This window comes from Macrotis lagotis, chromosome 2 (genome assembly GCF_037893015.1).
Source record: "Macrotis lagotis isolate mMagLag1 chromosome 2, bilby.v1.9.chrom.fasta, whole genome shotgun sequence".
NCBI classification, from domain to species: Eukaryota; Metazoa; Chordata; class Mammalia; order Peramelemorphia; family Peramelidae; genus Macrotis; species Macrotis lagotis.
In genome coordinates, this window is record NC_133659.1 from 189,082,555 (window position 1) to 189,225,487 (window position 142,933).

General features: G+C 43.0%; 4 protein-coding genes and 2 non-coding genes across 8 annotated transcripts; 4 read left to right on the top strand and 2 right to left on the bottom strand.

Moving 5' to 3' along the window:
* Window positions 1-649: 649 nt before the first annotated feature.
* Window positions 650-8,639, top strand: NR1D1 (nuclear receptor subfamily 1 group D member 1). Of its 3 annotated transcripts, none has more exons than XM_074223996.1 (8): window positions 650-1,276; window positions 4,013-4,366; window positions 4,844-4,932; window positions 5,144-5,288; window positions 5,922-6,565; window positions 6,949-7,134; window positions 7,496-7,706; window positions 8,052-8,639. In XM_074223996.1, exons 1-8 carry the CDS (start codon window positions 1,243-1,245, stop codon window positions 8,249-8,251), a joined length of 1,863 nt encoding a protein of 620 aa, XP_074080097.1. In that variant the 5' UTR covers window positions 650-1,242; the 3' UTR covers window positions 8,252-8,639. The 3 variants fall into 3 exon arrangements, with proteins under 3 accessions (XP_074080097.1, XP_074080099.1, XP_074080098.1); XM_074223998.1 differs by lacking the exon at window positions 650-1,276 and adding an exon at window positions 1,964-2,008; XM_074223997.1 differs by lacking the exon at window positions 650-1,276 and adding an exon at window positions 2,044-2,146.
* Window positions 8,640-8,967: 328 nt separating this feature from the next.
* Window positions 8,968-34,029, bottom strand: THRA (thyroid hormone receptor alpha). Its single transcript, XM_074223999.1, has 9 exons — window positions 33,894-34,029; window positions 22,053-22,415; window positions 19,711-19,772; window positions 19,147-19,247; window positions 18,602-18,749; window positions 15,306-15,511; window positions 14,328-14,474; window positions 12,975-13,233; window positions 8,968-12,411 (listed from the first exon to the last, which is right to left on the bottom strand). Exons 2-9 carry the CDS (start codon window positions 22,103-22,105, stop codon window positions 12,161-12,163), a joined length of 1,227 nt encoding a protein of 408 aa, XP_074080100.1. The 5' UTR covers window positions 22,106-22,415; window positions 33,894-34,029; the 3' UTR covers window positions 8,968-12,160.
* A 7,530-nt stretch (window positions 34,030-41,559) lies between these two features.
* On the top strand, window positions 41,560-76,651 carry MED24 (mediator complex subunit 24). Its single transcript, XM_074224000.1, has 25 exons — window positions 41,560-41,983; window positions 42,072-42,154; window positions 44,816-44,854; window positions 47,200-47,273; window positions 47,752-47,981; window positions 51,509-51,620; window positions 51,903-52,053; window positions 53,034-53,147; window positions 53,608-53,655; window positions 54,210-54,292; window positions 54,672-54,758; window positions 55,003-55,114; window positions 55,509-55,651; window positions 56,953-56,990; window positions 57,365-57,447; window positions 57,880-58,058; window positions 58,157-58,256; window positions 58,798-58,973; window positions 60,544-60,808; window positions 67,835-68,016; window positions 68,241-68,331; window positions 68,958-69,057; window positions 75,380-75,460; window positions 75,723-75,871; window positions 76,125-76,651. Exons 1-25 carry the CDS (start codon window positions 41,854-41,856, stop codon window positions 76,239-76,241), a joined length of 2,967 nt encoding a protein of 988 aa, XP_074080101.1. The 5' UTR covers window positions 41,560-41,853; the 3' UTR covers window positions 76,242-76,651.
* Window positions 57,190-57,298, top strand: LOC141515792 (small nucleolar RNA SNORD124). The gene has a single exon (XR_012476531.1). It is a non-coding gene; the product is annotated as a small nucleolar RNA SNORD124 (small nucleolar RNA).
* Window positions 76,652-104,988: 28,337 nt separating the features above from the next.
* Window positions 104,989-105,097, top strand: LOC141515795 (small nucleolar RNA SNORD124). Its single transcript, XR_012476533.1, has one exon. It is a non-coding gene; the product is annotated as a small nucleolar RNA SNORD124 (small nucleolar RNA).
* A 20,050-nt stretch (window positions 105,098-125,147) lies between these two features.
* Window positions 125,148-127,006, bottom strand: CSF3 (colony stimulating factor 3). The gene is made up of 4 exons (XM_074220575.1): window positions 126,830-127,006; window positions 126,086-126,193; window positions 125,689-125,835; window positions 125,148-125,386 (listed from the first exon to the last, which is right to left on the bottom strand). The coding sequence occupies exons 1-4, from the start codon at window positions 126,932-126,934 to the stop codon at window positions 125,222-125,224; spliced, it is 525 nt and encodes a 174-aa protein (XP_074076676.1). The 5' UTR covers window positions 126,935-127,006; the 3' UTR covers window positions 125,148-125,221.
* Between the last annotated feature and the right edge of the window lie 15,927 nt (window positions 127,007-142,933).

Here is a 142,933-nt window from a genome sequence, read left to right on the forward strand (position 1 = left end):
CCAGAGGAAGGGAAATGAGTAATGCCGAAGTCACCTCCAGTAGGTAGGGTTGTCAGCCAAAAGGACAGGGCTTTCCTAGCGCACCTTAGGTTCCCCAGGAACCAGCCACTCCCTTTGCTCCGGGGGAGAAGGACGCTTAATTGCTCGTCCTCCAGGAGTCCCCACCGCGGGTGAGGGGAGAATGGAGGGAGCTGGCAAAAGAAAAGTCCCATTTCCTCCTAGCCCGGGGACACGGGGCTCAGGGGCATTAGAAGGCTTAGCCTCCAGGCTCCGGGGTAGGCTCCCACATCCTGGCAGGGGTTGTCCTTCCCCGTGTGGTTGGCAACCTCAGGCCGAGGTCAGTTCTGCAATCACGTGAACCCCTCACGTTTGCAAGGTTGCAGAAAGGGCTGTTTGATCTCCCAGGGCGCAGCCAGGCTGGCCAGTCACTCCTCAGGAATTCACATGCTTCTGCCACACACCCTTAACAAACCCGCCACCCCCCTACTCTCCGCCCCATCCCACTTCACTTCCAGCTCCGCCTAGGGCCACGATAGAGGTTTTCCAAGACAGAAGGAATTGAAAGGCTGTGGAGGAAGCTTGGTTTTTTACAAAGACTACAAATCCCAGCGACCCTCGGGCGACGCAGGCGCCCTAGATTCAACGTGCCTGCTGCTGGAAAAGTGTGTCACTGGGGCACGAGGCGCTCCCTGGGATCACATGGTACCTGCTCCAGTGCCGCGTGCGGGCTCGGGAGCCCTAGGTTTCTGGCGCCTGCGCAGTGCCCTCAGAAAGCGGCTCGGGCAAAAGGCGGCTGAGATTGGCAGAGTGAAATATTGCAGCTGAGCGAGCGCATCAGGGCACTCGTCCTCTCCCCATCACCTCCCCGCCTCCTGCCTCCAGCCTCTCTCCCTGCAGGACCACTGGCATCCGCCGCCTCCTGGACTGCTACACCGCGCTGCCGCACAGCCTCCGGGCAGTAGCCCCTACAGTGCATTGCAGAGACCCTCCCCTTTCTTCCTTTTTTTCTGGAGACTGCAGGCTGTTTGCACCCTCTCTCCCCTGCTGCCCCTCCCATGCAAAGCGGATCTCTGCCGCCCCAACTTCGTCCTCTCCCGGAGAGGCTCTGTGGCCGGGAGCCGCGGCCCCCGACCCCGAGTGGGCTAGGCCGGTCAGCCGGTGCGCAGCGCGTGAGGGCCGCAGGCCGAGACTACAATCCGAGAGCCGGTCCTGTTTGGATGAGAGCCGTCAGCTGGTGAAGACATGACGACTACTCTGGACTCCAACAACAATACAGGTACAGCGGCCCCGGCTACCAGTGCTGCACCACTCGCCTCCCCCAGGGTCTCCCCTCTCCGGGCGGCAGGCGGAGGGGACGCGGACGCCGGCCGGCCTGGCCCCCAAGGATGCCTCAGGGTGGGAAAAGGAGTCTCCTTAGAGCGCCTCACCGGGGGCGCCCCTTGGGTGGGCGCTGAGGGGAAGGGGACCAGCTGGGGACCGCGAAAGCAGCCCCTCCGTCCCCTCCGCCTTGCAGCCCTGCCTGGCGCCGCGGGGCAGAGGCCCCGGGGCCGGCCTGGCCTCCCTCCCCTCCAGGGGCTTCCCTGAAACCCGAGAGGGAGGGAGGGAGGGTTGTGCCGGCTGGGGCCGGGGGCCGGGGAGCGGGGCCCCTCCGCCGCTGGGGCGCCCTCGGCGGGGCACCCGGCGAGCAGACCCTCCTTCTGGGTCGGCGGGGAGGGGGGGGAGGGCAAGCGGGAGCTGGGCCCGGGCCAGGGTCGGCTCCGGAGCCCCGGCTGCCCCGGGGCTCACATGGCCGCCGGGCTGGGCCCACGTGCTGCGTTTGTTTTCATTCAGCCGTCGCCGCGGCCGCTTCCCCATTGGCCGACGCCTCCCGGCCCCGTTACATAATGAGCTCCGCCTCCCCGTCTCCGGGGCAACGCGGGCCCCCTCCCCTCCCCCTCCTCCCGCCCCGTGCAGCTCCGCAGGCTCCCCCTCAGCTCCGCCCCCGAGGCCCGGGCTCTGGGAGGTCGAGGTGGGGCCCCGCTGGCCTGACGGGAAGCTCGCGGGGCGGGGTCTCCAGTTCCGGGGTTCCTCGTTGGGGAGCCACGTGCGAGCGGCACACGTGGAGCGGGGCCGTGTGGCCGGCTGAGGGCCCGGCCCCTCCCGCCCGGTGCGCCGCGATCCGGGTGAAGCCGGGCTGACTCACGGCCCCCGCCCGCCTCCCCCACGGGGAGCCGAGCCGGCCCGGCCCGCCGTGACCTTGCGCCGCCTCCGTGTCCCAGTGCCCGGAGCCTCTGCCCTGCCGCATTCTGCCCGCAGCCCGACGGGGCCGGCCTCGCGCCGCTGCCCGCTCCCTTTGCCCCGGCCTTCGCAGCCCGGATTCCGGGACTTGTCTGCTTGCTTCTTGTACCCGCCGCTGCGTGATCTCTGCTGGCCCCCAGGCCTTCGCTGCGCTCCCACCCCTTTTATTCTGCGTACCCCCGGCCCCCCCCATATAAATTATCAAGTTACAACCAGAATCATCACCAACTTGTGTCTCAGCTCTTAAAAGCAAATGAGGAAAAGGAACTTCTTGCCTTTCCATGTTGGGGAGGTTCCACTGGATTATAGATAGCCAACCTATATCAATACCAATCTCTCTTTGGGGGAGCATGGGTCAGATTGATTTATTACTAGACTGGGGTTCATTTTCCCTCTACCGCCTCCAAACTTTGAAACTCCAGGAGTTGGATTATTGCGCAATTGGTTTATGTAGAATTGGGTTTACCCAGCCCAGGCTGGAGCTATTTTGAGGCTGTCCCCGCCCATCTCTGTGTCAGTGTGTGTGAGCAGTCAGCATGTGTCTATTTAGGCATCATGTGTGGTATGCCTGCTCACACGTGTCCTCCAGCCTCACCTCCCAGGTCCACCCCAGTCTGTCCTGCACTGAAGGCAGGTCAAGGGTTCCACATGGGTGTGGCTGGCATCGTGCCCCTTTCCCTCCGATCCCCTGATTGGCACCTTAGGGGTGTGGTTGTTCAGGTATCTTCCAGATGACAGCACTACCCAAAGGGACAAAGCTCTTGTGCCTTGTTGGAGAGAATCTGGGAAGCTATAATCTCCAGCTCTAAGTTTGACTGTTCATGCTCCAAACCAGCTGTCACCACTATGCCCATCTGGGAAACTCATACAGACACTCTAGTTGTGTCCTCTGCAAGGCTTCATGCTAGAAGGTTGAGCTCATTCTTCCTCAATACAGGAATCATATGAATGGAACAATGAATATTAAAAGATCTTGTTATGAAAAGAGCACTATATTTAGAGTCTAAAAATCTGGGTTAGAATCCTTGATCTGCTAATTCGTTACTAGTTATATGACCTTGAGCAAGCCATTTCTATATTGGGCTTCTTTTCTCCTAACCCTAAAGTGAAGAGGTTCTAAAAATGTCTTTTAACTGTTCTGTTTTCCTGGGAAATCTTAGGAGAAGACATGATCTTGAAAACTGAGAAAACTAGGGAAAAGAGTTTCATTGCTTTATTTAACATGGCCCTTTTTTCTCCACTGGGGGTTTGCCTTAGGTTGAATCTTCATATTTAGGGGTTGTTTTGGTACTAAGATCAGAATTCTTTCCTGGAGGAACTAGGTCTTGTGACCTGGTTCCTCCTTCCTTTCATCCTCCTAGGTTTAGCCATGTACAACTAGGTCAACCAGAGCAACTCATGTTCTTTAGGGGAGGGGACCCAAGACAATTGTGGGAGCCAGAATACAAGGCCTTCTGCCTTACATTGCCAACTTCAATAACATGTGTTGGATGAGAGGGACTTGCCCACTGGTGTAAGATCAAGAACTTTGCATCATTTTAGGTCTCTTTTAGAGTAAGAGAAATGGCAAAAATGGAGGGGGTCAAAACAGGGGTAGCCTCTATCCAATTCAGTTTCAAGGGCAATTGGATAACTCCTTATGGTTGGATAGCACTTTGAGGAGATAAGATAGTCCCCAAAAGATCTTTTTATTATGGCTAACCTTCCTTTCTTCTGTTCTCTTATCTCCTGTCAGGTGGAGTCATCACCTACATTGGTTCCAACGGCTCATCTCCCAGCCGAACCAGCCCTGTTTCTCTCTGCAGTGAGAGCTCCAATGGCAGCTTCCAGTCTCTGACCCATGCCTTCCCTACCTACTTTCCACCCTCCCCTACTGGTTCCCTCACCCAGGATCCAGGCCGGCCCTTTGGGAGTGGCCCACCTGGCTTGAGGGAAGATGGCTCCCCATCATCATCTTCATCTTCTTCTTCTTCCTCTTCCTCTTCTTCCTCTGCCTCCTTCTATAATGGAGGCTCCCCTGGAGGACTGCAAGTAGCCATGGAGGACAGTAGTCGAGTGTCCCCTAGCAAGAGTACCAGCAGCATCACCAGTGAGTCCTGGAGTAGGTGGGGGGGGGGTTCTGGTTAAGAAACAGGTTTTGATTATTTCTCCTACTTTTGCATAATTTTCAATTCACTGAAAAATGAATAAGCTTGCCCCTTCTCACTCTCCTCTTCCCTTTAAAAAATCTCAGCCTAGGGGGGCGGCTAGGTGGCACGGTGGATAGAGCATTGGCCTTGGAATCAGGAGTACCTGAGTTCAAATCCTACCTCAGACACTTGATAATTACCTAGCCGTGTGGCCTTGGGCAAGCCACTTAACCCCATTGCCTTGAATAATCTAAAAAAAAATAAAAAAGTAAAAAAAAATCAACCTAGAAAAATTCAGTTGGGCTATGCCTCCTATAGCCAAACCTAATCTTGCCTCGTGGAATTGAATCCTTTCTCTCTGGGGGCCAATGACGAAACCCCCACAAAGAGGCTGGCTAATCTTTTGTTTCTGACCCTCCACCCATCCTTTCCTCCAGAGCTCAATGGCATGGTGCTCCTTTGTAAGGTGTGTGGGGATGTTGCCTCCGGCTTCCACTATGGAGTCCACGCTTGTGAAGGCTGCAAGGTGAACAGGCTACAGGGGCTTTGGGGAATTTCCCAGAGATTTGAGGAAGGGCTGATAACTGAGCTTTTGATCTCTAGGGCCTTTTGAATCCACAGCATGGGGTGGGGGTGGGGTGGGGGGGGATTTGGTAGGTTTATGGTTCTTTCTAGTCCCCCAGCTTGGCCTGGGCTCATTGACTCTGGCTAATGCCTCCCCCCCACTTTCCTTTCAGGGTTTCTTTCGACGAAGCATTCAGCAGAACATCCAGTACAAAAAGTGCCTAAAGAATGAAAGTTGTTCCATCATCCGCATCAACCGTAATCGCTGCCAGCAGTGCCGATTCAAGAAATGCCTATCTGTTGGCATGTCCCGAGATGGTGAGGGCCTGATCGCCCTCTCCCCCACCCTCCACTACCCTCCCCACTTATCCCAGATCCCAGCTCTGAACTCCTATTGCCCTTCAGGATCGATTTTTTAGAATGCTCTTTTCTTTCCTGCTCCTAAAACTTGAAATGGCTTTACAGAATAATTTGCACCCCATTTCCTTAGAGAATTCTAGATCAACAGATACATGGTTTTATAGACTTGTTAGAGCTGAAAGGTCCTGAGGAGCCAGTCACTTCATTCACTTCCCTTATTGTATTAGAGGAAGACCCAAAGGCCCTAAGAGGTGGAGAGACTTTCACAGCTGGTTAACGATAGAGATGGGATTGAAATTCAGACTCCTGACACCCAGACCCTGTGCTTTTCCCAAGGGTCCAGATACCCTTGAGGACTCTGATTAGAGCTGTGAGTCATCCTGTAGCTCCTCCTAGGCCAGACTGGCTTGTCCCTGTCTTCTTAGTATACTCAACTTGGAGTTGGCTCCTCTGACCCCATTCCCCCTTACAGTATTCAGTGTCATGAACCCTTCTTCAGAATGAGAGCAGATCAGATTTGATTATGGGGAAGGAAGAGAGGCTAGGGAGGGAGGAGAGTTTCCTGACATCTTTCCCTTCCCTACTCACCAGCTGTACGTTTTGGACGGATTCCAAAAAGAGAGAAGCAAAGGATGCTTGCCGAGATGCAAAGTGCCATGAACCTGGCTAATAACCAGCTGAGCACTCAGTGCCCACCTGAGGCCTCACCTGCCAGAATCCCTGCACCTGGCCCATTGGGCTCTTCACCACCCCCAGTTCCAGCTCCTTCACCCCTTGTGGGCTTCTCTCAGTTTCCCCAGCAGCTGACACCACCTCGATCTCCAAGTCCCGAGGCCAAAGTGGAGGATGTAATCTCCCAGGTGGCTCGGGCCCACAGAGAGATCTTCACCTATGCCCATGACAAGTTGGGCACTGCACCCAATGGTCTGAATGCCAACCAGACACCCAGTGGCCCCCCAACATCTGTAACACCCCACTGGGAAAACCATTGCTGTCCTCTAACACCTGATGACAACAATTCTGCTGCCACCCAGCGCCACAATGAAGCCCTAAATGGACTTCGTCCAACTCCAAACACATATCCACCAACCTGGCCAGCTGCTGCCTCTCATCATGGTTGCCACCAGCATAATAGCAATGGGCATCGCCTCTGCCCTACCCACATGTATCAAACCCCAGAGGCTGAAACCTCAACTGGTTGCCCCTGGCAGGACCGATCAAAGAACATTCTGTTGGTGAGTGGTGAGAGTATGTCCTGGATTTGGACTTGAGATGGGGTGGCAGAGAACTGTAAGTTTAAAGTAGTACTTCCCCCAGCTTTTAGGGAGTCTCTACCATAAGGGACAGTCCCCTTTTCTAAGAGGAGAAGGGTGCCATGAGTCTCTTAGTGGTCCAGAACCCCGAGGACAGAGCCCATTTACCAGGCTTTGCCTAAGCACTCCCTTCAGTCTGGTACTCTGTTTTCACTTTCATTCCTATTTACTATTTAAGTTGGATAAACCACCCTTTAAAAGTCTGACCTAGGGCAAAATCCACATAGAGCATCCCTTTCCTGCAATTTATATCTTGGTCTTCCTCTAGAACCATTTGACTGACATCCTCTCATTTCCTTCTCAAGGCCTGCCCCATGAACATGTATCCCCATGGACGAAGTGGACGGAGCGTTCAGGAGATCTGGGAGGACTTCTCAATGAGCTTCACGCCTGCTGTGCGTGAAGTTGTAGAGTTTGCTAAGCACATCCCAGGCTTCTGCGACCTCTCTCAGCACGACCAGGTCACCCTGCTCAAGGCTGGTACCTTTGAGGTATGTTCCCCTGACCTGGAGTACCAGTTGTGAGGAGACAGGGACACTTTCTAGGGTTGGACATTAATCTCCATTCCGGGTTCTTTGGAAACTCCACCTTTACCATTCTTTCTACTTGTCCTTGGACTGAGAATAGGAGAGGTTATCTTGTAGATTCCCACAGCAGGATGTTTTCTCTCCCATTTTCCTTTCTTGGAAAGGAGACTGGTTAAAAGGCAGTTCTTCCTTAGGGAAAATACAGATATATCCTGGACATTTAAAAACATCATCCAAATGAACCCTAACTGGTGAGATTTGGCAGTTTAGGGGGCAGACGATGCATCCCCCCCCCCATCCCAGACTGACTCCCTGCCTCCCCCAGGTGCTGATGGTACGCTTTGCTTCACTGTTCAATGTGAAAGAGCAGACAGTCATGTTCCTGAGCCGCACAACGTACAGTCTGCAGGAGCTTGGCGCTATGGGCATGGGCGACCTGCTCAGCGCCATGTTTGACTTCAGTGAGAAGCTCAGCTCCTTGGCTCTCACAGAGGAGGAGTTGGGGCTCTTCACCGCTGTAGTGCTGGTCTCTGCAGGTAGGCTCGGCTTTGGTTCCCCAGGAGGGGGAGCTGGAGGAGGGGTGCCCTGTAGCCACGCCACGGGCTCCTGGCCTCCCAGGCCCAGTTGGACCCCTCCAGCAAAGGGATGTCGGGCTAGCTTCTGTTGCCTCTTTGATATCCTCTGAAGACCTGAGAGGTTGGTGAGGACTTGTGTACTCACCATGCTCCTTCCCTGGCCCCTAACAAGAATCCTATAGTGTCCTTTTCTACCCTCTTCCACCATTCTGAATTGCTTGTGATCAGTGTAGTGCCCACATCCAGGGGCCTTCCCAGCCTGACATCCCCTCGCTCACTCCCTGCCTTCTTCCTTTCTCCCAACAGACCGGTCTGGTATGGAGAACTCAGCCTCTGTGGAGCAGTTGCAGGAGACCCTGCTCCGAGCACTTAGGGCCCTGGTCCTGAAGAACAGGCCCTCAGAGACGTCTCGCTTCACCAAGCTACTGCTTAAGCTGCCCGACCTCCGGACCCTCAACAACATGCATTCCGAGAAGCTGCTGTCCTTCCGAGTAGACGCCCAGTGACTGGAGCCTCCCTCCCTCCAGCCACTGCCTCTGGCAGGCCCCTCTCCTTGTACAGAACTGAACTCTGCACTTCTCTCTCCTTGAAGAGACAAAAAAGACAGAACACCGTCCCTCTTCCCAGAATCTTATTTATATTGTTATAAAATATTCCACGATGAGCCTCTGCCCCCTCCACCCCACCCCACCCCACCCCACCCCCACCCTCTTGTAAATAGCTCCCTTCTCATGGAACTGCGCTTCCCTTCCCATTGAGACCCCCCATCACTTGATGTGTCCTGTTCCCATCTCAAATCAGTAGTTGACATCTATCTGATCTGGTTTCTGTGATGTGTGTTGGGCTAGGGGAAGAGGGTACCTTACTGGATCAAGAGCCTACTCTACTGGCAAATTTGAGGGGGAGGGAGGGAGGGAGAATATAATAGATGCAGGCATAGAAGGGTCCACAGGGGAGTTATTTTCATCATATATTTATTACATAAATATATAGTAAAATAGACGAGCGACAATTACCATAAAAATATCTTTCTTTAAAATCCTGACCCAAAACACAACGGGGTGAAAAATCGCACATAACAGACATACTGATTGTCAATATGGGGTGGGGGTCAGGATAGGCCTCCCCCCATTCCTCCTACCGGCCTTCATCCCTCCCTAAGGGAAGGTGCTACCCCCAACCAGCCATATTTCCCCCCCACCCCCACCCCACAGCACCAGCTTCTCATACATTCAGTAGCGCCCCCAGGCATTACCCCCCCCAGGAGTTATGGGGTAGGGGTTCCCCTAGTTCCCCTTGTGGACGGTGTCTTTGCCCCCCACCCCCTCTCTACCCTGTAGGCCGGCCACCAGGGGATGAGGGTGGGGATAGGGGACTCTTCTCTCCCCACTCCCCCCACCTGGGACAGAGCAAGGTGGGGAGCTGGATGAGGTATGTGTGTTAAGAATGATGGGTGGGGGAATACTGAGATGGGGAAGGAGGCTGGGTAGGGGTAGGGAGTGGGAAGGGGGGGCAGTGTAGTGGTCATGGCTCTAGGGCCCCCCTCATCCTATCCAGCGCCCCCTCATCCTATCCTGGGCACCACTCCCGCAGCCAATACTGCAATACTAGGCCCCACCCCCACTACTGAAGTGCCCTGGCCCAATACTGGAGGGGGTTTGCTAAGCACCCTCAAGTCATGTCTGTCCACCCTTCCCTCCTTTATTAGCACCAATGATCTCCAAGATTAGGACCCCTAATCCTCTACTTCCCACAGTAGGGATAGGGGAATTTATGAATCTAGAGCAGGTGCTCTAAGACTCCCTGTCTCCACAGCCCCTTCACATCTCCCCCAAATTGAAGAATACATACAAACTTGGAACATTCATCCAAACATACACGCGCGCGCGCGCGCGCACACACACACACACACACGCAAACATGCATCATCCATACACATATTTGGACAGACCTTTACACCAGGCTGCTGTCCTTCCCCCACCCCCCAATACCAAAACAGTGCAGGGTAACATGGTGGTAGGTCATATCTCATCTGGTGTGGTTGGAGGGTGGTGGTGTGCTGGAAGTAATTCCCAAATGCCTATAAAGGGGCCAATCCCACTTAGCCCCTATGCCTTCCCTGCTGTGTCCATGGCTGAAAAAAAGTAGACAGTAGACAGAGCAAGTACATGGCTGGCCCTGTTGTGGGAATAGGGGTGGAAACTTGGAGAAAGGAGACTCATCCTAGTGACCTGGAGTCAGAATCAGTGCCCCAGGATAAAGAGACAAAGAGAGACAGAAATCGTGCCAGGCAGCAAATATGAAGGACAGACACATGGACAAACATGCATGTGCACACACACAGACACTCATACACACATACAACCTAGTCTCTCCTATCCCCTCCCCTTCAGATCTGGGCTATGTGTATGACGGATATGAGTGTTGGGAAATGTAAGGGGTTGGTGAGGATGGCATCTCAGGCTCAGGCCAGGAGATTTCCTTGCATGGGCAGAAGGCCATACTCTGCTCCGTAGAGCTCAGGACAAGGGTTTGGAGGTTGAGGAGGGGTGGTGTGGGGTGTCAGTGCTGGGGGTTAGGCCAAGGGGAGAGGTGGCAAATCCTCTACTGCTTAAGACATTTTTGCCCAAGTAGTGCAAAGATGAGGAAATCCACAACCCCCTCAACCCCAACACTCTTATCCCATCACCCATGGCTTCTTGAGGCAAGTGTCTCCATCCTTGCCCAGATATGTGGCCCCATATTCCTCATACCTGTTCATTCCTTTTGGGGGGGTAGCTCTTACAGTCCCTGGTTGGGGTGGGGGAAGGTGGGCTACACATTCAAATCAAACAAATAAAGCAGTGAACCCTGGCCGGAAAAAAACATCCCCTCCTCTGGTTTTCATTTTCCTGGGCGAGGGTGGGGGTGCAGCTCAAGTTGGAGTTCCTGAATTAGTTTAGAGGAGCAGGGAATTCCTGGTTAGGGAGGAGGAGGAGGAGGATGGCAGACAGAGCCAAAGAGTTTCAGAGACAAAAATGAAAATTCCCTTAAAACCCCTCCACATTCCCCCCAAAACAAAAACTAAGTGCCATTTCCCTAGCCCCTCCAAACAACCACCATTATGATGCCTTCTGAGACATCAGGGTACTGCCAGGAATGGAGGAGACAAGGATAAAAGAAGGGAAGGGGTTAGTGCATCATATGTGGGGAGGAGATTGGAATCTCTTGGAGGAGAGAAGAGTGGCCTAGGAGTAGAGTTGGGGACATCCGACTCAAAAATAACCCCCAATGCAGCCTCTTGATTGTAGCTAACTCTGCAGGTACGGGAGGAGGTTGGAGAGCTGAGACCATAGTCTTTCCTGGTGTGGATGCCAAGGTGGCCTGGTGCCTGCCTGGGGCAGGAAGAAGAAGGGCACCATTTAGGAGAGGGAAGTCTCTGGGACGGTGGGCATTTTAACAGGGAGCCATATAGGGGGTACTGGCTGGCATCCAGTGTGAGAGGTAGATGGAGCTCAGAATTAGCGGGCACAAGTGGCGAGCAGAGGGTGCAAAGGTGTGTGCGCCAAGGGGGCAAGGCAAGTGGGGAGGGGAGAAAAATGGAGGTGGCCAGGACTCTGTGGCTTTAACTCTGATTGGCAGCCCCACCCAGGAGGTGGTGGTGATGGTGGGTCTCTCTTGTTTTTGGAGGGGGCAGCTGTCAAAGTGCATTGGGATGGGTAAATCTTGTCCTATTTCCCCCACCCCAGGTCCTCTCCCCAGCCGGCCTCAGTTAATAATTTAATATCATCATCTCTCTGTCTCTTTTTTTTTTGTCTTTTTCTCTCTTTCTCTATTTTTTTCTCCACTTTTCTTTCTTTTACCCTCTCGCTTCCAAAGTGCAGTTAGAGTGACTATAACTTTTAACCTCCCAGGGAGGAGCCAATGCTGAGGCTTCTCTGTGCAACCCAGGTATCCGAGCATGAAAAGAGGGGCCCTAGCCCAGGACCTGGGTTAAGGAATAAGAGGGAAAGGGGGAGGTTTTTTTGGTGGGGGGAGGGGTTGAGGGCAGCTTCCCCCCACAATCCCCCATACTTCCCCTAAAGTTCAGATGGCTCCTTGTCCCATCTCTTCTCCCCATCTTCCCCCTGCCCTGGGGGGGGGTGGGGCTCCTAAAAATTGCCAGAGGACTCCCCTTCCCACTGGCATTGTCCTTTTTCATTTTCTTGAGTTGATTTTTCTTTTGTTTGTTTGTTTGTTTGTTTTGCCTGATCCCAGGGCAGGAAGGAGGTCTTTGAGGAGGGATCTTGGCTAGGCTGTGTGTGGGAGGCAAAAAATATATCGAAGAAAAGACAGAAGAGGGATGAAGGGTGGTATCCCTTAGCCCTACCCCTTCTCCTGCTGCACCCCCTGCAGCTCCAAATGCCCCACTTCTCCCCTCCCCCAACATTGGGGGGTTAGACTTCCTGATCCTCGAAGACCTCAAGGAAGAGAGGGGGAAAGAGTTCGGTGGGGCACTCGACTTTCATGTGTAGGAACCGGCTGGCATGGCAGGCCCCAATCATCCGGAGGTCAGTCACCTTCATCAGCAGCTTGGGCCAGAAGTGGGGAATGTTGTGTTTGCGGTAGTTGATGTAGTGCTCGAAAGCCAGCAGGTAAGCCTCCTGGCACTTCTCGATCTTGTCCACACACAGCAGGCCCGAGCGGTCTGTATTGGAAAGAAGGGAAGCACAGGATGACCGCCAGTCCGGAGAAGTGGGGAATGGCTGGAGGACCCCCAAGGGAAGGGAGATGCCAGCAAAGGCTCCCTAAGGAGAAGGGACAGGGAATGAATATTAAGAGGGCAGAGGAAGGACTCTCTGACAGGGATGGAGCTAAGGGCCTGAGGGCTGGAAGAGAAACTTAGGGTCAGGGAAATAGGGGGAGAAACTGAGGGACCAATGGAGAGACTGAGAAAATGAGAAGCCTGGGAAAGATACTGAGAACAGTGGGGAGATGGACAGGGGCACAGGGGAGAAATTCGGAGACAGAGAAAGGTGGAGTAGATACTGTGGTAAAGAGGGAGAAAATGAGGAAAAGAGGAAGAAACTGAAGAACACTTCATGGAGAGCTTGAGGGAACAAGGGCAAGATCTGGAGAGCTTGGGGGCTAGAAGAGAGAGACAAAGGTGAGGGAACAGAAAAAACAGGAGATCATCAGAAGGGGCAGAAAGAACTAAACTTCATCCTGAAAGAATCTTCCCAAAGGTCTCTTCCCTCTTCCAACTGGTACCTGAAGACATGAGCAGCACAGCCTGGAGCAGAGCCACTTCTGTGTCGTCCAGGTTGAAGGCAGAGAGTGACTTGCCCAGGTCAAAGATGGCATCAGAGACCACCCCCAGTCCACCATTCTTCAGCTGCTCCCGTTTTACCGCCATCTCCCCACTAAGCGTCAAAGTCTCACTCTCAGGGTCATAGCGTACAGCAGCCCGCAGAGACATGATCTCCATGCAACAGCCCTTCAGCAAGATGATCTGGTCTTCACAAGGCAGCTGGAAAAAAAAATGAGGTGAAGAGGCAGGAGGGTAAACACATCCCTCCTTCTCTGGTCCCTAGATCTTGCCCACCTCCACCCACACTTCCATTTATACTCCCTATTAGCCCTGGAACCCAAGGGTCTCCCTAAAGCTGAATTAGTTGCTATAACAGTAGATAGGAGATAGCAAAAGGATAATGCAGGATAATCTAAGGGTCCAAGATGGGGGTTTTTGTTTGTTTGTTTGTTTTTAGTTTTTGCAAGGCAAATGTGGTTAAGTGGCTTGCCCAAGGCCACACAGCTAGGCCCTTATTAAGTGTCTGAGGTTACATTTGAACTCAGGTACTCTTGACTCCAGGGCCAGTGCTTTATCTACTGCGCCACCTAGCAGCCCCAAGATTGGGTTTTAAAAAATATTGATAGCTATATTTCAATAGAATCAGTTTCTTTTGTAATTCTTATGTAATTCTATTTTATGCATTCAAAAACAATCTGAGAAGAGATCCATAGGCTTCATCAGACTGCCAAAGGGTATCCATCACCTACAAAAAGACTGGAAACTCCTGGTTAATGGAAATGGTGTCAGGAGAGTCTTGCATTTCAACACTTAACTAGATTAATCTTGATGAATCTCAGTTTTTTTTTTAATCTATGAAATGGAACTCATAATGCCTGTCATACCTATCCCACTGATGATCAGAATTAAAGGAGATAATGTACATAAAGCATTTATTAAACCTGAAAACTTTACATTATTATTTGGTTAGACTTTGGGAAGAAATTTCCAGCAACCAGATGGTAGGAAACACTAAGACAGGTTGCTGGGGGCAGGGATGACAAGGAGAGAGGTGTTAGGGTAACTGTCTCCTTCGCCAAATATCAGTTAGCACAATATAGGTGTGAGAGAAAGAAAGGGAAGAAAGCAGCAGCAATTCTTTTCTGAAAACTTAATGTTCTCTGTAATGGAAGAAGAGTAAATGAAATGAGATGGCTTTGGGGCTTCTCAGATAAACATTCTCAGATGGGGTGATTTTGAGAATGGTCCCAAGTTTCCCTCCTGTCCCAAATTGCCTCCCAGAGTCCCATACCCATCTCTCTCCCAATACCCACCTCGGAGAACATGGGCAGTTTTTTGGCAAAGTCCACCACACGGGTGATGGCCGGGGTGATGATCTTGGTAAACTCACTGAAGGCTTCCAGGTCCACCTTGTCCCCATCTGGCATTGAGGCCATGGGTGATTGGCCAATGTCCTCTGGCTAGAGGGAGGGTCAGGGGTCAGGTAGGGCCAGGGACCCCATTTAACCCCTCACTATAGGACACTGCCCACCAGGGGGAGCTCCAGGGCAGATCAGGAATAAGGAGGCTGGCACTCAGGTACCCACCTTCCCCCTTCTTCCAGGCAGTACCAAAGTCAAGAGTACAGAAATCTAGGAGCCTGATACCAGCTTCCTTCCTGATATTGTATGTCTCTTCCCCTCTCCCCCCATACTCATTCATGGGACTTCATTCAGTCTATCCCCACCCTGTCCTCTTGCTAACAGTATACAGAGTCCTGGGATGGGGAGGATATAGAAGAAAGTACCATCCATATGAATCTCATGGAACTCCCAATCACTGAGAGTAAAACATCATTCCTATTCTCAGGGATACCCCAAGTCTGTGGGACAACTCAGGGAAATCCTGAGTCTCAATCTAGAGGGAGACTCAAGCCCTGACCGTAGGAAGTTTTTTTTTTTTTTAGTTGTTTTTTTTTTCAAGGCAAACGGGGTTAAGTGGCTTGCCCAAGGCCACACAGCTAGGTGATTATTAAGTGTCTGAGACCGGATTTGAACCCAGGTACTCCTGACTCCAGGGCCGGTGCTTTATCCACTACACCACCTAGCTGCCCCCCTTAGGAAGTTTTGTAACCCAATTATAGTCTCTATCCTCCCATCTCCCTACCCTCCTACTTCTTGGGATGGCTGAATTTTATTCAGGGAGGACTTTATGGAGAATATCAGTGTCTCTCCTCTTAGCACCCAGCCATACTTTACTCATCCTTTTCTGTCCCTGGTTCACTTCCTCCTCCTCCTCCTCCTCCTCCTCACCAAGAATTTCCGCTTCTGCTTCCAATGGCTTCCTTGGGCATTGGTGCTTCGGTGAGCCTCTGTTACCAAATGGATAAGGTCCCATTCCTCAGGGCTGGGCTCTGGCCGCTGCTGCAGTGAGCGGATCATCTCTTCCTTGCGCCTCCGCTCCCGGTTCTCCTCGATCAGCTTTCGCTTTGCCACTCTCTTTGAATCATCCAGGACCACTGTAGAAGGATAATGACAAGCCCTCCTATCTGTTCTGCCCTCTGGCCTCCAGGCACAGAACAGAGTCAGGCAACCTGCATTTGAATCTAGGTGCAAATACTCGTTGGTTGGGGACAGATGCCCCGAATGCCTTTCCTCCTTGCCTCTGTCTCTTAGCATCCCTGGCTTCTTTCAAAGCTCAATGCAGGTGTCAACTTCCTAACAAAGTCTTTCCTGATCCACACTTCCCCTTCTCCCAACCTAGTATTCCTCATTCTCCTTTGCAATTACTTTGTATTTATTTATGTATACACTATATCTTTGTCTCCCTCCATAACCAGTAGAATTTGTCCCTTGAGAGCTGGGGCTGTTTTCATTTTTATATTCCAGTGTTTGGTAAAACAACTTACAGAGTTTTTCAGAACAGACCATAGGGAACTGCTGGTGATGAAATTCAAAGCTGGGTGGCACAGTGGATACTGTGCCAAAGTGTTGACTTTTCAGTCTGGATGATATGATTTCAAATCCTGCCTCAGTTACTTCCCGGCTATGTCATCCTGGGCAAGTCACATACCCTCTCTGAGTCTCAGTTTCCTCATCTGTAAGTGGAAATAATAATATACCCCCTTCACAAGGTAGTTGTGGGGATCATAGCTTTGCTAATCTTAAAGCTGCTCTAGAAATGTCAACAATTCAACTCTCTCCTCGTGGAGATTGGCACATGCTCTACCAACCTAAAAATGTAGAGTGTTTATAAAGAGAGTTGTTTGGGGCATTGAGAGATTAAATGACTAGCCCAGAGTCATAGAACCAACCAATGTGTCAAAGGCAGAATTTGAACCCAGGACTTCCTAAGACTGGCTTTTCATGCTTCACCATGCTGCTTATTTATCTTACACCTGGTAGACTTTATTTTTTTTGTAAGGCAATGGGTGCAAGTGACTTGCCCAAGGTCATGTAGCTAGGTAATCATTAAGTGTTGAGGCTAGATTTAAACTCAGGTCCTCCTGACTCTAGGGTCGGTTTTCTATCCACTGTACTACCTAGCTTCCATGGTAGACTCCATTGTTTGTTGAATCATGCTATATGATCAAGGGGCAAATCATGTACTTCTCTGGCCTCAATTTCTTTATATATAAAATGGGGATAATAAATACATACAATGTCTACCTCACAGGGTTATTATTGGTAAGGTGCTTTATAAACCATATACCATCACAGACAAGATATCAATTCTGTTTCCTGACCAGTCTTTCATGTTATCTTCCCCCATACTATATTATATTATGATGTGAATTTCTTCCCAGTATAGATTGGAATTGAGGTTCATTTTATCTCTAGATTCTATGATAACTCTCCCACATTAAAGAATGGAAAACAGACTTGAAAAACTTGCTTAAAGTGACAAAGTTCTTTAGGAAAGGTGAAGGCCTTGAGCCTGGATCAAGTTTATTGTGTTGTATTTTGTTTGTTTGTTTTTAATTAGGCCATCCTTTAACTCTTGGGTGGCTTGAAGACAAAGACCCTTTATATTTCATTCTTTCAACCAATGGGAAAAAGCTAAAGAACCCTAGTGACCAATTATTGGAAGCCTCTTCCATTCCCATCAGGAAGGAGATAGCCTTCTTGATAACCAGTTTAAGAGAAAGAGAACAGAATCAAGCTGAGAATTTGCATCTTTTGTCTCTTTTATCTTGTTTCTCCCTATGGCTCCATCATTTGTGGTTTTACTCTTTGGAAAGCAGAAGAGACAATGGGCCTGTGCCTAGAGGGAACTTTTTTGGTTTATTTTTGTGGGCAAAGGGGTTAAATGACTTGCCTGAGATCACACAGCTAATATGTATCAAGTGTCTGAGGCAGGAATTGAACTCAGGTCCTTCTGACTCCAGGGACAGTGCTCTATCCACTGTGCTACCTAGCTGCCCCTAGAGGGAACTATTTTCTTTAAGGCACTGGGGTTAAGTGATGTGCCCAAGGTCACACAGCTAGGCAATTTTTGTCTGAGACTGGATTTGAACTCATATCCTCCCGAATCCAGGGCCAGTGCTCTATTCACTGTGCCACCTGGCAGCCCCCTAGAGGAACTTTTTTAAGGGAGAAGTGGCAGTAAGGGCATGAGAGAGTACCTAGACACTGTCTACCTTTTTCTGAGGGAATCACTTGAGTAAATGCCCTCTTTGAATGAAGAGGAGATATTGGAAAGGGAACAAAGATGACTTGTCTCTATTGCATTTACCTGAACAAGTCAATCAGTCTCAATTTCCTCATTATTAAATGTGGATATTCAGAGCATCTACCACACCTCATGAGGTTCAAAGGATATAAATAAAGTCTTTTGTAAAACTTAAAGCAATATACAAATATGAGTTATCATCTCTTATAAGGCATGGCATTGTGGATATCAAGTTAACTTTTTTAGAATTCTCATCTCTGGTCTATATTGGCCACGTGACTGTATAAGTCAGCCTCATGGTAACCTAAACAGCTGTCTTGAGATGTTAGTTTCAGAGAAGGTGAAACCCTATATCTACTAAGGGAGTCTTCTCACCCATTAATTGAGTATACCAGGGAAATCATGGGCATAGACCCTACACTCATCTCATTCAGTATCACAATCCTGTGTTCCCTTCATCAGATCATAAGGCCCTTGAGAGCAAGATCTATGCTATATCTAGTTTGAGAGGCAACTTGGCAGAAAGTACCAATTGCACAGTCATGAAACCCAGGTTCAAATCCTACACCAGACACTCAATATTTGGGGGAGCCGGAGCAATTTAGTAAACTCAGAACTTCAGTCTCTTCATTTAGAAAATAAGGAAAATGAGCACATTATGAATTTCATGGGGTTGTTGTGAGTAAAGTGCTTTAAACTTTAAAGTATCCTGTGATATGAGTTTTTAATATTCATAGCTCCAGATCCAAGTCCAGTGCCTAAATCTACGAAGACATTTTATAATTAAGTAGGCTTATTGAATAACTGTATGAGTGGTCATGGGAAGGATGAGTTGGGATATGGGAAGAGAGAACTAATGTCCTAGAAGACTAGTACTTTGACCCTGCAACTCTTCTTTCTGCCCTGACCATGCTTCCCCAACACCATGCTCTCTTACAATCCATGGCCATGCCCACGGAGATGCATTTCTTAAAGCGACATAGCTGGCACTGGTTTCTGGTGATCTTGTCAATGATGCAACAGCCATCGTATTTGCAGGAGTAAGTGGGATGAAGGTTTTTCTGGATCGTGCGCCGGAAGAAGCCCTAGGAGATGGGTGCAGATAAAGGACCAGCTTCTAGATTTCTGCCCCTCCAACCCACCAGACATTTGAACCAAAAAGCCTGAAAGGAAGAGATAGATTAGAAAAGATACCTCATCACAGCCTACAGGGCTGGGGTCATAGAGAAGTCTATGGGTTTTTATAGTTCATGGACATATGCATAGGAGGACACAATTGGACAGGTTTGAAATGTCAGTGACTAGGATGGGGGGGTGGGGGTGGAACAAAGGCCTGGACATGGACAAAGAGGGATAATTGAAGAAAGGTGAAGGTAAAGGATCTTATAATGGGCTCTAGGGAAGATGGGAGAAGATAATAGAGACTGGTGGGAAGGGCTGGGGGGCCAACTGGAGGGGGCAGCAGTGGGGGGGGGTCTTTACCTTACAGCCTTCACAAGTGATGCATCGGTAATGATAACCTGTGGCTTTGTCTCCACACACAACACACTGCTCATCTTTGTCCAGGTAACTAGGGATGTACCCTGAAGGATAGGAAGGCGGGGAGACATAGCTTTGGGGGTTTGGTAGAGTCTCAAGCCAAGGCTACCATTTCTCTTCATATCTTGGTGATTCATTGTCTGCCTGATCCCATTTCCCATGCCAGTTTGGCTATTCCTTTTATCCAGTTCACAGAGGAATGGGTTGTATAGGGTGAGGACATACCATAATATACATATGTCAAGATAATATTCAAAATGTGACAATGAATCAGCTCATGATCTATCCAACCTAGGACTAAGTGGGATATAGGTTAAAAAGCAAACAATTGTCCACTCTCACTTGAACCTTAAAGGTCAAGAATATGCCCCCTAGACACTTTAATTTCCTTTAGGAGTCAGGAAAAAACTGTAAGAGGAGCTTGCAGCTGCCTAGCCCCAAGAATTAGCCTGGAATAGCTTAGGGGAAACAAAGGAGGCAGGGAGAGATGTGGACAGTCCATCTCACCTGACATGCTGGTTTTCAGGGAACATTGGCTGGTCTTTCTTTTCCGCTTGCCATCCAGTGACCTGGTTTAGAGATGGAGGAAGGCATATGAACTTTCTACTGGTTGGTTGGTCCTTGGCAAAGCCCTTACTCACTGTAGAGAGGCATCTGGCCCCACCTCCCAGTCCCCACTACCTTCCATCTTGTGTTGAGGCTCCCCCCACCCAGCTTCCAAGGTCAGCTGATGGGATGGGAAGGAATCTATTCTCTGAGAAGTTCAGGGCTGGTAGATAAGGAGTTTGGTTGGGCATGGGAAAGTTATACACACATATCTGGGTGTCAAGCCCTGGAACTGGCATATTCTACAGAACTCTGAGGAATAACAAATTCATATAATCTCTAATGCATTCCCCTGGGTTATATGACTCTCAGGATGAAGATTGCACAAGCTTAAAACATGCACATGTATGATACATATACATATTGACATGCAAAAAAAATACTAAGCAACTTTGAGAACAAACATGCATGTTCCACAGCCTCCTGGAGATACATCTATTATATAACCCTTAGTATATGCATACACATTGCTTAGGCCTGGCACACACACTTTATATAACCTCTCTAGGCACCGATGTTTTATAACTTGCCTATTTCTCCCCCACTCCCCTGGGGTGGAATGTTTATTCCTTGTCTCTCTTTATCTAGTGGTAGCCCCAACACAGATATGCTTTACATATCCCTCACTGGGATTACCCAGTGTCTCAGCCTCTGGTTCCTAAATGGCTAGAGGGTGGGCTTTCTTTTAGGCTGGGAGTTGTTAGGTAAGGGCAAGCTTCACTCATTTCCCTGAAAATGTCTGACATGGAATAGCTAGGTACAGACAATTCCAGGAATGGCCACAAGGTGGCGAAAAAGGTGGCAGTGGCGGTGGTGACAGTGGTGGTAGTGATAGTGGTGGTGTGGTGGTAGTGATAGTGGTGGTGTGGTGGTGGTGGTGGTGGTGTGGGGGTGCAGTGACAGTAGGGGGAGTCCCCAAAGCAGTGAGAGTGGAGAGGATATAGAGAGGATGGGAAGTGCTCTATGCTCTAGCATAGACAGGGTCCAGTAAATACCCACCATTCCCAGACTGATCATGTTCCCTATGGGTATGCTTCACAAAACGTTTAGTACATCCCTGATTCTGCCCTGAAAGAACCAGGGAATGGCAATTCCTGGGTGTTATCTGAATACAGTGTATGCATGAAACATTCGAAGGAAGCGACATGGAGAGAGGCACAGTCTACCTCCTCATAGGCCTATGTGAGTTAAGATAGGAAGCTTCTATGTACCCCCAGGAAACCCACTCCTATCCAGGCCAGAGTCCTCAGGCTTCACCTAGCCGTTCCTCTTCCCTTGGGACCCTATGGTGGCCCTATCCCCCCTCACCAGTTTGCTGAGCCAGGCTGGGCTTCAAGCCTCTTGGCATAGCTCCCATCTCCTTGGCAACAGCCACACTGCTCCCCAGAGCACCCTCTCCCCCCTCCCCAGCCACGAGCACAGGCTGTACCCAGTACTCTAGGCCCCACGCCAATTGGGACAGGGCGCTGTGCCACATGGAGACAATCAGGGTGGGCAACGACACCCTCTCCCTCTCCCCTAAATTCTTCTCACACAGAGCAAAAACAGCATTCTCTCCTCCACACATAGGTGCTCAAATGGTTATCTTTCCAGAGGCATACACAAAACCTTGAGGGCTGGTATATACTCCCACTCATTGGAAAGAACCCCAAGAGATTCCCTCTTCCCTTCCCCTTATATGAACAAAGAAGAGCTCAAGGGGACCCAACATACTCTAAACATGTATGTGTAGAGTGACCATCTGTTCATGGGCATAAGTACCATGGAAACATTATATGCCCACCTGCTCACCAACCTCCCTTCCCCCAACTTCTCTGCTGCATACCGTCACCTCCTGCCAGAACCTAACTACCTGCTTTACTAGGGAATCTGGAGGTAACCATATCTCCTTCAAGAAAAAACATAGGATTGTCTGGGGAATAGTGGTCAGCCAGCTACATTGCTGCCATAGTTACCCTCAGAGAAACATGGCATGTGGGGAAAGTTCTGCATCCAAAACCAGAGGACCTAGGTTCAAATCTCAATTCTGCCACTCTAGACTTGGAACTGTAGACAAGTCAACTTTTCTGAGCCTTGATTTTTCTCATTTGTAAAGCAAGGGGGGGATTAGATTTGACAACTCCATTCATCTCTAAATCTATAATCTAAAGATAAAATGAATAAGCTTAAATCTTATACCATTCATTCAGTCAGATGATGCCCACCACTGGAAGTTGGGGCTATAGGTCTATCATGCTCATTACCTGTTCTCCTCTGGGTCAGACCCACAATCCAGTTTGCTTGGCTTCTGTTCCATTCACTGCAATTCCATCCAGGATTGCCCCCCCTCCCCCAGCACTCCACAGACTGAAGTAGGCACAGCAACCTTCTGCAGGCAGAGCCACAAGCCTCCCCCCCCCCACCACCCAGGCTCTAGGGTACAGCGCCCATGATGCCTGGCCTTAGTGTTTGGCCTTCCATGCCATGCCCCATGCCCCACAGGGGGCGGGTGGCAGGGGGGGCCAGGGAGTAGTGTGGTAGAAGGGCTGGGGATATAAGCTGGCTCTTGGGGAGAGTCCTGAGTTGGGGGGAGGGGGGAGCAGCTGTAGAGTCTTGTCCTGAGGGCCCTGAGGAAAGAAGAAAGAGCAAGGATTGAGACAGGTGCCCACAGGGATGGGAGTGGGCTGGGGTGGGGTATTATTCCAGACTAACAGTAAGGATACCTGAAGCCCATAATGAAACTGATGGCTGATGCCAAGGGAAAGCTGATGCTATGGAGACAAGAGATCTAGGCATTTAAAGTGTTCCTCCTTTCTCCACCACCTGCCATGGGAAGTGGAATAATTACCCCACCTCCAGCTCAATCTCCCTAAACATTCAGCAAGGCTCATAATGGACAGGAGGCAACAAGACTAATGTCATCTTTGGCACTCTCTACTAGTGCCAACAGAAACAAGTCAAACACCTAGGAAGAGCTAGATGGAAAAGGAGGTAGAGTGTTGGACTTGACATGGAAAAGACCTGAGTTCAAATCTAGTCTCAGACCCTTACTAGCTGTGTGACCTTGAGCAAGTCACTTAACCTCTGTCTGCCTCAGTATCCTCATCTGTAAACTGGGGAAAATTATAGCATCTATCTCCTAGGGTTTTTATGAGAATCAAAGGAGGTAACATTTAAAGCACTTGGCAAGATATAAATACTAGATGAGGAGGAGAAGGAAGAGGATGAGGAGGAAGAGATGCGAACAGAAGGGAGAGTTCTCTGCCCATGATCAATCAAACTGTGCCATGTATAATTAGGGAAGTGAGACCTGCAGGTATCCTATGAGGTAGGTTATCTTATTTATCCCCATTTTGAAGATGTGATATTTAAGTAAGTGTTTAAGAGAAAATTCAAATTCTGGTCTTCCTAACTCCCACTGCAGTGCCCTATCCCTTCCATCAGTGGTGTCAAACTCAAATAGGAAAGGAGCCACAGGTACTAGAGGCATCTAGGTAGGTAGATCAGAGATCTCAAGCATTCCAGGTATAGGCCTCATGCTGCCTTCACTCCTCAAGTGGGGCCAGAAGCAAATTAAAATGAATAGGGAAATATTTAACAAAAAAAAAATCAATAAAAATACAATAGAACACAGATAATGTTAATATATGGTTTTTCTATGTCAATATGCTCTCCAAAGGATCCTTATGGTCATTTGAGTTTGATACCATTGATATAGTAGATAGAGTTGGGATCAGGAAGTTCTGAGTTTGAATCATGACTTAAGTACTTATTTAAGTAGCGCATATTTAAATATGATTATAGGTAAGTCCTTTAGCTTTCTCTCTGTTTCTCTAGCTGTAAAATGAAGATCAATAATATAACCTAATAAAATACAATAATCTACTCCATAGAGTTGTGGTAAGGATTAAACAAGATAATGTGTAAAGAGTTTTGCAAATCTTATGCTAGCTCTAATGATTATTATTGGTAAATACAAATGCTGAAGTAAGATAGTCCCTACCCTGAAGGAACTTACCTTCTATAGTGAAAATACAATGTATTCACAGGTAAGGCAATGTAGCCAGATCTCCATACTTCTGTACTCCTTTCCCCCTTCTCCCTACCCACTAAGAGATGGCTCTGGACTCAAGAGCCCCACATCCTGGGCTCAGACTGCTGGTGTAGCCTACCATGTTCCTGTTCCCCTGAGGGGCTGGGAGAAAGGGGACAGGGATGAGGCTGCCCTGGACCATCCATCTTTTCAGCATTGTCACCTTGATGTCACAGCACAGGTATAAGAATAAAGACTGTGAGCTGGGCTGTGCACGTGGGTGCTGGTATGTCAATTCATAGCTGTCTTTGTGTCTGTGTGTGTGTGTGTGTGTGTGTGTGTGTGTGTGTATGTATGTATGGAGGAGAGAGGGCAGAAGGTCATGTGGCTTCTGCACTCCAGACCTCGCCCTTGGGCCCCTAAGCCCCACCCCTGGGAAGCTGATAAGAGACTGAGGGGAGAGATAAGAAAAAGAGTCTGGGCATGGGGCAAGAGGCCTGGAATAGAGAAACAGGGTCCCTGGATCTAGATTCAGAGCTGGAAGGATATAAAGAGAGGGGGTGCCCATTCTGCTACAGATATCTTTGGGGGGGTAGGGTTGGCGGGAGACTGGGGGGCCCAACAGGGGGCTGGGGGGCCAGGCGGGGAGTCTCAGGCTGGGAGCCATCAGGAAAGTAGGTCAAGTTTTTCTTGGCTGCTGGAGAAATTCCTGTTATAAATTTATAATGGTGCAGCCAGCCCTAAGGGGTGGGGGAGAGGTGGAGGGAGGGGGAAAGGGGGGAGTTTGAAGGTTGAACACTGTGGTCTCCTACTCCCTCCTAACACAGGAGATGGGGGTGGGTGAGGGGCTGCTCTCTGGGCTGGGTATAGGGTGGGGTAGAAGAAGGGGGCTGGACAATGAGAGTATTTGGTATCTGTAGCTCTCTAGCCTTCTTTCTGTCTTGATGCTAAAGCTCATTCTCTTTGGTGTCTCTCTCTGTCTCTGTGTGTCTCTCTGTCTCCCTCCAGGCCATGCCTTGGTGCTTGGCACACCCTGGCTGCGGGCACTGCCCCCGCCCATCTCCTGCCTGGCACACTGCCACCACTTGTTTACAGAAGCTGGAAAAATCCACTCACCAGCAGGAGGCCTGAGCACCCCTGGGGAAAGGAGGAGGGCCTGTACAGGAGTGGGCATGATGAGACGGACAGCCCTATGGAGTGGGCCCAGAAACAGGCCACAGTTCTAGGACCCAGGAGGACAGTTTGTGGAGTTGTTCATTAAGACCAAGGGTGGTAGTGTCAGCACCTACTAGCTTTGGCAACTCTCCTTCAAGTCCCTATGCCCCCTAACCCAGACTTCAAATGGACTGCCACTGCTCCTGGAACCCCTTACTACTCCCAGGGAGCACAGGCCTGGGCATGATGTCAAAGGAGCTACCATGTTTAATGTGCCAGTCCCTCCCAGGTCCTGAGTTAAAATGGATACAGGCAATAGTCAGGGTTGACACTCTTGCCCCGAGGGCACTTACTAAAGCTGACTGATGCCCAAGGTGTTATGAACACGTGGTCCTTCTAATCATTCATAAGTGTTGTCTATCTCCCTTGTCAGGAAAAAGAGGGGTCTTGCCCATAGATTCAGTATTTGTGCCAGGAACCCAGCATAAAATTGGTAATTATAATAACAATAATAGGTAACATTTATACAGTGCCTTGAACTTTGCAAAGCACTCCACAGAGAGGATCACAGCATTTCAGCTCTTACAACAACTCCATAAGATGAATATTATCCTCATTTTAAAGATGAAGAAGCAAGATCAGAGAGGGTAAGGAACTTACCTATGATTACCCAGTTTATAAATTTAAAGCTAGAATTTGAACCTAGGTCTTCCTGATTCTAGCTATCTGTTCTCTATATGTGTTTTAGTTTTTTGTTGTTAGAGGGACTTAGGTGGGAGGGACATTTTCCTTTTTCTAGGCCATACCCATTTCTTAGGCAAAAGAATGGAAAAGGGAAGGAGGGGATACAGCCAGACATGGATTACTGCCCTTTTCATCCTATTCCCAGAATACACACCTCTCTTGAATATCTACATATGTTCACATATATACCCATATGTGGTGGTACAGTGTGGGGGAGGTAGAGCCCCTACCAAGGAAAGATTCAGTGCCCAGTCTCAGAGGTAGCCTTTCTTCTCTCCCTCTTTCCCCTCCCCCCAGTATGCTCAAAGCTTCTTCCTGAAAGGGTTAGAAAAACACTTTGGGCTTTTCACTCTCAACCCAGAACAACTAGAATGACAGACTGAGAGACAGCAAGGGCCCACCTGTCAGTTGACATCACTCTTCACCCCTCCCCTTATAGAGAGCTGTTGGGGGTGGCAATGTGGGCACTGTGCCCATGGAGAAGGAAGCATTTCATTAAGACTGAGTGCTTTAGTAATGGGGGGAGGGGGAGACATGAGGCCAATGCGGCATCCATGGGAAGAAGAAAGACAGAGGAAAGGCGGGGAGGGAAGAGGGGAGAATGGAGAGGGAGACAGAAAGAAGAAAGGAGATAGGAAAAGAAGGAAGAAGATGGGAAAGAAGTGAGGGAATGAGGGATATGTGCAGAAAGGGAAGGAAATAAGGAGAAAGAGATAAAAAGAAAGGAAATATAGATAGGAAAAGGGGCAGACACAAAGAGAAGGAGGTGACAGAAAGAAAGAGGCAATCAGAAATAAGAGAGGAAAAAGAAAGGGAGACAAAGAGAGTGGGGGGTGAGGGGCATTCTGTCCTAAGTCCCACCCTGTCAAAGATAGGGGAGAGAAGGAGGAGTGGTTTCCACGGTGACAGCTGGTGCGTGGTGGCCTGGCATGTGGGTTATTAATAGTGTCGTGGGTGCATTCACACCTCCCTCCCCCTCACCCCTCGGTCTGCTGCTAGAGTGGGGGTGGGGGAATTCCCTTTGAGGCCCCCCTGGGCTGATCCCCCTATACCAGTACAAGAAGAAAGTAGAGATACACATAATATAGGCATCAGCAGAACCACAGGCACATACATGCAACCCGGGTGGCCACTCACAAAAAAGGACCCATCCTGTTCACTCTGAGATATCCTGAACAGCAACAGAGGAGAAAACAGACTCACAAGAAGCGATACAGACTCACAGAGGCAAACACTCACATACATACATACACACACACACACACACACATACACACACACAAACACACACAGCGACGGGATGGCACAAGCTGATACAGAGAGCCTTAAGTATTCTGCAAAAATCCCCTCACTGCCTTTGCATCCCCAGAAGGCAGACCTCTCCCTGAGGCTGGAGCCCAGGCTCACCTCTTTCCCCAGAGCTAACTTACAGCTTATCAACCATTCATTCAATTTTCTGACAAGGAGAGGATAGTACTCCAAGCAAACCCCACTAATTCTCATACTGCCAGGGGAGAGAAAGACAGAGAGGAAACCACCACCTCTTAAGAGGGAGATTTTTTTAAAAGGAGTTCCAGACTTCTGACTAGCTTTTGGACAGCTGGGGGACAAAGGAAGGGAACAAGAGGCAGGATTCTCTTGGTTGGCCCACTAGAAAACCCTTTCCTTTTCCCAGCTGATGCTTTGCTTCTCTTGATTTTCCCATAAAACAGTAGGTTGGACTAGTAGACCACAAAGTGGGGGGAGGGGGAAGGGGGGCCCAGGGAAGAGCCCAGGTAGAACCCAGAGACCAGAAAAGAAGAGGAGTAGGTAGAGAGAAGTGGGTTTATTTCTTAACAGAGAAGCCCCCTCCTCTGCTAAGGAATATAACAGGAAATTCCTCTCTTCCCCCCACCCCAGGACAGAGACATAGAGACATAAACAGCAGCCATTGACTTGGGCACTGTGCCCAGTGCTAGCTAGCATCAAAGGACTATGCCTCCTTCTCCCCTCTCAAGCCCAGCCTCACCCACCTGCTGGGCTCTCCTCCCCACCCCTGGGACAAATCCAGTCAATCTCTTGTCTGGCACTGAGGTAAGTGGATGATAGAACCCTAGGGTCATTCCCCACTTATTCTTCATTGCCAAGCATCGGGTAGCAGTGCCCATAACCATGCCCCAATCTCCAATGGTTCCTCCCTGCCACCCCCACCCCTCACTTAACTAGCCCTAGATTCATCCCCTCCAGTTTGCTTGTGGATAGCAGCTATTCTCTTCAACCCTCTCCCCACCCTCCAACTCCCCTCTGGGAAGGAAGAGGAAGATTAAAGCCGTTGGAAAGCCAGAGATGGGTGAGTTCCCCTTCTCAACCTGGCACATTCTTCTCTCCCTCCCTCTTTCCCCCAGGAGCTCAACCAACAGCCAGAGTAACTGGAGCCCCGACTCAGGGCAGCTGAGAACTGGAGGTATGAATGTCAAGAGGCAGGGGCTCTCACTACAGATGGCATAGCAGGGGAAGCTGGGAATCCCTTGGGCATTGGGGTTCCCCACCACATCCTCCCAGTTCTCACCCTGAGGGAGGGCAAGCAAGCACACACACACACACACACACACACACACACACACACACACACACACAAAAGTGCCCTGGGCTAGACAACAGGGGGATCAAAGAGAGATGGCCTCTTCAATCTGGGAAAGGGGCACTTGATCTTCTTACTCCACAGTGGGGTGGAGCCCCAAAGCCCCCATACTCAGAAGCAAGCCGAATCTGAGACAAATAAGAAGAGAAATAGCGAGAGCTGGAACAGAGTGAGAGCAGCTGAGCACCAAGAGCTCCGCGCGCGCACATACACAGACACGTGCGGCCATGCACACCCACTCCGCATGCGTGAGGCCCACACACACTCTGCACACGGCTCCCCCATTCCAGGACAGCCCCCTTCTTCCCTGGGCTCACACATATGCACAATTACAAGAACACACACATGTACACACATGCTTATCCAGAAAAGCAGGCAGCTGCCAGAGGCTCAGGCTTTTGGGCTTCAGACCAAAGACTAGCAGAAGAGGGCAGGGAGGTGCTGCCCACCCCTCAACCCCACCCCAAACTGCAGCACTCAGACTAAGATCAGAAAATCTCCCAGCATTTATGTCTCTCCAACTCCCTTTCCCTTAGAAGTACTCTCCCTTCTAAAGAGAAACTGAGGCACAGAGGAACACAACAAACACCTTCAATGGGGGAGTACTGAGAACAGAATAGGCAGTGGGATTGGTCCTCACCACACTGTCCTCTTCCATTCTGGGAGGTGGGGCCAGTTAATGCAGCAGGTATTAACTCTTCACTTACTGGGCACACTTTCAGTCTTTCTCCCTAACCCCAACACCAATATGCCTCAGGAAACACCTTTTTCTAGACTCTATCCATTACTCCCCTCCCCCCTTCCCCAAAGTCTTCTTTTCCTCCCACCCTGCCTTCAGGGACAACAATGGATACATCTGAGGAAACACCTGTGCTTTTTGGCCAGGTTAATTATTGGCTTCCAGTCTTTCCCCTTTGCCCTTGGTGCTGCCTGGCACCTAAGCCCCTCCCAACAAGAAGGTGGCAGGCAGCACACACTTGATGTAGGGCATGTCCTATCTTCCCATCAGGGACTTAAGGCTATGATAGCAGACTGAACTCCCCACCTACTGCCTTGGCACTGGAATTCTGTAGCAAGTTCATGAGCACTGCAAATAGCCAATACTATCTAGAGCATGGGTCTTTTTTTTTTTTTATCAATGCTTCCCTAATTTCTAACTCCAAACAGAATGGCAGTTCTAAGAAGAAGGATGTATCATCCCTTGTGCTCCTTTCCAGAGTTCTCTACTTCCACTGGGGAGGAGAAGAGCCCTTACTGGCTCCCCCAACAGTCCTGTGCCTCACCTGGAGTGGGTAGAGCTGGCAGCTTGATAACAAGGACAGGGGTAGAGAGAAGGGAGATGGTATATCCTTCACCATGCAGAAAGAGACTGGGGGGGGGGAGCTGTCACCTAGCTAGAGGGACAGTTTTTAATCTCAAACCTTCATATTTCACCAGATTGGTTCCCCTCACCTACTGGGTACCTACTGGGTACCACTGTTCCAATAGGATTCCTGAATTTATCAGGATTTCCTGGGCTTTGGGAGAGAAGATGAACCTTTAACACAAACAAGTCCTTCCCCAACTAAGCTCTGCATGTCAAGTTGATAATAGTGGGAACTATTGCCCCTAGACTCAACTGCCCACCTCACAAATACAATTAAAGCCACAGACAGAGATGCTGGTAATTGACCCAGCCCACCTACCCAAACACTGACAGGGGAAGGGGAAGGGGAGGGGAAATCTTCATTCTGAAGTCACTTGAATTCTCTCTAGGAAATGGGGTGGTGGTGGAGGAAAGAGGGTACCCAGGGGGGCCCTATTCCCAAGCAGAAACTCTTCTCCACAAGTCTCTAGGTTGCAAAACTTGTTTGCCTTCCCCACCCAACCCCCTACCTCTGTGGGGGAGGGGTCTCTGAATCAAGGCTAGGAGAAAGAGACAGGAAATCTGCAGAACAGACCTGTCCACATTTCCTCCATTTCAAGGGAAGCCTGCCTTAACTCACTTTCTTCTTTACTTCATCCAACTTTTCCCATTCCTCCAGCCCTCTCCCCATGAAAGCCAGGCTCATAGTCCCTTTCCTTAACTAATTCTAACCCTGACCAAGGCTCAGTTTTGCTCTTTATCAAGAAACACAAGCTGGACTATGTGGAATCAGTATCATTTTGATCAATGATCCTATGCCACCTCCTCCAGGTAAGCCAAGGAATGAGGGAAGTCCAGGCCAAGTGGAGCTAGTTGCCCTGGTGTCTATCCAGTCATCACACAGTGACACCAGAGGGATAAGAGAGGAAGAACAGGGGGAGGGGCCAATCAAATCAGGCTCCAGGATTCTCCTCCCTCCTTCCCCCCCCCCCTCACTCCATAAAGTCCTCTGAGAATTTTGGAGAAGGTTAGCTATTTCTATCACACACCACTCTTGGTCATTGCCATAGGTACTATGGCACCGACATGGGCCTTAAGTGTCTCTCCAATCATAAAAGAGAAGGGTACCTTCAGAAATATGTTGGTGGCAAAGTATATGAGGAGCGTGAAGTATGCTGGACTTTGGGGGCAAGTAGCAAAGCTGGACATGAGAGGGAAATCAGGAGAAGAAATAAATCAATGGTAATCTTTGATGCTGGCCCTCCCAGAACAAGTCTAGGGTCGGTCTCAATAAAATAAGAGTTTAAGAGCCCAGAATAGGCCCCAATGGGAGTGATATTCCAGAGTCAGTGGCCTAGCTCCTGACCCTTTTCCCAGAGTGATAATCCCATAGATCTTAAGATGGGGTGCGGCATAGGAAACCCCAATACTCTTACCTACTAAGCTTTAGAATTGGATAGGAAGCCCTGGGAAATAAAAAAAAATAGAAAACCCCATTGGTATTAGGAAACCCCACTAGTTCGCCAGAGCTACCCTTATTTAGATCCTATCTCAAGGCTTAGCTTAGCCAGGTATAGAGGCCTACTTGAACAGAACCATATGAAACACCCTTCCCCACCCCCACTCCCGAAACCCTGGTGGCCACAGCTGTGCTTTTCTCTTGGTAAGGAAATCCAGGATGTCCTGAGAAGCCAGCAGAGCCCCTTCCACCCCCCACCCCCACCCCAACCTCCTGCTGACCCCTGGGGAGGCAGCAGGGAAAAGCTCACTATTAGCAATCAGAGAAATATGAAGGATGTCCTCGACAGTCCCTAGCTCTAGGGGAGATTATAATGCTGACAGAGATACAGAGACTGGGAGACACACAAAAGAAAGTGACAGAAATGAAGATAGGGCATCAAAGAAAGAGACCAGACTTGAGAGATAGACAGATAGAGACAAAAACACACACATACACATACACAAATACAGCAATTTGAATAGAGGGACAGAAAGTGGGAATGAAAAGGATAGTAGAAGTCTAGATGATATTATAGGGAGGGCTTCAGGGTAAGGAGGAAAGATTCAAGCAAAGGACTCCCCCCCCCCCCAGTCACTTTTAGGGTAGAGAAGTGGGAGGTGGAGAGTTAATTAAGCCTGATCCCCTAAAGACAACCTGGCTACCCCAGTTATGAGGACAGCTTAAGCAGGGTTAGTGTCTGGGGCCATTGTCTCAGTCCTCAGACACCCTTACTCCCTTCTCTTACAAAAATTTCTCTTTCTATATCTGCTTTAAACAATCCATGCCCTTAGAGAAGGAAGACACAGAAAGAAGAATGAGAGATAGGAAAAGAATGTGTGCATTTGTGTCAGTGAATGCCTACATGTGTGATACAATAAATTTGTTACTGTATCATTCAATCAACACATGCTAACTGAGCAGTTACTCTAGAGCAATGCTGGCCTAAGTACTGTTGGAAATAAAGAAATATAAATACCTCAAGGGATTTATAGTCTAAAAACAGAGGGGTTCTTAACTTTTTGAGGGGTCATGGATCCCCTCCTCAGTCTGGTGAAACTTATGAACCCTTCTCAGAAGATTATTTTTAAATGCAAGAGATTATAAAATGAAACCATTTATATTAAAATAATTATCTACATTTAAAAAAAACCAAGGTTATGGTCCCTCAGTTAAGAACCCCCTAGGAATGAGTGTGTATATTACTATATATGTGCATTTATCTGAGATGGCTATTTTTTTTTCGTGGCAATCTTCTTTCCTCAATCAAAATGTAAACTTGTTGAGGTGAGGGCCTGTTATCTCTTTTTGTATCCCTTTCCATTAGCAGGGGTGATTAATAATGTTTATTGATCAAATGATTAACTCCTTGAAGGTATGAATCTATCTATTCTTGGTATCTGTCTCAGTGAAGAACAGCAGAGTGGTACATAGACACTAGGTCCTCCACAAATACAGTTATTTGTTGGTTGTGACTGCATCTGGGACTATGTATAGTAATGTCTGTGTATAGGAGTATGTATGTGTGGGTATGTGCCGGTGTCTGTCTCCCTGTCCTTGGGTCCCCCTGTGGGTGTGTCCAGCTCAGCGTGTGCACTTGCTCATGAGTGTTCGGTCTTCCTGGCCCAGTGTGGGTGTGTCTATCACCCTCCTGTCCTTGACTCCCTGCGTCCCTGTGTCTATGCCTATCCCAGTGTGTCTGGCTTTCACAGACCTCTTCCCCCCCACCCTCCACCTCGGGACCAACAGCCCCCTTTCTCCTCACGTCAGAGAGCTTCTGCCAGGTCAGAGGGCTCCCAGAGTACTACCAATCGTGCCTTGCTCCTCCTACCTTACCCTCCTCTCAAACTCTGACCCCGCCAGCCCTTAGGCCTTTCCCCCCATCCAGAAGAGGGGGAGACCCCATCTGCTAGGGGCTCGAGAGACATGTAGCCCTCACCTCCCTCCCTGCGTCTCTCACACTTTCCTAAGTGGCCCAAAGCATGCAACTCTCCGGGCGCTTCCCAGGGACCCCGGAGTTCTCCCACCAACTCCTTTATTTATTTCTTCTCATTTCCCAGCCGCGTTTTTGCAAGTGGGAGCGTTGCAAAACTGGAGGGCCATGCAGCCCTGAACCGGGGAGGCGTGTGAAGGGGTTGGGGAGCTTCTCGCGCCCCGACTAAGCTGCAACCCCATCCCCCCGCCCCCCCGCCGGAGGAAGCTTTGCAAAAGCAGCGCGGCCCCGGCAGTCGGGAGGGCGGGGAGTGGGGGGAGAAGCAGGCCGCCCGGACCGTAAACAAACCGCGGCGGCGGCGGGCGGCGGCGGGCGGCGGGGGAGCAGGGGCCGCCTGGCAGCCGGGGCCGCGGCTCCGACAATGCGTAGCAGACGGGACCCAGGGAGGCCGGGAGCCGCGGGGCGGCGGCGGCGGCCGGGGGGCGAGGCCCGGCGCCATCTGCCCTTGCAACACCACCGCCCCCCTTCTGGCCGCCAGCCCCGCTGCAGCCGCCCGGTCTCCCCCCGGGCCCGCCCGAGCCCTCCCTTTACTCCGGGGAGTTGATAAGTTGCAAGCGCCCCGGGGCTGACAGTGTCACCCGGGGGCCGGCGGCGCAGGCAGCCGTGGCCCGGGCCGCCCCCGGCCGGGGCGAGGACCTCTGCGAGCAAGAGTCCGCGGCTTTGCATAATCAATCACGATGTATTTGCATATTAATACCCCCTCCCCCTCCCCCTTACCTCGGCGTGGCGGGCTGGGCCGTGCGTGGGGAGGGCTGGCGGGTGGCTCAGCGCCGGGGCCCGGGGCTGGCCATGGGGGACCGGTGGGGCCGGGGCCGCCCGCCTCCTGTCCCCGGGTGTGAGTGCGAGTGAGAGAGGGGGAGGGGGGCAAGTGTGGCGGCCCCGCGGCTCCTCCGGCAGAGGCGGCGGCCGTGCTAGCTCCTCCCTCCCCCGCCCCGCTCCGCTCCGCTCGGGCTCGGGCTCGGGCTCGGGCTCCAGGCTCCGCGCCGCCCGGGCCTGGCTCACTGCTGCTCCCTGCAGGCCGAGCCTCGCAGCCCGGAGGCCTCCCCCATCCCCTCCCAGCCCCGGCCATCCCGGCCCGGCCGGCTGCCCTCCGCCGGGTCCCGCCCCGCCCCCTGCCTCCTCTCACCTTCCTCATCTTACTCGGTCTTTGCGCTCTGCCCTGCGTCCATTCATGCATCGGTCCTGTCCCCCCCGGTCCCGTCCCATCCCGCGCCGTCTCACTCACAAAGCCGGTCCCTCGCCCGGGCGGGCCCCGCTGAACCACTCGGTTCGCCTCAGTTCACTCTGACACTTGGTTCCATCCGACGCTTCCCTCTGTCCCGTTCTGAACCCTCCTCTTTTCACTAGCCTCCTTCCTCCCGGGTGCTACTTGTCACCAGCCATATTTCTTAGGACTCTAGTCCTAAATTAGTCACTCAACAAGCTTTTATTTATTCACTTCTTACAGTGAGCCAGGCACTGTGCCCTGGTAGGCACTGGGGATATAGAGAAACGGAAAAACACAATCCCTGTCCTCAAGGAGCTCACATTCTAAGGGAAGAGACTTGGAAAGGACTATGTACCTCCAAGATACACACACACACACACATACATACACATTATATATATGTCTAATATGATATGTATTTATATATAGATTTTCCGACTACTCTTATGCCTCAACATGTTGCTGATGAAACTGTATTCTTTTTTTTTTAATTAACGGTTAGGAGAACAGAACGAATTCCAGAAGCTGGAACCCAGAACCCTTTTGTGTCTATGCAAAATGAAGGAGTCATCGAAAAAGAGGCTTTTCCAATGTGCCAGCCCCTCTACCCCCATCCCACACACCTTCCCATGCATACACACAGCTGCATTCATGGACATAAAACCAACTCGGTGACGCCAAAGCCCTTTTCATCTTGGGATCTTCCAGGTCGGGCAGAGCTCTAATTACCCCAGCCCCCCACTCTGGCCCTGCCGGTTCCCCTGCTGTCATTAGCCCAGTTTTACCAGCGGAAGCCATTGCCTTCCCACGGCTCCCCAGGGTGGGGCCCCTCTTTCCCTACTCCCTTCTCATGGGGAGGTGGGGGTGCAGTTTGGTGGATCACCTAATTTACATTTGGAAAATTTGTCTGACCAACAACAGCTTGGATGGATCAGATTGTCTCAACTTCTCCTCTCTAGAATAAATTCTCTCGCAGTGGGACTTTCTTGGGAGCTTGTCTTGCATGAAAATTTGCCCTCCAGATCTCTAATGGGATCAGGATATGGAATCTTCAGAATATGGAATACAGCGATCCTATCACAGTTTTAGAAATGGAAAGGGTCTCTGAGATCATCTCCAACCCTCTGTTGAAATCCTCTGAACTCACACCTTCATTTTACTAATGAAGAAACTGAGGTCCAGAGATTTCTCTTACCTTGTTCAAGATCACACAGAGCATTAAGATCTTAAACTGAGGTCTTCTGATGACAAGTCTATCTATAGTGTTTTCTTTTTCAATGCATTGCCCCTCATCATGGGAAGGATTTCCCTATACAATGTCAAGTTATCATGTAAAGGTTACAATATCAAGTGACAGTGTAGAGTATATAAGAGTATGAGGGTAGTAGAACATATTACAGAACTCCAATGCATGAAGAATGCAGCACAGGAGTCAATAATTAAGGAGGACACTACCACATTCCCCAGAGGCAGGACAGCCATAATACTGAGGGCAGGGGCACAGAACTCAGAAGTAAAGTGTACCACCCTCATACTAAGAGTCCCTCACCAAGTCCTTCCCTTGACACACAGGAATTTCAGTGGGGGGTAGAGCAGTGGGAGAGGGATTAGGATTAAATAGGATCCTGGAACTGGGTAAGAATGAGGGAAGAAGGGAGATGAAGGGAAAGGAGAAGCTGCCACATACCTCATTCCATGTGCCCCTTACCACCTCTTCAATCTCCCTTTAACCTAAATACCAAAGCCTTGGAGATATTGGACAATGGGACAGGAATGGACTTCTTGCCTTAAGAAATTGAGTCCTGAGAAGTAATTGTAATCCATCTACTAAGCTCATTTAGTGGTAGATGAGGGGATACTGAAGCTCCCCCACTCTAGAACAAATGAGTCCTATCTTTCCTAACCTTCTTCCCTTCCCCCAATCTTAGTCCAGGCCCTTTCTCTTGGCACTCAGTTTAGGCTAGGGGACAGGGGCAAGGGCAGGAAATGACTGGCTTGCTTCCCTGAGAGATGGTAACATTCCAGCTGCTTAGAGTCAACCCAATACTAGGGCACCCAGCCCAGTCTAACCTCTTCTATGCCTTAACCATCCTCCCCCTTGGAGGCTTCAGTGTTTCCCAGCCCTAATTCATCTCCTGCTCCCTCAAGAGCAGTAGGATGTATGAGGATAGAGGACTAAGTTGGCGCCAGTTCTACCCAGCAAGAATTTTGTCTTCTACCCATTGACTTCCCTCAGCCTTAGCTTAATAGTTAGTGAACATGGATTTTTCTAGCCCTCCATCTTCCACCTACTCTGAAATGTGAAAAGAAATAGTAAGGAGAGGAAAATAGGAGACCATAGTATATTAAGGAGAGAAGAGGCAGAAAAAGGAACTGAAGAGAGTGTGTAAGGGCTCCCTTTTCTTCAGTTCTTTTTAGTTAGGGAAGCAGCCAGCAGGAACAGCCTGTTCTCTGGCTTTTGTTGACAGATGCAGTATCCAAATCCCTCCTTTTCCCCAGATGGGGTCTGTTACTATGGAGTACCCCCACAATTTCTCCCCCAATTTCCCTATTAATAGGAGCTCTAAACAGTTCTCTCCCTATGAAGACCTCTGCTTAAGATCCAACACCCCCACTGAACTCTATGCCCTCAAATCATTCCACATTCTAGTGACAGATGGGGGACACTGGGTACCAACCAGACAATTCTAGAAATAAGCTGTCTTCCCACCCTCCAGAACTCCCCTTGCCTAAAGAGCGTTTGTACCAGCAGATAAAATGTGAAGCAAATTCTCCAAGCTCTCTTGGCACTATCTCACTGCTTGGCAGACCTCTAAAACTTAGGGAAAAGGAAAGGGAAAGCAGGGGAAACTGAGGCACAGATGGTTGATGAAACCAGGAATATAGGTATTTCTACCAGTAATCTTTATCTTTCAGAAACTAGATTGGTTATTTGGATCCTGGGAAAAGGAAAAAATGGAAGTATTAGATGAGAGTGTGTGGTGGGGGGTAGATATGGCGGGGTAAGATCTGGTAGACTTGAAGGAACAAGGGACTGGGAAAGGTAGACAGGAAATTATCCAACAATTTACCCTGATTAATACTAAGGAGGCCACTTAAGTCACCCACAATAATTACCCGGATTTCTCTGATCCCTTGGTCTCTGATTTCCCTTCTTTTCCAATTAGGGACTCAAAAGACAGGCAAGGATATTAGGGGAAGGACTATGGGGAAAGATTAAGTGAGAAAACATTACAGAACAAGGAAGAGGATAACCTTATATATAAAACAAGAAGGTGATAGAAGATACCTAACCTCTCTCACTCTCCACCAAACTAGATTTTTCTGGTCTCTCTCCAAATGGGATAAACATGGATCCATCAAATTCTCTCTCTGATTCCTATTTTCTGTAGGAACTCTCTTCTCTTCCTCTAAATGGCCTGCCATGTTCCACTTACACCAAACTTATTACAATCCTCCCATACATGCACACATTAACTTTTAATCATTCCCACCCCCTGAACATTAAGATTAAAGGTCATATCTTAAGTCTGGAAGAAGGGTGATGATGACATTTTTTTTCTGGGAGAAGGTTGGTCCTTTTTAATTAGAATATGGAGCAAGGAGATAGAAGAAGGGGTAAAATGTCAGAGGGAACAATGATCAAGATATGAACACAAGAATAAAGTAAATGGACAGTTCCTTGGTTCCTTTCTGTGTCTAGGTTGTAAGGTCAGGTAGCTGATTTTCCTCTTCTTGTTGCAAGAAACATGTTGAGTGAGTGAGGACAGGAGATTTTTCTCAGGAGTTCTGGTGCATCAGACAAGGTAAGGCTGCTCTAAGGTCTGGGTTCAAGTTTTATCTTTCAGCACCTTGGACAGTCTTTATCTTTCACTTCCTTTTTGCTCCTGGTGGAAGGGAGGCATTGATTCATTTCTCTCAGGGAGTGATAGACTTTGAACATACGCCAAGAGAAGAGAAACAAAGACAAGTTCCCCCTGTCTGGGGAAATGAAGGGAATTCTTGACTTCTACTCTTAAAAGCTGATCCTTGTAAAGGAGCATAATGCTTTGGACATCTTCCTCTATAGATCTAGAGAATGGAAGTCATAAGCCATGAGTTAGGGGTGGGGATGGAAGGCAGTCACTTCTGGGGTAAGTTTGGCCTAGTATTAGCTCTTTAGGGCTGATGGTACAGGTGAGGGATACTTTGTTGAACTTCTTTACCATCTGTTGCCAGATGACTCCTCTTAGCTGGCTCCTGGACAGATTTTCAGGAAGCAGTGCTACAGTAGAGGCATCCAGATGAGAACCTTAGTTTCCCTTTGAAGAAAAATAGGTAGAGGTCTCTCACATCTTTCTTTGACATATCTGTGCCACATAATAAACAGAATTTCTATCTCTGTCTTCCTGATACCCTTTCCTAGTTTGGGTGATGAAACTTTCCCCAAAATATTCTGACTCCTCATTGACCTTTCCCAGACTCTTTTCCAAACTCTCTGCAGCTGCACCAGATGTTGCCACGTCATTCTTTCTTAATGGTCTATTTTGCCTTTGGATTGAAACTAGCCCTTCCTTTTAGCGTTCAGGTTCTTTTCTCCCTTTGTTCTGTCAAACTCTAGAGGTGAGGGAGAAGAGAGTAATGGGTCTAGGAAATAGTAACTTAGTTTTCTTATTATGAGTGAATTTAAAAAAACGAATGGGAGGCAGTGGGATAAAAGTGAATTTGAATTAGAAATGGAAGACCAGGCTGTTGGTAGTAGTAGTTGAACTATGGCTTTCATCATGGCAGCCATCAAGACTCAGTCCTCTCATCACACCATAAATATTCCAAGTAATGGTTGGTTCTATCCTACAGTGAGGGCATGGCCAGATGGGGAGTTGGGATTTATCCTGGCAGGGGAAGGCTGTCGCTGGGTTCAAGAGAAGAGGAAAGATAGCTAAAGCGAGTTAGTGGTTTCCAATAAATTTGTTTAAGAAAGAAGATATTGAAACAAGAGACAGGAGTTGAGATAGACTGGAACTGTAGTTTAACCCGGAGGAAAATCCTGCCTTCCCAATCTCTGAAAAAGAATTGGTGTGGGAGGAGGGGAAGTGGGAGGAGGAAGGAGGGAACTATAGAGGATGTCTTTTAGTCTGGAACTGGAAATGGGGAAAGGGGAGGCCCCAGAGACAGCTATCCAGAGCTCTTTGCCAGAGGGGGAGGGTCTAAGCTCTGAATGCTGACATCCTTATCCCCTAAATATTCTTCCCTCCCAATTTTCACTAGCTGAGTGGCTGGTTCTACAATCATCAAATATTTTCTAGCCTCCAGTGGGCTTAGGTAGAGAGAGGACAATTGAAACCAGGGATAACTCATTTAGGGACAAGATGAAGGAATTAGATTAAAGCTTTACAGATAGTGAGAGGAAATTAAAGGAGAGGGCTGGAAGGAGTAAGAAAAAAAGGGATAGAGATAGAGAGAGACAGAGAGAGAGAAAGAGAGAGAGAGAGAGAGAGAAAGAGACCACAGAGAGACAAGTGCACTCCTGGGGGTGGGGAGATTGTCATAGGGAGGTATTGGGACAAGGGATTCAAGACAAAAGGCCTCAGCTCATCTTTCTTCCTACTTTGCCAGTTGTTTATTTTTTTTTTTAATAAACACTTTTCTCCATGGTGTCAAGCAAGGCAGGAACACCAATAGTGAAGGGTAGGGAGTAAGGAGAAGAGAAAGAAATGTGAGTGGAGGTTTGGAGAGGGAAGGTCACATGGCAATAATAGTAGCTAGCATGAATACAGTGCTTTAAGATTCTCCATCGCATATACTCCAGAATTGTGCCTGATTGTTGCACTGATGGAATGAACAAGTCCATTAAGGTGGACCATCACCTCCATGTTGCTTTAAGATTTGTGAAGTGTTTTACATATGAATTTGATCCTCAAGAGAACCTAAGGAGGTAGGTGCTATTATTATTCCCATTTTACGGATGAAGACACAGACAGACAAAGATTAAGTGAACTACAAAAGACTGGATGAAATCAGCTTCAGGTCCAGAATGCTATATAATGGGCCACCTAGCAGCCAAATGCTGTGAAATCTGAGTTTCAGAAGTAGAGGGAAAGGGGTATCAACTCCTTTCCCTTTTTTTTTTTTTTTTGGTTCTTTGTTCCTAATGTGGAAGGTGGATATCTGAAAGTACAGTGTGCTCGAGACATATGAATTGGGCAGCTAGAGTCTTGTCTAGGAATAAGAGGTACAGTTTTGTTTCCTGCCTCAGTTTCCCCTTCACAAATCCAGAGAGATGGGATGTGCAGTGCTTGGAATAAATGAAAGGCCTTCGTTTAGTACCTCAGTTTCCCTTTGCTCATTCAAAATTACTTCTGTCAAGTTCAGAATAATACATAATACTCATAATAGTAATAAAGTAATACATAGCATTCTTTTACAGAAAGATTTTATTTATTTTGGATTTTACAATTTCCCCCTATTCTTGGGATTGGGATGACCTATGGGCACTCTTCTCCCCCTAATACCTGTTATCTTGGGCCATACCTTGAGCCTTCTCAGCTACAGAAGGGAATTCATCAGCCCCCAGCAGGAGCAGTGACGTAAGATATGATGTCACAAGGCAACTAGTACCCTTCACGGATACTTAGCTACGCAAGAATTTTTTTTATTTTAACATCTGAATTTTGTTAAAATCGATTTCCTTGTTAGTCTTATTTATTTTATGCATTTGATTTATCTCTGTTTTTTTGAAGGCCACACAGTCAGGTAATTATTAAGTGTCTGAGGAAAGATTTGAACTCAGGTCCTCCTGACTCCAGGACCGGTGTTTTGTCCACTGCGCCACCTAGCCGCCCCTATTTTATGCATTTGAAAACATTATTTAAAGTTCATAGACTCTACCAGTCTGACAAAGGTATCCCTGCCATGATACAAGAAACATTCCGCACTTCGTGATGCCAAGACACCAGACCCTGCAAGTCTGTGCAATGACGTCAGGGTCCTAGGAAGAGTAATGGGGGCGGTGCCAGGTCGAGCTTCCGCTAGCGACTCAACTCAGCCCTCCCGCTCGTTATCAGCATCTAAAACTACAAGTCCCAGAAATCAAGGGTGTCCAAACTCACTTCTTCCGTTATTTCCATTGGCTCTGGGTGATCGCGTCGGACCAATGAGAGGGGAGCTCTTTGACGGAAGTCAAAATGGCCGCGCTTCCTGGCTAGAGAAGCTACTTCCGGCGAGTGTGGCTCTGTTGTGGTTGAGGTTTCTCAGCTGAAGGTCCCCCGCCGGGATAAGGGGCTGGAGGAAAAAGAGGGAGTCGTGCTGGCGAGAGAAGGTGAGGGGACCCCTGCCCGGAGGGGCTGGCCCCTGTAGCCAGAGCCAGATTAACCTCTTCCTGCCTCGTATCAGCCCCGCCGCAGAGGGCAGGACTAGGAGAGAAGCGAGCCCAACCTCGACTCCGGGCCCTGACCCGGCCTCCCCTTGTCCCCATCGCCTCAAAGTGGAGCCATGAAGGTGGTGAATCTCAAGCAAGCCATCCTGCAGGCCTGGAAGGAGCGATGGAGCGACTATCAGTGGGCTATCAACATGAAGAAATTCTTCCCCAAGGGAGCCACCTGGGACATCCTCAACCTGGCAGGTCCGAAGGGAGGGAGAGGGCGACTGTGTGGAGGAGGGCAGGGAGGGGACCCCGAGTCATGCCGCTTGCCTTTGTGTTCCTCTTGTAGAAGCCCTGCTGGAGCAGGCCATGATCGGACCGTCTCCCAACCCTCTCATTCTGTCTTACCTCAAGTATGCCATCAGCTCTCAGGTATGTTCCCTCTTACTCCCTACAACCAGCATGCCCACCAGACGTGAAGTCCCCTTGGAGCCGCTGATGAGGGAGGGATATGGAGGGAAAGCATTTATGAAGTAGGGAACAACAGAAGTATCTGAATCACTCCATAAGGGCCCCTTCTAATAGAAACACAGGCAAGTGGGACAGCTTTGGAACTAATAGGCTGAAGTTATGTTCTTTAGGAAAACAGCTAATGGAGCCTTATGATTCCATATACAGTCCTCTTTTTCTGTTCTTTGTGTTTATTGGTACTGGTCAAGTTCAGAATAATACATAATACTCAATAATAAAGTAACATAGCATTTTTTTTTACTGTTTTGCAAGGCAGTGGGGTTAAGATAGCATTTTTTAAAGAAAGATTTATTTATTTTGAATTTTACAATTTTTTCCCCCAACCCTCACAGAAGGCAGTCTGTTAGTCTTTACATTTTTTCTATGGTATACATTGACCTAAGTTGAATGTGATGAGAAAAATCATATCCTTAAGGAAGAAAAATAAAGTATAAAACAAAATTACATAATGAGATGTTGTTTTTTTTTTGCACGGCAAATGGGGTTAAGTGGCTTGCCCAAGGCCACACAGTTAGGTAATTATTAAGTGTCTGAGGCCGGACTTGAACCCAGGTACTCCTGACTCCAAGGCCGGTGCTTTATCCACTGCGCCACCTAGCTGCCCCGGTTTTTTTTTTTTTAATTAAAAGTAATAGTCTTTGGTCTTTGTTCAAACTCCACAGTTCTTTCTCTGAATACAGATGATATTCTCCATCACAGATACTCCAAAATTGTGCCTGATTTTTGCACTGATGGAATGAGCAAGTCCATTAAGGTTGACCATCACCCCCATGTTGCTGTTAAGGTATACAATGTTCTTCTGGTTGTGCTCATCTCGATCAGCATCAGTTCATGCCAGATCTTTCCAGGGTTCCCTGAATTCTCACCCCTCCTGGTTTCTAATAGAACAATAGTGTTCCATCACATACATATACCACAGTTTGTTAAGCCATTCCTCAATTGAGGGACATTGACTTAATTTCCAATTCTTTACCACCACAAACAAGGCTGCTATGAATATTTTTGTACAAGTGATATTTTGACCCTTTTTCATCATCTCTTCAGGGTATAAATCCTGTAGTGGTATTGCTGTTTCAAGGGGGTTTTCACATTTTTGTTGCCCTTTGGGAGTAATTCCAAATTGCTCCCCAGAAAGGCTGAATGAGTTCACAGCTCCATCAACAATATAATTCATAGCATTTTAAAATAGGGCAGAATTTTATCTGAAAAAAATGGTGACTTCTTGCACAAAGCATTTGCTTGGTGGGAGATACAATTTAGACAGTTGCTGTTAGAGATATAAAAGACTGAAGTAATGGTAGAGGAATGTAACAATATACTATAAAAAAAAAAGCATTTTATAACCTCCCTAGTGTTTTATACTTTCTTGATCTGGTTATTGATATCTTTCACTTACTGTAACTCTCTTGACAGAATTCTGAATTTAAGGACTTTATTGATCATATCCAATTCTTTGTGACTCTAAGGTTTTCTTGGCAGAGTTATTGAATGTTGGGTTCCCCTGTCTACCGGGGGATCCATTCAATTCAGGAGGGTTATGTCAGTGGAGGACTTACTCTGATAGATATTTTAAACTGAGAACTTCAGAAATGGGATTGGTTAAATTGTGGAAGGGTTATAATATTCATTGGTGGAAGGAATATCCACAACAACAAAATTACAATTCTTTTAACTTACAATTTTTCAACTATTTTAAATGATATTTTTATGATAAAAAGATCCAAATTTTTTCAAAATAAGCAGTCAAACCTGATTTAATGTTGCATCTTAAGTGTCATCAGAAACATTTTCACTTTGTCATTATTTGTGGAAAGTTAACAGCTCTCAAACTCAATAATAATTCATCGTTTTTAATAATACTAAATGTCTACCTTTATACACATTGTTGCTCAATTATTTAATTACAAAGGCGTGATCTTTGTTCATTAGTAAAAGATACAAATTTTTAAGAAATTACAATATAGATAGAAATGTTAACAGTAGTAGTAAATATCCTATTTCATTAGTTACTTCAGTAATTTTAAAAGATTTATTTAATTTTTAAGTGCAGTCATTTAATAGACATTTTCTTTATTAACAGACCTCCCTGGAATGTACGTATTCCAAAGAATGTGTCCTTAAAGCAAATCAAGTTGTACAATAGCTAAAATGCTAACGAAGCAACTGTTCTCTCATTGGTAAAATGAGGGACTTGAACCAGCTACCTTTATGATTAAATTTGTATATTTTTTCCCAGTCCAAACTCAGTTGATTGACCATAAATGAGTTAGAATTTAATTATAGGACCTTAGATGACTCATCAACTATTTCTCTAATAGTTGTACCAATGGCACCATTCATATATTTGTCAAAGAAGGAATGAGGGAATTTGTTTCTACTACTCTTAGAATGGATTGGGGAATATTTCTTGAGAGGTTGAAATTTCCAGGTTATGCCTTGTTCCTAAACTTACCTCTTCTGATCAGTAGCATTGATTTAATATGCCATTTGAGCTTGTGGTTATTCATCCCTAACTCAAGTAGTTTACTCTGTTTCTTTTTCCTATCTCCTTCTTTCCGTCAGATGGTGTCTTACTCAACAGTGCTCACAGCCATCAGCAAGGTATATTCTTTTTTAAAAAAATTTTATTTATTTTATTTTTGGGGGGGTCACGGCAATGAGTTTAAGTGACTTGCCCAAGGTCATACAGTTAGGTAATTATTAAGCCTTGAGGCCGAACTCAGGTCCTCCTGGCTCTAGTACTCTATCTACTGTGCCACCTAGCTGCCCATTGCAAGGTATATTCTTTTTTTTTTTTTTTGCAAGGCAGTGGGGTTAAGTGGCTTGCCCAAGACCACATGGCTAGGTAATTATTAAGTGTCTGAGGTCGGATTTGAACTCAGGTACTCCTGACTCCAAGGCCAGTGCTCTGTCCACTGTGCCACCTAGTTGTCCCTGCAAGGTATATTCTTAACTTCTTTTCCATTATAATTAGATAAGGTATGGGAGGTGTTGAAAGATGTCAGTGGAAAAGTCCCTTACAACTTTTTCTAATCAGATAATCCTGGAGACATTTTTATCTTCCAGAAGTACAAGATACATTATTCTGTCAGTTGAACTGCCCACTTAATAAGAGTTTCAGGTACTGAGGGACTCTTGGTATGACTAAGCATAAACCCAAAATAAGTAGAAGGCATTTGTTTTTATTTGTTTTTTTTTTTTTTGGTTTGTTTTTAGGTTTGTTTTTTTTTTGCAAGGCAATGGGGTTAAAGTGGCTTGCCCAAGGCCACATGGCTAGGTGATTGATTCTTAAGTGTCTGAGACCGGATTTGAACCCAGGTACTCCTGACTCCAGGGCCAGTGTTTTATCAACTTTGCCTCCTAGCCGCCCCCAGTAGAAGGCATTTGAGAAGTAGTACTTGGTGCCAGGTTAATAAAGACATTAACTGGCTATGTGATAAGCACTGAGGAAATCATGAAAAAAGCCTTTGAGCTCAAGAAGTTTACACTCTGCTGTGGTTGTCAGTAGGAAATGATTTGTACAAAGTCTAAGACAAGGTAGACAGGAGAGATCAAAGCTCCATAGAAATATTTAAACAGGGAGAGAAGAGTAACATGGGATTATCAGGGAACACATTCTACAGAAAGTGGTATCCAAGCTGAGTCTTTTTTTTTCTTTTAGGTTTTTTTTGCAAGGCAAATGGGTTTAAGTGGCTTGCCCAAGGCCACACAGCTAGGTAATTATTAAGTGTCCGAGGCCGGATTTGGACTCAGGTACTCCTGACTTCAGGGCTGGTGCTCTATCTACTGCGCCACCTAGCCACCCCCAAGCTGAGTCTTAAAGAAAGTTATGAATTTGGAAAAGTGGAAATGAAGTGAAATTGAGGTATGGGCAGTGACTTGAAAAAATAACATAGAAGAAGTTAGCTTGACAAAGTCAGGGAACAACTAATTATTGAGTTGATTAGAAGAGAGGATATTTATGAAAGGGCAAATAATGCAAAATAAGGTAAGAACTAGATTATCCAGAGTAAGGATATGTAATTTGTTCTTTTTTCTTCCCAATTGGTATTTTTTTCCAATTACATGTTATAAAAGTTTTTCAACATTCATCCACATGCATATGCATAATTTGAAGTTACATAATTTCCTTCCACCTTCTCTTCTTCTCACCCCCCCTCCCCTCAGTGGTGAACAGTCTAGTGAATATTGTACATGCACATTTTTGTTTAACATCTTTTTAATTTGTTCTTCAAGCAATAGGGAATTAGGGAAAGAGTGAGGAAGGAAATAGGCATTAGGAGCCAGGCATTATGTGTCAAGTTTTCTCATTTAATACTGAACCACTGATGTTTTTTGAGCAAGGAGATGATGGGAGTCAGGCTTGTGCCTTAGAGGGATTATTTTTGTGGGTATATGAAGGATGTATTTGAGAGAGGAGAGAATAAGGGCAAGGCTACCAATTAGGAGGCTATAACAATTATCCTTATGAGAAATGGTAAGCCTGAACCAGTGAGGTTGGCGGTGTGAACTAGATATGTGGATGGATGAGAGATGTGTTAAAGAATAAGAATCAGGAAGACTTGACAGTTATTTGAAAATAGGGAATAAAGGAGAAAGGGAAGAATTAGAAGTTAATTTCAAGGTCAACCTGGATGATTGGGAAAAGAGTGATACCTTCACTAGAAATAGGGATGTTTGGAAGAGAAGTACATTTAATTGGAAAGAAGATGAGTTCAGTTTTGGGCATTTGAATATGAAGTGCCAATGAGCCATCCAGGTCAAACTGCCCAGCAGGCAGTTCAGGGGAAAGGTATGGACAGGTTATATAAATTTGGGAATCAAATACAAGGTGGTAATAATTGAACCCAACAGAGATCACTTGGAGAGAGTTGCTAGAGAATCCCAAGAACTGGAAGAAGGAGATGGATTGCCCTTGAACATTATCTTTTCTCTTATTCTCCCAGTTTGATGATTTTTCCCGAGATCTCTGTATCCAGGCCTTACTGGATATCATGGACATGTTTTGTGACCGGCTAAGGTAGTTTCATGGCTTCTATTCCTCATAGAAAATACAGGGGTTGACTTTTTAATTTGGGAGTAAACTTAGCATGGATCGGGTTGCTTAATACCTTATTTCACCTTATTGTACTCTTGTTTTTGGCCCCTGTAATTTTCATTCCCAGAAGAAGAATTCTGAAGGCCTCCAAGGCAGAGTAAGGGAAGAAGTCATATTGGGGCTGATCAGAATTAGTACAGGGGTTCTTAATTTGGGGTCATGAGCTTTAAAAAACAATGTTTTGGTATACATATTTGATATTATTGGCTTCCTTTATAATTTTATGTATTTTATTTTATCCATTTAAAAGGGGTCCAAAGGTTTCACCAGCCTGCCTAGGTTGTTGAGGACAATAAAAAGGTTAGGAACTGTTGTTTTAGTGAGTGAAGTAGAGGGAGACTAGGTAATTGAACTGGAATGGAGTCTCAAAGTGAGATGGGCTATATTCATCTTTTCACAGTTGTCATGGCAAGGCAGAAGAGTGCATAGGTCTGTGCCGTGCCCTCCTCAGTGCTCTTCATTGGCTGCTTCGATGCACAGTTGCTTCAGCAGAGCGACTTCGGGAGGGCCTTGAGATGGGGGCTACAACAGGGGAGAAACAACTCACCATGTGTCTTCAGCGGCTTAATAAGATCCTCAGCAGCACCAAGAATCGAGCCCTGCTACATATCGCCAAACTGGAAGAAGCCTGTATGTTGTCTTTGCCACCTAATTCTCATCCATCACCATTTCCATATCCAGTATATGATGTCAAAGGACATAAAGTAGGATGCCATTCCTCTTTTCATTGGGTTGTGAAACTCTCTCATATTCTCTGTTTCTCTCCCTGTAAACACTTAACATATTTTGGGAATTTTGATATAGAACCACCCTTCCCATCACATTAAGCATTTTAAGGGATGTCACAGATCACCTAACCTAGCTCTATCCCACTTCTTTGATCTTGTGTTCCCTTTCAGTCAATCAGGAAGTTTTTAGTGAATAAACACAACATACCTGTTAATATGCCAGAGCTACTGGGGATACAGAATAGGTATAGGACATATATACTTCTGTAATGAAGGGGGACCCCTTATTCTAACTGGGAAAACAAGACACTTATGTATATGAGAATATTAAAGCAAAAGAACAGACTAAGAACTTACTTGGTAGTTTGGGCTTCATTATTTTATTAGTCATTTGAAAATAAATTGGTCCTTGATATGTATGTTCCAGATGTCTTTAAGTGTGCATAATGGCATGCTTTTATGGGTCATAGATTCATTTATTTATATTATCTTATGTAATACTTGGAACCTCCAGAGGCAGAAAAGAAAAACTGCACTATGGGAGCAGACTGAATCTCTGGAGGTGAAAAGATACTTAAAGTGCCCATATTTTAACTAACTAGATAATTAACTATAGAAAAGGACAGACTTTGGTTTCCTAGATAATACTGAATTTCAGAAGTCCAGAAAGATAGTTGCTAGGTAAAAACAGGTTAGAGTCTTAACTGGATCTCATAGCTTGTATTTTGTTGTTCTTGTAACATTTGTAATTCTCTCAGCTATGAGGTCCTGTCTAATATATGATTCTCTGGAATTCCATGGTGAGTACCAGTAACTGCATTGATTATAATTCTAATTCACATTTTTTTAGTGTATTTAGATTTGCAAAATGCTTTTTCTCATATAATTGTGTAAATTATTTAGTGCAATATTTTCCTTATTCTACAGATGAGGCAGTTTTGACTTAAGAATTTCAGTGACTTGCCCAAATAATATATCCAGGAAATGTTAGGAGCTTGAGATTCAAAGGTGCATCTCTTTTGATTCATTAGTTCAGCAATTTTTCTACTGTTCCTTTTTTTAAAAATGCAATTAAATATTAATTGAACTGCGATAGGAGTTTAAAGAAGAACTAAAAAGATTAATCTGGGCTGGAATAATTTGGGATAGGTTTTGAATAGGACTTGAAGGATAGATCGGATTTGAATAGTTAGAGATGAACAGAAACGGCATCCTCTAGAGAAAAGCAAATAAAGAAGCATGGAAATGAGGCAGAATGAGGAGAGCAGCTTGATTAGAACAGAAGATCAAGGCCACCCAAGTGACTCCAGAGATCAGAGTGCTTTGTGGGATATCTTGATTGTACCAGCTGCCATCAATTCTCAACCTTCTTTTTCTGCTACTTGTGATAATATCACACCCAGTCCTCAGGCCCAGCAGTCATATAGACTTTTTTTTTAGGTTTTTGCAAGGCAAATTGGGTTAAGTGGCTTGCCCAAGGCTACACAGCTAGTTAATTATTAAGTGTCTGAGACCAGATTTGAACCCAGGTACTCCTGACTCCAGGGCTGGTGCTTTATCCACTACTTCACCTAGCTGCCCCCATATAGACTTTTAAAAATTGACTTGTGACTCGTAATACATCCCAATGGAAAGAGTGTCAAATCTGAAATTTAGAAGACTTATCTTTTTGAGTTCAAATTTGGCCTCAGACAGTTGATAGCTGTGTGACTCTGGACAAGTCACTTACCCTTCTTTGCCTCAGTTTCTTTTTCCTGTAAAATGAACTGAAAAAGTAAATGACAAATCCACTCCAATACCTTTGTCAAGAGAATCTCAAATGGATCATGAAGAATTGGATATAACTGAAGGGCCGTAAAGCTCTAACTCTATTATTTTATTTTATAGATTCAGCATAGATATTTAACCTATTGAAATCTTTCTGATTCTTGACTATGTTTATGCTTTTGGGTTTGTTTTTATTTTTTTTAGGTTTTTGCAAGGCAAATGGGGTTAAGTGCCTTGCCCAAGGTCACACAGCTAGGTAATTATTAAGTGTCTGAGGCCGCATTTGAACCCAGGTACTCCTGACTCCAGGGCCGGTGCTCCATCTATTGCGCCACCTAGCCACCCTGGGTTTATTTTAAATAATTCGTTTTTTTAAAACTTTTTTTAAATTATTTTTTTTTTAGGTTTTTTTTGTAAGGCAAATGGGGTTAAGTGGCTTGCCCAGGGCCACACAGCTAGGTAATTATTAAGTGTCTGAGGCCAGATTTGAACTCAGGTACTCCTGACTCCAGGGCCGGTGCTTTATCCACTGCGCCACCTAGCCGCCCCTTTTTTAGAGGCAGTTAGGGTTAAGTGACTTACCCAGGGTCAGACAGCTAGTAAGTGTCTGTGGCCAATATGAATTCGGGTCCTCCTGATACCAGGGTCAGTGTTCTATCTGGGACACCACCTAGTGGCTCCTAATTTTAATTTTTCAAGAAAATTTCAGTTCCAAATTCTCTCTTCTGCCCCATCCTCCCTTTAAGAAGGCAAGCAGTATGATTGTCACTTATACATGTGAAGTCATGCAAAACAGTTCCGTATCAGCCATGTTATCAAAAAATAAAAAGCAAAAAACAAAGAAAGTGAAAAAAATATGCTTCAATCTGCACTCAGAATTCATCAGTTCTCTGAAATGGATAGCATTTTTCATTAAAAGTCTTTTGGATGGGGTGGCTAGGTGGCATAGTGGATAAAGCACCTGCCTTGGAGTCAGGAGTACCTGGGTTCAAATCCGGTCTCAGACACTTAATAATTAACTAGCTGTGTACCCTTGGGCAAGCCACTTAACCCCATTTGCCTTGCAAAAAAACCTAAAAAAATAAGTCTTTTGGAGTTGTCTCAAATCATTGTCTCGTTCAGAACAGCTAAATCTTTCACAGTTAATCAGTGTTACAATATTACTTTTACTATGTACCCGGTTCTCCTGGTTCTGTTCCCTTCACCTTACATTAATTCACTTACTGAACTAATGTAATTAGTTCAGGTTTTTCTGAAATTATCCTGCTTGACATTTATTAATGGTGCAATGGTGTTCCATCACAATAATATATAACAACTTGTTTAGCCATTCCCCATTCTTTGGGTATCCTTTCAATTTGTAATTCTTTTCCACCACAAAAAGAGCTACCCAAATATTTTTGTATTTATAGGTCCTTTTTTCCTTTTCTTTGATCTTTTTGAGATACAGAGCTAGTAGTGATATCAGTAATATAAACTCCTATGATACCAGAGAACTTAGAAAACTTTCTAGGAATTTCAGTCACTGTTGTTCCTACCTATTTAGAAAAAGGAAGAAAGGGGATACTACCACTCCCTTGTTCTCTGGGAGTACCTAATATTGTGAGGTGTTGTCTTTAAGAAGACAAGTGTTTTTCATCTCATCTTGTCTTTCTTCAACAGCCTCCTGGACAGCCATTGAGCAGTCACTATTGAAGCTTGGGGAGACCTTTGCCAGCCTTAGCAATTCTCATCTCCAGAGTCAAGCAGAAGAGTGTGGAGCACTCATTAGAAGGTACCAGTTGTTTAAATACTTTATAATAAGGAATAACTCCTTGGGGATTAGAGGGTAGGTAGAGAAATGTATGTGATATCAAAATACAAGGTATCAATAAAATATTTGGGATTGTTTGTTTTTAATTTAAAAAAAAGAGGAATTTATACCAGATATACCAGTCCAGTGTGCCTGTTGAGGAAAAAGCAGAGGTTCATCAGCCTAAACATCTCACTTTTCTGATCTTTGCTTTTTACTTTTTTACTCCCTTGACCAAACTTTGTCTATTTGTCTTCCTTTCAGCATCCCCATCATGCTATCTATGCATTCAGAGCAGCTGCACAAGACTGGTTTCCCCACAGTACATGCTGTGGTCCTCCTGGAAGGCACCATGAACCTTACAGGAGAGATGCAACCATTGGTTGAACAGCTGATGATGGTGAAAAGGATGCAGGTGTGGAAACAATGTGCATCTTCATCCCTAGGGCAGTTTAACCAGCTAGAAATCAGGTTATTGAACTGTTATTGTTTAGCACTGGGAGAAAAAGCCTCTGGATGATTTCTGAAAAGTCCTTAATTTACAAAGAAAGGGGTCTCAAGGATTGAGGAAACCCTTTTTTTGAGGGGCTGTTGGATTTTTCAATTGAATTCAATTGAGTTTAGTTTTTTCAATTACACACAAAGACAGTTTTCAACACTCATCCTTTTGTAAGATTTTGAATTCCACTTTTTCTACTTCCCTTTTCTTCCACCCCATCTCCATGACCATTTGTAATCTGAAATAGGTTTTGCATGTATAATCATGATTAACATTTTTCCATATTTGTCATGCTGTGAAAGAAAAAATCAGAACGAAAAGGGAAAAAAATCATAAAACAAGTTTTAAAAAGTAGAAATAGTATGCTTTGGTCTTCATTCAGATGCCACAATTTTTTCTCTGGGTGTGGATGGAATTTTCTGTTTGAGATTGTTCCCTTAATCTCTTAGTTGTTAGAATTGAGACTAGGGAATGGCTCTTCCATTCTGGCACCTGTCAGAAAGATTGAGTTTGAATTCTTATTAGCTGTTTGACTGTGGGCCAGGGGCCTTCAACTTCTTCACTTGTAGGATGAAGGTATTAAAATTGATTACTTCCTAGGGTTGTGAAATAAGTGTTTTGGAAACTTAAAAATAATAATATAGTTATAAGGATTTAGTAACTAGGAGCCTGGCCTCCAAGTTAAGAATTTGTTTAAGGTCTCCTTGGGATACATCCTGGCTCTGTGATCCAGGGCAAGTCCTGTCATCTCATAGGACCCTAGACAACCCCCTCTGATTGGAATTGCAATCCTGATGATGATCTAAACTAGATGAGGAAAGTTCCCGATCAGGCGTTTCTTGTCTGATGCCCCTCTATCCCAAGTGTTACATCATCATTTTTGTTTTCTTCTTTAGCGTATTCCATCCCCACTCTTTGTCCTTGAGATATGGAAAGCTTGTTTTGTGGGTCTCATTGAATCACCGGAGGGCACTGAAGAGCTGAAGTGGACAGCCTTCACTTTCCTCAAGGTACTGGGACAATAATTGGTAGTAAGAGGGCCACTTTACAATTTAAATAATATCCCTTATCTATTAGCCTTTGTCAGGTTCCTCTTAATTTTTTTTTAACTTTTATTTATTTAAGTTTAGCTCAGTGGGTGAACCCTTTGTTCTTCACCATTAGGATCCTATTTGTAGGAAAGTGGGATGAAATCAGAATATAGTGAGTGACACATGACCTCTCTGAGGTCATACTCATTGCTAACTCTGCTTCTGTTATTATGTGCCTTGAGCCATAGTCTCTTAAAGTTGGAAACTGACTGGCCCAGGGTGCTTTGACACACACTGGACTCTCTGGAATGGCACCTGCTATTGGGAATAGATGTGGTCCAGTCTATGCATGGGATGCAGCTGCTCTTCCTGGATCAAATGGAAGAATGGAGAAAAAATTGATTCCCCTGTGGCTTTTTGTTTTTCTCCCTCCCTCTAGATTCCTCAGGTTTTAGTGAAACTGAAGAAATACCCTCAGGGGGATAAGGTGAGTTGCCCCAGACTGGAAAGAGGCATATTCAGTATTGTGGCATTAGGTGCTATCTTAGGAGAACTGGGGAAGAGAGGGAACAATTATGGCTTAGCAGGGAAACTGGATACTAGTGAGAAAGAAGGAAATTTGTAGTCATATGCTGAGACTGGGCAACTGGGAATTCTTCAAGGCCTGAATTGTTTAAGTGCTCTTAAGTGAACTTGTGTATTTAAATATATTTTGATAACTTATTATAATTGGTTCCCTTTGTAATCCTATGTATTTTATTTTTTATATTTAAAAGCCTTGCTCTTTAGTAGACAGACACACACACACACACACACACACACACACACACACACACACACCACCAACAACAACAACAACAAAACACAACTTCAGAATAGGCAAGATGCCACTTCACTTTCCATCACAACATCAGGCACACCCAGCCAGTTGGCCTGGGCCACAGGCCTAGCAAAATAACACCTGTGCCTAGAATTGCTATGTGTGACTAGAAATGGAAAAGGTGGCATGGAGCCCAGATTGGGGTTTCTGGCTCTTTGTAGGACTTCACTGAGGATGTCAATTGTGCCTTTGAGTTCCTGCTGAAGCTCACACCCTTGCTAGACAAGGCTGACCAGCGGTGCAAGTGAGTGATCCTATGACTCTGACTTGCTAATGTGTCCGACAAAAAAACCATTCTGTTTGAAGGGGTCCTCTCCTGAGGTGTCAAGATGTTTCATTTCCTGAATGTGAATATCTCTTTCCTGGAAAAGACTGGGAGAAGATACCTTGGTTAGATAGGATTCCCACCAGTTGGGTAGATGTGCCTCAAGTGGGATAGGCAGACCTGCATCCTGTCCACAGCCTAGTTCTTCCTTGTTTCCCTTTCTCAGACCCCAGAGAAGCTTCTAGATTTGGAAAAGGTCCGAAGATATCAGATTCCCTCTGTTCTAAAGACACTTTGTGTCTCCCATGTTACCTGTTCAAATATTGTTCTCCCTGCCTCCCCCTCTTCTCCCTCTCAGCTGTGACTGTATCAATATGCTCCTCCAGGAGTGTGGTAAACAAGGACTGCTCTCTGAGATGAACAAAATCAGCCTGATGGACAAACGGTAAGTATATGTGTACTTGAGCCAATCCTAGCTGTTCTCCCTTCTACTCCCTACACCTGTTGATCAAGAAAGGACCTTTTTGCTTAGTGTTTGACTTTGTGACTGTAGCTTGAGTTATTGAGTCCAAGGGAAGGACCAAATCACATGTACTTTGTACTTAGGTCACTAATTTATTCTTTAGCCTTTCTTTATCTAAGGAGATCAGTGCCCTTGACTTTTCTCCCCAACCCTATCTACTTCACAGTGCAGCTGATCGAGAACATGCCCCTTGGTTGAAATCAGCTGAAAATGCCAACATCCAGCCCAATCCAGGTCTGATTCTTCGAGCAGAGCCTACAGTCACTAATATTCTCAAGGTGTGGCTTCACTTTAGTCCTTCTTGAAGTCCCTTCTCCCAGAGCTTGTCTCCCTCCTGATAAATTCAGGCTTTAGCTCTTGTCTTCCTCTTCTCACTTTTACACAGTTACCATGGTACCAAGAGTGTTTTAGAATGTCAGGCTCATGTTCCTTAGAGTCCCCTCCCCCATTCTATGTCTGAAGAACTAATCCCAGTCTTATGTCTAATCTGTCAGAACACAAAAAATTCAAAAAGACTTCCTAGAACAAAGGATAAAAGGACGAGAGAATTTGACCAATGTCCTGTTTCATTTGAGAGATTTGAAGAGAAAATTGTGTTGTTTAGATTATAGGTGAGAACTTTGGGGGTACTGAGAATTTCCCAGTAGATCTACTTCTTGTTTCTGTTTCTAGACTATGGATGCAGATCACTCCAAGTCCCCTGAAGGGCTGTTGGGAGTTCTTGGCCATATGCTTTCTGGGAAGAGCCTGGATTTGCTTTTAGCTGCTGCTGCTGCTACTGGAAAACTCAAGTCCTTTGCCCGAAAATTCATTAAGTGAGTATTAGGATGCTTGAACTTTGAAGAAGAACAAAGGTGAGAAATTGGAAATAAAAGTCCAAAAGCCTAAAGGAAACCAGATGTTAACTTTTTTTTTGTATGGCAATGGGATTAAATGACTTGCCCAAGGTCACACAGCTAAGCATTTACTAAGTGTCTCAGGCCAGATTTGCACTCAGGTCCTCCTGACTCCAGGGCTCTATTCACTGCCCACTTAGCTGCACCCTCAAGTGTTAACATCTGGAATGTGGTAGTAGGTAAATCCCTAGAGGTCCCAGAGTTGTAAGGACAGAAGATTTGAACACCCAGAATAGTTGGTTTGGTTGCACTAGCCCCCAGATGCATACAAAATCCAGAGACATGATCTCTGGATTGAATTATCAGTTTTCCCCTCTGATGAGAGTAGGGGAGAAAAATAGAAGGCAGGTAGATCAGTGAATATGAAGACACTTTTTTTTTGTTTTGTTTTAGGTTTTTTTGCAAGGCAATGGGGTTAAGTGACTTGCCCATGGCCACACAGCTAGGTAATTATTAAGTGTTTGAGACTGGATTTGAACCCAGGTACTCCTGACTCCAGGGCGGTGCTTTATCCACTGCACCACCTAGCTGCCCCATGAAGACACTTTAAACATTGGACCTAAAGAGTGATCAGTCATTAACCAAATACAAGCTAGAATAGGTGATATTGGGATGAGGTTTAGACTGGGGAGGCTGGAGAGCTGGATACTAGAAAGTTTTGATTTTGCTGCCAAGGAAATCTGTGACCTTGGACAATTCACTTGATCTCTTTGAGTATAAATTTCTTCATTAAAATACCTGAAATAAGGACAGCTAGGTGACACAGTGGATAGAGCACTGGCCCTGTAGTCAGGAGGACCTGAGTTCAAATGTGACCTCAGACACCTTGGGCAAGTCACTTAACCCCACTGCCTTAAATAAGTTAAAAAAAAAAAAGAAAATTATAAATAAAAATACTTGAATTGAACTACCTGGTATTTAAGGACCTTTCCAGCACATGTCATTCCATTATTTAGTAATTACCTATGAAATCCTGTTCTAGCCATCTCCATGGAAAATCAGTTCTTCAGATGTAGAATTTGTTTGCATTTAATGGAGCATCAGACTTTTGATGTTTTTAGAGATTATGAAGATAAAACTATGTTTTAGTGTATTGTGATTTGTAATCCAAATACTGGTGATTGACACTAGTCAAAAAAGATAGTTCTTTTCTGCTATCTCTAGCTGGTCCTATTGTCCCAAGACCCTCTTTTGACCTAGCTCCCTTCTTTCCACAACAGGTTGAATGAATTCACAAAGCACATCAATGCTGAAAACTGTAAGTTATCAATAGATTCCCTGGTCTCAGGGGAAACAGGGAAGGAGTAGTCTCTGCTCTAAGATAATCTTGAATAGGGTCAAGTGAGGGCAGGCAGAGGATTCTTCTAAAATTGCACCTGCCTGTGGATTCTTTGTGAATCCAGTTCTGTTTGTGACAGGGCAGGGAAGGCCTCAGTTAGAACCTTTGGGGAGTTTCCATATTTCAAGGGAGGAATGATGCTCAAAGTGAAACCCCAAGAAAAGGAACCTGAGTCCCAGGTCTGTCTGTGATGCGGATGCTCTCTTCCTGACCTTCCTTGATCTGAAACCTTCTTGCCTTCAGGCAAGCCCTGGGCAAGCAAGTCTTCTTACTTCTGCTTCTTCTCCCCACAGCCAAAACAGCTTCAGTCCGTGCACTGCTGTTTGACATCTCCTTTCTCATGTTGTGCCATGTGGCCCAGACCTATGGTTCCGAGGTCAGTGAGAGGGGAAGGGCAGCAGGGAATAGGGTAGGGAATGACAAGGGACTTGGTCATATGGAAATGGGAAAGAAACCATTTATGAAAGCCAAAGAAACTTTCCTAGATCACCAGATTTTAGGACTAATGACACACTATGCCAGTGGTTGATGGGTGCCCAGATCATCAGAAAAGGGATCCCTTCTCCTTTCTCCCCCCAGGCTCATGCAGAATCTTTAGGGACCATATCTTCACTGACCACAAGATGGCGAACTAGGCCTCATTTTCTTCTCATTTCCCTAAAACTGTAGCTGTGTCTGTGGTGGGTGGGAGACAATGTCAGGGATGAAGGTTGGGGCCCATTGAGGCAGAGTTGGAGTGGCAGTGGTCCACCAGTTACCTGGTGGGTAGACACTTTACTCTCTTTCCTTACTTTGGTCCTCCATCCAGGTCATTCTTTCAGAATCAAGCACCGTGGATGAAGTGCCCTTCTTTGAGACCTGGATGCAGACATGCATGCCCGAGGAGGGCAAGATCCTGAATCCTGACCACCCCTGCTTCCGACCTGACTCCACCAAGGTGGAATCCTTGGTTGCCCTTCTCAACAACACCTCTGAAATGAAGCTAGTGTAGGTGGCCTGAAAGGATGCAAATGGAGGCATGTTTCTTTTTAAGACCATGCTCTAGCCCTCATTTTGGTGACCTTCCTCCCACTTCTTTCCAACAGGCAGATGAAGTGGCATGAGGCCTGTCTTAGCATCTCAGCTGCCATCTTGGAGATTCTGAATGCCTGGGAGAATGGAGTCCTGGCTTTTGAGTCCATCCAGGTAGCCAGTACCCTCCATCCAAAGTAATGCCTTTTGGCCCAGGATAGGACATCCTTAATTCCCACCCTCACCTCTCTTCTCTCTTCCCTGCAAACCATTTGCCAGTCTAGGCTGTCTTCTTGAGGGTGTTCCCCATTTGTGGAACTCTTAAGATCCAGGGTCTCTTCCTTCTGCAGCCAAGGTCACTTCTAGACCTCTAGGTCCCTTCTCCCTCTCCCTCTCCAACCCAGACCTCAGAGTCAGGGTGGACACAGGTGGACCCAGGGTCCAACTTGCTAGAGGAGGGGCGGCTAGGTGGTGTAGTGGATAAAGCACCAGCCTTGGAGTCAGGAGTACCTGGGTTCAAATCCAGTCTCAGACACTTAATAATTACCTAGCTGTGTGGCCTTGGGCAAGCCACTTAACCCCATTTGCCTTGCAAAAATCTAAAAAAAACAAAACAAAAACCTACTTGCTAATGGAAACACTCTCCAGGGAAAGGGTATAAGGCATGGCTTGGTGTTGGGCCTGGTACCTACAGCTCTCATATTTCCCATCCCAGAAAATCACAGACAACATCAAGGGAAAGGTGTGCAGCCTGGCAGTGTGTGCTGTTGCTTGGCTTGTGGCCCATGTCCGTATGCTTGGCCTAGATGAGCGTGAGAAATCATTGCAGATGATTCGACAGCTGGTAGGGCCTCTCTTCAGTGAGAACACCCTACAGTTCTACAATGAGAGGTCTGTAATCTTCCCTTTCTCTTCTAAGCCTTTCCATTCACTTTTGCAGACAGTACCTCCAATTACCCTAATTCCTTTTGGGCTAGAAAACCCAGTCATTTCTCTTGTGCTGCTAATTGTGCACCCTTGTGGGAAGGAGTTTTTAATCTGTGTATTGGAGAGACCTTTTACCTTCCTTTCCAGCCTTTGATCCTTGTGTCATTTTCCTTTTGCTTGGACTCTATTGGGTCCTGAGGAGCTCACCTACTTTTAGTCATTCATTCATTCATTCAGTAAATGTTGAGCTCCTCCTATGTGGAAAATAGTTGTTTTTAATATCTTGTAAAGGGAAGAGATGACAAAATTCAGCTAAAATGTCACTGAAGAGTTCATTCCATTGTGATAATTTCTGTTTCCTCCAGTGTAAAATTAACCATGATATAAGAATTTTTAGATTATGCCTCCTCTCAAAGATTTCTCTTGCTAAAATTCTGGATGAAAAGCAGGAACTTTAGAGATTAAGAATCTGAGGTTTATATAGTGATAGTATTCTAATTTAATGTGCTGAGAACAGTTACACCCAATTCAAATGTAATGAGTCTTACTAAAAAATTCTTTATTTCCTTTTTTTAATTAATTATTTTTATTTATTTTTCTAACAACATGCAACAGTTTTCACCAATCATTTTTTTGACAAGGTTTTGAGTTTTACATTTTTCTCCCTTCCTGCCTTCCCTCCCCCTTCCTCCTAACAGAAAACAATCTAATATAGTGTCTATGTGTATAATTATGCTAAATATAAATCCATATTAATCATATTGTGAAAGAAGAATCAAATCTATATGGAAGAAAAAAAACACTAGAGAGAAAAAGTGACATATTACATGGACAATTTTTAAAACTTGAAGATAGTAAGTTTTGGTCCCCATTTAAACTTCATAGTTGTCTCTGGATGTGGATGGCCTTTTCCATCACAAGTCTTTTAGAATTGTCTTTGATTATTGTACTGCTGAAATGAATAAGTCCATCATAGTTGATCATCACACCATGTTGTTGCTAGTGTGTATAATGAAAACTTTATTTCTAAGAGAATTCTGCCTATTCCTGTTTCTGCCTCCATGAGCCAGACCTCAGAGTATTTATAAAGAGCAGTCTTTGCCTATGTTCTTATGACTGGAAAAATTGTTTTCTTCTGAGTGGCAGCCAAGACTGGACTAGAGCCTGAAAAATTCAGCATTCTATTTCCCACCTTACCCTTAAACATTTAGCTCTTGGGATGTGATATATTTATTTAGACCAAGGGTTTGTTAATATCCCATGATAGGCCTGCTGAAGTGCCTTGGAAGCAGGGGTGGTATTTCCCATTTTGATGTACATTAGGTCCTATTCCTAGGCCCCAAATATTCAATGGAGTACTACTAAGAGCTTCCTCTTGTTTATTTTCTACTATAGATGTGGGATTTATTGATTGTGAGTTTTTTTTGGTACCACAAGCCTTTGGAGAGCAGGGGTTGCTATACTTGGCCCAAGTGATCTCTGTCTCTCTAAGCAGTACCACATCTGCTCACATTTGAATTCTCTATATCCATAGGGTGGTGATCATGACCTCAATTCTGGAACATATGTGTGCTGATGTTCTACAGCAGACAGCCACACAGATCAAGTTCCCATCTACTGGCATGGATACAATGCCCTATTGGAACCTCTTGCCTCCCAAAAGACCTATCAAGGAGGTGCTGACAAGTATCTTTGCAGAGGTTCTGGAGAAGGGCTGGGTGGATAGCCGATCCATCCATGTCTTTGACACCCTGCTGCATATGGGTGGTGTTTACTGGTTCTGCAACAACTTGGTTAAGGTGCGTGAAGTGGGCTGGGAATGAGCTAGATAGCTCTGGAGAGAAGAGAGGTCTTGATCTCAATCATCCTTTAAGAAGTCTTTATTGGGGGCAGCTAGGTGGTACAGTGGATAGAGCACCAGCCCTGGAGTCAGGAGTACCTGAGTTCAAATCTGGCCTCAGATGTGTGGCCTTGGGTAAGCCACTTAAACCCATTTGCCTTGCAAAAAAAAAACCCCTAAAAAAATGTCTTTATTGAATATTTAGTGTGGCTCAGCTAACCATCACTCTTACCTATCTGATGTTCCATTGCTATCATTTGTTGACAACTAGTCATTCTTCCTCCTTTAAAAATTTGTTTTTCATCCTTTATATATTGATGTCTTTGCTTTTTAAATCATGTTCATTTCCAAATATTTCCTCCTGTCTCCAGCTTTCTCTGTTCAGCAGTGTTGTAACATAGAGACACTGTGGAGTCTGACAGTTTGCTATATTCCTTACTCTTAGGACCTCCAACTCTATGATAAAGGAAGAGAACTTCTTCCTTTCTATTGTGCTATAAAAAGCTCTACTATAAAGATTTTGGTTTGTATATATTCTCTTTCCTTAATAGTTCTAGTACTTGGTTTACAGTCTTCCTTTCTATCTCTGCCCTCATTCAGGTTGATTTCAATATTCATATTAATGACATTTCAGACCCTTGGCCTCTCAATTCATCAACCTCAGTGCCCTTGATCTCCACATACACTCAGCCACAACATCTTAGATCTCATTGTTCTACCCCTCCAAATTCTGAAATACATCTCTCTGATCCCGTGCTTCTACCGCTCCAACTGCTTTTACTCTTCCTCAACCTATTCTTGGTCCTGTTTTTTACTTGAGTCCTCTGTTCCTCCTTGTTCTTCCAGTTATAGAATCACATCTTTACAACTTTTTGCCATTGTTCCTGGTTCTTTCAGGGTCAAGCAGAACAAAACTGTTGACTTGCCCATGATGGTCTTTCAAGTACTCTGATCTCTAAATTAACTTTAAGAGGAATGTAAGCTTTTAAAGAGTAGAAATTGTTTCATTCTTTGTCTTTGTACCCTTCGAATGTTGTTTGACATGTTGTTGATACTTAATAAATGCTTGTTGATTTATTCATCAAGTAGGGTTCCTTTAACTTAACTATGTGGCATGAACTGCTTTTCATTTTTGTTGCCCTTCTCTAGATCTTCTCCTGATTATCAAAGTCATTTCTAAAATATAGTTCCTAGAACTGAATATAGTATCACAGCTATGATCAGAACAAATGAGAATATAGTGGTGCTGTCTTCAGCTTTCTAGCCCTGTTCACTATTGTCTTTCTTTGTATTTATTCATTCATCCATTCATTTATTTTTTAATATTGTCTTTCTTAATGTCACCTAAAGTCATTAGATTTTTTTTGGGGGGGGGAAGGAGGTGTCTGTTAACTGACCTAAAAATAATAAATTACCAAATCTTCCAGATCATGTTTATTGAAATTGTTATTTAGCCACATCTCTGAAGTTCATTTTTAGAATCTAGTGTAAGAGTTTATATTTTTCCCCCATTAATGTCACCTTATTAGATTTACTCAAATCAGTATCCATATTAAGATTTTTGGGGGACTTTACTCTGTCATCTGGTATATTAGTTCCCCAATTCCATTATCAGGATCAGTGATAAAAATATTAAAAGCCCCAGGATGAAGGATAGATCCTCATCATCTTGGCACAGAATCTTGGAGTTAGGAGGGACTTCAAAGACCCTCTGGACAAATCCATACTATCTCCTTTAAGGGGTCAGTCAGACTTGAAGACTTTCAGTTTGGGGAAAAAAGAAGTAACTCTTTAAGTATATAGTTAGTGAACAAACCATCTAGGACTATTCTGGGTGGGTCCAACCTTTCATCCTGTTGAAATATATTTAACAATGATGATCTAGCCACATTTCTCCATTTTATCCACAAGAAGAACAGGAGAGATGTTTTCTCATGTACACCATATTTACAGCCTTTCTCTGAAGTGGAGCTAATGATAATACCTTCCAGGTTATTGTGAGCACAAAAAGAGCCCCTTGTCTGGAACATAGTTGGTTCTCTCTAAATGCTGATTGTCATTCTTCATCATCATCCACCAGGCTGTTAATCTTGCTAAAAAAGGAAATGTGCTTAGTCCTAAATGACTTATTTTTGATGATTTCATGATGTTACTGATCACTATTTTCTTTTCTAGATATATTTATTAAATCCCAGGCAAGGTGCTAAACTGGGGATTCAAAACGAGGCAACAGATAGTCCCTCAAGAAACTTACAATCTAGTGGAGGAGATATCATGCAAATAGATAGATACAAAGCAAATTATGTTTGGATAAATAGGAAATACCAGAGGGAAGACCCTAGAACGAAGAGAAGCTTCCTGTAAAAGATGAGATTTTAGTTGAAATTTGAAGGAAGCCAGGGAAATCAGTAGATGGAGTTGGGGGAGAACATTTGAGATAAGGGGTTTTGTTCTTCTACATTGTTGTAGTCATTGTATATATTGTTTTCCTTATTTAGCTTAGTTACTATCAGTTCATATAAATTTATGGTTCTTTGAATTCTTCATATTAGCCATTATATTCATATTCCATATTTCATTGTATTTATATAATCACAATCTGTTTAGCCATCCCATACTTAACTGGCATCTTTCAGGTTTAATTTTTTTCTGCTTCTTTGCTACTACAAAAAAGTGCTGCTAGGGGCGGCTAGGTGGCGCAGTGAATAGAGCACTGGCCTTGGAGTCAGGAGTACCTGGGTTCAAATCCGACTTTGGACACTAATTACCTAGCCATGTGGCCTTGGGCAAGCCACTTAGCCCCATTGCCTTGAAAAATCTAAAAAATTTAAATCCAAAAAAGTGCTGCTATGAATATTTTTATATATATTGGACTTTTGTGAATTTGCTATCTTTGAGATATGTCTAGAAGTGGGAATCAATATTTTTAACATATTTCTGGCATAATTCCAAATTGGTTTTCACAGCTCCACCAACAATTTATTAGAATGCCTACCTTTTTGCAGCTAATACTTCCATCATTATCTGTTTCCCTTTTTTTTTCATTTTTACCAGGTCTCAGGGTATGAGTTAAAACCTCTTAGCTGTGAGCCAGAACTTCACAGCTGTTTGTTTTGTTTTGTTTTGTTTTGTTTTTAGTTGGTTTTTTTTTTTTTTACAAGGCAATGGGGTTAAGTAGCTTGCCCAAGGCCACACGGCTAGGTAATTATTAAGTGTTTTAGGCCGGATTTGAACTCAGGTACTCCTGACTCCAGGGCCGGTGCTCGATCCACTTTGCCACCTAGCTGCCCCTTCACAGCTGTTTTGATTTGCATATCTCTTTTTAGTGATTGGGGCAATCTTTCATGTGGTATTAACAATTTACCTTTTTTTTTTTTTTGACAATTACTTTGGGCCATTTTTCCAATGGAATCTTATGTAATATCAGTTCCTCACACAAATATTTGAAGCACAGTGTTCCCCCCCCCATTTTTAGTAGTCCAAAATTTCCCAGTTTTCTTAAATTTTTTTGATTTTAGCAGTTCTATAAAAACTTTTCAGTTTCATCTGAAATTTAAAATATAAATTGATTAGTGGATTTTCTTAGCATTTTTACTAGTCTCATTAGTCAGCTGCCTTTTTTTTCCTTTGTTGAAATTATTTCTTTTTGTCTCATATCCTTTAGAGCAGATGTGTCCAACTTGAGGTCCTCTGGCTGCACTTGGCCCTCAAAGTCCACTCATGCAGCCTTATTCCATTTTATTATACTCATTAGTAATCTGAGCTATGTTGTGGTCATAAATAAATATTAAATTCTTGACAAGTTTTTGTTGGGTGATGTAGCCCAGAAGAGCTAAAAGGTTATATGTTCCATGCTTTAGCGTTTTTTTTCCTCTGAATTGATTTCCTCAATAGAATTTAGACTATACTTGTTCTTTGTCTGAATGCTTTTAAGTCTGCTTTCCTTTACTTTAGGAGAGAGTATCATTTCCTGCACAAAAGGTTTCCATCATTTTCATGGACAAATTCTTCCTGGTTAGTGAGAATTAAATTTAGAATAGAATTTCTCCTTATTGGTTCCTCCACATCTTATGCATATACAAATAATATTCTAGCTTTTCTTGTGTTCTTTTAAAATTCTTTGCTTTTCTAAAAGAATATTTGAATCCCACTATAACTCAATAATAATGGAGATGTCAAAATTGTGTCTTTTTAATAGGTACATATATCTTTTTTTTTTTTTAGGTTTTTTGACAAGGCAAATGGGGTTAAGTGGCTTGCCCAAGGCCACACAGCTAGGTAATTATTAAGTGTCTGAGACCGGATTTAAACTCAGATACTTCTGACTCCCAAGGCTGGTGCTTTATCCACTACGCCATCTAGCCACCCCTAGGTACATATATCTTGCTTCCATATCCTTATTGTTTGTCTCTGTTTTTCCAACCTGTCACCCTTTTCTGACTTTACTTTTTCCCCCTTCAGAGTCTTAGCCGTAGAGTTTGCCAGATCAGTAGGGCATTGTCCTTAATCCTTGAATGATCTTGATTTCATTTCCTCAAGTTAATGAGCTGCCAGTGTTCAGTCTGGTGCCACCCAAACCACCTTCCCTCTTCACCCTTATTCCTAAGCTACTAAATACTGCTGGAAAAAGTCATATAGCCAGACCTATGAGGTTCACCACAAATTCTAGTTATCTAACTTTCCCTGGGTCTATAATATTTAATGGAAATCCTTTTTTCTTTTCTTTTTAATGGTCTCTGGTTATCTCTCCACACTCACTCCCCATGGCCTCTGTTGCTGACTTTGTCTTTTAAGTCCCCAACACCCTCTTCTCAGTAGGTGACATTGTTTCCTATTATAGAGAAATTTGAGTCCATTCATTATAAACTCTCTTAGCTCTGTTATACATTTGAAAACATTTATACAGTTTCTATTTATTTTCTCCAGTCTGAGACTATGAACTGGCCCTTCTTTTGAAGACTAACCTTTCTCTTTCTTCCTTTGATTCCCTTCTGTGCAACTTTTAACATCTTGCCTTTATGTCATTCCTTCTCTCATTTTCAGTCTCTCCTCTCCTGTTCCTGGCTGCCAATCTCTAGAGCTAGCTTTTATCCTATAGCTCTCCCTGTTATCATTGCTAAGTATCTGGAATGGAATCTTTACACTTGTTGCCCCCATTTCCTTCCTACTGACTTCTCTTTCCTTTGCTGTCTGATTTCATACCTGATTGCTCTACTGCTGTCTCTTTTTTGACCAGTGATTTCTTAATTGTGAAGTCCAGTGGTCTTTTTCATCTCCTTTGAGTTTTCTGTGACTTTGGAAACTCTTTCCTTACCTCCCCCTTCTCAAAATTTTTTCTTCTCTTAGCTTTTAGGTCACTATTCTCTCCTAGGTCTTTCCTTATCTGGTTGATCTTTCCTCCTTTTTTTTTTCCTAGAACACAGTCTATTTAGTGCTCTCTAAATGTGAACTATTCAGCTTCCATTGGTTCAATTAACACTTTATGCAGATGACCACCAGATCTACAAATCTAGTCTTATCTCTCCCTTCTATTCCATTCTTCATCTCCCATTGATGACTAACATTGACTACCTGAATGTTCTGTTGGCCCTTCAGATTCAACATGTTCAAAACTAAATTCATGGTGCTTGGAGATTAAAAAGAATTGACTATGACATAAAAATGAAAGGCGGGCAGCTAGGTGGCGTTGTGGATAAAGCACTGGCCCTGGAGTCAGGAGTACCTGGGTTCAAATCTGGTCTCAGACACTTAATAATTACCTAGCTGTGTGGCCTTAGGCAAGCCACTTAACCCCATTTGCCTTGCAAAAAAAAAAACCTAAAAAAAAAGAAAGGAAACATCTTGTTAGTTTGAAAAAAGAAAACGTATTTGAACTTATCTTAAACACCCCTTCCCATTTGCCATGAGTCCTTCCTTTCTAAACTTCCCTTCATTTTACTACCATTCAACCTCTTGGTCGCCCAACTTCATAACCTTAGAATAAATCATGTTTGATTCTTCCTTTTACCTCACCTTCCGCATCCATTTAATTGCCAAGACCAGTTATTTCTAACTCCACAATTTCACCACCGTAATTCAGACCTGGACTCTGATAAAATCTCCTTATTGCTTTCTCTGCTTCCAGTCCATCTTTTGCACAGCTGCACATGTGACCATATCACTCTTCTGATCCAAAGACATTCTATAGGTTGCTCTTTCCCTTAGGAAGTCCTCATTCTGAGTTTAAAGTTTGCTTCCATTTTTTTTCCCCTGCCCTATCTTTCTACATTTAATCAAATGGAACTCAACATGCCAATTTATGACTCTTTGCATTGATTCATCATGTCCTGTTTCTGGAACATTTCTACCCTTTGGAGCTCAACTTGGGTGATAACACTTGTGTGAAACCTTTCTGATCTCTCTTTCTGTTTCTTACCACTTTGCATTATTCTTAGGGCTCTTTTCTTTACCCCATCTTTAGACCATTTTGATTTTCCCTTTGCCTTTTTGTTCAGGACCACTTTAGTATTTTTTTTCAGCTCCTTGAAATCATGGACTTTTCTTTATATTTTTAATCTAGCACTTTAAATTCAACGGATGTTTTCTAAATATGTTTTGAACTGAATCTAATAGGGATGAATCAAGACTGATAACTACCAGGAGGTTGCAGGGTACAGTTTGCTGGAATCAGTCTGGGAGAGATTCTTGGAGAGTCAGAAGTTATTGGGGGGTGGCTAGGTGGTGCAGTGGATAGAGTACCAGCCCTAGAGTCAGGAGTACCTGAGTTCAAATCTGGCCTCAGACACTTAATAATTATCTAGCTGTGTGGCCTTGGGCAAGCCACTTAACCCCACTGCCTTGCCAAAAAAAAAAAAACCTTAAAAAAAAGAAGTTATAAAGGAAAAAGAAGGAACTTGGTTGCTTGAGAAGAGGCAATAACATTTGAATATCCAGAGGTAAGTATGAGGGCCCTATTTTCTTATTTTTCCTTTACTATTCATTCCAGGAGCTGCTGAAGGAGACTCGAAAGGAATATACTCTTCGAGCTGTAGAGCTGCTCTACTCCATCTTCTGCTTGGACATGCAACAAGTCACACTGATCCTGTTGGGTCATATCCTTCCTGGCCTTCTCACAGATTCTGCCAAGTGGCATAGCCTCATGGATCCCCCAGGCACAGCCCTGGCCAAGTAAATTTCTCCCCTCCTCATTCCCATATCCTGTGACTTCAGATCAGTCCTGAAAAGAGATCCTGTCCCCTCCATGTCACAACAGAGAGGATCAAGTGTGAATTCAGCCTCATTGAACTCATTCTTTACTGTTAGTTTGGGTTTACATAGAAGATTCAGAGATCCTTACCCATTTCCTACTGAACTTCCTCTTCTCTCCTCCTACTTCACAATTATTTGTTTAGGCTGGCAGTGTGGTGTGCCCTGAGTTCATACTCTTCTCACAAGGGGCAGGCATCTTCCCGACAGAAGAAGAGACACCGAGAGGACATTGAGGTGAGAATTTACAAATAACTATAATCCAAAGTGATAGATAACAAATGTAGCCCAAAACTGGTACCCTTGACTCAGAAGTATCTCTTTTAATTGCTAAAAATGAATATAAAGCTGAAGCAGGGATTTAATCTCTCCAACTAAGACTCTCCAACTAAATTCTAATGAGGATGATGCCCTTTGGAAGGCTCTTCTAATATGAAAGGGAGCAAATGTTTTCCATCCCATCATTCCCCCCTTTTTTTTAAGTTTTTTGCAAGGCAGTGGGGTTAAGTGACTTGCCCAAAGTCACACAGCTAGGTAATTATTAAGTGTCTGAGGCCGGATTTGAACTCAGGTCCTCCTGATTCCAGGGCCAGTACTCTATCCACTGTGTCACCTAGCTGCCCCTTCATTCCCTCTTTAAGAGAGAAAAGGAAGGTGAAAACAGTAGCCAGGAGGATTTCTAAATGTGGAAGGTTAAAAGAAGGTCTTTCAAAGCAGGATCCTCATAGCTGAGTTTTTTCTACTTTTCTGAAGTTGGAGGGCCTTTCATGGGAGTAGGAATTGGGAAATGGATCTATTGATTAGTTTCCTTAGCATGGTGTTTATTTTTGAATGATATTACTGCTCTTAACCCCATTCCCTAGGATTACATCAGCCTCTTTCCCTTGGATGATACACAGCCATCAAAGTTGATGCGACTTCTAAGTTCCAATGAGGATGATGCCAATGTTCTCTCTAGTCCTAGTGAGTATGAGAATTTGGTTAGCATAGGCAGGGCCTGAGCACCCTAGAAATAAATGATGATGATGTGGGGTTAAGTGGCTTGCCCAAGGCCACACAGCTAGGTAATTATTAAGTGTCTGAGGTTGGATTTGAACTCAGGTACTCCTGACTCCAGGGCCGGTGCTCTATCCACTGCGCCACCTAGCTGCCCCTGTCCTTCATTCTTGAAAAAGACCATGACATCAAGGAAGTGATGTCATGACAAGCATGTGAATTGGATTTGAGTGAGGGGGCGCTGTGCTAAGTTCCCAGCCTCACTTTCTCCTCCAGAGCCATCTGGGTCCAGTGGCCAGATATGGATCAGGATGACTAGAGATGGCCCTGGATGTGAGGTAATCAGGGTTAAGTGACTTGCCCATGGTCACATAGCTAGCAATGGTAAGTGTCTGAGACTGGATTCCACCAATTGTTCTCCTGACAGTGCTATATCCACTGTGCCACCTGGCTGCCCTTAGAAATAAATGATAGAAATAGATAGCAAACTTTCTGCCAGATTCCTTTGAGGGAACTTTCAGTTTCCCTCCACAGATGTTTAGGATTAGTAGGATAATAGGATTAAAGCTGAAAGTCATTCTTCCAGATGGTGTTCTCCCCTGTGTAGCCAGCCATTGGTGGTATTTTTCCAGTCAGTTCTATATTAGGTGTCTTTGACTCTGTCATCTTTGGCCTTCATGACCAGGTTTGCCTAAGAAAAAGAGTGAAGCACAAGGACTTGTGGCCTGGTCTCTCCTGGGCCTGTGGAGACATGCTAGTGTTAGTACTTGCCTGGTTTTGCTAGAAATTGCCTTCATCCTGCTGGCTGTGCCTGAGTCGCCTAAGGAGATGCAGCCTATGTTTTGAGAAGCTTCAGATTCTGAGAATAAGCAGATTCCTTAGCTTCTCTTTTTCACTGTGCTTCTCATCTATATCACTTTCCTACCTCCTGGCAGCTTGCTCACACACCAGATTTTTCCTCTTTGCTAGAAGACAGGATGGTATTTTATGTAAAGGACCTTGAATGCTAAGCTAAAAAAAAGTCTAAACTTGGACTCTCTCTGTAAGTTCCTCTTTAATTCTAACAGGGACAAACTAGGCACAGTGGTCTACAAGGGAGCTTTCCTTCTCCCGTCTTCCTCTTCCTTTTTGGAATGAGACAGGGGTAGCAAAGGATTTAGAGGCCAGGAGTGATATGACTAGATCTGTACATAAAGTAGCTTAACTCAGCATTGCTATGAAAGAGATGGAACAAGTAGATTAACTCAGCATTGCTATGGATGAAATGGAAAGTGAAGCCATAGGAACTCTGAGAAATCCAGGATTGGGATTAAGATTTTTAAAAGAAAGTTATGAATTAATCAAACCTCAAATAAAGTGAGCATTGCTGAATATGTGTATCTATGTGCATTTTATGTGTGTATACCCACACCGAGATAAGATTATACCTGAAACAGCAGGCATGTAATGGCAAGGAGATGCTGAATTACTCTTATCATTAGGAATAAAGAAGAATATGTGAGTGCCTGAGGGACAGGTGAAGTAGTATTAGAAAGACATTGTAATTGTTAGCATGTGACAGATTGAAGAGAAACAAAGATAACCCTGAGGTTTTGAACACAGGAGGCTGGTTGAAAGTTGTATCACAGGGGCAGCTAGGTGGCGCAGTGGATAGAGCACCGGCCCTGGAGTCAGGAGGACTTGAGTTCAAATTCAACCTCAGACACTTAATAATTACCTAGCTGTGTGGCCTTGGGCATGCCACTTAACCCCATTGCCTTGCCAAAAAAAAAATGTTACATCACCGAAAGAGGAGCAGCTTTGGGTGGGACAGTGTGGTGAAAGAGATGATACACATCCAAAAAGAACTGTTTTAGGCAGTTGGAAATGTCTCTAAAGCTCTGTAGAGAGGAAGGGTTAAGGATAGAGGATAGATATTTAAGAGTCATGTGTAAAGATAAGAGTGAACTGCTAAGACAGAGAATGAAGAAAGAAGAGGCTGGAGCAGAGTCTTAGAATCCCCTTACACTCCAGGCCTTGAGAGAACCATCAAAGAATACTTCTAAAGAATATGACCAAGGGAAGACAATGAGGATGGTGAGAAAACTGGAGGGTATTGAGGAACCTGGAGAATGGAAGATGTAGAAGGGACTTGATAGCTGCTTAATTGAGGGACTGTCTGTGAGAGAGGACAGTTCAGTCTTACTCTTCCTGGCCCTGGAAGGCAGAAGTAGGAGAAATCTGTAAAAGGCACCAGAGGCAGATTTTGGTTTAGTCTAAGGCAACATTTTATAATAATCAGAGCAATCCAAAAATGGAGACTGAGCTCCCCATCAGTGCACATCTTGAAGTAGAGGCTCACTGTTTTCTTGTTGGGAAATCTTTTGTTCAGATCCTCATTGGCCTGCATTAGCATCTGAGGCCTGTGATTGTGACAAAGGAGACAGGAAAGGAGTGAGTAGAAGGGAGGGAGGGCAGAAAGAAAACCAGGAGAGTGGTGTTTGAATGCAAGGAAGAAGGGGGTGGGAGTGGGGAAATGGAGGCAGATAATCCCTGAAGGAGAAAGACTGAGAAAAGGCCATGGGATTGGGCAGTTTGGAAGTCTTTGTTGACCTGAGAGGGTGTTCAGAAAAGCAGTGGGACAGAAAACAGGCTTTCCCCAAAGGAGGTTGTTCTAGAGTCTAGTCATAGGAACACAAGTTCTTGTAAGGAGCTGGGCAAAGGGAAGTGACCTGATGGCCAGGGTTTTCTAGGTTTTGGTCCCTGAGCTAGTTCTGTCCCTGGGATCTGGTAATCTTCCTTCTCTTTCTTACTGACTGCGAGAGAAACCAGGGGACTTTTTAAAAATATTTATATCATTTATTTTCACATTACTACAATAGTCTTATAAAAGTAAGCATAATCCCCCTCCCCCCAGCCACATACACACACACACACACACGTAGAGATACATTAAGAAAGATAAAGCGAGAGAAAAGAAAAGAATTACTTCATACTGTGTTCAGATAGCACAATACCTGTTTCTGGGATGGATCGCATTCTCTTTTTTTTATATTCGACCCTTTAATTATCTTAAGAGAAGTAAAGTTTTCAAGAATTAGAAATGCTTTATCTTCTTTTTTGATAATCTTGAGTAACATGTTTTATTTTTTCCTTCCCTTTTTCATTTACCTTTTTATGGAATTCTTGAGTCACTCTGGTGATTGAATTCTCTGTTCAGTTCTGGTCTTTGTGTCAGGAAATTCTAGAAGTCCTCTATTTCATTGAACATCCATCTTTTTCCCTGACCATATATGCTGAATTTTGTAGGATGGTATATTCTGGGTCATAAATCCCAAGTCCTTTGCTCTCCGATATATGTTATTCCAGGTCTTCGATGCTTTAGTGTTGAGACTGATAGGTCCTTTGTATTTCCTTGGTATTTGAATTGTTTTCTTTTTGCTGCTTTCAGTGTTCTCTCTCTTTTATTTGGGAGTTTTGAAATTTAGCTATAACAGCCCTTGGAATTTTTATCCTGGGATCTCTTTCCCAGGGTTCTATGGATTTTTTCAATGGTTATGTTGTTTTCTTATTCTAGCAGATTTGGACAGTTTTCCCTTATAATTTCCTGCATGATGTTTTCCAGGTTCTTTTCTGATCTAGGCTTTCTGGTAGTCCAACAGTTTGTAGGATCTATTTTCCAGGTCATTTGTTTTCCCTAAAAGATACTTTGCATTTTCTTCAACTTTTTCAGCCTTTTTATTTTTTTTATGGAATCTTATAGTCTTGCAGATTTATTGGTTTCTATTTGTTAAATTCTAATTTTTAGGGTTTTTATTTTCTCCAATTAGCTTTTGTATTTTTTTTTCCATTTGGTTATTTTTACTTTTGAAGGAGTTGATTTCTTTGGTCAATTTTTCATAATTTTCTTGCATGAATTTCATTTCTTTTTTTTCCTTCCTTTCTTTGGTTTTTAAAATCTTTTTTAAGCTCTTCGATGAGCTTTTTTGAGTCCAATTTATAGACTGTTTTGATACTTCCCCTGTGAGTGATTTTTCACTGATTTCTTCAGACATGGTGTTGCTGTCATCTGTCTGTAAAGTAGTTTTCTATAGTGAGTGCTCTTTTAGCTTTTCTGCTCATCTTTGTTGTTTTAGTTCTGCTCCTGGAGTATAGGGAGTATAGGTCCAAGCTTTTTTTGTTTTTTTGGTTGGGGCTGGAGTCTGATCCCTGGCTTGTCATTGGTCAAGATACTGCTTATGCAGTCCAGGCCTTGCCTTTGCAGAGGTTTGTTTCCTCCTTTATGTCCAGGTTCTAACTTAGCAGTGGTTTGTTCCTGACCCAGTCCTATCTTTTACCCTGGTTATCCCAGGGTTCAGACTTGGTTGGGGTTGGAATCCTCCCTGCTGGCTTGCTATCTAACTTCTGGGACTTGTGCTGTTGTTAAGCTGTCAACTAGATTGCAGCTGGTTTTCCCTGCTCTCCTGCCTCTTGGATTTTACTTCTCCTTTTCCCCCAAACAGACAGACCTTCATTGAAACACCTCCACAATGTCTATCATTGAAAATTTCTTTGAATCTTATATCTTTTTCTTGAATGGGATATGTAGTTTGAATGTCAGAGTAGAGGCTTCATTTATCTTTGGTAGGGGAAATCTCTGGGAATATGTCAGCTTCATGCCACCATTTTGGCTCTGTCCTGGAAGCCTGCCTGGATTGCATTCTCTATCATAGAATGATTCTTTATCATAAGTCCATCAGAGGAGTTGCTTCAATATTTTTCCCCCCACAGTTGCTATTGCTAACTGTTTCCCTCCATTCTATTCTTCCCCACTCCCATTTATTCTATTTTCTTTCTCTCCTTTCACCCTGTCCCTCCTTAAAAGTGTATTATAAAAAAAAGTATATTATATCTGACTACCTTCTCCCATGATCTTCTTTCTTTTCTGTCACCACCCCCCCTCCCTTCCTTCCATCTCCTTCCTCTCCTTTTCCCTCTAGGGTAAGTTAGATTTCTATAGCCTATTGAATATACATGTTATTTCCTCTCTGAATCACTTTTTTTTTTTAAGTTTTTGCAAGGCAATGGAGTTAAGTGGCTTGCCCAAGGCCACACAGCTAGGTAATTATTAAGTATCTGAGGCCAGATTTGAACTCAGGTACTCCTGACTCCAGGGCCAGTGCTCTATCCACTGTGCCACCTAGCTGCCCCTTTGAACCACTTCTGATGAGAATGAAGGCTCCTTCATTTCCCCCTCACCTTCCCCCCTTCCACTCCATTGAAAAAAACTTTCTTGACTCTTTTATGTGAAATATCTTAGCCCAGTCTACCTCTCCTTTCATTTTCTCCCAGTACATTTCTTTTTCACTCATTGACTCCATCTTTATAATATATTTTACCTTCATATTCAACTCTCTCCTGTGCCTTGTCTATATATGCTCCTAACTGCTCTAATAAATGAGAAGGCTCCTATGAGTTACAAGTATCTTCTTCCCATGCAGGAATACAAGCAGTTCAGTATCATTAAATCCCTCACAATTTGTTCTTCCCGTCTACTCTCTCTATGCTTCATCTGAGTCCTGTATGTGAAGATCAAACTTTCTGTTCAGCTTTGGTCGTTTCAACAGGAAAGTCTGAAAGTCAGTGTGGGGACTTCTTAATCCAAGGATTGAAACTCCTTTTCCTCCCTTTTTGTGTCCATTCCTCTGAACCTCATTTGTTCAGCTTCCTTCTCTTTGACCCCCATGCCCTGAGAGAAGGAGAAGGCTCCTATAAGTGAGAGCTGATGGCCCCGCAAATTCACTCACCAGGTTCTAGGGCTTTAGTTTTTTTCCACACAGATTATAAACACAATGTAAATTGTCACTGTGGGTAACTCCATTCTCTTTCTCCCTTGTCCTCATCCAGTACTTGGCTCCAGAGGTTTCATTCTTCCCCACACTCTATGATCTCCTCAGTATGGATGACCTTTGGGGGAGAGGGCCCTTCCTCCCCTCTCTGATCCACTCTTGCTTTGATTTCATTTTCTTTCCATTATGCTATTGTGGTACCATTTCCTCATCTCCTCCATGAGACCTCCTCCATGAGACCTCCTATCAACACTCAGGAATTGTACCCCTCTGGGAGTTTCTCTTAGACCAGGGAGTGAGGAAGGGGCGTATACATTCACTTAGGGTCTTTCCTGGCACCTTTCAACAGAATGGGGTTCATGTCATCAGTCAGCCAGGAAGGGAGGCTGGGAGGCATCAGACTTTGAGGAGGGCTCCCTTTGGGGGAGAGGGTTTTAAGCAAACAGTATCTTCACCTCTGCTCTCTTGCCCCCACTCTACAGCTGACCGGTCCATGAGCAGTTCTCTCTCAGCCTCTCAGCTACACACGGTCAATATGAGAGACCCTTTGAACCGAGTCCTTGGTAAGTTCCTTTTCTTTCCTAAGCCTGATTAACCAAATCATCTCTTCCCTTCTATCCTCCTGTCTCTTCCTTTTTATCTTCTCTTCTGTCACTTGTCTTCTTGTCCTTCTTCCTGACCCTCATCTGTTCTCTTCTTCTCCTGATCTCTCTTTTCCTCTTGCTCTCTTCTTGCTTCCCTTCCTTATGCTTCCTCTTCAGCTCCAGAGTTTCTTTCAACCTTTGTGCCTTTGACTCTGCCCCTCTTGTCTCTCTCCCTGCATAGCAAACCTGTTTCTGCTCATCTCCTCCATCTTGGGGGCCAGGACAGCAGGCCCTCACACCCAGTTTGTGCAGTGGTTCATGGAGGAGTGTGTGGACTGCCTGGAACAGGGCAGCCGAGGCAGTATCCTGCAGTTCATGCCTTTCACTACTGTAAGTTGGGGGGCAGAGGTAAAGGATGGGAGATTGGAGGTCCTGTGCTGCCCTTTAGAGCATTGTTCTTCATCTCATAATGTTCCACTGAGTGGAAAGAGCTGATAACTCTGCTTTTTGGTGTTGGAGAGTGAATTTGGGGAGATATGGGCAGTGTACTGGACAAGTACACTATAGAGGAGATGGGGGCTACTTTCTTCTAATATTCCACTGCAGGGAAACAGCTGTAATTGCCTCTATTTCTCTATGGCAGGTGTCAGAATTGGTCAAGGTGTCAGCCATGTCCAGCCCCAAAGTGGTTCTGGCCATCACAGACCTCAGTCTCCCTCTGGGCCGACGGGTGGCTGCCAAAGCCATTGCTGCACTCTGAGAAAGTGGAAGAGATGAAGCACTTTTTTTTTTAAATTAAATTTGAGGAATGGAAGAAACTAAAGAACAGAGAGAGCTGAAGAAGAGACTTCAGCAAATGAGAGACCAAGGAACTCTCCTAGTGTGATGACTAAGATTATTAATCTAGGAGGATTTTTTGTGTCCCTCCTCTTAGCACCCATCTATCCCCTGTCTGTTCTTTTCTGTCCCTGGTTCACTTCTTTCTCCCCCTACCAAGAATTTTCATTTCTGCCTCCAATGGCTTCCTTGGGCATTGGTGCTTTAGTGGACCTTTATTATCTAAGGAATAAATTCCCATTCCTCAGGACAGAACTGTGGCTCCTGTTATTATGAATGGATCATCCTTTCACCCCCACTTCTTTTTTTTATATATATTTAAATTTTATTTTTTTATTCTTATTTTGTACAAATTTTTTTTACATTAATAAAATATTCTTGTTTAAGAGTAAATGAAATACCCCCTCCCCCCCATGAATATAGACTTGCTTGAGCGATAAAGTAAAAGGGAGAGAAAAAAATTAAAATAAAAAAAATAGTAATAATTGTAGGTATGGCCAGGTGGCGCAATGGACGAAACACTAGCCCTGGAGCTACGAGCACCGGAGCCCACATCCAGCCCCGTAGACCCAACAATCATCCAGCCATGTGACATGCAAGCCACCTGATCCCCACTGCCCTGCAAAAACCAAAAAGAAAAAAAAAGACCCAAAATAAAATAAAATCATAATAATAATAGTAGGGGTGGCTGGGTGGCAGACAGAGCATTGGCCCTTGAGCCAGGAGCACCCGGGTCCAAATCTGGCCTCAGACACCCAAAGATCACCCTGCTATGTGGCCCCAGGCAGGCCACCCAGCCCCATTTGCCCTGCACCCTCCCCCAAATAATAATAATGATAATAATAAAAAAATGTGCTTCAGTCTTTGTCCCAATACCAACAACTCTGTCATGGGTGGATCACATTCTTTATGCTAAGTCCATCACAAAAGTTACTTCCATATTTTTCCAACGTTGCCATTGCTGATTGCAACTCCCTCCTTTCTTATTTCTCCACTACCATGTACTATATTTTCTCTCTCCTTTCACTCTGACTCTGCTGTAGGGTAGCTGAGTGGCACAGCAGACAGATCCCTAGTCCTGGGGCCAAGAAGCCCTGAGGCCCCCTACCACCCCTTAGGCCCAGAATCCACCTGGCCCTATGGTCCTGGACAGGCCTTCCAATCTTAGCCCCTTGCAAGAAGTAAAAAAGAAAATGTGTTATATCTGACCACTCCCCCCATGGTCCATCCTCTCCTCCATCATTCACATCCCTACCCCTTCCCCCTGCTCCCCCCTCCTTCTTACTCCAGATGTCTATACCCCATTGAGTATATATGCTGTTTCCTCTCCTAGCCACCTCTTATGAGAGCAAAGGTTCCCTCATTCCCCCCTGCCTCTCCCCTTCCATATCATTGCAATAGCTCATTGTAATAAAGAAAAATCTTAAATGAAATACCTTGGGGCCGGTTAGGTGGCATAGTGGATAAAGCACTGGCCTTGGAGTCAGGAGTACTTGGGTTCAAATCTGGTTTCAGACACTTAATAATTACCTAGCTGTGTGGCCTTGGGCAAGCCACTTAACCCCATTTGCCTTGAAAAAAACCTAAAAAAAAATATCTTGGCCTATTCCCCCTCTCCTTTTTCTTTCTCCCATTACATTTCCCTTTTTTCTACTGACTCCATTTTTACACCATATTTTATCTTTGAATTCAGCTTTCTCCTGTGCTTCAACTATAAAAGCTCCCTCTACCTGCTTTGTTAGCTGAGAAGGTTCATATGAGTATTATCAGTGTCATTTTTCTATGCAGGAATACATGCAGTTCATCATCATTAAGTCCCTCATATTTTCCCCTTCTCCTCCAATCTCCATGCTTCATCTGAGTCCTGTATCTGAAGATCAAACCTTCTGTTCAGCTCTGGCCATTCCAACAGGAACATTTGAAATTCCCCTGGTTCATTGGAAGTCCATCTTTTTCCCTGGAAGAGTACATTCAGCCTTGCTGGGTAGTTCATTCTTGGCTGCATTCTAAGCTCTTTTGCCTTCCGGTATATTATATTCCAAGCCCTCCGAGCTTCCAATGTAGTTGCTGCTAAGTCCTGTGTAATCCTGACTGCAGCTCCACGATATTTGAACTGTGTCCTTCTGGCTGCTTGTAATATTTTCTTTTTGACTTGGGAGTTCTGGAACTTGGCTATAATATTCCTAGGGGTTGGTTTTTTTGGGGGGATCTCTTTCTCAGGGTGATTGGTGGATTCTCTCCATTTCTATTTTGCCCTCTGCTTCTAGAATATCAGGGCAATTTTCCTGTAGTAATACTTTGAAAATCATGTCAAGGCTCTTTTCCTGATCATGACTTTCAGGTATTCCAATAATTTTTAAATTATCTTTCCTAAGTCTGTTTTCCATATCAGTTGTTTTTCAATGAGATATTTCGCATTTTCTTCTAATTTTTCATTTTTTTGGTTTTGAAGTATTGATTCCTGATTTCTGGTAAATTCATCAATCTCCCTGAATTCTATTCTTTGTCTGAAGGATTTGTTCTCCTCAGAGAGTTTTCTTATCTCTTTCCATCTGGCCAATTTCGCTTTTTAAAGCATTCTTCTCAATAACTTTTTGAACTGTTTTATACATTTGACCTAAGCTGGATTTTCTTCAGCATTTTTTTGGAAATACCTTGACTAAGCTGCTGACTTCATTTTCATATTTTTCCTGCATCTCTCTCATTTCTTTTCCCAGTTTTTCTTCTAACTCCCTCATGTGATTTTCAAAGTCTTTTTTGAGCTCTGTCATAGCCTGAGCCCAATTTCTGTTTTTCTTGGAGTCTTTAAATGTAGGAGCTTTTGTTTCCTCATCTTCAGACTGAGTATATTGATCCTTCTTGGGATCATAGATAATGTATTTCTCAGTGGTGTTCCTCTTTTTTCTCTGCTTGTTCATTTTCCCAGCCTGGGCCTGGTTTTGGGGTGCTTCCTGAGCTTTTGGGACACTCCCACAAGGGTCTCAGTGTGTAAGGCTCTGTCCTCCCTCCTGGTCTGTGAATAACCATATGTGCTCCTGTCTGCCACAGGCATGAGGTGGAGGGGGCTGCTGTTCTATGGGGGGCCTAGACTGTGATAAGGATCTGAATGTGTTCAGAGCTCCAGAGTCCTGTTCCAGGGGCAGAGGACAGAGCTCTGCAGTCTCTCTTCTCTCCCCTCCCTCAGCTCAAGGGGCTCATGCCCTGGAGGCTCCTGCTTACCAGCTCCGCCTGTTTCTGTTTCCAGATCTGTGCTCGCTGTGGCAGAGGTCCCCCGCTGTTCCCCCACTTTGTGCCCGGTGCTCCTCGGGTTGTAGCTCAGGAGACTCCCCCGCTGCTGTGAGCTGGGGCTCCCAGAGCCCTGGGGCTGCCTCTGGGAGGCTGAAGTTCTTTCGCTCTGGTGGGCCGCCCCTCTGACCCCGGGGAGCAGAGCCTTTCTGCTCTTTTCCAGGTTACCTTGAGTAGGAGAACTGCCTCACTGGGTCCCTTTGTGGGTTCTGTCTCTTGAAAGTTTAGTTAAGAGTCCTTAGTTTAGAAGTTTTATCAGAGAGCACCTAAGACTATCCTTTTCTTGTCGACATCTTGGCTCCGCCCCCCAAGATCTCACTCCCACTTCTAATTCTCTTCAATCAGCTTTCACTTTGTCACACACTTTGAATCATCCAGGACCACTATAGAAGGGTAACCACAATCCCTCCCATCTGTCGTGCACAGAACAAAGTCAGGCAACCTGAGTTTGAATCTTGGTGCAAACTCTTGCTATCTTGTCATGCCCTGCATGCTTTCCCTTCGTGGCTCTGTCTCTTGGAATTCCTGGCTTCTTTCAAAGCTCAACTCAGGTGCCAATTTTTTCACAAGACTTTTCCTGATCCACACCTCCTTTTCCCCAAAGTTGTTATTCCTCATTCTCTTTTGAAATTACTTTGTATTTATTTATGTATATGCTGTATCTTTGTCCCTTGAGAGCTGAGGCAGTTTTTGTTTTTTATTATTCCAGTGCTTGGCACAGTTTTTCATACCAGACCATAGGGAACTGCTGATAAGGAAATTCAAGGCTGTATTGCACAGTAGATTCTGAAGTGTTGACCTTGGAGGCAGAATGATAAAATTTCAAATCCTGCTTTGCATACTTCCTGGCTGTTTCATCCTGGGCAAATCACTTACCCTCTTTAAGCCTCAGTTTTCTCATCTGTAAATGGGGGATAATAAAACACCTACCTCAGTTAGTTGTGGAAATCAAGTAAGATAATGTATGTGAAGAGTTTTAATAGTCTTTTTTTCATTTTTTTAGATTTTTCAAAGCAATTGGGTTAAGTAACTTGCCCAAGGCTACACGGCTAGGTAATTAAGTGTCTGAGGTCAGATTTGAACTCAGGTACTCCTGACTCCAAGACTGGTGCTCTATCCACTGCATCACCTAGCCGTCCTGAGTTTGTTAGTCTTAAAGCCACAATAGAAATGCCAACAATTCAGCTCTCTCCTCATGAAAATTGGCATCTGCTCTGACAACCTATAATTTTAGAGAGTCTTTAAAAAGAGAGTTGTTTGAGGCATTGAGAGGTTATATGACTAGCCTGGACCACAGAACTAGCCAATTAGTCAAAGGCAGAACTTCATTGTAGGACCAAGACCTTTTCATCTGCTTCACCATGGTGCCTCTTTATTTTACACTTGTTAACTCTTAATCTTTGTTTACTGAATCATGTTTATGACCATGAAACAAGTCATGTAAATTCTCTGGGCCTCAGTTTCTTTAGCTGTAAAATGGGGATAATAAATACACAATACCTACTTCACAAGGTTGTTATTAGTAAGATGCTTTAAAAACACAGACAAGCTATTCTGTTCCTTGACCAGTCATTTCCTCCCATACTATATTACAGTGTTGTGTGGATTTTTTTCCCAGTAAGGATTGGAGTAGATGGTTGTTGAGGTCCCTTTTATCTAGATCCTGTGTTAACTTTCCCTTATATTACAGAATGGAAAACTGAGACCTAGAAAGAATAATCTACTTCTTTAAAGACTTTTGTTATTATTTTTTTGAGTTCTATAAAGTATTGCTTTGATAGTTTGATTTATGTTGCATTCAAACTGTAAGTTAACTTTAGGAGAATTATCATTTATATTATATTGGCACAGCCTTGAGTTTTGAATATTCTTCCAACTTTTTCTTTTGAATATTCTTTAAATATTCTTGCAACTATTTCCTTAGAAAAGAAAAGTAATGGTTAAGAATGAAGAGATAATAGCACCTCAAGCCTCAAACTATTATAAAACAACTGTCATTAAGATTATTTACTATTGTCTAAAAGAATAGAAAAATAGATCTATATAATCCAGAGAGAATTGGAAACATGGAGTTCAACCCCATATTTGATAAGTGGGAAGCGTTATTTTACTTATCTCTGTTAAAGATTTCTGGAAAAAGTTGGAAGTGGACTAGCAAAAATTATACTAAAAGTTATACTAAGTGTTTTACACTAAAATCCCACAATACGTTCAAGGCGAACGTATGACATTTATCATAGGAAAAATCCTCTTAAAAATTATAGAAGCAGCAGGTCATATACTTTTCATAAGCAGAAGTAGGAAGTATATTTATGCTGAAGCACAGAATAGAGGCAATTACAAAAGATTAGATAGGTAACTGAACTTTCTGCACAATTATTGCCATCTAGAATAAGAATGAAAATAGTCAAAAATATGTGTATAGTTTATCAAATTCTTCCCCCAATAAATGTGATTAAAGAATGTGAACAGTTCTCAAAGGAATTGTAAATTATGATCCTTATAATGTCATTGTCACTAATAATAAGAAAATAGAAATAAAAATTACCCTGAGGTTTTTACCTATTCAGATTTTTGAAAATGAGAGTAGTCAGTACATAGGACTTGTGGGAAGCTAGGTACACTAGGTCATTCTTATTGTAGCTTTCAATTGGGACAACCATTTTTGGAAAGCAAGTTAGAAATATGCAAATAAAGTATCTAAAAATGTTCATGACCATTTGACTCAGATTCCAGTATTAGGCTTTATACCCTGAGGAGACTATGGATAAGGAAATGATCTCTCAGGTGTGTCAAAATATTTATAGCAGCACTTTTTGTGGTAGCAAAGGATTGGCTACAATGTGGATGCTTATCCGTTGGGAAATAGAAAACAAATTGCTGCCTGTGATTTACTTTGGTATAAGAAACTATGAATATGATACATATGGAGAAGCATTGGACAATTCACAAGTTCTGATGCAGAGAGGGGCAGCTAGGTGGTACAGTGAATAGAGCACCAGCCCTGGAGTCAGGAGGACCTAAGTTCAAATGTGGCTTCAGACACTTAATAATTACCTAGCTGTAGGACGTTGGGCAAATCACTTAACCCCTTTCCCTTGCAAAAAAAAAAAATCTGTTGCAGAGAAAATCATAGCCAAGAAAAAAAATTGGCACTATGACTACTACAGTGAAAATGAAAGGAGCAAGCAAGGAACAACTGAGAATAAATGCTGCAAATTACAAAGAAGAAGAGAGATGGGAGGACACATAGCCCCATTCCACACCACCACCCCATCCCAACTAGTCAGAGGTTTTGGATACAGCACAAATGCATATATTTTCTTTTTTAATTTTCAGATATACTTTATTATGTCATTCTGTTTATTCACTTAATCGGCCTTTCAATCCAATACATTGTCCACTGGAAACTAACTGCATATTTTCAGACATTTTTTCTGTATAGATGACTTTTGCTATGTTTTTTTCCTTTTAAAAATATTTGTTAAGTGAGGAGACTTTCCAGAGGGAAATTGATACTGAGAAATTTTGATGTTACAAAAAAAAGATTTTTTTTAAAGCCTTGATTAAAGTGACAGTTCTTTAGAATTAGAGCTAGTACTGAATCCCTGATCACCTCTTTTCATTCAACCACATCCAAAAGGAAATAATCAGTTGGGCAGTTATTGAAAACCCTTCTCATTCCTCTAGACCCAACATCTCTTGATGTTATCCCTAAGACTTCATCATCTGTGACTTTATACTTTGAAAAGCAAAAGAGACATCTGGGCCTGTTCATAGGGAAAATTTCTCAGGATTGAAATCAGATTTGAACTCAGATACTCCTGACTCCAGGGCCAGAACTGTATCCACTTCCCCACCAAGCTGCCCCTATAAAAATCTTTAAAAGCCAAAGATAGGATTTATATTTGATTCTGGGACCAAAGTGACACCTTCCCCATTTTCATTGGCTGCCTAGAATGCTCTCGCCCTTATTTCCTATTTCATCCCTATCTTAGTTTTCTTGGCCTCCTTCAAGTCTTAATTAAAAGACTTCTTAAAGAAGCCTTTCCAAATTCTCCTTAATGTGAGAGGCTTCTGTCTGAGATTATCCAAAATTTGTCCTGTACCTATCTTGTTTAAACATAGAGGTTTTCATGTTATTCCTTCTCACTGCTTGGCAGACTCCTAGGAATTGGGGAAAGGGAAACTGAGGTAACAGTTGATGAAATTAGGAATATAGCTTTTTTTTTTAGAGAGAAAGTCAAGGGCAGAGCCAAGATGGCGACAAGAGGAGGATCTCTCTTAGGCACTCTCTCATAAAACTTATAAACTAAGGATTCTAAATTTTCAAGAATCCACAGAGGGATCCAGTGAGGCAGTTCTCCTACTCAAGGTAACCTGGAAAAGAACAGAAAGGCTCTGCTCCCCGGGGTTGGAGGGGCAGCCTGCCAGAGGGGTGGCCCACCAGAGGAAAAGAACTTTAGCCTCCTGGAGGCAGCGCCAGGGTGCTGGGAGCTGCAGCTCACAGCAGCAGGGGAGTTTCCTGACCTACTACCTGGGGGAGCACTGGGCGCAACTTGGGGGAACAGTGGGGAACCTCTGCCAGAGTGAGCATGTGAAGCCCAGCCCTCAGGGCACACAGTGAGCAGCCCAGATCCAGGAACAGGAAGCAGGAGCCCCCAGGGCATGAGCTCACTGAGCCTAGGGAGGGAGCAGAGAGAGACTGCCCAGCTCTGTCCTCTGTCCCTGGAACAGGACTCTGGAGTTCTGACCACATTCAAATCCTGATCGCAGTCTAGGCTCCCCCATAGAACAGAAGGGCCCCCCCCACCTCAGCCCCATGGCAGAGGGGGACACATATGGTCATTCACAGACCAGGAGGGAGGACAGAGCCTCACACACTGAGATCCTTCTGGGAGTGTTCCAAAAGCTCAGGAAGCACCCCAAAACCAGGCCCAGGCTGGGAAAATGAGCAAGCAGAGAAAAAAGAGGAACACCATTGAGAAATACATTATCTATGATCCCAAGAAGGGTCAAAATACTCAGTCTGAAGAAGAGGAAACACAAGCTCCTGCATCTAAAGACTCCAAGAAAAACAGAAATTGGGCTCAGGCTATGACAGAGCTCAAAAAAGACTTTGAAAATCAAATGAGGGAGTTAGAAGAAAAACTGGGAAAAGAAATGAGAGAGATGCAGGAAAAACATGAAAATGAAGTCAGCAGCCTAGTCAAGGAAATCCAAAAAAATGCTGAAGAAAATAGCATGCTAAAAACCAGCTTAGGTCAAATGTATAAAACAGTTCAAAAAGTTATTGAGGAGAAGAATGCTTTAAAAAGTAGAATTGGCCAGATGGAAAAAGAGATAAGAAAGCTCTCTGAGGAAAAAAAATCCTTTGGACAAAGAACAGAACTCAGGGAGATTGATGAATTTATGAGAAATCAGGAATCAATACTTCAAAACCAAAAGAATGAAAAATTAGAAAATGTGAAACATCTTATTGAAAAAACAACTGATTTGGAAAACAGATTTAGGAAAGATAATTTAAAAATTATTGGAATACCTGAAAGTCATGATCAGGAAAAGAGCCTTGACATCATTTTCAAAGAATTACCACAGGAAAATTGCCCTGATATCCTAGAAGCAGAGGGCAAAATAGAAATGGAGAGAATCCACCAATCCCCCTGAGAAAGAGATCCAAAAAAACCAACCCCCAGGAATATTATAGCCAAGTTCCAGAGCTCCCAAGTCAAAGAGAAAATATTACAAGCAGCCAGAAGGACACAGTTCAAATATCGTGGAGCTGCAGTCAGGATCACACAGGACTTAGCAGCAACTACATTAAAAGCTCGTAGGGCTTGGAATATAATATACCAGAAGGCAAAAGAGCTTAGAATGCAACCGAGAATCAACTACCCAGCAAAAAATGTCCTCTTCCAGGGAAAAAGATGGACTTTCGATGAACCAGGGGAATTTTAAATGTTCCTGTTGGAATGGCCAGAGCTGAACAGAAGGTTTGATCTTCAGATACAGGACTCAGGTGAAGCATGGAGATTGGAGAAGGGGAAAATATGAGGGACTTAATGATGATGAAATGAATGTATTCCTGCATAGAAAAATGATACTGATAATACTCATATGAACCTTCTCAATTAACAGAGCAGGTAGAAGGAGCTTTTATAGTTGAAGCACAGGAGAAAGCTGAATTTGAAGATTTAAAATATGGTGTAAAAATGGAGTCAAGAGAAAAAAAGGGAAATGGAATGGGAGAAAGAAAAAGGAGGGGGGGGATAGGCCAAGATATTTCATATAAGATTTTTCTTTATTACAATGATCTGTTGCAATGATATGAAAGGGGGAAGACAAGGGAGAATGAGGGAATCTTCACTCTCATCAGAGGTGGCTAGGAGAGGAAACAGCATATATACTCAATGGGGTATAGACACCTGGAGTAAGAAGCGGGGGTGACAGGGGGAAGGGGTGGTGATGTGAACGATGGAGGAGAGGATGAACCATGCGGGGAGAATGGTCAGATATAACACATTTTCTTTTTTACTTCTTGCAAGGGGCTGGGATTGGAAGGCCTGTCCAGGACCATAGGGCCAGGTGGATGCTGGGCCTAAGGGGTGGTATGGAGGCTCCGGGGCTCTTGGCCCCAGGACCAGAGATCTGTCTGCTGCGCCACTCAGCTACCCTACAGCAGAGTCAGATTGAAAGGAGAGAGAAAATATAGTACAATATGAAAGGAGGGAGTTGTGATCAGCAATGGCAACGGTAGAAAAATATGGAAGTAACTTTTGTGATGGACTTACCATAAAGAATGTGATCCACCCACAATAGAGTTGGTGGTATTGGAACACAGACTGAAGCACATTTTTTATCATTATTATTATTCTTTTTTCAGGGCAAATGGGGTTGGGTGGCCTGCCTGGGGCTGCATAGCAGGATGATATTTGGGTGTCTGAGGCCAGATTTGGACCCAGGTGCTCCTGGTTCAAGGGCCAGTGCTCTGCCACCCAGCCACCCCTACTATTATTTTTTTTAAGGTTTTTGCAAGGCAAATGTGGGTTAATTGGCTTGCCTAAGGCTACACAGCTAGGTAATTATTAAGTGTCTGAGACCAGTTTTGAACCCAGGTACTCCTGACTCCAAGGCAGGTGCTTTATCCACTAGACACCTAGCTGCCCCTGCCCCTACTATTATTACTATTTTATTTTATTTTGGGTCTTTTTTCTTTTTTTGGTTTTTGCAGGGAAGTGGGGTTGGGGTGGCTTGCATGTTGCACAGCTGGGTGATTGTTGGGTGTCTGGGGCTGGATTTGGGCTTGGGTGCTCCTGGCTCCAGGGCTGGTGCTCTGTCCACTGCACCACCTGGTCATACCTACAATTATTACTATTTTTTTTTAATTTTAATTTTTTCTCACCTCTTTACTTTAATCGCTCAAGTGAGTCTATTTTTTTGGGGGTAGGGGTATTTTGTTTACTCTTAAATGAGAATATTTTATTAATGTATAAAAACATTTGTACAAAATGAGAATAAATAAATATTAAATAAAAAATAGAAAGTCAATACATGAGACAACTTTTAAAAATTGAAAATAATAAGTTTTGGTCTACATTGAAACTCCACATTTAAACATATTCTCTGACATGGATGGTATTCTCCATCACAAGTCTTAGAATTGTCTTTGATTATTGTGTTGCTGAAATGAACCAGTCTGTCAGTTGATTATCATTCATTGTTGCTATTGGTGTGGTTCTGCTCACTTCACTCAGCTTTGGTTCATGCAAGTCTTTCCAGGACATTCTGGAATCCCATCCCTCATGATTTCTTACGGAACAATACTGTTCCATCACATACATATACTACAATTTGTTCAGCCATTCCCAATTCTTTGCCACTATGAAAAGAACTGTTATATTTTTATACATGTGGTTTTATCCTTTTTTTTGTGATCTCTTTGGATTATAGACTCAGTAGTAGTATTGCTGGATTAAAGGGTATGCACAGTTTTGTTTTGCTTTTTTTTGGGGGGGGAGGGTTGCAAAGCAATGAGTTTTAAGCAACTAGGCTAAGGTCACACAGCTAGGTAATTACTGTATTTGAGGGCGGATTTGAACTCAGGTCCTCCTGACTTCAGGGCTGGTGCTCTACCCATTATACAAACCGGATATGCACAGTTTTATTGCCCTTTGGGCATAATTCCAAATTGCTCTCCAGAAAGTTTATTACTCCACCAACAATATATTAGTATCCCAGTTTACCCACATTTCCTCCAACATTAATCATTTTCCTTTTTAGTCATATTGATCAATCTGATAGATGTGAAGTGGTACCTCAGAATTGTTTTAATTTGTATTTCTCTAATCAAAATTGATTTAAAACATTTTTTCATATGAACATAGATAGCTTTAATTTCTTCTAAGAATTGCCTTTTCATATCCTTTGACCATTTTATCAATTGGGGAATGACTTGGAATACAACTATTTCTAGCAGGAATCTTTGTTTTTCATATAAGAGATTGATTTTTGGGATCCTAGTGAAGGCAAGAAAGTATTTTATGAGAGTGTGGTGAAAGTGGAAATGTGGTAGAGGGAAGCAGAATTTGTAAAGTTGAGGGAACAAGGGACTGGGAAAGGCAGATAGTTGGGAAATTATTGAGCAATCACCCTAGTAAGAACTAAGGAAGCTCCTGAGTCCCCCACACTAATTAGCCCATACTTCTATGATCCTCTGGCCTTTGATTTCCCTTTCCCTATTCAAAAAGAGAGGAAATCATATCATAGGAAACTACTTAAGTGAAAGAGCACAGGATGGGTAAAGAGCTGACTTTAAGAAGATTGGAGGAAGGTAAAAGGGTAACAATGAAGGTACTCTAAGGTCTAGATTAACATGTTACCTTTTAGCACCCTGGATGGTATCCTTCACTTCCTTTTGGACCCTGGGGAGAGTTTTGGAGCCAAGAGGGACATCCAGATGTCAGGGACAGTTTGAAGGCAGAGGGAAAGGGTGCTGCACTCTAACATTCCACTACCTTCTCCCTTTTTTCTGGTTCCTTACAATTAGACTTTCCCCTGACAGGACTTCGCCATTTCAGGCCTTAGTTTCTCTTTGCTTATGCAAAGAGGCTAGATTTGTGGTATTTAGTGTACCTGTAATTTCAATGTGTGTAGATCATAATGAGTTGATCAGCTAGATTCCCCTTGGAATAAATTAGATGTATATGTAGGTGTGTAAATAAAGCATATATAGAAAAGCACAGATATTCTTTATTTTCCTCTTTGCTCATTCAGAGAACCAGAATGTGTTTTATTTGGTAATCCCATGGGAGCTGAGCTCTTCTAGAATCCCTTACCATGTGACTCAATTTTGTCTTAGCAAAACCTGTATGAAGATTCTCCATTTTTTTTCCTCCCTCCTCTCTCTTCTTTCTTCCTCAGCTATAGAAGAAAATTCACTCCCACAGGCAGGAGGTGCTGAATTCAGGACTCCCTGTCCACCACCTTCAGGCACTGGAATGACAACATGCAACCAAGATAGTGGATTTCAGAGGTTCTAAATGTAGAGTGATTGAACAATTTAAAAATTAATATATTTTAGTAGAATTGGTTTATGTTGTAATTCTTTGTAATTTATTTATTTAAAAACATTTTTAGTAGAGGTCCATAGGCTCCACCAGGCTACTAGAGGGGTACAAAAACAAGAAAGGGTCTGAACTTCAGCTCTAGAGTGTGATGGAAACACTGGAAAACAGGTAGGATCCTGCAATGATGTCAGCATCCTATGAAAAGAGTAGTGGGACTCTGGCTTGTTACCAGTGTTTAAAACTGCAATTCCTCTTCAGTGAAGGGCCGGCCCTGGGGGAAAAGGGGAAGTAAAGTTCAGGAGGTGGGAGAGCAGGAAAGCCAGCAGGAGGTTTTTAGCCACAGTGTAATGCAGGTCCTGATAGCTTAACAACAGCAGAGATCCTGGCAGTTAGATAGCAAGCCAGCAGGGAGGATCCCAGGCCCAAACTAAGTCTAAACCCTGAAAAACTACCATAAGAGACAGGACTTATTTGGAAACAAACCACAGAACCTGGACATAAATGAGAGGGGAAAACTACTAAGGCAAGGCCTGGACTGCATAGGCAACATCTTGGACAACAACAAGCAAGGGTTCAGACCCTAGCCCAGCAAAATAAAAACTTGGATCTATACTATATCAAAGATGAACATAAAAGCCAAAAGAGCGCTCATTTTAGAAAACTACAAAGATTACATCAATACCATGTCTGAAGAAAGCAATGAAAAATCAGAAAGTATCAACAATCTATAAATTGGGCTCAAATACAAAAGCTCATTGAAATGCTTAAGAAAAGAATTTAAAAACCAAAGACTAGCAGGAGAAGAAAATAGTCATGTAGGAAAATTATGAAAAGTTGATGAAAGAAATCAACTCCATTAAAAGTAAAAACCAACTGGAAAAGGAAACAAGCTAATTGAAGAAAATAAAACCTTAAAAATTAGAATTGAACAAATAGAAACCAGTGAATCTACAGACTATGTGATTCCATGAAACAAAATAAAAAGGCTGAAAAAAATTGGAGAAAATATAAAGTATCTTTTAGGGAAAACAAATAACTTGGAAAATAGATCCAGGAAAGACAATCTATATGTCATTGGATTGCCAGAATGCCTGAACCAACAAAAGAACCTGGAAAATATCATGCAGGAAAATTTTTTTATTTTTTTAAGGTTTTTGCAAGGCAAATGGGGTTAAGTGGTTTGCCCAAGGCCACACAACTAGGTAATTATTAAGTGTTGGAGGTCGGATTTGAACCCAGGTACTCCTGATTTCAGGGCCGGTGCTTTATCCACTGCATCACTTAGTCGCCCCCATGCATGAAATTATAAGGGAAAACTGAAATATACTAGAACAAGATAACAATATAACCATTGAAAGAATCCACAGAACCCCTCCAGAAAGAGATCCCAGGATAAAAACTTATAATAGCCAAATTCCAGGACCCTGAAAGAAAAGAGAGAATGTTGCAAGCAGCAAAAAGAAAACAATTCAAATACAAAGGAAACACAATGAGACTCACACAGGACCTATAGCCTCAACACTGAAAGACTGAAAGAACTGGAATATCATATTTTGGAGACCAAAGGACCTGGGATTACAACCCAGAATGTACTACCCTGCAAAATTCAGCATATACTGCCAGGGAAAAAGATGGATGTTCAATGAAATAGAGGACTTCCAGAATTTCCTGACACAAAGACCAGAACTGAACAGAGAATTCAATTGCCAAATACATGACTGAAGAATTGCATTAAAAAAAAAAGTCAATGAAAAGAAAAAAAATGAAACAAAACAAATGTTGGTCAAGATTATCAAATTGTATGCAACTCTAAAAGGGAAGATATAACACTTGTAATTCTTTAGAACTTTACTTCTCTAAGGATAATTAGAGGGTAGAATAAAATTGAAGAAAATGAACCTAACAGATATGGGTTTAATTGGATTAGTAAAGATCACTTTACTATGTTTGAGACAAAAAGCCCAGAAGAAAAGCAAGGGTGTTAACTTAAAACTTATTTGTCAGGGTGGCTGGGTGGCGTAGTGGCTAAAGCACCGGCCTTGGAGTCAGGAGTACCTGGGTTCAAATCAGGTCTCAGACACTTAATAATTACCTAGCTGTGTGGCCTTGGGCAAGCCACTTGACCCCATTTTGCCTTGCAAAAACCTAAAAAAACCCAAAAACTTATTTGTCTCATTATCCTTTGAATCACTTTGATCACAGCTGCTTAGCACCTTGTCTAAGGAGGGCTCATAAACCCTGAGGACCTGAGTCAGTGTCTCTGTAACTTACAATCTTTTGTAGAGTTTTCAGGTGAGACCCTCAGAGCCTCCTAGCACTTAGAGATCTTTAAGATTCTTATTCCTGATTAAATCAGGGTTTGACTTAAGGGATACTTCACTTAACAATTGGTTAAGTCCCCTGGGGGGGGGGGGGGGTAAAGTGGGAGAGAGAATAGGCCTTGCTTCACTTTACAAGGTGTAATGGGAAAGGGAGTAGGTAAAGTGTGAAAGAAAATAGGCTTTGGGGGAGGGGCACAAATAGTTCAAGAAATGATATGGCTTTGGATGAAACTTTGACTCCTGAAGAGGATTGTGTGTACTAGAAAGATACTTGAAAAGGGGCTAAGGTAAAATTGATTATAATTATAATTTGAGTCAATGCTGCTTATCAAGAAATCAAGTTAACAACCTGTGATATCTTGATAACAATAGGAGCTTATCAAGCAGTCAAATAATCAAAGTGTAATTAATGATACCTGACTGATAATAGTAGAGTGATAAATAACACCAAGGGAAGAGGCACAATGATTTATAATTTTTAGAGGGAAAGAAGGGAGAATGAATGCTGAGTAAATTCTATTCAATAGATTTAACCCAGTGAGGGAATAAGATGCATTCCCACTTGGGTTTAAAAATCTAACAATCTACAGGGAAGGGGGAGACTAGGAAAGGGAAAAATAAGGGAAGAAGGGACTGATAAGAGGGAAGGTATAAATGAAAACAAACTGAAAGTTAAATTTTTAAAAGAAAAGTCAAAGGGGAAAGGTAGTAAAATTTTGATGAGGAGGAATGAGAAAAGGAAAGAGATAAATATAAATGGAGAAAGATAGGATGGAGGAAAATAAAGAATTAGTAATCTCAACTGTAAATGTGAATGGGATGAACTGTCCCATGAAATGGAAGTGGAAACCAGAATCCTACAATATGTTGTTTACAAGAAACACATTTGAAGCAGAGAGATACACACAGGGTAAAGGGAAACAGTTGGAGCAAAATATATTATGCCTCAGCTGAATTAAAAAAATCAGGGGTAGTGATCCTAATCTCAGATAAAGTAAAAGCAAAAATCAATCTCATTAAAAGGGATAAGGAAGTAAACTACATCTTCGTAAATGGCACCATTGGTAATGAAGCTATATCACTATTAAACATATATGTATCTAGTGGTATAGCATCCAGATTCTTAGAGGAAAAGCTGAATGAATTACAAGGAGACATAGACAGCAAAACTTTAATAATGGGAGATCTCAATCTCCCTCTCTCAAAACTAGATAAATCTAACAACAAAATAATCAATAAGGAAGCTACGAAGGTGAATGAAATTTTAGAAAACTTAGATATGTTAGACCGCTGGGAAAAACTTAATGGGGATAGAAAAGAATGTACCTTTTTTTGGTAGTATATGGCACCTTCACCAAAATTGACCATGTTCTAAAGTACAAAACCTTACAATCAATTGTGGAAAGGCAGAAATAATAAATTACACATTTCTCAGATCATGATGCAATAAAAAATACATGTAATAAAGGGTCAGAGAAAGATAAATCAAGGACTAATTGGAAATTAAATAACTTTATCTTAAATAATAGGGGACCAAACAGCAAATAATAGAAATAATAATAATATCCAAGAAAATGATAATAATGAGATATCATACCAAAATTTATATGATGCATCCAAGGCAGTTTTGAAGGGAAACTTTATATCTCTAAATGCCTATATGAATAAAATAGAGAAAGAGGAGATCAATGAATTGGACAAGCAACTAAAAAAGCTAGAAAAAAGAACAAATTAAACATCCCCAATTAAATACCAAATTAGAAATTCTGAAAAATCAAGGGAGAAATTAATAAAATTGAAAGCAAGTAAACCATTGATCTCATAAATAAAACTAAGAGTTGGTTTTATGAAAAAGTCAATAAAATAGACAAACCATTTATTAATCTGATTTTAAAAAAAAAGGAAAGAAGATAACCAAATTATCAGTATCAAAAATAAAAAGGGTGAACTAGCCACCAATAAGGAGGAAATTAAAGAGATAATTTGGAGCTACTTTGCCCAACTATATGCCAATATATTTAATAACTTGAGTGAAATAGATGAATATTTACAAAAATACAAACTGCCCAGATTAACAGAAGAGGAAATAAATTATATAATCCTAGTTCAGAAAAAGAAATTGAAGAAACCATCAATAAAGGTCTCATTTCTAAAAAAAAAATTTATAAGATCACAAGTCATTCTCCATAAATGGTCAAAGGATATGAATAGACAGTTTTCAAATGAAGAAATTAGAGCTATATATAATCATATAAAAATGCTTCAATCACTGTTGATTAGAGAAATGAAAATTAAAACAACGAGCTATCATCTCACATCTATCAGATTGGCCAAGAGGAGGAAAAGGAAAGATGATCAATGTTGGAGAGGTTGTGGGAGGATTGGGACATTGATGCATTGCTAGTGGAGTTGTGAACCGATCCAACTTTTCTGGAGAGCAATGTGGAACTATGCCCAAAGAGCAATAAAACTATTCATACCCTTTGACCCAGCAATTCCAATACATCCAGAAGAAATTATAAAAAAATGGGAAAAGTCCTACATGTTCCAAAATATTCATTATAGCTTTTATTGCAGTGGCAAAGAATTGGAAATTGAGGGGATGCTCATCAACTGGGGAATGGCTAAACAAGTTATGGTACATGAATACTATGGAATATTATTGTTCTATAAGAAATTATAAATGGTTGGAGTCTAGAGAAGCATGGAATGACTTACAGTATCTGTTATCCAGTGAAGGGAGTAGAACCAGAGAACAATGTACACATCAACAACATTATTAGATGAACAGCCTTGGTGGAAGCAGTTCCTCTCAGCAGTCCAGAGAGCTAGGATAGCTGTGTTAGACTTGCTATGGACTATATGATCCCCAACCAGAGGAAGAAAAACAAAACAAAACAAAACACAGGAAAAAAAAAACCCAACCCTTCAGAATCTGATGAATACTTTGTAAAAATTCTCTTAGGTATCTTTTCCCCTTAATCCTAATTCCTCATGTCAAAAATTACTAATTTGTAAATATGTTTAACTAAATGTGTTCGTAAAATGCTAACCTTGACTATTCCCTGCTGAGGGGAGGGGGGATGGGAAGGGAGGATGGAGGGAAATTTTGTAACTTGGAAATATGCCTATGGATGAAAATAAATAAATGGATAAATAAATACATGAATAAATAAATGAATGAATAAACAAACAGACAAATATGTAGCCCAATCATCACAAGTGAGGTCTTTGGTGGGTCCTTCCATGAGAGGTGTGTATGTATGTGTGTGTGTGTGTGTGTGTGTGTGTGTGTGTGTGACCCCTTGACACTGGATCAACTCCAGCCTCAGAACTGTCTCTTTTGGGGGCTGGCAAAAAGCAGGGAGAGACTTTGGATTTCTGCCCAAAACCCAGGTCAGCCTCATCCCCCAAGCCGACCCAGCATCCCTATGTCCCCAAGTAGGCCATCCTTTGGGCCTGGGTGCATGGACTTGTCAGTGGGCCAGGCCCAGGACCAGGCCCCTATACTCTCCAGAGGGGTCTGGTTCCATGCCCACCAAATCGGAAGTGCCTCTGAAGCTGCGGGGGAGGCTATGGAAGGGGAGCCCTTAGGGGTTTCAGGAGTGTCTGAGGCCCCATATGGGCAAAGCTTGGCAAAGAGACAGGATCTGAACTCAGGTGCTCCTGACTCCATCCTGCCACCTCCTTGCCCCCATTATGAAGTAGGGAACAATACCTGAACCTCCTCCCCCCAATCCCCTGGGAAGGGCCAGTTCTAGAATATTCAGAGGGAAACCCCGGCAAGTGGGACAGCTTTGGAATGAATGGGTGGAAGTCACTCAAAGCAAGCAAGCAAAAGGTATTTATTAAGTGCTTCCTCTTTTCTAGTATGTGCTGAGTACTAGGAATATAAATACAAGTAAAAAGACTGTCATTATCATGTGGAAACAGAAAACCCCAAAGCATAAAACACATCGCATAGAGAAAGCATTTATGTCCTGCACAACTGCTGTTTCTTGGAACTATGTGGAAATTGAGCCTCGTTTCCATAAAATCTGCATATGCATATGAGCCACCCCATAATGCCCCGCAGTCTTTTCCCGATGTCCTCTGGGAGAAACACATGCCCAGATGGGTGCCAAAGGGCACATTTCCTCACGTTTCCTTTAAGATCCCCAACTGTCCCAGTTCTCCAACATCTCCCTAATTCTGCTGTGTGTATAAAGCTGCTCTCAGAACCTTCAGGGGGCTGAACATCCTTATTCTGAGTGTAATGAATGTTTTTTTTCTTTCACTTCCCTTCTCCCACAATTGAAACATTTCCATTCAAGTAGCTTACATTTTTTTTCTTGTTTTTTGCAAGGCAATGGGGTTAAGTGGCTTGCCCAAGGCCACACAGTTAGGTAATTATTAAGTGTCTGAGGTGGGATTTGAACCCAAGTCCTCCTGACTCCAGGGCTAGTGCTCTAGCCACGGTGCCACCTAACTGCCCCCAAGTAGTTTACATTTTAATGGTAGAAGACTGCACAAAAAGGGAGCAGAATGGGGCCGGCTAGGGCAAGCCACTTAACCCCATTGCCTTGCAAAAAACCAACAAAAAAAAACAAACCAAAAAAAAAGGGGAGCAGAAGAGGTTGGAGGGAGAGCAAAGGAAGACCTCCCCCTGGACTTGACATTAACAAAGCTTGGAAAATTAGTCCAAAGCCTGGGGGAGAATGAAGGTTGATTGGTCTGGAACTCCATTCCAAAATGACCCAAGTGTTTGGGATAAAAATATATCGAGAGACTCCTCTGAACAACAATAACAACAAAGTTTATTTACTTTTCTTGAAAGAAGGGCACACTCCCAAGTCTCACGGTAGTGAGGATCAAGGAGCTACAACCAGATGCAAACCAAGTAAGATTATTTGGCCTAATGCAGTCCCCACCCCAGCCCCTCCAGAGTATACCCCAAAATCTACCCAGTAACAAAGAAAAGAGTGAAATGTTTTCATAAAAGATTACCTAACTATCTAAATGATGAGAATATATAAAAAAAAAGATTTTAATGACCTTCTATGCCTATCTAAATGAAGTAATGTCTAAGAACAAAGAACACAAGGTCTTTCTTGCAATGGTCTACTACTATGTCCTCCTAGTTGGTAAAAATAGTCTTATCATAAAGCAGGTGGGTCATAAGATGTTTTTGAAATGCAAGGTCTTTCTACGAGTAGTCTACTGTCCTAGTTAGTAAAAAAAAATACCTTTTACCAGAAAGCAGGTGTCTTGCTTGGAATGCAAAGTCTTTCTTCTAAAAATAGTCTAAGAATAATAGTTGTTCTCTTCCTAATGTTTCTTAACCCTGAGAGGACTTCACTAGGAATATCAACCCTAAAAAGGTCTTATTGGGAATTTTCCACTCAGCAGGAAGGAGTCCTCCAATGTTATGGAATGTTCCTGGCTTGTGGTTCAGTCCTATTTTTTTTTTTTTGTTGTTGTTGTTGTGTATGTATCTGGGGAAGATAGGACTTAATAGGTCAAATATCTAGTAAGTATCACAGCTTGAGATTCAAGTATGCATCCCTTTTTGATTTTATAAGTCCCAGGGATCTTTTCACTATATTCTTGTTTTTTATGAAATTAAGTGAAATGCAATAGAAGTTTGGAGAAGAACTCATATCATTATGAACTGAAATAATTTGGGAAAGAATTTGAACAAAGAATTGAAGGATGGATAGGACTTGTGTTGTTGGAAACGAAAAGGAATGGCATTCTGGACTTTTTTTTTTTTTTTTTGCAAGGTAACAGGGTTAAGTGGCTTGCCCAAGGCCACACAGCTAGGTAATTATTAAGTGTCTGAGGCCAAATTTGAACTCAGGTACTCTTGACTCCAGGGCCGGTGCGCTATCCACTGCACCACCTAGCTGCCCCTAAGGAATGACATTCTGGAAAGAAGAGAAATTATAAAGGTATGGAGAGCAACTTGATTAGACGATTCAAAGCCACTCAGGTAAAGCCTGAGTACTTAGTGGGATAGCCTAACAGAACTAGCTGCCATCAATTCTCAACCTTTTCCTAATGTTTAGGATAATATTACATCTAGACCTCAGATTCTGGCAGGAAACAATCTCTTGATACCAAATCACTGGGAAGGGTATCTAGAAATTTCAGTCACTATTGAGCCTATCTTTTTAGATGCTAACACTCAGGTCTGTAGGTTCATACCCCTTTGTTCTGAGAGTATCTGTTTTTGTGAATTGATGCCTATAAAGCATACAGTACAGAGGTCACTGTATCCTGTCTCCTCAAGTCTTTTTCCAGCAAACTCCTAGACAGCCACTGAGCAGTCATTGTTGAAGCCTGGGAGTGTGGTAGGAGGGTCATACCAGCCTCAACAACTGCTAGAAAAGCGTGGAGCCCTTCAGAGAGCTCATGAGAAAGTTGTTCAGTTGTTTGTGTCTGACTCTTTGTGACCCTGTGGACCATACTGTCCATGGGATTTTCTTGGCAAAGATACTGGAGTGATTTGCCATTTCCTTTTTCCGTGGATTGGAAAGTACCAGTCTTTTAGATTTTTTATCATAAAGAATGGCTCTTTGGGGGTGAGAGAATGGATAGGAAAAAAATATTGGAATATAAGCATACGATATAACATTTTGTTTAGGTATCAATACAATATTTGAGTTTTTTAAATAAGGGAGTATGAACCCACTGAACGAAAAGCAAAGTACTCTCAACCTAAATGTCTCATAGAGATCTGAACTCTTTTCTAATCTGTTTTTTACTCCCTAATTTTGTTTCTCTTCCTTTCAGCATCCCCATCATGCTCTCTGTGCACTCAGAACAGCTGCACTAGACTGGTTTTCCCCCATAATACATGCTGTGGTCCTCCCAGAGGGCACCATGAACCTGACAGGAGACATGCAGCCATTAGTTGAACAGGTAATGACGGTGAAAAGGTTGCAAGTGTGTGTACAATGTGAGCCTTCATCCCTAAGGCAACCCAACCAGCTAGAAATCAGATTATATGTTCGGCACTTGGAGAAGAAGCCTCTACGCAGTTTCTGATAGATCCCAGAATTCTTCTTTATGGAGGAGAGCGTCCAGGAGTTGAGGACCCCCATTCTAATACAGTTTGAGATTGCCCCTTAATCTCTTAGTTTTTAGAATGAAGACTAGGCTCTTTCAACCTGGCACAACCTTGACTATATGCATGAATTCCTTTCCCCAGATCCTCAGGGCCCTTTTATCACTATAGGAAAGGATGGGCACAAGAAGGCCATCTTAGAAAACCCAAGTGATCTCTCCCTCACTGCTGTTGGCCAGCTGTCCACCTTCTGCCCCTGCCAGGTTCCTCTTCATTTTAAATTAATTACATCAAGCTCCCATGTTTGAACCCTTTGTTCAATATAGGATCCCACAGGGATCCTATTTAGTTCCACTATTAGTTATTATTCAACAATGCAGGGAAGTGGGATGGGAGCCAGATCATGGAGACATGCAGGGTATCTTCAGTCATACTTATTGCTAACTCTATGTATGTGTCTGGGGCTAAATCCATAGGGCCTAGAATTCGGGGGTTGGCAAACCCAGAATGACTTGACAAGTACTAGTCTCTCTGGTCACTTTGGAATTCTTACCTGCTACTGGGACAGATATATTCCTGTCTCAACTTGATAAAGGGCTTCTCCCTGCCACACTCTTCCCACCTCCCACCAGCTGAGTGAAAGAAAGGTAAAGGAATCAATTACTCTTTGGCCTTTTTCTTCATCTTCCCTCCAGATTCCTCAGATTTGAGTGACTGTGACATACCCTCAGGGGAAAATGTAAGCTTTCCCAGACTGGAGAGAACTTATAAGGAGTTTTCAGGTGTAAACTGTTGGCCTTAGGTCAACAGGAAGGAAGGCAACAGTTATGGCCCCACCTGTAACTCGACACTATTGAGAAAGAAGGAAATTTGTGGTCATATAGCCGAGACTGGGCACAATTGAGTGGTTTGAATGTTCCTAGTGAACTTGGGTATTTAAAAATATTTTGATAACTCATTATATTGGTTTCCTTTGTAATTCTATGGATTTTATTTGATATATTAAAAACTTCATTCCCAAGTAAACATGTACACACACACACTTACACACACACACACACACACACACACACACACACACTAACAGGCAAGATGCCACTTCTCTTTCCATCACAACATTAGGCACACCCTACCAGTTGGCCTGGGCCACAGGCCTAGCATAATAACACCTGTGCCTAGCATTGCCATGTGTGACTAAAATGGAAAAAGTGGCATAGAGCCCAGACTGGGATTTCTGGCTCTTTGTAGGACTTCACTGAGGATGTCAATTGTGCCTTTGAGTTACTGCTGAAGCTCACATCCTTGCTGGATGAGGCTGACCAGTGGTGCAAGTGAGTGATCCCATGGCCTCTGACTTGCTAATGTGCCCAGCAGAAGCCATTCTGTTTGTAGGGCCCACTTCTTTCTAGAAGTTCTCTTCTGGGCCATACTTAGAGAACATTACACATCAAGATGTCTCATGTCCTGATCCACTTCCCTCAGGTGCCTCCTTCCCTGGGAAAAACTGGGAGAAGATTCCTTGGTCAGATAGGATTCTCCACCAGTTGGGTAGACATACCCCAGGTGGGGCATCCTCTCCATAGACTAGTGCTTCTTTACTTCCCTTTCTGAAGCCCCCAGAGAAGCTTCTAAAAGACTCTGCTTCTAGAATTGGAGCAGATCTGAGGACAGATTCCCTCTGCTCTAAAGACTCTTCTATGTCTGCTCAAATAATATTCTCTACCTCCCTCTCTTCTTCCCAGCTGTGATTGTATTAAGCTGCTCCTCCAGGAGTGTAGTAAACAATACTGCTCTCTGACATGAACACAAGCAGCCTGATGGCCAGGCAGTAAGTGTATATATATTTGGACCAACCTTGGCTGCTCACACTTCCACTCCCTGTGTCAATTTTTTCCCCCTTATTATTCAATATTTTATTTTTTCCCAATTAAATGTGAAAACAATTGGTTAAGTGACTTGCCCAAGGTCACACAGCTAGGTAATTATTAAGTGTGTAAAATGGAATTTGTACTTAGGTCCTCCTGACTCCAGGTCCACTGCTTCACCTAGCCACCCTAGTTTTTTTTTTAAACTTGTAGTTCCATATTCTCTCTCTCCTTCCCATCCTTACTGAGGTAAGCAATTTGACATAGGTTATACATGTATAATCACGTTAAATATATTTTCATGTAAGTCATTCTGTAAAAACAGACAAAAAACCCCAAGAAAAATAAAGAAAAGGTGTCTTTGATCTGCAATGAGGATAACTGGACAGCAATTTTCATCATAAGTCCTGCAGAATTGTCATTGGATCGTTGAGAAAACTAAGTTATTCCTAGTAGATCATACAATATTGCTATTAACTATGTATTAACTATGTGTTTTGTTTCTACTCATTTCACTTTGCATCAGTTCAAGTAATTCTTTCCATGTTTCTCTGAGAGCATCCTGTTCATCATTTCTTAAAATACAATAGTATTCTGTCACAATCATATACAACAACTTGTTTAGCCATTCTCAATTGATGGATATATACCCTCAATTTCCAAATCTTTGCCAACACTAAAAGAATTGCTATAAATATTTTTATACATATAGGTCTTTTCCTTTTTGTTTTTATTTCTTTGGGATACAGACCTAGTAGTGGTATTCTTTGGTCAAAGGATATGCATGGATTTATAACTCTTTGGGCATAGTTTCAAATTGCTTTCCATTCTGGAGAGTACCAATAGTACATTAAATTTTTCCACACCTCCAACATTTGTTATTTTCCTTTTCTGTCATATTAGCCAATCTGTCAAGTGTAAAATGAAAGCTCAATTGCTTTAATTTGTATTTCTCATCCACAGTGATTTAGAACATTTTTATATGATTATGGTTAGTTCTGATTACTTTCATCTGAAAACTACCTGTTCAAATTTTGACTATCAATTGAGGAATGGCTCATATTTCTATAAATTTGACTCAGTTGTCTATGTGTTTGAGAAATGAAGACTATCAGAAAAACTCACTTAAATTTTTTTTTCACAGTAATGATGATCAATTATGTATTTCCCTCCATCCTGTTTTCCCCATTTATCCTGTTCATTTTTCCTTTTATTTTGTCCATTCTCAAAAGTATTTTGCTTCTGACTTTTATCTTCTCCAAACTTCCCTCCCTTCTATCAGCTCTCCCCTTCTTTTATTCCCTTCCCTTCCTATTTTCCTGTATAGTAAGACAGATTGCTACATACAACTGAGTGTGTATATTAATTCCTCTTTGAGCCGATTCCAATGAGAATTGAAGAAGGAGGGTTCATGTACTATCCCTCTGCTTTCCCCATCTCCCCCTCCATCAAGCCTCTGCTATTCAGATAATTTATCCCATTTTACCACTACCTTTTTCTTTCTACACTACATTTTTCTTCCTCATCTCTTAATTTAATTTAATATTTTAAAGATAATCATACCATCAGGGGTGACTAGGTGGCACAATGGATAGAACACTGCCCCTAGAGTCAGAAGGACCTGAGTTCAAATCCAACCACAGACATTTAATAATTACCTAGCTGTGTGATCTTGGGCAAGTCACTTTAACCCCACTGCCTTGCCAAAACAAACAAACAATAAAATTGCTTTATTAAAAAAAAAAGATAATCATACCATCACATTTAATTCACACCTCAGCTTTTTGGCCACATATTTCCTTTTAATGCCCTAATAACAAGAAAATTTAGGAATATAAACAGCTTAACCTTATTAAATCCCTTTTGATTTCTTTTTCTTATGTTTATCCCTTTATGCTTCTTTTGCATCTTGTATTTGAAAATCAAATTTTCTATTCAGCTTTGGTCTTTTCATTAAGAATCCTCTGGTTCTAGGAAATCAGGGCAGTTTTCCTTGACAATTTCTTTTTTTATATATTTATTAATTTCCAAGAATTATTTTATTATTTTTTTTTGCAAGGCAATGGGGTTAAGTGGCTTGCCCAAGGCCACACAGCTAGGTAATTATTAAGTGTCTGAGGCTGGATTTGAACTCAGGTACTCCTGACTCCGGGGCTGGTACTCTATCCACTGTGCCACCTAGCCATCCCTCCTTGACAATTTCTTAAAAGATGCTATTTAGGTTCTTTTTTTGTTCATGACTTTCAGGTAGTACAATAATTTTTAAATTACTCTCTCCTGGACCTATTTTTTTAAATTTTCCAATGAGTTACTTCATATTTTTTTTATTCTTTTGATTTTGTTTGATTGTTTCTTGATGTTTCATAAGTCATTAGCTTTCCCTTGCCCAATTCTAACTTTTAAGAAATTATTTTCTTCAGTGAACTTCTGTTCCACCTTTTCCATTTGGCCAATTCTACTTTTAAAGGAGTTCTTCTCTTCAGTGAATTTTTTTTTTATCTTTTCTTATTTGACCAATTCTGCTTTTCAAGGCATTCTTCTCTTTATTGGATTTTTGTGCCTATTTTACCATTTTGTCTATTCTTTTTTTAAGGTATTATTTTCTTCAGTAATTTTTATGCCCCCTACATCAAGTTGTTGATTTATTTTCATGATTTTCTTGCATTGTTTTTATTTCTCTTCCCAGTTTTTCCTTTATCTCTCTTACTTGATTTTTAAAATACTTTTTGAGCACTTCCATTTTTTTCCTTTGAAATTTTCAATGCAGGAATTTGGATTTTGTTGTCTTCTTCTGACTATGTATGTTTTTTGGTCTTGCTTATCACCATAGTAACTTTCTATGATCAGAATTTTTTTCTGTTGTTTGCTCATTTTCCAGCCTGTTTCTTGACTTTTAACTCTTTACTAAAGTGGGACTCCGCTTCCAGGGTAGAGGGCTCACTGTCCCAACTTCAAGTTTTTTGTGCATTGTTTTCAGCGGTGATTTTTGGGGATCTATAAGTTTTTTTGCTCTTTCAAGGTGATGATCTAGGAAAAGGTGTTTACTACACTTCTGTACTATGCATTAATTTGTGAGCCCCACAAGTATTCTTTTCTTCCCTGGAACTGTGAAGTGGTGCCCTGCTCTGCTATGACTGCAAGTTCAGCTATGCTAATGCTCCTTCTCCCACTGGGACTAAGACTCAGGACCTCTCCCTGGTGCCAGCAAAGGGATACCTGTAAATCTCTTTCTGACTGGTTGTCTGATCTCCTTACTGTCTTTGGGTTGAGAGGTCTGAAGATTGCCACTGCTGCCCCTCGTTTTGTTGACCCAGATGAGGCCTTGTTGGCTAGTATTTTGAGTTTGTGACTGTAATTTGCATTATAGAGTGCAAGGAAAGGGCCAAATGTCCATGCTGTATGACTATTTTCTTATCCTCTTAGCCACCTTTCCCTACATCAGGAGATCAAAATTTATTTTGATCCTCATTTTTCCTCCTCCCTCTTTCAATTAGTATCATAGGATTGTCCCTTTTCAATTCCTACCTCAGTTTTCCTCTGATGAGAGTAGAGGAAAAGATGGAATGTAGAATGGTAAAAATGAGAATATTTTAAATGCTGTATATAACCTATCAAGTTACTTGCCTTCTCAATGAAGAGGGGAGAAAATTTGGAACTCAGAATTTTAAAAAATTGATGTTAAATATTTTTACATGTAATTGGAAAAATAGTTTTAAAAATATTAGGCAAAAGGAGTGACTATAACTATAAGTCATTAAATACAAGTTAAAAGAGGCAATATTAGGAAGAGTTTTGGATCAGGGAGGCGAGAGACCTACTAGAGAGCTAAAACTTCTGATTCTGATGTTGAGTTTTGTGACCTTGGATAATTCACATGACCTCTTTGGGCACAAGTTTCTTCCCTAAAATAAGGAAACTGGACTAAGTAGAATTTAAAGACTTTTTCAGCTCATGCCATTATTCATGATTTCTTATGAAATCCTTTTCCAACTAGCTCCACAAAATCCGTTCTTCACGTGTATTAGATCAGCAGTTGGCCTTCGATGTTTTTAAAGATTGTGATGACAAAGTTGTTCTAGTGTAATGTGGTTTATAACCCAAAAACTGATGACTGACACTAGTCAAGATGCACAGATTTCCTCCCTTCTGCTGTCTCCAGCTGTCCCTGTTGTCCCAGGCCACTCTTTTGACCTAGCTCCCTTCTTTCCACAGCTTGGATGATTTCATAAAGTATATTAGTGTGAAAATTATAAGTTATCTCTTTGCCCTCTCCTTGAGGGGGAGAGAGAGAGAGAGAGAGAGAGAGAGAGAGAGAGAGAGCGAGAGAGCAACAGGTGTGGTTGGGGTGGGGCTAGGGGATAGATTCCCTGGTTTCAGGGGAGAGAGGGAGGGAGAAAGCTCTTTGTCCTATGATGGATGAGTAATCTGGATTGTTTAAAAGACCCTGAATAGGGGCAAGTGAGGGCAGGCAAAGGATTCTTCTAAAATTGTGCCTGCCTACCCTCTTTGTGACCTGGATTTTGCTGTTTGGTTGGGGGTAGGGAGAGCAGAGGAGGGCCTCAGTTAGAACCTTTGGGGAATTCCCATATTTCAGGAGAGGAATGATGCTCAAAGTGAAAGCCCAAGAAAAGGAAGCTGAGTCCCAGGTCTGTCTGTGATGCAGATGCTCTCTTCCTGACCTTCCTTGATCTGAACCCTTCTTGCCTTCAGGCAAGCCCTGGGCAAGACTTCTCCTTACTTCTGCCTCTTCTCCCCACAACCAAAACAGCTTCAGTCCGTGCACTGCTGTTTGACATCTCCTTCTTCATGTTGTGCCATGTGGCCCAGACCTATGGTTCCAAGGTCAGTGAGAGGGGAAGGGCAGCAGGGAATGGGGTAGGGAATGACAAAGGACTTGGTCATATGGAAATGGGAAAGAAACCATTTGTGAAGGCCAAAGAAACTTTCCTAGATCACCAGATTTTAGGACTAATGAGACACGATGCCAGTGGTTGATGGGTGCCCAGGTCATCAGAAAAGGGATCCCTTCTCCTTTCTCCCCCCAGGCTCATGCAGAATCTTTAGGGACCATATCCTCACTGACCACAAGATGGCGAACTAGGCCTCATTTTCTTCTCATTTCCCTAAAAACTGTAGCTGTGTCTGTGGTGGGTGGGAGACAATGTCAGGGATGAAGGTTGGGGCCCATTGAGGCAGAGTTGGAGTGGCAGTGGTCCACCAGTTACCTGGTGGGTAGACACTTTACTCTCTTTCCTTACTTTGGTCCTCCATCCAGGTCATTCTTTCAGAATCAAGCACCGTGGATGAAGTGCCCTTCTTTGAGACCTGGATGCAGACATGCATGCCCGAGGAGGGCAAGATCCTGAATCCTGACCACCCCTGCTTCCGACCTGACTCCACCAAGGTGGAATCCTTGGTTGCCCTTCTCAACAACACCTCTGAAATGAAGCTAGTGTAGGTGGCCTGAAAGGATGCAAATGGAGGCATGTTTCTCCTTTAAGACCTCATTTTGGTGACCTTCCTCCCACTTCTTTCCAACAGGCAGATGAAGTGGCATGAAGCCTGTCTTAGCATCTCAGCTGCCATCTTGGAGATTCTGAATGCCTGGGAGAATGGAGTCCTGGCTTTTGAGTCCATCCAGGTAGCCAGTACCCTCCATCCAAAGTAATGCCTTTTGGCCCAGGATAGGACATCCTTAATTCCCACCCTCACCTCTCTTCTCTCTTCCCTGAGAGTTACTTGCCAGTCCAGGTTATCACTGTGTCTTTTTTTTTTTTTTTAGGTTTTTGCAAGGCAAATGGGGTTAAGTGGCTTGCCCAAGACCACACAGCTAGGTAATTATTAAGTGTCTGAGACCGGATTTGAACCCAGGTACTCCTGACTCCAAGTCTGGTGCTTTATCCACTACGCCACCTAGCCGCCCCTATCACTGTGTCTTCTTGAGGGTGTTCCCCATTTGTGGAACTCTTAAGATCCAGGGTCTCTTCCTTCTGCAGCCAAGGTCACTTCTAGACCTCTAGGTCCCTTCTCCCTCCCCCACCCAGACCTCAGAGTCAGGGTGGGCACACTGGATAACGGTGGACCCAGGGTCCAACTTGCTAGAAGAAACACTCTCCAGGGAAAGGGTATAGGGCATGGCTTGGTGTTGGGCCTGGTACCTACAGCTCTCATATTTCCCATCCCAGAAAATCACAGACAACATCAAGGGAAAGGTGTGCAGCCTGGCAGTGTGTGCTGTTGCTTGGCTTGTGGCCCATGTCCGTATGCTTGGCCTAGATGAGCGTGAGAAATTACTGCAGATGATTCAACACCTGGTAGGGCCTCTCTTCAGTGAGAACACCCTAAAGTTCTACAATGAGAGGTCTGTAATCTTCCCTTTCTCTTCTAAGCCTTTCCATGCACTTTTGCATACAGTACTTCCAATCACCCTGATTCCTTTTTGGGCTAGAAAACCCAGTCATTTCTATTGTGCTACTAATTGTACATCCTTGTGGGAAGGAGTTTTTAATCTGTGTATTGGAGAGACCTTTTGCCTTCCTTTCCAGCCTTTGATCTTTGAGTCATTTTCCCTTTTCTTGAACTCTATTAGGTCCTGAGGAGCTCACCTACTTTCAGTCATTCATTCATTCAGTAAATGTTGAGTTCCTCCTATGTGGAAAATAGTTGTTTTTAATATCTTGTAAAGGGAAGAGATGGCAAAATTCAGCTAAAATGTTTTCACAGTCACTGAAGAGTTCATTCCACTATGATAATGTGAGGCAGAGATGGAGTGGCAGTGGTTCTCTGAAGGCTTTGGTGGAAAATTATCCATGTTATAAGAATCTTTAACTTTTGCCTCCTCTCAAGGATTTCTCTTTTTTTATTTTTTTTAACATTTTTTCTTTTGTTAAAGATTTTATTTCAGTTTTACAATTTTCCCCCAATCTTACCTCCCTCCCCCAACCCCCCCCATGGAAAGCAATCTGTCAGTCTTTACTTTGTTTCCATGTTGTACATTGATCCAAATTGAGTGTGATGAGAGAGAAATCATATCCTTAAGGAAGAAACAAAAGTATGAGATAACAAGATCAGACAAAAAGATATCTGTTTTTTATTTTTCTAAATTACAGGGAATAGTGCTTGAACTTTGTTCAAACTCTGCAGCTCTTTATCTGGATACAGATGTTCTCCATTGCAGACAGCCCAAAATTGTCCCTGATTGTTGCACTGATGGAACGAGCAAGCAGAACATCACTTCCATGTTGCTGTTAGGGTGTACAGTGTGTTTCTGGTTCTGCTCATCTCACTCAGCATCAGTTCATGCAAATCCCTCCAGGCTTCCCTGAATTCCCATCCCTCCTGGTTTCTAATAGAACAATAGTGTTCCATGACATACATATACCACAGTTTGCTAAGCCATTCTCCAACTGAAGGACATTTACTTGATTTCCAATTCTTTGCCACCACAAACAGGGCTGCTATGAATATTTTTGTACAAGTGATGTTTTTATCCTTTTTCATCATCTCTTCAGGGTATAGAGCCAGTAGTGGCATTGCTGGATGAAAGGGTATGCTTATTTTTGTTGCCCTATGGGCACAGTTCCAAATTTCTCTCCAGAAAGGTTGGATGAGTTCACAGCTCCACCAACAGTGTAATAGTGTCCCAGATTTCCCACAACCCTTCCAACAATGATCATTGTCCTTTCTGGTCATATTGGCCAGTCTGAGAGGTGTGAGCTGGTACCTCAGTAAAGCTTTAATTTGCATTTCTCTAATAATTAATGATTTAGAGTAATTTTTCATATGGTTATGGATTGCTTTGATCTCCTCATCTGTAAATTGCCTTTGCATATCCTTTGACCATTTGTCAATTGGGGAATGGCTTTTTTTTTTAATATGACTCAGTTCTCTGTATATTTTAGAAATGAGTCTCAAGGATTTCTTTTGCTAAAATTCTGGATGAAAAGCAGGAACTCCAATGTAATAGTATAATAATAATAATAATAGCTATTTTTTATATAGTACTTTAAAGTTTGCAAAATTTTATCTTGTATATCTCATTTGATTTCTCACAACAATCTTATGAGATAGGTGCTATTTCCTTATTTTACAGATGAGAAAACTGAGCCTGACAAGTAAAGTGACTTGTGTAAGTATACACAACTTCTAAGTTTCTTTGGAAGGATTTGTACTTAGGTTTTCCTGATTTCAAGTTCATCATTCTACCTACTGACCAGGGACAAATTGTGGGCCAAGGAGAGATCATATTCTCTAAGGATCACTTTAATATTCCAAGAACTAGGTTAGTACCATTACCCAAATGTAAAGATTCTTTGTCCTTTAGAGAATTCTGGCTCCACCCATTTTTGCCCAACTAATCCAGAGCCAGGAAGAGTTATATAGGGGCAGTCCCTGTTTGCGTCCCTTCTCCTGAAAGTATTGGTTTGTTTTGGGTGCAGGCCAAGCCTGGGCTAGAGCCTGAGAAATATGAGCCCCCCCTTCCCTCTCCTCTCCTCACCCAGGAACTTGGTTCATAGGAAATCACTTCCATTTATTTACACTAAGTTAAAAAAAAAAAAAGCAGAGCCCCAGGCTAGGGAGAGGCAGGCTAGAAGGCTTTGTAAGAAGGGGACTATTTCCCTTTTGCCATTAAAGGAATCTTTTTCACCCTCTAGTGGAGTCCTCTTGGATCCAGATCTGAGTTTCATTCTTGCCTAGTCGAGACCCCTTGATTATCTTTTCCTAAGGACTGGAGTCCCAATCTCCATAGAAACTCCAAACAACACTCAATCTCATCTTGGTGACCCTCCCAAACAAAACACATTCTCCATGGAGACTCCAATGGCTCCAGTCCCTATAGAAACCATACCACTATGTGAGATGAGTGTAACCCTTTAAATACATTTTGGAGATTTCTCAAGGTATTAAGAGAAAAGGGTTTATTTGGTTCTAGAGAAGCAGATCCCACTCAGCCTTACAGTGAATGAGGCAAAGAGACAAAGGGCCCTACATCCTAAGCGATCCTCCCCCCCACAATGATCCATCCTCATTAGTTAAGAATGTGATCTTCACAATCTAAGAGCATAAGCTAATCTAAGGAAAAGTATATAATTCAAACAGAGACAAGTTTCTCCCGAGGTATGGACATCTGGACTCAATAGAGAAGGGCAAGGTCAGTTTGCTCTTTACATTTCAGTCATGGTAATATTCACCAACATCCCAGAATTTTCTTGTTGGGGAGGAGGGGCAGAAGAGACATAACATACAGTTCAACTATTTCTAATCTATAATATTCTACTGAAGACATCTCAGACTTTATCCCATTCACCACCTTGCCTCCTATATCCAATACCCTATAAAAAGATTTGCTTTTCTGCTTGGAACCAGCCTACTGTTTCTTCCTTCAATGACAACTTTGCATTTACTTCTATTTATAATGCCATCTCCCTTTTTGACCTCTAGTGGCAGAGAATCCTATAGGCTTACTATTAGGAAAGCAGTGAACTGTGGTAGCCTGTTTTGGCTAATTCTCTGATCCTGCCAGAAGGAACCCTTGCAACCCTTTCCTGGACCTCTCAGACTTCCAGTATTCGAGGATGACTTCTACCAGTCCTCCCTCTCACCCTGGCCATTTCATAAGACAAGGCTAAATTGAGAGGTAAGACTCCTTCCTGGTCACTCCCCCTATTCATTGCCAGGATATCCAACTGGGTGGGGAGATGCCTTGAAACAGAGAAATGGAACTGGGACATCACTTTCTTTCTCTGTTTAAATTGAAACTAATCAACTCAGCAGGTGAGGACTCTGTCCCCTGTGTGAGTCTTAGTTATAGTCACTGGGCTACTCTGGATCTTCACCTCTCCTAGTACTTGTTTTCATGGGGACTTTACATTCCAAAAATACCCCAGACATTCCACTGGGATGTGCCTACAACAATCTGAAACAAATAGATCTTCAACTCAAGCCTAAATGACTTGTTTTTCTTTCCACAGTGCAGTGACCTCAATATAAATTGGATAAAGGGGAGTGGCCACTTGAGGGGGCTTTTGATTTTGCCACCCTTTGTCAGAGGCAAGGCAAAGGGAGTAAGATTCCCATAGGTCTAGTTATTTTTTGAATTAAGGTGGCACCCTTCCCCACTACCCAATTTTTCTTCTCCATCAACTAGGACCTCCCCAAACTGGTCCATCAGACCCCTTAGCCCCTTCTATGGCTCCTCCAGATGATCCTCTGGAAGATGCCCTCCTGTCAGCCACACTTTGCTTTCCCCCTCTTTACTCTCCTCCTCCTCTACCTGATTCCACCTCTCAGGTCTTTCACCCAGTTTGGCCACAACATCTATGGTCCCTCCTTCTGTCTCAGATAATCTACCTCTTTCAACTACCACCTGCTCTTTCACCTCTTCTTCAGGCTTGCCTTTTCCTTGTCCTATCCTGTCCCCTGTCTTCCTGAAGTGGTGGGTCCCAAGGGTGAACCTATCAGGGTCCATGTTCCTTTCTCTTTTTCCAACTTGTCAGATTGAAAAATTCCTTGATTCCTATTCTGCTGATCCCTCTCAATTTTTAAAGAATTTCATTATCTTACCATATCTTACTGTACCTGACCTGGAGAGATCTTTATATTATTTTTCCCACTTGAATGACTGCTGATGAGAAGGAAAGGGTCTGGAAAGCAGCACAGAATCATGCAGACATGTCAGACGAAATTCTATAGACGGTTCCGTAGGGACATCTGCCATCTCTCAGGAAGACCCTAAATGGGACCACCAAAGTTCCCAAGATTTACAAGCTAGGGATTGCATGATTATTTACCTGGTGGCTGACCTGCAAACTGCAGCTTGGAAAGTTGTCAACTTTGATAAACTTAAGAAGGTTTCTCAGGGCCCCAATGAAAACCTCACAGCATTCCTTAATAGACTTAAAAAGGCTACTACCAAATATACTAATGTTAATCTTGAATCTCTTGAAGGGATTATTTTCATTTCTTAGTCAGTCACCTGTAGAAAAGTGAGGAAAATGGATGCTGCCCCCAAACACCTATAAGAGATCTGGTTAGGGCAGCCTTGGTGTCTATCAATAGAATGAAGAGAAGGCTACATCTCAGACCAAATCTCTCCAGATGTTAACCTCTTTAATTAATAGATCCAGAAACCCCTGAAAGCACACTTAATAATGGTGATGATCCCAGAGGTGACTCTTTTAAATGTGGCAGGCTGGGACATTGGGCAGTCCAATGTCCAAATCTAGACCTCCCCGCTCTAAGCCTTACCTAAGGTATGGCAAAAAAGGATGGGTGGGAGGTGGAAACAAGAAGGTGGAGTGATGGCAGGAAATTCCAAAAGCTCTCCCCCAGACCACTCCAAATGTTTTTCAATTATGACTCTAACCAAATTCTAAAGTGGTGGAACTTAGAAAAACTTAGTGAAACAGTTTTCCCATCCAAGACAACTTGGAAGATCCAGGGAAAGGGTATGTTCCACCAGGGTTGGAAAGGGCCACGATGAAGCCTGGGCCACACAGGCACTGGAGCAAACCAACTCCAGTCATCTATGCAGGGCACCTGGGTCCCTGGAGATACCTGGGCCTATGGGAGTGGGGACAGTTTTCAAACCTTTCAGCCTAGAGATTGCCAAGGACAACTTGGAAGGTCAGTGGGAAAACAGCATAAGCCCATCCCTAGGAACCTGAAGTAGACCTGTGGAGCCATCCAGCAGCTTCTTCCATAGACCTCAGCCCACAGATGAGGGTAAGGAGATTGGGGGAGACTGCAGAAGTCTTTCTGCTATCCCTGGGGCAGGATTCTGTTTTTCCCCCTACTCAGATTCAGTTTGCAGTCTGGGGAGCTATAGGGAGCAGGGCCCCCCTCTTCACAGGTCCAGGGCAGAGGGGAATGCTTGTGGTCATCCACATACAATAGCACAAGTCAGGAGAGCAGTCAGAGCCTCGCATAAGACCGAAGGAACTGAGGTCCCTGGGGGACCTGAAAACAGCTGCAAAACCCCCCAAAAGCTTGGGAGAGTGCATCCTCCACCCTGGAAGCAGAGCCTCATCTTAACAAAGAATCAAGTCATAGACTGGGAAAATGAGCAAACAACAGAAGCAAAAGAATCTGACCATAGACTATTACTTTGGTCCTATGAAGGATCAAAATACACACTTGGAAGATGACAAAGTCAAAACTTCTGTATCCAAAGACTCCAAGAAAAATTGAATTGATCTTGGGCTATAGAAGAGCTCAAAAAAAGATTTTGAAAATTAAGTAAAGGAGGTAGAGGAAAAATTGGGAAGGGAAATGAGAACATGTGGGAAAATCATGAAAACCAAGTCAGCAATTGGGTGAAGGATATACAAAAAAATACTGAAGAAAATATCTTTTTTTTTTAGGTTTGAGCAAGGCAATGAGGTTAAGTGGCTTGCCCAAGGCCACACAGCTAGGTAATTATTAAGTGTCTGAGACTGGATTTGAAGTCAGGTACTCCTGACTCCAGGGCCAGTGCTCTATCCACTGTGCCACTTAGCCACCCTTGAAAATAATATCTTTTTTTTTTTTTAGGTTTTTGTAAGGCAAATGTGGTTAAGTGGCTTGCCCAAGGCCACACATCTAGGTAATTATTAAGTGTTTGAGACCAGATTTGAACTCAGGTACTCCTGACTCCAGGGCTGGTGCTTTATCCACTGCACCATCTAGCCGCCCACTGAAAATAATACCTTAAAAGGCAATTTAGGTCAAATGGAAAAAGCAGTCCAAAAGGTCAGTGAGAAGAATGCTTTAAAAACCAGAATTGGCCAGATGGTAAAGGAAATAAAAAAGCTCTCTGAAGAAAATATAGAATGAGCTTCAAATATAGAGTGAGGTAAGGGAAGCTGAAATCAAGAAACAAAAAAAAAATCCAAAAGAATGAAAAACTAGAAGAAAATGTGAAATATTTCATTGGAAAAACAACTGACCTGGAAAACAGATCCAAAAGAGATAATTCAAAAATTATTGGGCTACTTGAAATTCATGACCAGGAAAAGAGCCCCAACTTTATTTTCAAGAAATTCTTCAGGAAAATTGCTCCTAGAAAAAAAATCCTAGAAGCAGAGGGTAAAATAGAAATGGAGGGAATCCACTGATCATCTCCTAAAAGAGATCTCAAAATAAAAACTCCTGGGAATAATATAGCCAAATTCCAGAACTCCCAAGTCAAGGAGAAAATAGTACAAGCAGCCAGAAAGAAACAATTCAAATATTGTGAAGCTACAGTCAGGGTCACACAGGATTTAGCAGTGTCTTCATTGAGGGCTTGGAGGGCTTGGAATATGATATTCTAGAAGACAAAAGAGCTTGAATTACAAACGAGAATCAATTACCCAGCAAAATTGAACATACTCTTTCAGGGGAAAAGATGGACATTCAATTAAATAGGAAAGTTTCAAATTTTTCTGTTGAAACAACCAGAGCTGAACAGAAAGTTTGATCTCCAAGTACAAGACTCAGATGAAGCAGGGTGGTTAGGAAGGGCAAATTATAAGGGATTTAATGATGTTGAACTGCTTGTATTCCTGTATGGGAAGATGATACTATTAACTCATATGAACCTTCTCATTTATTAGGGCAGTTAGAAGGGGCCTATATAGATAAGGCAAAGGATGGAGGTGAATATGAAGATATAATATATTATAAAGATGAAATTAATGGATGAGAAAGAAATGTACTGAGAGAAAGGGAAAGGAAAGGTAAACTAAGATATTTCATGTAAAAGAGTCAAGAAAAAGCTTTTGCAATGTAGTGAAAGGGGGAAAGATGAGTGGAAATGAGTGAGCCTTCATTCTCATTGGAAGTAGCTCAGAGAGGAAATAACATATACTTTCAATTGGGTATAGAAATCTCTTTCCCTGGAGGAAAAAAAGAAAGAAAAGGGAAGGAAGAAAGAGGAGAAGGGGAGGGGGGGGGATATGATGTAGGTGATAGAAAAGAGGGATGATCATGGAAGAGGATAGTCAGATACAACACACTTTTGAGAAGAGATAGGGTGAAAGGAGAGAGAAAATAGAATAAATGGGGGTGGGGAGGAATAGGATGGAGAGAAATATAGCTAGCAAGAAACTGTGGGGGAAAAAATATTGAACTTCTCTGTTGGATTTATGATAAAGAATGCGAACCATCCCAAAGACAGAGCTGAGAGCATCTGAATACACACTGAAGCACACTTTTTTTCCCTCACTTTATTTTCCTTGAGGTTTCTCCATCTTTGTGGGGGGAGAGGGATTATGTTTACTGTAAAGACTATTGTAGTATTGTGAAAAAAATAAACAAAAATTAAAAAAAAAGACTGGAAATCAGACTGCACCTCTCTTCCTTGAAAGGGAGGACCTAAGTTGACTCCTAACAACCTTCCTTATCTCTTGGGTTTGGCCATGGATGACTGATGGTGCCCAGGATCTTCCTTGACCCTTGACCCTATGCTAGCAAAACCTTGGGTAACTCTACAAGTGGCAGGTAAGGCAATATCTTTTCTCCTAGACACAGGAGCCACCTTCTCTGTCTTCTCAGAATATAAAGGATTCACAAAAACTCTTTTATCTCATTTATTTCAATTATAGAACTGAGGGACTCACTTTTAATCCTTTAATTATTCCTCCTTTACCCTGCTCCATTGGGGTTTCCACTTTAAGGTAGTTCTCAGCTGTCCTACACTGATATTGGGTAGAGATAATCCTCTCTCACCTAAAAGCTCAGTTCTTAATTCCTTCCTTTCAGCAACCATAGGAGGATCCTACAGTTTTATTCTTCTTTCATTTTCTGGTTCTCCCACTCATGATTTTTCCACTCTCTGCATCTCCCTAGAAAACTCTATATATCCTGTAGTACCTAACCCATAGACACTCCTTTCCCTCATTCCTTCTTCTACTACACTGTACTCAGTCTTATATCTTAAAGATGCTGTCTTTGCTGTGCCACTCCACCTGGATTCCCAAGATCTTTTTATCTTTACCCGGACTGACCCTGACACCTAAAGATCTCAACAACTAACTTGGATAGTCCTCCCTCAAGGTTTTAGAGAGCACCCCAATCTTTTTTGGTCAAGCATTGGCCAGAGACCTTCTGGGAGTTAACTTTTTCCCCTCTACTCTTCCTCAATATTTAAATGTTTACCCTTTTGTAGTCCAGAATTTGAATCCTCCCAAAAGAATACTGCTAATCTCCTTAATTTCCTGGTTGATAAAGGTTACTGAGTATCCCAGGATAAAGCACAGCTTTCCCTCCCATCTGTGACTTACCTAGGTTTCAAATTCTCCAGGTTTGACAAAGCCATGACTCAGCAGAGATGAGAATTTCTCTCTTCTATACCCTTTTCCCTGACCAAACAGGAATTCTTGTCCTTCTTTGGCTTGGCTTGCTACTTCTGGAACTGGATTCCCAACTTGGGGTTCTCGCCACTCTCTATGAAACATCTATGGGACCTCTTTCTGAACCACCCCCCCCCCTGGAATTCCCATCTCTGCTTCTTTTTACAAGCATAGGATGGCCCTCATTACAACCCAGCCCTTTCCCTTCCTGACCTTAAGCCCTTCCTGTTTTATACCGATGAGAGACAAGGCAGAGTGGGTCTTCTTGGTCAAAAGTCCAGAACGGACCTGAAAGTGGTTGCATATCTTTATAAGCAAGTTGACCCATTGGCCCAGGGCTGGCCAACCTGCTTGCGGGCCCTGGCAGCCTCTGTCCTTTTGGCCAAAGAAGCCCAGAAAGCAACATATCCTCATCCCATGACTGAGTATTCCTCCCACCCCATAGCAGACCTTATTAAAGCTGCATGCTTTCTTTACCCCTCCTATCCACACCACATCCAGAACCACAGCTCTTAATCTTGCCACCCTTCTCCCACTACCCTCTGATTCCTCCCTGCACACTCTTGTCCCAAAGTCCTCTCTGATCTTCTCCTGCCCTTCCCTCATATTTCCAAATACCCCCTTCCCATACCCTGAAGGTTCATTGATGGGAGTTCCTCAATAGTAAATGGGAAGTAGATAACAGGGTATGGCATTGCATCCTCTGCTTCTCTCATTGAGCCAAGCCCTCTTCCTCTACAGATGTCCTCCCAGAGAGCAGAACTCATTGCCTTCATTCAAGCCCTCACTTTAGCAAAAGGGAAACTCTAACATCTACATAGATTCTTGATATGCTTTTCACATTATACATTCTCATGCCTCTATCTGAGCAGAAAGGGATTTCCTTACCTCTAAAGGTTCTCCTATAACTAATACTGACCTAATCCTTAAATTCCTCTCTTGCAGCATCCTCCTACTCTCCTTTGGCAGTGATCCACTGTAAGGGCCATGCCATCAGAGCATTGTCCACCTCTGTGGCAACTGGGAATGAGAAGGTTGACCAGGCAGCCAAACAGGCTGCGTGCCAACCCTATACATATCTTCAATTACTTATCTTGCCTCACTTGAATCCAGAATGCACACTGGATGAAAAACAAGCCCACTTCTCTAAAGGAGCCATATAGCAGAGGCCCTGGCTAACCCTCTCTCCTTGCCCAAAAGCAAACAGGCACCTTTCTTTCTCACTTTCAAGATTCCCTTCATGTAGGACATAAAGCCCTTCTACAGCTCCTATCCTCACTCTTGCTCTCTCTGTCCCCCTCCAGAAACTTACCAAGACTGTCATATCTATATGTATCCATTCCTCTCACCTAAAGGGGGCCTTTGTATTGCCCCTTCTTTCCCAATTCACCAAGCCTGTGGGTATGTCCCCAGCCAAGACCCTTTGCAGTTCACTCTCACTTTGACTCAGGGAATGAGTTTGCTCACCTCTTCTCTCTCCACCTTGGTATGAGCTTGAGAGGAGATAGGATCTTCTTCCTCTGTGGGATTGCTGCATACCAGTCTTCTCACCTACTGGTCAGGTATTTGTTCTCTGGTCTACCTCTCACCCCACACTGACATAGCCCCTAACAACCAGTGCTTTTCTGTCATCATCAAGTCATATGCAAGGTACTGAAGGGTCCCCACTCTCATTCCTTTCTTAGTGGGTATAGGCATCCTTTCTGGAGAGAATATGGGGGTAGGGGGGTTGGAGTCATCACAACTTCTATGTATTACTTTCAGCAACTAACATGAGACCTTCAGGAAAGTCTTGATATAGTCAAAAGTCTCCTACAAATTCAAGATTAATTGGATTCCCTAGCCACTGTAACCTTACAAAACAGACAGGGCCTGAACCTACTGACCACCGAGAAGGGAGGTCTCTTTGTTCCTGAATATAGAATGCTGCTTCTGTGTTAATCAGTCTGGATTAGTTTGAGATGCTGCTAAAGAAACTGACTTATAGAGCCTCTTGTATTAGTGAAAAATCAACTGACACCTGGTCCATTTGGTTTCAGTCTTCCCACATACTCCCTTGATTCCTTCCCCATAGTAACCTCACTAATCATGATCTTTTTTTTTTTTAGTTTTTTTGCAAGGCAAATGGGATTAAGTGGCTTGCCCAAGGCCACATGGCTAGGTAATTATTAAGTGTCTGAGACTGGATTTGAACCCAGGTACTCCTGAATCCAGGGCCGGTGCTTTATCCACTGCACCACCTAGCCACCCAATTATGATCTTTTTGACACTCTTTTTAGGCCCTCCTCTGTCCAAGATGCTTACATCCTTCATCCAAAAAACAATGAACTCTGCAACAGCTCAAATGTTCAAATCCAAGATGCTACTTTGGGCCAACTTTGATACCAATGGTTCCACCATTTACCATTTGCTGTACCTGATGACATTATCAGCTCCCCCCCCAACTCATCTAGAAGCAGTTCCAGAAGACTGACCTTCAACCCCTATACCCCTTAGTAAAATTAAAACACAAAAGCTGTAATGTTGAATCCAGACCTAAGTTTCATTCTTGCCCCTATTGATTATCCTAAGGACACTAATTCTAACCTCCATAGAAACTCCCAAACGATACCTAGTCTCACTTTGGTGACCCCCCCCCAAAAAAACATGGAGACCCCAATTGCTCCCAGTTCCTACAGAAACCATACTATCCTACTAATACCCTGTAAAAAGATTTGCTCTCCCCACTATCCACTGCTACAGTCTGTTTGGACCCAGTTCAGCATTCCTCCTTCAATAAACAGCTTTGCATTCATTTCCATTTATAGCACCATCTTCCTTTTTTACTGAGGGTTCACCTTTTGACCTTTTTTTTTTTTTTAGTTTTTTGCAAGGCAAACGGTGTTAAGTGGCTTGCCCAAGGTCACACAGCCAGGTAATTATTAAATGTCTGAGACTAGATTTGAACCCAGGTACTACTGACTCCAGGGCTGATGCTTTATCCACTGAGCCACCTAGCTGCCCCAACCTTTTGACCTTTCAAATTGCACTGTGGCCTTTGGTGGTAGAGCCACTGGAGCTTCCTTTTGGTCATCTCTGCAGAATGTGGATTAATTGATCTGGAGTTTTTCTATAGCACAAGTCTTTGGAGAGAATAGGTAGAAGGTTTAACCTTTTTTTATAGGTAAAACATCTGTCTATATCTGCATTCTGTATTATCCACAAAAAGAAAAAAGCTGTTCATGGAAAAATATCAATAGATCAGTGAACTGTGACTATATAGGCAATATTCCATAGCCTCATCCCTGACCTTTACAATGAAGAAAGGAGCTCTTCTTCTTTTCTTGGCTGCTACTAAAACTATTGCTATCAATATTTTGGTTCAAATAGTTTCTTTTTCCTTGATGGTTTTAGTCCTTAGCTGACTGTCTTCCTTGCTACCCTAACCCCTGCTCAAATTTTTTGGTGATTTCAATGTATGACACTTCAAATTCACCAACTTCAATGCCGGTGAGCCTTTCTTAACACCTAACCATCCCCAAAGTGGTCATATTTTAGATCTCCCCATTATCCCAAATTGTTTGTTATCTCAAAACTGAAATATGTGTCTCTGATCATTTGCTCCCACCTCTCCAAATGTCTTACTCTTCCTAAACCTATTTTTTTAAAGATTTTTCAAGGCAATTGGGCTTGCCCAAGGCCGTATGGCTAGGTAATTATTAAGTGTCTGAGGTTGGATTTGAACCCAGGTACTCCTGACTCCAAGGCCAGTGCTCTGCCCACTGTGCCACCTAGCCACCCCCTAAATCTACTTTTGATCCTTTTTTGACTTGTGAGTTCTCTGTCTCTCCCTGTTCTACCTCATTACAAAATCACAACTTTACAACTTCTGGTTCTTCTAGGGCTAAGCAGGCAAGGCGGATTACTAACACATGCTTGGCCTTCAAGTACTCAGAAATGATTCCCATATTCCCCTCCTCTAAGTCAGCCCTTCTTCAAGTGGAATATAGATTCTTTAAAGAGTAGAGATTATTTCATTCTTTGTCTCGCACATAGTAGATACTGAATAAATGCTTATTGATAGATTGATTCTCTAAGTTTAGTATTCTTAATTCCTTCAACAGATTCTTATTTGACGTTTTCTGGTCACTATCCTAATTGTCATTTTTTGGGCTCTCTCTTGCTTATGAGTATCCTTTTTAAAATATGGTTCCTAAATATGTTAAACATAATTGTATATGAACAACTTTTTTTGTTTTTAGGTTTTTGTTGCAAGGAAAATAGGGTTAAGTGGCTTGCCCAAGGCCACACAACTAGGTAATTATTAAGTGTCTGAGACCAGATTTGAACTCAGGTACTCAGGTACTCCTGACTCCAGGGCCAGTGCTTTATCCACTTCGCCACCTAGCCACCCCACATATGAACAACTTTTACCAGATTGGTTGCTGTCTTGGGGAGGGGAGAGGAAAGGGAGGGTATTAGAAAAATGTAGAACTTGCAAATGGATGAATACTAAAACCTACCTTTGCATGTAATTGAAAAAAAAATAAAATTAAAATAAGATTCGTAAAACTTAACACAATTATACATATATTGTCCAACCAGAGTAGACAGTGAATTTGGCACTTTCCTTGCCCTATTCACTTTCCTGTCATTTTTTAAAATAAGTTTTATTGATTTCTTTTTCTGTATCTTTTGAGAGACATTCCATGCAAGAAATTTTTTAAGGCAAAAAAGAAAAAGAAACCGAATAAGAAAAAAATCAGCATAACTGATCACTATATCAAAAAAATGAAAATATGTACAATGTGCAGTACTTATGGACCTTCCACTTCTTTAAAGGGATTGGGTGGTGGCACCTTCCCTTCTCCCTACTTTCAAGTCTTCTTTATAATTCTGAAATGTGGACTTTTGATTTTTCTTGTGATTCTTTTCATTTACTCATATATAGTCACTGTGTATACCTTTTTTCTTGTCTCTGCTTACTTCACTCTGCATTGGTTTATTTAGATCTTCCCATGCTTCTCTAGAGGTATTCATAACATTTGTCATTTGTTTATGATACAATAATATTCCATTACATTCATGTACCACTGTTTAACTATTCCCAAGTCTATAAACATTCACATTGTTTCCAATTCTTTGCCATCACAAAAAAATGCTGCTTATTAATATTTTTGTGTCTATGGGATCCTATCAGTTGTCTGGATTTGCATATTTGAGGAACTGTGACAGAGTACAGCTCAATCTTGTTTTCCCTGTCCCTGGAGGACAGAACTAGGAGAAATCTGTAGAACGTAGATTTTTGTTTAGTCTAAGACAACATTTACTAACAATCCAGGCCAACCAAAAATAGGGAGTGAGTTCCCCATCAGTGCAAATCTTAAAGCTAAGGTTCCCTGATCCCTTGTTGGAGAGGTTGTTGTTCAAATCCTCACTGGACTGGATTGGCCTCTGAGGTCTGTGATTTTGAGAAAGGAGACTGGAAAGGGAAGGGTGGGAGTGAGGGAGGGTCAGGAGAGTGTGGTGTCTGAAAGCAAGGAAGGAGGTGGGAGTTCAGGCAATAGGGCAACTGGTCCTGAAGGAGAAGGACTGAGAAAAAGGCATCGGATTAGGCAGTTAGGATGTCTTTGTTGGCTTGAGAGAGTGTCTGTTCAGTAGAGCAGTGGGACAGAAAGTGGTTTAAGTTCAGCAATACCCTAAGGAAGTTGTTCTGATACCACCCTAGTTCTGAGAGCAGTTTCCCAAGTTCTTGAAGGATCTGGGAAAAGAGACCTGATGCCTGGTTCCGGTCCCTGAGCTAGTTCTGTCTCTGGGATCTGGTCATTTTCCTTCTCTTTCTCATTGACTGGGAGAGAGGCCAGTGTGGGGACTTCTAAATCTGAGAATTGAAACTCCTTTCCTTGTGTCCATTCCTCTGAACCCCATTTGCTTAGCTTCCTTCTCTCTGACCCCCATGCCCTGAGAGAAGGAGAAGGCTTCTATAAGTGAGAGCTGGTGGTCCCACAAATTCACCCACCAGGTACTAGGACTTTAGTTTTTTCTTCATCACACAGATTATAAACTCAATGTAAATTGTCACTGCAGGTACCTCCATTCTCCTTCTCCCTTATCCTCATCCAGTACTTGGCTTCAGAGGCTTCATTCCTCCCCACACTCTATGATCTCCTCAGCATGGATGACCTTTGGGGGAGAGGGCCCTTCCTCCTCTCTCTGATCCACTCTTGCTTTGATTTCATTTTCTTTCCATTATGCTATTGTGGTACCATTTCCTCATCGCCTCCATGAGACCCCCTATCAACACTCAGGAATTTTACCCCTCTGGGAGTTTCTCTTAGACCAGGGAGTGAGAAAGGGGGTATATACATTCACTTAGGGTCTTTCCTGGCACCTTTCAACAGAGTGGGGTCAACTCATCAGTCAGCCAGGAAGAGAGGCTGGGGGGCATCAGACTTTGAGGAGGGCTCCCATTGGGGGAGAGGGTTTTAAGCAAACAGTATCTTCACCTCTGCTCTCTTGCCCCCACTCTACAGCTGACCGGTCCATGAGCAGTTCTCTCTCAGCCTCTCAGCTACACACGGTCAATATGAGAGACCCTTTGAACCGAGTCCTTGGTAAGTTCCTTTTCTTTCCTAAGCCTGATTAACCAAATCATCTCTTCCCTTCTATCCTCCTCCTGTCTCTTCCTTTTTATCTTCTCTTCTGTCACTTGCTTTCTTGTCCTTCTTCCTGACCCTCATCTGTTCTCTTCCTCTACTGATTTCTCCTTTTCTCTTGCTTTCCATCTCACAACAACTCACTGAGTGGAAAGAGCTGATATTCTGCTTTTTGGTGTTGGGGAATGACTTTGGGGAGCGGGGTGGACAGTGTACCTCCAACAATCATCTGAGATGAGACATTTGTGCAATTTCCAAATCATTCCTTTGATTTTCAATCTGAGACTTCTCTGAGACTTTTTTTTTTAATAATGTCTTCTCCTTGACTATTTTGTTGTTCTTCAGGCATATTTGACTCTATGATCCTGTGGACCATAGCTGTCTTGGCAAAAATACTGGAATGATTTGCCATTTCCCTCTCCAGTGGATCCTTTTATTAGGGAAACAAAGGTTAAGTGACTTACCTGGATCACATAGCTAGTAAGTGTCTGAGGCTGGATTTTAAACTCAAGTCTTCCTGATTCCAGGCTTAGAGGTCTATCCATTGAGCTATCTACTGTTTATTTCTGAAGAGCATACCTCATCATGCCTTAGTTTATGAGACTGTAAATTAAAACCTCCCCCTTACCTCTTTTCTTTCTATTTTTTAATTAAAAATTTTTAAATGCTGAGTATTTGTTTGCTCCCTTTTCCCCTTCCTTCACTGAACATAAGAAAAACAAAACCCTTGTATCAAATATAGCTAATAAAGTAAAACAGAATCCTGTTTCCCCTTTTTCCAAGTGACAGTCAGCCTGCTGGGGTTGAAAATTACTTATAATTTTTTATGCTGGGGTTGAAAATTATTTATAATTTTTTTATACTTTTTGAGTATCACTTTCTACCTGATGTGGTCCTTCATTTTCTTTTTTTTTTTTTTAATTAAAAAATTTATTTATTTGGTTTTTGTGAGGCAATGGGTTTAAGTGACTTGCTCAAGGCTACACAGCTAGGTAATTATTAAGTGGATTTGAACTCAGGTTCTCCTGACTCCAGGGCCCATGCTCCATCCATTTCATTGTCAAAGAAGACCATGACATCAGGGAGGTGATGTCATGACAAACATGTTAATTGGATTTGAGTGAGGGGGTGCTGTGCCCCACTTTCTCCTCTGGAGCCATCAGTTAGGATGTCTGGAGATTAAGTGAAATGTCCAAGGTCATACAACTAGAAAGTGGCAAGTGTCAGATTGGAACTCCTGTCCTCCGGATTCCAAGTGTCTATTCACTACACTGCCTAGCTGCCTCTTATTTTCATTATGAATAAAGAACATGTTATTCTTTTATTCCTTGTGAGTATTGTTGTGGGTCCTTCTATAGGGCAGGCCTTCACTTCTCTAGGGAATCCATGAGTAGCTTAATTCAGTTGTAGAGCTCCTGGGGGAGGGAAGAGATAAATGCTGCTTGCCCCTTCCCTTAGGTTCTCTCTCTTTGTCTGGACCCACATTTTCATATTTGTAAGTCTAACTACTTCAAGGCCTCATCTCCCTTAACATTATTCAGGAGACAACCCAAAGCTGGCTTCTAGTTTAGTTAGTTCCTTCAGGAAAGAGATTGGAAAGATGGGGTTCTATTAACTACTAGTCTATTATATCTAGAAGAACCCTAAGGTTCTCTATAATCCTGAGCTGAAAAGTTGTTTAAGTGCAGTTTATATGGGATTAGTTTTCTAGAAAAAAGACAGTGAAAGGCAATTTGGTTTTAGAGGAACTAGGGACAGTTGTTAGGCACAGAGAAAAAAAAATAGATATTGTGACCCTTTGGGCCAATACAACTACCCAGGACTTGCTGATTATCTGGACTGGAAGCTTGGATGGAATTGAAATAAATATGGCAATAGTGAAAGTCTGCATGGAGGTGGTAGCATATACACCACTGGTGAGGACTCTTCAGAGCCCACCTCGTCTGTCATATGTGCCATTCCTAGGCCTTCCCACCAATCTGATTTTGAGGGTAGCTCTCTGTTAACTACCTTTTACCATGATATCAATTTTAATTAAATTAAGGTACAACCCAGACAGGCTAATAGATGATCCAGGCTTTGAGGAGTCAAACTCAGCTTCTTCTCAGTTCAGAGGGAATCAATAGTGGAACTGGCTTAGGCAGGATCTGGGAGTAAAAGAAAGGGACCAACCTCTGCTAGGAGAACTGCTCCCAGCCCTATCTTCCCTCCTTGGAAAATACCCCAAGCCTATAAGGTCTTCAGGGACCTCCTCTGATCTTTCATAAATGCCTCCCAAATTCTTGAAAAGAAAATGACTCCACACAGAATTAGTAGGGTTTCAGGCTCAATTCAACAAATATTTATTAAAATGCCTACATCACAGTACTGGGGATGCAAATACAGAAATGAAAAACAGTGCCTGCCCTAGAGCTTACAACATTCTCAGCACCTCCCAGCCAAAGCTCTCTTTGATCTGCAAAGAGACTTTTCCCAAGGGGCAAAGGAGAAACCAAAGAATGTTGGACTCACCCTGGCCAGACTAGTGAGTTGGGCCCTACCTCCAGCCTGGCCTTGGCTAGGGCCAGGACTAGGAAAGTAAGGGCCAGTACTCACCTAGGGAACATTGCTGTTTAAATATTAAACAACAGAGCATCTCTCACCTGGAGATGGGTCTTTTAATGGCAATACTTGGTATTTAACTATTTATTTTCCAGCTCTTAGGATGGCTGGTCTGAATTTTCCCCTGCTATAAGCAGGGAGACTGACTGTGACCTAGAATGGGATTGAAGGGGAGGAGGGACAAATTGAGAACTCCAATCCCTTCCACTCTTTAAATATTTGTTAAGTTTAAATATATAAATATTAAATAGGGGATAAATATGGGATTAACTCAGGCCTGGGAAAGATAGCGCAGGGCACGATATGCCTTGTCCAGGAAGCCCTGCAAGTGGTCAAAGATAAGGACACCGCCTGCTCGACGATAGAAGGAGGAACTGAAGATGGGCAGGGTTCCTTGAGTGGGCATGACCTCAGGAGCCACTTGAAGATCTTCTATCTGTGGGAGAAAGAAAGTGTCAGAGGTGGAGGATATTGAGAAGGCAACAGTTTTGTGTCCCAGGGACTTCCCCACCACAACTTTTACATGATTCAACAAATCCCACTCTTATAGTCCCCTGTGATTTACAGTAGGGATGGGTTCATTTTAGACTTTTGATCCAAATCTTTAACCTAGCCTGCCCTTCTAAAGAGGATTTTTCCTAAAGACCAAAAATATCTTTTAATGTTTATAATATTGGGAAGGGGAAAGGAAGGATGCTCATTTGACAGATAATGAAGAGGTATGGTAGTAAATCTTACCTGTTGCCAGATGTTGGCAGCAAAATCACCAAGATCGAGCTGCAGGGTGTTCAGAGTTGGAGCCAACTCAGGGGAGATGCCTCCCAGTGCTTTCACAAGACCCTGGTAGAGCTGGAGACCATAGTGCAGCTGATTCAGGCATGCTACCTAGGGTTGGTAGAGGGTTAGGAGAAAGGGCTTCAGGCTGGGCTGACCACCTTCTAGCCCCATTCTCTCCATGAAACTCTCAAGTTCCCACATCCCCTCCCTAACCCATAGCAAATCTAGACAGTCAGGTTTTTTGGTTTGCTGCTTTTTTTTTTGCCACCCGCCACCACAGATGAAAGGAAGAATTTATATTCTCCCTTACCTCCCAGTTCTGGCTCCAGAGATCAGAGAAAAGCTTGGGAGCACTTACCAGTCTCAAATCCCGACTGTAACAGTTTTCTAGAGGTGGCTTGGGGATGCCCAGATACTGGCCAATGAAAATCAGCTCCTCTGGATGACATAGGCTGTAGTCAGAACACTGGGAAGGCAAGAATTGAGTTCTTAGTAGAGGTGGAGGTGGGAGATCACCTCTCTGTCCTATGTGTATAGTCACTGTTTCTTTTGTCTGATTGTCTAGATGGCAGTGGAGAGAGAATATTGAATTTGGAGCCATAGTTCAAATCCTGGCTCTTACTCATAGCATCTGGCAAGCTTGAGCAAATTCAACTTCTCTTAAGATCTTAATCTGTGGGGGCAGCTAGGTGGACAGTGGATAGAGCCCTGGAGTCAGGAGGATCTGAGTTCAAATCCAGCATCACTCAATAATTACCTAGCTCTGTGACCTTGGGCAAGTCACACTTGACCCTATTGCCTTAAACAAAAATAATAATAATTTTAAAAAATCCTAACTTGTAAAATGTGAACTTTGGTGAGGTGGCCTCTCTAAAGATCCTTCTGGATGGGAAATTCTATGATCCTTCCATCTTCCTCCTGTCTCCTGTACTTCCTGTCCTCAGATTCTCCCTATCTCAATAGGGCTGTTCACAATTTGTCCATTCATTTGGTTTCCTGGTCTCTGTTCTAGTTCACCCAGTTTTCTCTATTTTCTTTCCCTAGGCTCGCTCGGGGGCTTTCACCACTTTCACCCCAATCTGCCCCCAGGTCCCACTCTCACCAATCTCTGCTGCAGCCCTTCGACATCACTGTGAATCTTCCTCACTTGCTCCTGAATTTGGGGAAGGAAGTTCTGAGGCAGGTAATTGGAGGAGCTCAGGGGCATGGCCAGGAGCTGAGGCCAGAATACACTCAGCCAGAATAGTAGCAGATCTGGGCAGTGGGAAGAAGGAAGATTATCAAGAGGGTTCCCAATTACAGAGGGTTCCCAGTCCCTCCACCCCAAGATTCCAAGACACATTTTTCCATTTCCAACATGGATCCCTCTTGTGTCCCTGATTCTCCCCACTTTTCCCATTGCAAAGTTAGGTCCTAGGAAAGGCAGGCAGATAGCCCAGGCAGTCCCATCTTGGGAGATGAAGGAAGAAAGGTCCTTGTATCACTAGACTCACTGGGAAGCTTCATGGGGCTTCGGGCTGGTAGATGGGGCCTCGTTGGTTCAGGTGCTGCAGGCGCTGAACTGTGTCTGGGGCTGACTGCTTGAAGCCTTTATAAGAAGGGTCATTTGGGGAGGAAATTACCTGGTGCTGAAAGTTCTTAGTAATGACTTCCCAGGTTTATGCAAATCAGGGTCCAAGACAATGCTTTAGGGTGGAGTGGGGGGGGGGGCAGGGGGTCTGGGACTCCAAGGGCTCAGTTTGCGAAAACTTTGTGAAATTGTGGAATATCTCTTCTTCCTTTGACGTCCAGTTCTCCCTTCCTAGCCCCACCCCACAGCCCAGAGATGCCCTAGGGCTTTTAAAAAGAACAGAGGAATAGAGGGCCTGATAAGAGGGCGGGACAGAGATTAAGAGATGGAGAATGGTGACAGAATTAGAGTCAGAGATTGAATGGAGGCCAAGGCCTTTCTTGCCCCTTTATCCCTTTGTCCCCTTCCAGTCTACACCGCAGCCCTCCTCTTTGAATTCCTCCAGCCTGGAGCTCTCTGGCCCTAGGACCCCCTCTTGTTCCTCAAGCTTTCCTGGGTCTGGCTGTCTATTCTTCCTGTGGAAATAACCGTATCTCTTGCATCTGACATTGGAAAACATAGTAGAAACCATCTGATGCCCCACTGCCCTAGTCTAACTCTATTACCCACCGCACCATCCCCATCCCACCCTTCCTCTTGGCTAGGCAAAATTCCAGCCTCCGGGCTGCTTTGAGCAGGTTGTGCCGGGAACTCCCTGTGGTGGAACGCACATCCCCCAACCCATGACTCACTCTCCTAAGCCCCCAAATTCCCCAGTCAACTGAAACCGGATGTCTATCCTGAGTGAAGCAAGAATCATAGTGGCTCTTGACTGGATTGATCATGTTCTCCCTCCCCCAACACTCATCATCTTCCTGGAGAGTCACAGGGACTGGGTCCCAGGATTGCCCCTTTCACAGCCTTGATGGATAAGAATTTCCTCCCCCAGGAAGGAGATTGGCGGCTCTGTGTGTGTGTGTGTGTGTGTGTGTGTGTGTGTGTGTGTGTGTGTGTGTGTGTATGAAAGAGCAGGGAATGGGGAACAGCTCTGGCCTTGGAAACAAGTGTCTTCCCCACCATGCGCTCTGCCCCTCATTCCTGAGATGAGGGGTGCCCCTTTGTAGGGACCATAACTGGGACTCTCGCTCCACCTGGTGGCCACACCTGGCAGGTATAAACAAACCCAGCGGATTTAGCTCTGGTTCCAACTCCTCGGACAAATCATTTCATTTACTCAAGCCTCGGTTGGCTCAGTTGCAAAAGTGATTACACATCTTCTACCCCTTTTAGGTTACTGAAAGAAAAGTGTTTGATAAATTATATTTCCTGGAGAGTATTGGTTTCCCAGCATTGAACACATAGTAGGTGTTTAAGAAATGAAAGAAACAAGCAATCATTAAGCACCTATGCTTTACAAATTATCTCATTTGATCTTCACAGTGAACTCGGATGTCAATGAAGCAGATGGAGGTTAAGTAATAATAACAGGTAATAGTGCTTTCTCTCTGCCAGGCACGTCTTACAAATATTTTCTCACAACAACCCTGGGAAGAAGGTACTATTATTAATCTCATTCTTTTTTTAACAGATATATTTATAACATAACAGTATTCAGATTGAAAAGAAGAAATTTGCTTTAACTGCTTCCCTTAGCCATTTTATATATATACATATATATATATATATATATATATATATATATCGCCAATCAGGCATTAATTAATTATTATATCTTTAAAACTAATCAATTTGTAGAAAGTCATTTACCTTATTACATCTGGCATTTTCATGCTATCAAAGTTAGAGCCTACATATGTGATGTGCCAGGCTTTTTTTTTTTTTGGACTTAAAATTGCTTAACCCTGTTTGCAGGAATACTTTGAAATGTTTAGTCTATTATTTCTCAATTTGTTAACATTTCATGCCAATTAGAAAAAGTACCTCTAAATGGGATAGCATTTTGTTCACTTGTATTCCATCTTATTTTATTTGGCTCAGTTGGCTAGTGGTATTACTTTAGTGGTTATTCACAGGAAGGAGTAAAGACTTGTGAAGCCTTTCCAAAATGTTTCCAGGCTAATGTATAAGAAAAAATGATTAGAATTTTGTTTTCCATCTGTTAAAAAACAGATTACTGTTTAACATAAAACATTTATAACATAAATGCTAACATAAAACTGTTAAAAAATTCCAGTGCAGCCCTATAGTAGCTAAAAATTTTTAAAGAGGTTTAGTAGAGCTATTTATTTTTTCTTCTTCATCATTTCTTTTTTTAAGAAAGATTTTATTTATTTTGAGTTTTACAATTTTTCCCCCCATTCTTGCTTCCCTTCCCCAACCCCCACAGAAGGCATTCTGTTAGTCTTTACATTGTTTCCATGGTATACATTGATCTTAGTTGAATGTGGAGAGAGAGAGAAATCATATCCCCTAAGGAAGAAAAATAAAGTATGAAATACCAAAATTACATAATAAGATAATGTTTTTTTTTTTTTTTCCTGATTTGAAGGTAATAGTCTTTGGTCTTTGTTCAAACTCCACAATTCTTTTTCTGGATACAGATGGTATTCTCCCTTGCAGACAGCCCAAAATTGTCCCTGACTGTTGCACTGATGGAATGATCAAGTTCATCAAGGTTGACCATCACCCCCATGTTGCTGTTAGGGTGTACAGTGTTTTTCTGGTTCTGCTCATCTCTCTCAGTATCAGTTTATGCAAATCCTTCCAGGCTTCCCTGAATTCTCATCCCTCCTGGTTTCTAATAGAACAATAGTGTTCCATGACATACATATACCATAGTTTGTTAAGTCATTCCCCAATTGAAGGACATTCACTTAATTTCCAATTCTTTGCCACCACAGACAGGGCCCTTTTTCACAATCTCTTCAGGGTATAGACCCAGTAGTGGTATTGCTAGATCAAAGGGTATGCACATTTTTGTTACACTTTGAGAATAATTCCAAATTGAGTAGCTAAAATCTTAATCACAGTTTAAATATTTTTTCAGTGGAAAGGAGAATTGGAGAAACTGTAAATATATGAAACCAAATGAGGGCATATTTATATAAATGAATTATATGATTAAAAAGAACCTCCCCCCGCAATGATTCTTATTTTGCAGATGAAAAAATAAAGACAGACAAAGATCTAATCACTTGCCTAGGGTCATTCCACTTGTAAGAATTTGAGACTAGATTTGAACTCAGGACTTTCTGACTCCAGATCTAATACTATTCATTATATCTGTGTACATATAATACATCATATATAAATTTATATGTAAATGTGTATAGATAGAGTGTGTATGAGAGAGACAGACAGACAGAGGGAAAGAAAAGGGGAAGTAGAGATGGAGAGAGACAGAAACAGAAAGGGAAGGCTAGTGAATGAGCCAGAGGGAGAGGCAGAATCAGAAGGAGAGGGGGAAGACAGAGAAAGAAAAAGTCAGAGTGAGGAAGAGGAAACAGAGGAGAAAGAGGAGAGAGAAGAAACTTTTATTAAGTTCTTACCATGTGCCCTGGGGATATAAATAGCAGAAGTTAAGTCTTAGTCCTCAAGAATTTTATATTCTAATGGAGAAAGACAATACTCCTAGAAAGGGGCAGGGGTGAGTTACAGACAAAGGGAATGACTAGAAGCAGACAAAATGGCCTGGGTCCTTAAAAGAGAAGGCAAAAATTCACCAATCAGAGCCAAGGGGCCAATGAGTGGGTCCAGTTTATAGGTACAAAGGGATGAAGGTAATTTATCTGCCTAGGGTGACTTGTTATTGTAAGAAATGATGCATATGAAAAAGATTTAAAAATTAAAAAAAGAGATGATGCATATGAACCCCAGCTTTTGGACTAGAACTCACTCTTTGACAAAAATTGTTGGGGAAAACTGGAAAACATTGCCTGGAAAACATAAAGAGTGGTAGTGATGGTTGTAGAAATGACCTACTTGTATAAAAATATTCATATCAGCTTTTTTTGTGGTGGCGAAGAATTGGAAATTGAGGGGATACATATTAATTGGAAAATGAATGAAGAGGTTGAGGTATATAATTATGATGCAATATTATTATGCTATAAGAAATGTCAAACAGGGTGATTTCCAAAAAACTTGGAAAGATATACATGAACTGAGATAGCATGAAGTGAGCAGAACCAAGAGACCATTGTACACAGTAATAGCAATATTGTATTATGACCAACTGTGAATGATTTAGCTATTCTGATCAATAAATTATCCAAGACAATTCCAAAGGATTCATGATAAAAAATGTTATCCACATCTATAAAAAAGAACTGATGGAATCTGGATGAAGATTGAAGCATACTATTTTCACTTTATTTTATTGATGGTTTGCTTGCTTTTGGTCTGTGTTTTCTTTCACAACATGACTAACATGGAAATATTTTACATGACTGTACATGTATAATCTATATAAAATTGCTTACTGAATCAAGGTGGGGAGAAGAAAGGGAGGAAGAGAATTTGGAACTCAAAATTTTAAAAAAAATGCTAAAAATTGTCTTTCCATGTAATTGGGAAAATTAGAATATTTAAAGACAGAAAAAAAAAGAAATGATGCATATGTAGTATTCTGAGAAACTTGGCAGGACTCCTAACAACTTAAACAGAACAATATTTCCATGGACAGAACCATATCCAGGTTGACCAGAATACCATGAAGGAGAAAAGCACCAAGAGACTTCAGGCTTATGGTCAGTGTGATATACAGTCTAAACTTGAGAAGATCAACGATGAAGTATACTTCCTACTTCATGGCAGAAAGGTGACAGTTTAGAAAAGTCAAATGAGGAATAGATTTTTTTTTTTTAGGTTTTTGCAAGGCAATAGTGTTAAGTGACTTGCCCAAGGTCACAGCTAGGTAATTATTAAGTGAGGTCAAATTTGAACTCAGATCCTCCTGATTCCAGGGCTGGTGCTCTATCCATTATACCATCTAGCTGCCCCCAAATGAAGAATACATTTTCAGATCCAATGTGTGGATTTGTTTTGTTCGACTATGCTCATTTATTAAAAGGGAGATTACTATCATAGGCAGGGAAAGCCAGGTGGGAAAGTAATGAAATTTAAAAAAAAAGAAGAGAAAGAACATCAATAAAGTGATTCAGCATGGGGGTGTCCTTGAGCCAGCTTGTGCTCTGGAGGGGTGATTATTAAATTTTCAGAGTTAGCATTTATTCTTCTGAAATAGACATTCCAGAGCTTGAGTTATCATGTTGTTGTTGGCTAGACTTAAGAAAGTAATGAAGAAAATGTTGTTAAATGTTTACCAGTAAAAACCTGTCTGTGGCTCAAGACTCCCCCAGTAATTCTGGGTTCACATGGGTCTGATACTAGAGGTTTGACTCCTTGAAGAGTTAGACTCTCTCTCTCTCTCTCTTTTTTTTTTTTTGCAAGGTAATGGGGTTAAGTGGCTTGCCCAAGGCCACACAGCTAGGTAATTATTAAGTGTCTGAGACTGGATTTGAACCCAGGTACTCCTGACTCCAGGGCCGGTGCTTTATCCACTGCACCACCTAGCTGTCCCTAGACTCTCTCTAGGATTCATGCCCCATTCCCCATTTGTTTTACTCCAGAACAAACTTTAGTTTTGGTTCATGTCTATGTTTCCTACAATGTGAGTAGCAGAAATTCTTATACAGGTATTCAATATATGAGGCATTTTTTTTTTAAAGCACTACTGAAGAGCCATAGAACAAATACAGGAACATTAACCATCAGGTCAGAAGGTAAAGTGAAGGGTTGTTCCATGGCATTTTCCATTCGTCATGAATCTGCACTGCTCAAGCAATACCAGGGAGAATTAGCAAGTTTTAGATGTCCCCTGGCATAGCTTTAGTCCTTCAGCTGAAAGGTGAGCTTCTATTGGTCTTTTATTCTCTTCCTTATCCAGGAAGCACTTTATTGTAGAAATTCTCCTTATAGGATGCTTGTGCCCAAATCAATGAATCCAGGCACACTCAAATTGGAGATCATGCATGAATTAACTCCACAAACTGGTCCTGCCCAGTATCTTTCAGACTAGAAGTTTAGGATCAGGCAACATAGGGAATTTAAAAATCCCTCCTTTACAGGAACATAAATTTTGCATTCCCCTCCTCAGGCAGTGTGGGAAAAAAATATTTACTGCCATGTGTTTCTGCTGTCAATTGTTACACATCTTATGGATCAGAATAGGTAAAACCCTCTCCTTGTATTGCATCCCCCCTCTCCCCCTCTACCTTGGATACATTTCTGAAGAATATGCAGTATAATAAATAATGAAGGGAATCTTAGACAGCTAAAAAGGGAGTGGGATGCAGGCCCTCCCAACTTGTGGGTTATTTTGATAACCCACAAGTCCAAGGAAAGAATTGGTCCCTGAGTGTGTCCCTTTGAATCTCTATCTCTTGAGAACCAATCAAAGGCTTTTTGTGCATTCATTTAGCATGGAGGCAGTATTTGTGTTTCTCTTCATGAGAATGTCTTTTAGATGGCTATAGAGATTTAGGAGTCATCTGCATAGAGATGATCATTGAACTTGATGAGATTACCATGCATATCATAAGAGAATTTCTGTCTTAACTTTTTTTTTTTCGTAAGGCAGTGGGGTTAAGTGGCTTGCCCAAAGCCACACAGCTAGGCAATTATTAAGTGTCTGAGGCCAGAATTGAACTCAGGTACTCCTGACTCCAGGGCAGGTGCTCTATTCACTGCGCCACCTAGCTGCCCCTTAACTTTTGTTGAAAGTGAATTTCTGTGAGAATATAATTGACATTTTGCTATATGTGATCCTTGCATGAATTGTAAAACCAGTGGCAATGGCTGGTTCTTTTGTGTCTTTGTTTTATCATTGACACAAAAAGCCTAATTGCTAAAAAGAATGTCATCTCATCTTCTGGGATGTCTATCTCCATTATCCATTTCAAGAAGCTTCTTTTGATTTATTGCAACCAGCTAAAACTAATAAGGAAATATCCTTTACCTTTCCTCTTTGGCTAAGAATATACATCCATTCTCCTTAACATGAGTACTTTTCTTGTATAATGAGCAACTATCTTATTTGTTTGTTTTTGTTTCATGTACAACAGGCTGAAGGGTGAAAGACACACATTCTTGTCACCTGTAGGTGGGGTGCACCTCACATGGGATGAACTCACACACACAGAGACATTGTAATCAGTTCTGTTCTCTGATTCATTCTGGCTTAATTGGTGTTAGCTAGTCGAACCTATGTCTAAATCCATGCAAGAACCAGAATGAAGGTTTGGATGGACTGTTCCAAAGGTCAAGGTCTGAGCTAGACAAGAGAATGGGGCCATCACAAGAGAATGAGCTAGACAAGAGAATGGGGGCAATCACACATGGCAGGGCAGGTATGGATGATGAGCCAAAAAAAGGAGACAATCAGAAAAGTAGAAAAAGCATCAGGAGAGTGAAGTGTCAATAAATACCAGAAGGAAAATATCCAGGAGGATGTCCTGTTGAATGCTGTCATATTGAATGCTGAAGGGAGGTCAAAAGGGGTGATGACAAAGAAAAAATTATCAGATTTTGAAATGATGATATCATGAGTACATTGCCAAATCCATAAATGGTTTAAAGTAGAGGAATGGTTTTCAAAAGGAGAATTGCAAAATAGAAATGACCATAGGAAAACATGATCCAAATTACTTGTGATAAGAAAAATGCAAATGACAATAATTCTGAAGTTCCTCCTTCCAGCCTGCAAGTTGGTACAAAAATGGGAACAATAGTCAAAGTCAGAGGAGCTGTGGGTGGGGAGGCACACTCATACACTGTTGGAAAGTGATGAAGAGAAAACTTAAAAATATCAGTATGGAATTATGCAAGGAGTGACTAAATGGCCCATACCCCTTGACTCAGTGATTCTACTATGGGTAACACATACTAAAGAAGTCAAAGACAGAAATGGTGGTCTAATATAAACTCTTCTAACACTCTTTCTGATAGCAAAGAACTGAAAATAAAAAGGGCACTCAAAGTTGAAAGAAATGACTTTAAAAACTTTGACTTATTAAAGTATTAGGAGATTATGGGAGTGGCTAGGTAGCATAGTGGGGTGGCTAGGTGGCGTAGTGGATAAAGCACCAGCCTCAGAGTCAGGAGTACCTGGGTTCAAATCCTAACTCAGACACTTAATAATTACCTAGTTGTGTGGCCTTGGGCAAGCCACTTAACCCCATTTACCTTGCAAAAAACCTAAAAAAAAAAAAAGAAAAAAAGGAGATTATGGTGTAGGACATTATGAAAGTTTTGAGGAATTTTTATATGAAAGGAAGATTTATATGAACAGATGCGAATAAAATAAGCAGAAATAAGAATAATATAAACAACTACAACAATGTCAATTCATTAATTTGTTCATTCATTCAATGAGTATTTATTACAGTGTCAGGATGGTTCAGTGGCTAAAGCACTCAAAAGTTGAAGGATGTGAGCTCATATCCTTCCTCTGACTATTTCTGTGACCTTGGAAAAGTCATTTAAAATTCTTGGATCTCAGTTTCCTCCATTTTAAAATGAAGGGATTAGACCAGATGACATTTAGGATCCCTGATTGCTTTAGTTCATGATTTCTACTAGGTGCTGGATATATAAGCATCAGATAAAACAGTCTCTGTTCTCAAGATATTATATATTCAATTGAGAAAACAGCATATTCTTAGAAAATACAATATAAATTATATGCAAAATAATTTCTAAGGGAGAAGGCACCAGCAACTGGAGGAATAAGGAGGAGCTTCCTAAATAAAAAAAAGATCACTAAAAAGTTAGTAAAACTTAGGGTAACAGAAAAAAAAAGAATGAAAATTTCAGAACAGATACTGAAAAATGCCTCTATTCACAAGGGAAAATGGAGGGGGACTAGGATAAAATATTGTTTAAATAATTATTGGATTGAATGTTTTTAATTGCTTGCCTATCACAAGGAAGGGTTCACTCTGGATAGGGGAGTGTTAAAAGAATGTCTGTAGGGGCAGTTAGGTGATACAGCAAACAGAGCACTATCTCTGGAGTTAGAAAGACTTGAGTGCAAAAATGGCCTCAGATACTTGGCACTTACTAGTTTTGTGACCCTGGGCAAGTCACTTAACCTTGCTTGCTTCATAAAAAAAAAAGACTAAAAGAACTGATGTACAGACAAAATGTATCAATAAAATGTGTGGATATAGGTGTCTGTATGAACACATATATGTATGTAGATATCTAGGCTAGTTTCTTTACTTGCACTCCCAGCACAACCTTAGTGTGGGTCTTTAGAGAGTGGCTGCTACTGGCCCCACAGATTTGAACTCCTAAAACCACAGCTCACAAATCTTCATTTTTCATTAATAGATAATAAAAGAAAGGAAGATAATGTTACCTCATTTGATCCTCAGAACAATTCTGGGAGGAAGATATTATTATGATCCCCATTTTTTAGCTGAGAAATCTGAGGCAAACAGAAATTAAGTGACTTGCTTAGGGTCACACACTGGGGCTGGATTTGATCTTCTGTTTTCCTGATTCCAGGCCTAGCACTCTACTCACTTAGATCAGGGCATAGAAATTTACCATAATGGCTTTACTATAAATATATGTATATATTTACTATAATGACTTAGTAAGAACAAATAATAAGCAGTTACAATACATCCCTCTCCAGAAATCTGGGGTACACTCTCTTACAAACACTCATGGGGCTCAAATTATGAGGTACCAATATAGGGAGCACATGTGGCCAAAGCAACTCATGTCTCTGGAATTAGTGGGCCCACTGTCCTTTCTTCACAGAGGTATCAGTATACTTGAGAAAGCATTTTCTGCTGAGCAGGTCATACAGCTGGGTTCCCATGGTCTGTGCCTCTCAATGACAAAGTTAGCTCTGCAAAGCTAGAGTCTATAACTTGACTCTCTTCTTTAATGCCTTGAAATTGTTTGAATGCTGTCTCTCTTTGTCTTCTGTCTGTTTTCGTAGGATGGAGTGTGTCTTAAGCATCCACTAAAAATTACCAGGGCTGATGGGGTATGGAGAGGAAAAAATTCCTTCTCCAGATGCCATCTGGTAGAGGTCCAGAGGTTTGCCTCCACAGAGCTTCTCCTGGTCTGAAATATCTCTAACTCTTTAGGTCTTACCTATTCAAAGGTGTGGCTCATATCTAGACCAGTCAGTGGTGTTGCTGGAAGTCTAATCAGAGAAAAGTGTTCTCAATATGAAAAGGAGTAACAGGATGCTAAACTTTTTACTGACATATTAAACTCTCATTGTCTGGGATTGCATTCTGGTTCAGGAAAGCAGATGGTCAGTGACCACACGTCCCTCTTAAATATATATTTACATACACATACATATATCTAGGGGAGGAGGAAGGAGAAAGAGAGAGAGAGAGAGAGAGAGAGAGAGAGAGAGAGAGAGAGAGAGAGAGAGAGAGAGGAGAGAGGGAGAGAGGGGGAGAGAAAGGGGAAGAGAGGGAATGAGAATATATAAGAGTTGAATAAATATGTTATAATGGACAGAGAGATGACTTTGGAACCAGTAACTTCTGGGTCCAAGTCCTGTTTCTAACATATACAGGTTTTATGATCTTGGCTAAGTCACTTAACTGAGAGAATTAGTGCTCAGTGCTCTCTCTCTCTCTCTATGTATATGTAAACATACATATACACATATACACACATATGTAGGTATGTATATATCTTTGCATGTATAATTAAAAAATATGTGTCTTTATATGCATTACAGGAGCAGCTAGGTGGTGCAGTGAATAGGGAACAAGTTACAAGTTACCAAGTTCAAATCTGGCCTCAGGAACTTACTAGCTATATTTCCCTGGGCAAGTCACTTAGCCCTGTGTGTCTCAGTTTTCTTATTTGTAAAATGGCAAAGCACTCTATCTCTGTTAAGAAAACTCCAAATAGAGTCATGAGAAGTTGGACACAACTTAAATGACTTAACAACATATGCATGTATGTAAAATCTATATTATATATATATATGTATATATATTCATACACACATATGCATTTATACATAGATATATTTCTTTACATGTATGCATTTTCCCAAGAGATGGATGGTAATTTTGGAGGGAGCAGATTCAAGTCAAGTGGGAAGCTCGGAAAGGAGTGAATGGGGGGTGTGGGAGCAAAGGTGGTCAATGAGGGGGTTTTTCCTAGGAGTCTGCCTGAGAAAAAGAAGAGAGACACAGGATGGAGCTTTAGGTAACAAAACAGTCAAGGGAATGGACATGTTTGTAGGCAGCAGAGGAGGATCAGTGGATAAAGAAAGATTGAAGCCTACATAGCAAGAGAGGATGCTAGAAGGGACAAGGTCCTGGAGGAAATGGGAGAGGTGAGAAGGCCACAAGTAGAGGTTATTTTTGACAAGGATAAGGGTCTGCTCTTCACAGATTGGAACAAAAAAAGAAAATGTTGAGGGGAATTTGGGGAATAAAATTGGAAAGGAGGGGCCTCAAGTGTGGCCCTCTATTTTATTTTAAGAAGGTGTGTTATTGGACATATAGGTGTGCAGTGGATAGAACATCAGCTTTGGAATTTGGAGAATCTACATTCAACTCCGGCTTTAGGTACTTATTAGCTGTGTGACCCTAGGTAGGTCACTTAATCCTGATTGCCTCACCAAAAAAGAAGGGGTATTATGTGTTTTTAACATCATTTAGAAATATTTCATTATATTTTTGTTTTTATAATATCTCACAAACATATCTCTTCCCTATTCAGAGAGATTTTTAATTTTTATTTCCTCTGGAAGGAGAAAAGAGGAGGAATGAGGTAGATAGCTTAAAGAGAAAAATCAAAGGATAATCAATCTAGAGTTGACCTCAGAGGCCATCCTACTATAACCCCCTCATTCTACAGTTGAGGAAATTGAGGCTAAGAGAGTTAAGGACTTGTCTAAAGTTCCACAGAACTTCAATAACTCTGGAGGAGAGAAAGAGGTTGATGACTTGCTGGGTTTTGTCTCACTTAAATTCAATTCCCTCTAAAGTCAATAAATCATCTTTCTGATGTTATTGGTCCTTTTCAAAAACATGGGATGAACAGCAACACTGCTATTAGAGGTATAAGTGCCAATATGAAATCTGAACCTGGGTCTTCTGATGCTAAAGTCAATGCTCTTAAAAGAAATAAAATAGAAGCCACACCTGAGGACTCTCCTTTCTTTTTTTTATTTAGGATCTTTTTTTTTTCACGACAAATGGGGTTAAGTGGCTTGCCAAAGGCCACACAGCTAGGTAATTATTAAGAGTCTGAGGTCAGATTTGAACTCAGGTACTCCTGACTCCAGCGCTGGTGCTCTATCCACTGCACCACCTAGCCACCCTCAGACTTTCCTTTCTAATTCTATTAACTGTGAGTATTGTGATAGAATCATTCAGGGATAATTAAAAGAATTACCCTTTACCAGTCAGGGCCCAGCTGAGCTTAGATAACATAACATTATAGTGGACCTAATCTGAATGATTGTATGAACTTTCTCCAGTGGCATCAGCAGTAGAATAGAAAAAGGAGGTGGCAGAATCTCAGAGTTTGTGTTTAGAAAGTTATGAGTGACAGAAGGATGCAGAAACAAGGGATTTCAGAGTAGAGAACAGTATAAAGGTGACCTAGTTAATTATAATGTCATTATTAGAAACAGAGAAAGAGTGAGGCCACAGTTCTGATGGACTGGGAAAGCAGGGAAGAGTGATGTGACTGAAAGAAGCATGGATTTAGGAGGAATAAGATAGGAGGAGATAGAATGATGAGGAGGATGGTCTGAGCAGAATTTCAGAGTTCTGGATGATGAATAGTCTTTGGTGATGGTAAGATCATGGGTTTGGACATTCCTGCATGTGATGAATGGAGGGAAGGTATAGATCATGGTAATAGAGAGGTAGAAAGATTGGGAGGCCAGGATGTTTCAGGGAATTTCAAAACAAATAGTGACAATGGAAAAAGAAGGCAGGGCAAAAATGATAGGTGAGTGTGAGAGAGCAGGGATAGGAATTTTTTTTTTTTTAGATTTTTCAAGGCGATGGGGTTAAGTGGCTTGCCCAAGGCTGCACAGCTAGGTAATTATTAAGTGTCTGAGACCGGATTTGAACCCAGGTACTCCTGACTCCAGGGCTGGTGCTTTATCCGCTGCACCACCTAGACACCCCAGGGATAGGAATTTCAAATAGGTAACCTTTTACTTTGAACAACAGGGATTCAGAAAAGGAAGAAGAGGAGTTTTCTTGCTAAAGGACAGTAGAATGTCACTTTCTTTTTTAGGAAGCACCAGCAGCCATGTCCCAAGGTCTACCTTAGATGTTGATTGGATAGCTACTCTCACCTATGGCTCTAAGAAACTGTATCAAGAGCAATAGACACACCTCAGTAAAACCATCTCTGCAAAAATCATCTGGACAGACGGACTAAACCAGGTCAAGAGTAGCCAAAAGACCTCGAACCTGTCAGTAAGTTGGGGGGGTATCTATCCCCTACAAAGCATGTGAAGACTTCCCCAGCAGAATGAGTGATTGAGAACAATTTGTTCCAGTGGCCATGAGGGTGGCAGGTGCTGTGGAGCACTTAGAGCATCAAAGAAGTCAAGGTTATCCATTGCATCTCAGGCCACTGACAGCTATCTTGCCTTTTGTCTTGCCTCTGCACCTTGATGACTCTGGAAGAGAGAATGAAGCTGATGACTTTGTGCAACTCTGCCTCACTTGAATCCAATTCACAGGCAAATCAAGATGCTTGTGATGTCATAGATACTCTTCAAAAAATGAAGAAGGAACAACAAATAACAACAAGAATAAATGGAGAAGGATGTAAGGGATGAGAGTTGAGTCCCTGAGTCTGGGTTCATGAGAGGCCTAGTGTTTGTCTTGGTTGATTTTCTTATTCTTCCCAAGGGCAATTCTACATCAGTCTTCTGCTCAGATGTTGACTTGATTTTCTGTCCTTGAATAAATCTCTAATTCTCTCTGGGGTAATCAGACATCTGTAAAATGGTATAGCTGGTTTAGATGAGCTCTACACTCTATTTCAGCATAACTCCTATGACTGATAGTTATGTTCATCCATTTACTCATTCCTTCCACAAAAATGTATTGAATTCTTAGTGGAGTTTTGCAAAGAGGATTGGTTTGGGAATTAGAAACCAGAAGGGGAAAATGAAAACAACACCCAAGATGAACTGGAGGTAGAGTCATTGTTATTGAGAGGGGATGACAGTCTGCTGTCCTTTGTCTTCTCTTCCTCACCTGAATCCCTGTGGTTCGGAGTCAAAGACTAATTAGGCTAAAAAAAAATCTGCTCTGGCTACAGTTTGCATTCTCTCATTCCTATCCACCTCAGTCTTATCACTACTGAAGCCTCATAAAGCTCTTCCCTCCCCTTCTATTATTTCACTGTTTTTCTTTGACTTCTTTTTACTGTTATCAACAAATTCTCTTCTTTCATCTTTTCATCTCTTCTCTGGAACTTGGATTTCTCCTCTTTAAAAAGAGTAGCATTAGGGGCAGCTAGGCGGTGCAGTGGATAGAGCACCGGCCCTGGAGTCAGGAGTACCTGGGTTCAAATCCAGTCTCAGACACTTAATAATTACCTAGCTTGTGGCCTTGGGCAAGCCACTTAACCCCATTTGCCTTGCAAAAAACCTAAAAAAAAAAAGAGTGGCATTGGTCTAGAACAGGGCTTCCTATTGTTTTTGGTACTATGGAGCCCTTGAGTAGTCTAGTGAAACCAATGGACCTTTTTTTTTGTTTTTTGTTTTTTGCAAGGCAAATGGAGTTAAGTGGCTTGCCCAAGGCCACACAGCTAGGTAATTATTAAGTGTCTGAGGTCTGGATTTGAACTCAGGTACTCCTGACTCCAGAGCCGGTGCTCTATCCACTGCGCCACCTAGCTGCCCCCAATGGACCCTTTTGCAAGACATTTTTAAATGTACAAAATTAAACCTCCCCCATCAGATTATAAAGGTAACCTGTATTTTTTCCCTCCTTATCCAAGTTCACACAACCTGAAATCTATCCATCAATATCAAATTGAGTTCTGAATTTGATGGTTTCTTCTACCTCTGACATTCTGACATAATATTTATAGGGAGATATAAACAGGACAAATCCCATGCCTTTATGTAGCTTATGGTCTAGTAGAATCTTACTAAAATATTCCTAATAGGCAGAACTGTAGCTAGGAATTCTGGGACCTGGAGCAAATACTATTTTGTTTGGCAGAAGGGATGGTATGACTGAGAGATAGACATATGGAGACAGATGTCATAAGAGCTGAGGAAGCTAAATAACTGGGGATGGCCAGAGTGGAGGATCATGAGATAAAGACTGAAATTATTTTGAGGTGGGCTGGGGAAGGCAACTGGGTGGCACAGTGGAGGGCCTGGAGTCAGGAGGTCAAAGATGACAATAATGAGAATCCAGAAAGAATGAAGTGCCTGCTGAGAGGTGTCAAAGGGAGGATCTGAAAGTGGAAGTGGGGAGCACATGGCATGCCAACTCTTCCTCCTGGGGTCATGTATGTCAGGGAAAATGAGAGATGGAGTCATTGGCCTTGGACAAAGTGACTAGAGCTATTATATCTTTAGCAGAAAACTAGGTTTCAGTGACCATCTGAAGAAGGAAATGTGAGAACATGGGGCATTGAGTGCTC

Bases quoted from the DNA above. Each gene is read 5' to 3' on its own strand.
- NR1D1 (XM_074223996.1), top strand. From the start codon at position 1,243: ATGACGACTACTCTGGACTCCAACAACAATACAG. The intron at 5,289-5,921 runs GTGAGGGCCTGA...CCTACTCACCAG, and splicing joins TGTTGGCATGTCCCGAGATG to CTGTACGTTTTGGACGGATT. The intron at 7,135-7,495 runs GTATGTTCCCCT...TGCCTCCCCCAG, and splicing joins TCAAGGCTGGTACCTTTGAG to GTGCTGATGGTACGCTTTGC.
- THRA (XM_074223999.1), bottom strand. From the start codon at position 22,105: ATGGAACAGAAGCCAAGCAAACTGGATTGTGGGTCTGACCCAGAGGAG. The intron at 18,750-19,146 runs GTAAAGACCCCC...CCCATCTCCTAG, and splicing joins TCACTTGTGAAGGCTGTAAG to GGCTTCTTCCGGCGCACGAT. The intron at 13,234-14,327 runs GTGGGTATTGGG...TTTTTTTTCCAG, and splicing joins AACTGCCCATGTTCTCCGAG to CTGCCTTGTGAAGACCAGAT.
- MED24 (XM_074224000.1), top strand. From the start codon at position 41,854: ATGAAGGTGGTGAATCTCAAGCAAGCCATCCTGCAGGCCTGGAAGGAG. The intron at 53,148-53,607 runs GTACTGGGACAA...CCCTCCCTCTAG, and splicing joins CAGCCTTCACTTTCCTCAAG to ATTCCTCAGGTTTTAGTGAA. The intron at 58,059-58,156 runs GTAGGTGGCCTG...TCTTTCCAACAG, and splicing joins ACCTCTGAAATGAAGCTAGT to GCAGATGAAGTGGCATGAGG.
- CSF3 (XM_074220575.1), bottom strand. From the start codon at position 126,934: ATGCCCCTGAGCTCCTCCAATTACCTGCCTCAGAACTTCCTTCCCCAA. The intron at 126,194-126,829 runs GTGAGAGTGGGA...TTGCCTTCCCAG, and splicing joins AAGGGCTGCAGCAGAGATTG to TGTTCTGACTACAGCCTATG. The intron at 125,387-125,688 runs GTAAGATTTACT...TTTCTCCCACAG, and splicing joins CTGCCAACATCTGGCAACAG to ATAGAAGATCTTCAAGTGGC.